At 35.0% G+C, this 141,973-nt stretch overlaps 14 protein-coding genes, 2 long non-coding RNA genes and 1 pseudogene across 29 annotated transcripts; 6 read left to right on the forward strand and 11 right to left on the reverse strand.

The window, feature by feature from the left end:
• Positions 1–5,695: 5,695 nt before the first annotated feature.
• Positions 5,696–8,327, forward strand: LOC145592315 (cytochrome b-c1 complex subunit 6-1, mitochondrial-like). Its single transcript, XM_081648758.1, has 4 exons — positions 5,696–5,700; positions 7,570–7,657; positions 8,075–8,206; positions 8,295–8,327. Exons 1-4 carry the CDS (start codon positions 5,696–5,698, stop codon positions 8,325–8,327), a joined length of 258 nt encoding a protein of 85 aa, XP_081504884.1.
• A 1,181-nt stretch (positions 8,328–9,508) lies between these two features.
• Positions 9,509–13,548, reverse strand: LOC145592509 (uncharacterized). Of its 2 annotated transcripts, none has more exons than XM_081648989.1 (6): positions 13,232–13,548; positions 12,424–12,541; positions 11,971–12,105; positions 11,587–11,721; positions 11,359–11,466; positions 9,509–9,878 (listed from the first exon to the last, which is right to left on the reverse strand). In XM_081648989.1, exons 1-5 carry the CDS (start codon positions 13,382–13,384, stop codon positions 11,372–11,374), a joined length of 636 nt encoding a protein of 211 aa, XP_081505115.1. In that variant the 5' UTR covers positions 13,385–13,548; the 3' UTR covers positions 9,509–9,878; positions 11,359–11,371. The 2 variants fall into 2 exon arrangements, with proteins under 2 accessions (XP_081505115.1, XP_081505116.1); XM_081648990.1 differs by having other exon boundaries at positions 9,509–9,814; positions 13,232–13,547.
• Positions 13,549–14,888: 1,340 nt separating this feature from the next.
• Positions 14,889–18,650, forward strand: LOC145591019 (uncharacterized). Its single transcript, XM_081647406.1, has 5 exons — positions 14,889–14,990; positions 15,617–15,736; positions 16,902–16,952; positions 17,546–17,597; positions 17,930–18,650. The coding sequence occupies exons 2-5, from the start codon at positions 15,620–15,622 to the stop codon at positions 18,085–18,087; spliced, it is 378 nt and encodes a 125-aa protein (XP_081503532.1). The 5' UTR covers positions 14,889–14,990; positions 15,617–15,619; the 3' UTR covers positions 18,088–18,650.
• A 412-nt stretch (positions 18,651–19,062) lies between these two features.
• Positions 19,063–22,163, reverse strand: LOC145591020 (protein PIN-LIKES 3-like). Its single transcript, XM_081647407.1, has 10 exons — positions 21,961–22,163; positions 21,708–21,787; positions 21,490–21,614; positions 21,193–21,314; positions 20,823–21,011; positions 20,637–20,729; positions 20,131–20,231; positions 19,977–20,029; positions 19,688–19,873; positions 19,063–19,322 (listed from the first exon to the last, which is right to left on the reverse strand). Exons 1-10 carry the CDS (start codon positions 22,093–22,095, stop codon positions 19,195–19,197), a joined length of 1,212 nt encoding a protein of 403 aa, XP_081503533.1. The 5' UTR covers positions 22,096–22,163; the 3' UTR covers positions 19,063–19,194.
• Positions 22,164–35,075: 12,912 nt separating this feature from the next.
• Positions 35,076–44,726, forward strand: LOC145592510 (U-box domain-containing protein 44-like). Of its 2 annotated transcripts, XM_081648993.1 has the most exons (5): positions 35,076–35,375; positions 37,192–37,235; positions 37,341–37,909; positions 38,189–38,501; positions 42,938–44,726. In XM_081648993.1, the coding sequence occupies exons 3-5, from the start codon at positions 37,355–37,357 to the stop codon at positions 44,503–44,505; spliced, it is 2,436 nt and encodes an 811-aa protein (XP_081505119.1). In that variant the 5' UTR covers positions 35,076–35,375; positions 37,192–37,235; positions 37,341–37,354; the 3' UTR covers positions 44,506–44,726. The 2 variants fall into 2 exon arrangements, with proteins under 2 accessions (XP_081505119.1, XP_081505118.1); XM_081648992.1 differs by lacking the exon at positions 37,192–37,235.
• An 802-nt stretch (positions 44,727–45,528) lies between these two features.
• Positions 45,529–48,500, reverse strand: LOC145591021 (F-box/kelch-repeat protein At5g42350-like). The gene is made up of 2 exons (XM_081647408.1): positions 48,238–48,500; positions 45,529–47,598 (listed from the first exon to the last, which is right to left on the reverse strand). Exon 2 carries the CDS (start codon positions 47,476–47,478, stop codon positions 45,733–45,735), a length of 1,746 nt encoding a protein of 581 aa, XP_081503534.1. The 5' UTR covers positions 47,479–47,598; positions 48,238–48,500; the 3' UTR covers positions 45,529–45,732.
• A 3,411-nt stretch (positions 48,501–51,911) lies between these two features.
• Positions 51,912–62,883, forward strand: LOC145591022 (uncharacterized). The gene is made up of 9 exons (XM_081647410.1): positions 51,912–52,118; positions 52,290–52,316; positions 53,946–54,025; positions 54,533–54,605; positions 54,832–54,889; positions 58,188–58,239; positions 58,328–58,352; positions 58,438–58,529; positions 62,385–62,883. The coding sequence occupies exons 1-9, from the start codon at positions 52,023–52,025 to the stop codon at positions 62,440–62,442; spliced, it is 561 nt and encodes a 186-aa protein (XP_081503536.1). The 5' UTR covers positions 51,912–52,022; the 3' UTR covers positions 62,443–62,883.
• Positions 62,884–73,817: 10,934 nt separating this feature from the next.
• On the reverse strand, positions 73,818–78,482 carry LOC145592512 (putative protein phosphatase 2C 27). The gene is made up of 4 exons (XM_081648995.1): positions 77,786–78,482; positions 76,055–76,249; positions 75,001–75,206; positions 73,818–74,834 (listed from the first exon to the last, which is right to left on the reverse strand). The coding sequence occupies exons 1-4, from the start codon at positions 78,020–78,022 to the stop codon at positions 74,279–74,281; spliced, it is 1,194 nt and encodes a 397-aa protein (XP_081505121.1). The 5' UTR covers positions 78,023–78,482; the 3' UTR covers positions 73,818–74,278.
• Positions 78,483–80,780: 2,298 nt separating this feature from the next.
• LOC145592511 (elongation factor 1-gamma 2-like) lies at positions 80,781–87,147 on the reverse strand. The gene is made up of 7 exons (XM_081648994.1): positions 86,995–87,147; positions 85,075–85,224; positions 84,930–84,990; positions 84,790–84,842; positions 84,553–84,654; positions 83,936–84,434; positions 80,781–81,581 (listed from the first exon to the last, which is right to left on the reverse strand). The coding sequence occupies exons 1-7, from the start codon at positions 87,001–87,003 to the stop codon at positions 81,202–81,204; spliced, it is 1,254 nt and encodes a 417-aa protein (XP_081505120.1). The 5' UTR covers positions 87,004–87,147; the 3' UTR covers positions 80,781–81,201.
• A 2,224-nt stretch (positions 87,148–89,371) lies between these two features.
• LOC145591023 (glutamate receptor 3.3-like) lies at positions 89,372–94,380 on the forward strand. Its single transcript, XM_081647411.1, has 7 exons — positions 89,372–89,843; positions 90,040–90,401; positions 90,502–91,847; positions 91,937–92,214; positions 92,645–92,676; positions 92,761–93,155; positions 93,752–94,380. The coding sequence occupies exons 2-7, from the start codon at positions 90,140–90,142 to the stop codon at positions 94,223–94,225; spliced, it is 2,787 nt and encodes a 928-aa protein (XP_081503537.1). The 5' UTR covers positions 89,372–89,843; positions 90,040–90,139; the 3' UTR covers positions 94,226–94,380.
• A 1,974-nt stretch (positions 94,381–96,354) lies between these two features.
• Positions 96,355–96,789, reverse strand: LOC145592316 (secreted RxLR effector protein 161 pseudogene; annotated as a pseudogene).
• Positions 96,790–97,333: 544 nt separating this feature from the next.
• On the reverse strand, positions 97,334–97,787 carry LOC145592317 (putative mitochondrial protein AtMg00820). Its single transcript, XM_081648759.1, has 2 exons — positions 97,428–97,787; positions 97,334–97,345 (listed from the first exon to the last, which is right to left on the reverse strand). The coding sequence occupies exons 1-2, from the start codon at positions 97,785–97,787 to the stop codon at positions 97,334–97,336; spliced, it is 372 nt and encodes a 123-aa protein (XP_081504885.1).
• An 11,651-nt stretch (positions 97,788–109,438) lies between these two features.
• On the forward strand, positions 109,439–113,176 carry LOC145592513 (uncharacterized). 11 transcript variants are annotated; one of them, XM_081649006.1, is made up of 10 exons: positions 109,442–109,673; positions 110,092–111,219; positions 111,318–111,458; positions 111,540–111,614; positions 111,761–112,029; positions 112,120–112,168; positions 112,255–112,318; positions 112,460–112,536; positions 112,627–112,761; positions 112,874–113,176. In XM_081649006.1, the coding sequence occupies exons 2-8, from the start codon at positions 111,136–111,138 to the stop codon at positions 112,480–112,482; spliced, it is 705 nt and encodes a 234-aa protein (XP_081505132.1). In that variant the 5' UTR covers positions 109,442–109,673; positions 110,092–111,135; the 3' UTR covers positions 112,483–112,536; positions 112,627–112,761; positions 112,874–113,176. The 11 variants fall into 11 exon arrangements, with proteins under 11 accessions (XP_081505133.1, XP_081505131.1, XP_081505132.1 ...); XM_081649003.1 differs by having other exon boundaries at positions 109,444–109,673; positions 112,247–112,318; XM_081648997.1 differs by having other exon boundaries at positions 109,444–109,673; positions 110,092–110,171; positions 110,271–111,219; positions 112,247–112,536.
• A 7,210-nt stretch (positions 113,177–120,386) lies between these two features.
• LOC145591024 (uncharacterized) lies at positions 120,387–122,360 on the reverse strand. The gene is made up of 3 exons (XR_014102231.1): positions 121,158–122,360; positions 120,943–121,003; positions 120,387–120,869 (listed from the first exon to the last, which is right to left on the reverse strand). It is a non-coding gene; the product is annotated as an uncharacterized LOC145591024 (long non-coding RNA).
• Positions 122,361–122,575: 215 nt separating this feature from the next.
• LOC145591025 (protein FAR1-RELATED SEQUENCE 8-like) lies at positions 122,576–124,755 on the reverse strand. Of its 2 annotated transcripts, none has more exons than XM_081647413.1 (2): positions 124,532–124,755; positions 122,576–124,127 (listed from the first exon to the last, which is right to left on the reverse strand). In XM_081647413.1, exon 2 carries the CDS (start codon positions 123,813–123,815, stop codon positions 122,781–122,783), a length of 1,035 nt encoding a protein of 344 aa, XP_081503539.1. In that variant the 5' UTR covers positions 123,816–124,127; positions 124,532–124,755; the 3' UTR covers positions 122,576–122,780. The 2 variants fall into 2 exon arrangements, with proteins under 2 accessions (XP_081503539.1, XP_081503538.1); XM_081647412.1 differs by having other exon boundaries at positions 122,576–124,133.
• A 2,676-nt stretch (positions 124,756–127,431) lies between these two features.
• On the reverse strand, positions 127,432–128,531 carry LOC145591062 (uncharacterized). The gene is made up of 3 exons (XR_014102238.1): positions 128,498–128,531; positions 128,009–128,368; positions 127,432–127,635 (listed from the first exon to the last, which is right to left on the reverse strand). It is a non-coding gene; the product is annotated as an uncharacterized LOC145591062 (long non-coding RNA).
• A 5,134-nt stretch (positions 128,532–133,665) lies between these two features.
• On the reverse strand, positions 133,666–139,711 carry LOC145591026 (serine/threonine-protein kinase/endoribonuclease IRE1a-like). The gene is made up of 6 exons (XM_081647414.1): positions 139,388–139,711; positions 138,436–138,670; positions 136,475–137,913; positions 135,775–135,947; positions 134,502–134,748; positions 133,666–134,295 (listed from the first exon to the last, which is right to left on the reverse strand). The coding sequence occupies exons 1-6, from the start codon at positions 139,537–139,539 to the stop codon at positions 133,845–133,847; spliced, it is 2,697 nt and encodes an 898-aa protein (XP_081503540.1). The 5' UTR covers positions 139,540–139,711; the 3' UTR covers positions 133,666–133,844.
• Positions 139,712–141,973: the final 2,262 nt, after the last annotated feature.

The raw sequence follows: 141,973 nt of genomic DNA on the forward strand, positions 1-141,973 counted from the left end.
CAAGGGGCTTTATTGTACTTTCATTTGAAAAGTTATGGGCATTAGTAACATTTTCGCTGACGTTGAAACATGACGACGTTAGAAGGCTTTACTCTTGTTAAACCATGGCAAATAATTAACATTTTCTCTCTCCACCTTTAATTTTACCCATAGCAGCCATGTCTCCATGAGTGCCTTTCAATTGCCATAGCAGCATTCTTGTTCCACCATAGCAATCGACCATTGGAGCTAGGTAATTTGTTTAACATAGCAACAATTTGTTCTTTGTTTACTTGGTAGAAGCTTTGGCAAAATCTAAGAATGGTAAGCTCATTTACAATTCAATTTATTTTCATGAATGAAGTCGGCTTTCATCTTCCTCAACTTTAATGGAGAAGGAAGCATACACATACTCTCAAGCATCTTTAATGGAGGAGAATGATAAACCTTACCCTTTAGGGTTAACCACACCTTTAATTTCACCATTTTCTCTTACGGTTTTCGTTTAAACGGCGGCTTTGCCGCCGGAAACATAGTGGTAGAATTGGTGGTTGAGTTCACAAGCAACTTCAATGGAGGAGATCACTGGTAGAAAAAAGAACATTGGCACCGGTTCAAAACCCCTCAATGCCACCGTTTTGAACCGTTGAGTATTTGACAGATGGCAATTCTTCAATTAAAAGCCACCGGTTCAAAACCGGTGGCAAAAATCTTCCCCAATTTTTTTTGTTTTTGGTATTAAAGTAAATTGGCACCGGTTAACCGGTGCCATTTCATGTTTGTTTTTTTTTTTTTTTGGTTTTTTCACTTGAAATATAATCGAACAATTAAATGCAAGAAACGCAACATCATAATCAACCGAAATATAATTATCATTAAATTGTTAATGTACAATAGCAAAAAAAAAAAAAAAAAAAAAAAAAAAAAAAAAAATTACAACATCAAAATAAAAAAAAAATAAAAAAAAATTACAACATCAAAATAAAAAAAATAAAAAAAATTACAACATCTAAATCAATATTCCAAAATCAACATCTTGATTCTTTTTTGTGGAGTCATAAACTAATACCTACATCAATTAAAACACCAAATTAAAATTAATAAAACTCACATTATAAGCTAAAAAAAAAACCAGAACACTCATGCATGTACCCAGAAATTTCAAGTACTCAGAAAATACATGAACTCAAAATAAATTTTTGTAAAAAAAAACCCATAAATCACCTAAGAAACCAAGAAAACCGATTAAAATCAATTAAACCTAGAAAAAATCAGTTAAATCGATTAAAATCGAATTAAACCCGGAAAAATAAAAAAACCCAGAAATTAAATCCAGTAACTAAAATAAAAAAACCCAGAAAAAGCGATTAAAATCAATTAAACCCAGAAAAATCAGTTAAATCGATTAAAATCGAATTAAATCCAGAATAATAAAAAAAAACCCAGAAATAAAATCTAGTAATTAAAATAAAAAAAACCCAGAAAAATCGATTAAAATCTAATTAAACCCAGAAATTAAACCCTAACCTCGAATAATTAAACCCAGAAATTGTTGTTGATGTTGATGTAGATCGAACTGTCGGTGTTGTTGATGTCGGACTTCGTGGTGTTATTGTTGCGGTGGTGGTCTTGGTGGTGGTGGAAATGAAAGAGAAGGAGATCGGAGGAAAAGAGAGAGAAGGAGATGAGATCGAAGAAGAAGAGAGAGAAGAAGTAGAACGAAGGAGAAGAGCAGGAGAGAAGGAGATGAGATCGAAGAGAGAGAAGGAGACGAGAACAATGAGATCGAAGAGAGAGAAACAGGAGAGAGAAGGAGATGACGAGAGAAGGAGGAGAAAGGAGAGTTTAGGGTTATAAAATGGGGGTATGGGGCGGTTTGTTTGTTTGTTTGTTTGTTTTTTTTTTTTTTTTAAATTTTGGCACCGGTTCAAACCGGTGGGATTATTATTTTCCCCACCGGTTCGGTTTGAACCGGCGCCAATACTCTTTCCTCAAAATCCCGCCCATTTTATCCCCACCGATTTTTAAAAACCGGTGGCCTTTGCTCAGTGTCAATCTCTATTTCACTACTAGTGGATGGATGGATTGAAGAGTGTGGGAATGGTGGTTGTTTGTCCAACATTGTTTCTCACGACTTAAAAAGTAACTCTTAGTTTCTAGAGTCAACAAAACGACGTTTGGTTTTCGTTAACAAGGGTATGTGACTGCCAACCGGCAATGCAGCAAAAACAATAACTTTTTTTAAAGCTATTACACGGAAAACAAAGCAAAATAATTACAGAACTGCCATTTGATAAACAAAACAAGTTTATCAAAATGATAAACCTGGGTTCCCTCCCATTTTCCTTTTTAATAAAACAAATCCCTCCATTGTTGGAGAGATTTGGAAGGAAAATAGAATGTCACCCTCTCCCTCCTCTCATCTCCCTTTCCCATTCCTTTATTTTTCTCCCTCTCTTTTGCTTCACTATAGTTATCCGAACATAGTGTTAAAGGTGAATAAGAAATTTATGTTGAACATAAAATGGCTCGTTTGCTACTAGACTTTGGTTGATTGATGGGCCAAGGAAATCACGCCATAAATCATTATAGTGTTTGGGTTTGGGATACTAAGCTCCCTTCTTCCATGACTGTGGAATAAAAAGGCATTACTAAGAATTATTCTACTACTCACTACCTCAACCTCAGAAATAAAATTAATGTTTCCCCTTTTGTATATTTGGGTTCTGATTTGTGTATATTATAGTCCAAAGTAAGACCAAGGTCCAAATCCTTCTTATTTTGCGTCTAATCTATGCTATGCTTGAAACATCACACTTTGCATCAACAACAAAAACGATATATCTCTGAAATTGACTTGATGGGTGATTTGTAGGTGCAAAGATGGATGATGCTCAAATTATGAAAGGAGATAAGCTAGTATTAAGGGGGTTGAAGTTTAATGGATTTCATGGGGTGAAACCTAAAGAAAAAACAGTTGTTGAAGGCTGGTCTCGAGACCAGGTACATATTCATGGTCCCTCGTTCAGAAATGAACATTTAGTATAACAAAAATGAGCATTTTCTAACTAAACATATTTTACGATAATTTTGTATTTCTCAATTATTAAATGTTCATTTTCATGTAGTACAATTTTCAATCGTACAAAATAACCATTGATTTTGTTAAGAGAAGTATTGGCCAAGAAAGGTTTGGTGACACCAAGAATAGGGTCTCTAGGTGTCGAATCCACATGACCCCACCACGTCGACGATTTCGAGCTCCGCCCGTCAATGGCGGAGTTCTGGAGGTGACTGCTCGTGATACGGCGGAGGATGTGGCTCGTAGTGATGCTGTCATTTTAGGATGAATTTGAAGGATTAGACAAGAAAATGGTGGTAGATTTGGAGGAAGGCGATGACAAAAAACTGTGAACACCTCCTCCCATCAATGGCAGAGTTCAAGAGGTAACTGCTTGTGATTAGCGAAGAATGTGGCTCGTAGTGGTGCTGCTATTTTAGAGTGAAGGTTTGGAAAGAGAAAATGGTGGTGGATTTGGAGGAAGACGATGACAAAAAAAATTGTGAACATTAATATTATAAGAAGGGACATTTGATAGTATGAAACTGAACATTTAATTTATAAGAATAAATATCCTTTAACAAGAAAATGTTCATTTCTATCATATTAAATGTTCATTTTCAAAATAAGAGACCAGCCAGAAATGACCGGAGTCGAGACCAGCTAAAAATTTGCGTTTGGTTTTGGCGATGAAATGAGAAGGCAGGAATAAAAGGCCTCATAAGTCATAACCAAGTCCGTCTTCCATATTGATTACTGACCCATGGCCCAATCAACGTAACCCAAATACTAAAACAACAACATCCAGCAAAACAAAAAAGAAAAAACAAGAAAGCACATAAAAAGGTAAGGGTCTGAAATCCCTAATTGCAAATCTACTTCTTCCTTCCCAGCGCAATTTCTTGAGCCATTTTTCCCCACTGATCTACAGGTGCGACTTCTCTCTTTCTCTTTCTTTCCAATTTACTCGTCTTTCACAATTCTTTGATTATTCAACAATGGTGGTACTATAGCAGAATCTTATCAAATCATCAGATCACAATTTTTACATGTATAATTTAGGGTTTTTTCTTTTTTTTTTTTTAAATTTTTTTTGGGTTCATTTCATTTTATCAGCGATCTTTTTATCCTTAATTGAATTCATTTTGGCTGGATTAATTTCCATGTTTTGTTCTAATTTTCATTTGATTCATCTCATATCATTCTAAGATTACTTTGCTTGGTTCCTTGAATCGAATTTTTGTGTCGAGTTTGATGTTTTTACACTTCGATTTGATTCTCATGCTATTTTGATCGGGAGTTGTGCGACGGATGCTTAGAAAGTGGCATCTGAAATTTTCAAGATGATGTTCAACCTAAGTAGTGGTAAATGTTGTTTAAACTATCGGACTGGCGATAGATTATTGGCCGTAATGATCTTATTTCATGAATTGAACTTTTTTTTACATTTTTGGTTATATAATCTATGCGGGCGATACATTTTTTTGAAGGATTTTGTATTGCATTTGATTGCAAATATGCTAAATTTTGACCATTGTTTGCCTGTTTGGAAGCTTAGTGCTTTTTACTTGGATTTAGATGTTGGAGGAGTTTTTTTTTTTTTTTTTTTTTTTTTTTTTTTTTTTTTTTTTTTTTTGTTCAGGGGCTCTGGGAGTGGATGAAGGGAATGTATGTACCAATTGTTGTATCAGTGTTCTGTGTGGCTGTATCAGTATTTATTCTTCGCTCACTTCTTGTAGATGGCCAAGATTGGCCTATAGGCGTTAATCGACTGGGGGAGCATTTTCTGTTATTTATTCCTTTGTTTATTTGTTGTTAGTGTTGGCATCATCAATAAAGGCTCTTCGCTTTGTGTTATTTATAAGTTGTTGCCTGCCTTTTATGCTCTGTGATATTTCATATCACCTTGAATTGCACAGTTGCACTTGGCCTTTTGAATTCGTTTTTTTTTTTTTTTTTTTTTTTTTTTTTTTTTTTTTTGCGTCATTGTGTGTGTGTGTAAACTGGTGAGAGTTGAATGCTCCTTACTAGCACCAGATATAATAATCAAGGCTTAAGTTCTTTTTTTTGAACAATAGTAGTTTTCTAATCTGTTGTACTAAATCGTTTTAAACATGTGTTTCTGATAAGTCATTGATGTTCCGTGGCAGGGCAAGGATAATCTTTGGTTTACTCACACTTCAACTTCTTAATTATGTAAGTATATATGTTCTCTTTACTTATTAACTAATATGGGTATTAATTATTACATAATTGGATGGAGCCTCTTATTCCTTGGATCCTGCAATTTTCCTTAGTTTTTAAAGTTGTTATACTGCTTCCATGTGTCCTTTTCCCCATTTTTGTTTTATGTGAAAAGTCTATTTTCATTACGTTAATACAAGACAAGTGTTTATTTTTTAATAAATGTCTCTTGTTTTTCCCAATATCATGTAGATATATTTTTTAAAATTTGCAACATGAGATATTCAATGGCCATAGTTGGTCAATGCAAATTGTAGTTGCATTAAGTTTTAGGTGATCATCTTGTTGCTGGTAGTGGTGGTAGAGCTTGAGAAGGATTTTATGTTACTTTTTTACCATTTGATTTTGCAACAAGGAAAATCTGGGTTTAGAACTTTTGATAAGCAATGAGTGATGTGCATCCTTACATTTATGGGGTACATTTCATGACCACCTTTTCTAGCTCTCATAAATACAATCATTTCTTGATCAGCAGATTTCACTCTAGGTCTATTGTTTTGATGCCTTTAGTTCATGTTTTCATTCATATTATCTACTACTCTAAATTAATTATACCATTTTGCTTATGGGAAAGGTTGACCAAAAGATCGCATTTTAGGATATGCAACAATGTTTTTGAAGATTATTATTCTGTTTCCTTTTGCTGGAATGAAATGGCATTTTAGCTTGAATCACCTATAATTGAAATTGTTGAGAAGCTGTCTAAAACTTTCATTGATGGAATAGTTATAAGTTATAATCCTTAAGAGGCTTTTTCATGAAGAGAGGGCTGTCTTTTAATGTTTTTATTGTAAAGAAATGGGATGAGAAGGTGGTTTACTTGGAATTCTATTTTGGCTACTAAGGATCTTGTATGAAGAGTGGATCTGGAGTGCGTTCTGGGTTTATGTTGGTTCAGGATCATCTGTTGAGACTTTTTTTCCAGCTCTTTGTAAGGTGGTATCTTTCGAAAAAGCTGTGGTGCAATGCAGTTGTCACAGAATGGCAATCTTAAGCAATTTGATTAAACTATCTCTAGCTTTCTTAATGAGTTTGTAGAGGAAAATAACCTTTACGTTATTGAATTTTCTATTCAATGCTTAGTCTGAAGGAGAACAAATGATGGATTTTGCGCTTATGTTAATGTGAGGTCGTTGAGTCTGTTTGGAAGCAAAGGAAAGTCTTAAACTTTAATTATCTTTCTAAGGGAAATATGCATAACAGCATAAGCATAATGATAGCCTAAAAATATTTATTATCCAACCGGTTTTAGTTTTGCAAAGGAGCTGTAAGATCAGTGATTGTCATGTAGCTCATTTTTTAGCTTTCTCTTTGGCTTTTGAGTTAATTAGATGCTACCTTGTTTTTATGGCCAAGGTTTTTAGGTGCTGTTGAAAACGAGAAAGGAAATAGTCTGTAATCGAATTTCATGTAAGCCTATCGTCTAGTTGGGCGCCTTGGGAAACGTATTTCACAGCTTTCACTTAGAATATTGCTTATTTGCTCGTCTGTTCTTGGTTTTGGGCAGAATATAATGCATGATTCCTTTGGTTTTGGACCTGATGGTCTATGTTTCTAGACCGCTGTTTGTGCAAGGGACTTGCATACCCTTTCATAGTTTTCTTTATTGTAAAAAATTCACTTTGACTTACCTACAATGATAGTGATAAAGTTTATAAATGTCAAGATTGAAATTTTGGTTTCATAATAGACCTAGCTTTGCTATAGATTTTAAATGTAAGATTTTCAAGGATCGGAATTTTTAAGAGGTTGCCTATCAAGTCTTACTCTTAAAGATTCATTAGTTGAGGGCAATAGACAATTACGTATTGATTCTGCTTTTCAGTGTAATCTAATGGTGAAGTGCGTAGCATTCATTTGAGGTTTGCATCATAGGGTTGTTTAAATGAATTTTGGGTCGTATGATTCACACTTTTTAATTTTTTTTAAGTGCTTGGCTAGTAGTTCTAGTACCTTTTTCCACATTTCTTTATAGCTATTTCCTATATATGTGTGCTGTCTTTCCCCATCTCTGTCTTTCCATGACAACTGAAGTTTTCAGCATCATCCACCTTCGTCTTCGTTTCTGAGCTGGCATTGTAGGATTTAGCAAGTCCCTGAAGTAACAGTATTTGGGTGGACATGAAATACTGATGACCAGCTCTCAAAATCTCACTCAATAAATTGCACCCCACCTCCTATTTACCAATAATAAAGAAAAATGAGAAATTGTATTAAGTTATCCTTGTAGCAAAGTACTTTAATGTTTTCTTATGTATTTGTTACCTTGTTTTTTTTATATGTAGGTCGGACGAGGAGCCTGTTGATCCTAAGAGGGAGATTGAAGAAAGCATCTGCAAGCCCAAATGTGTGAAACCCTTGCTTGATTACCAGGTAAATCATGTTTGATATGGAAATCTTTCTGAATGCAAGAGTCAGCAAGGACTTCAATAGAGATAATATCAATTGGAAAATTATGCATCTCTGCTTTCAAGCCTACCTACCTTTTGTCCAAACTTTCTCCTCATCATGGGACATGGAAAACAGGAAAAGAGATGGGCTGCTCTTTCTTTTTAGTTGCAAATGTTTGCCGATGTGACCTAATATATTCTAAATACAGAAACAAATGTTCTGATTCTACTATTAAATTATTGTAGCTGCCTTAAATGTGTATCATTCACTTCCACACTTTTTATTAACTAAGTATGCATTGGGAGTTTTAAATTTCTTTAACTTTTCATTATAAAATATGCCCTTCTTCTCTCGCTCTCTGTTTTTATTTATTTAATTCTTATGACGAATGATTTTAAGCTTGGTTGGAAATGCATTCTGATGTTAGAAGCTATAATGCAGGCATGCGTTAAGAGGATCAAGGATGATGAAAGTGGACATAAGCATTGCACTGGACAGTATTTTGACTACTGGTCTTGTATTGATAAATGTGTAAGTTTTCAAACTTTTTCCTTCGGTTAAAACATTTCAAGTTGGTAGCTTTTCATCTTCATCTGAAACCTTTTCTGTGAAAATGCAGGTTGCTCCAAGATTATTTGCTAAGCTGAAATAATAGTGGCATCTTTCTGGTGTTGCATTGAAGACACTCATTTCTTGTTGCTGTGATGCAAGCTCAACCTTTCTTCTCACATTGTGATTTTGTGTTGCACAATGAATGCCTTGAAATTATAATTTTGTTCTCTTAAAAAGCAGAAATGAACACTAATTTTTAAGCACACTGAAAACTCTTTCTAGAATAAAAGTTTGTGTGTACTCTGTTTTGACAGATTCGCTAATCTCACCTTCCCATTTGTGATACTTAATCCCTTCATCGTGATTCACCGCCTTTTTGTGTACTTAATTATCCCATGATGGAAGAAACGGTAAGGAGGAAAGTGTATCGCACGCACTACTGGATGCTCTACGAAGTGAATTTCAACTCTATTTAGCTAGGTTGTCATTATGAGAAAGGTGCTGGTTAGTTTGAGATTGAACAGGAGGGAGAACATATTGAAACAAGTAAATGAGCTTTGTAAAATTGTTGGGAATGCTAGAACCGAGAGGAGGGAGTCTCCAAAGGGTATAAGAAGGTCACATAAGAGCAAAAATCTTGAGATCATACATTTTATACCTTGCTGTTAAGCTATTTTTATGTACACTTCTAATCTTGTGTAACTGATCCTCTTTTCATGTTAGTAGCTTCGACTTATTTCAAAAGGAAAACTAGGAAAAGGATGGGGGTAAAATTCATGCTGATCGCCTTGATTATGCAGCCATCATCAGTTTAGGCTACATAATGGTTCACATTGTGCATATGGCCTAGTCATACAATTGTCCATGCAACCATCGCTCACTATTTTTTATTACTTAAAAAGTATGCAAGAATAGCCTATTGCTTAAAAATCTCAGCTTCGAGGGGTATCTTTCCATGATTATCCCTAGTAATAGGGGACAAGTGACATATGTGAACATGCAAAAAAAAAAAAAAAAAAAAAAAAATCATACCTCCTCTCATACCATAATGCCTTCCAACCTCGACTTATTCTGAACTTTACTTTGGGTCATTCTTAGTTATTACTCCTATACACAGTGTATATACTTGTAAAGTTAGAGCATTTACCGAATCTAAATCTAATAAATAAAATTTATTTTTCGTATGATTCACAAATGAAGAAATTCAATACAATGAAGATGGAAGAAGATTGAATTGTTAAGAAGAATTGTGAATGTTTTGCTAAATTCAAGTTACCCAACTTCAAAAGTAGCCATTATTTGATTTAATGACAAAGCAGTAGTTATTCTGTCTTAGGTTGCAACCCAAGCTAAGTATTGTCACTATTGTTACGGAAAATCACATTCTCAACAATTATGATCCTTTCAGTGACCAAAAATTGACAACCACAACTCAATCCAATTCAGTCCCGATAAGAGGCCTCCTGCAAATCTGTAGCTGCACCTCAACTTCCGAGCTGCATATGATGCTTGAATCAAAGGGAAGTCACCTTGATGGTCATACAACAAATTCAGCTGTCATGCATCTTACAAATTCTTAGGTGTATCCTGAAACAAGATAGAGGTGTTGTCACGAATCTTGAGGCAACTCCTCCAACAAGATTGAACAAACCTAGCGAAGAAAATAGGTTTAATTAGCCGGAGCTCCAAAATTTAAAGTGAGTCTATCCATGACCCCACTAAAACAGGAATTCTGGGAAACAGAGGATACCACCAATGCTTATGATGCTACTTAATGTAAATTTTAACAGAGGATATCACCACTTTACCCAAAGGGGCACCGCCAATGTTTTTTTTTGGACTCACTACTTAACTACCAATCACCTAGGCAGAATAAATGATGTAAGGCCAACTGGCTAGCAGAGATAGAGGTTCTGAATATATCAAAACACATTGCAACCTTCATACTAACACATTTACATCCCAGCTCCAACCAATAATTACTGGAAAAAAAAGTCCAAAACAAACAAGCTTAAAGAAGTAAATTCTAAAGAAAAGAAGATGAGAACATTTCCAATGCAACTGTTATCTTTAAGGTGAATCAGTTGATATCTAAACAATATCTTCCTAGTTCTATCCAAGTTGACAGCCCATAAGAATTCTTCAGTTGCTGACAACTTGGAAATGATGTAGAGGTATCGAACAAAGTTCATAATCCCTTGGCTCTATTTTACTTGCCTACTTCCGTATTCTGTGATTTATGTATACTAGTATCAAGAGTTGATTCAAAGCCAGAAATGGAGGCATTGCAGTTGAGTTCCCACACAGTCATACCAGGTTCCAACCAGAAGTCAGGGGTTCAAATCAAAGGTACCGCAGGTTTAAGTCCTGTTGGGAGCCTAATCAGTAGAGCTGTTACCCTGTTACACCTCATGCTGGGAAGACTTGAGAAGAGTTCATGAGCATGGATGCAAACTCTATTTACTAAATTAATCTAACTTTTCCCAATTTGGGTAGAGGCAGCAAGTTATTACCATGGATTGAAGGCCTGAGAACGGTTCTGAAAGAAGTCAGGCTTTGAAAAAGAAGTTAAACATTTAGTTGGTCATGAGCAGGGACACTGGATGATTAGAAAGACAATCAATAAAAAATACTTTGACTAGAGCAGGTCTACTGTTGGGTTTAAATTCTTGAGCAATGTGTTAAACCAATACTACTTCCGGCTACAATTCAGCTAATTGTACAAGATGAGGATTTGAGCTCTATTTGAAAAAAAAAAAAACGATAAGTTGAGCTTATTTATTCTTGGAAGCTTCCAGCAATTTCATCAATACAGGTGCAAGCTTCACCTTAAAAAGTTTGATCCTTCAGCTAATCTTATTCAAAAAGATAAGATGCACAAAGTAAAGAAACAAGAAATTTAAGGGAGCAGAACAATTCAAAAGAAACAAAAAGATTATTTTAGTGGATTAAGATGCTCAAGGTCATACAAAACTATAAAATACACAAGGTCAAAGCAGAAAGAAACAAAAAATAAAGGGAGTAGAAAATTGTAAAGAAAAATGACGGTGTATGTGGAGCTTAGTGGGATAAAACAGACAATGTGATCAAACACTGTAAAGGATCAACCATATGAAATTTAGAATTGATACCAAATGACTTGCACTAGTCCTCAATGCCATCCATGCGTTGCCGTACTTGTTCGAAAGCAAGTAGCATTGATGCCCGCACGTTTGCTATCTCAACCAGTTTTTCCAAGGCTGTATGTCAGAAAGATAAGATGTATGTTATACAATGAGAAAACAAAAGGTTGCTATAATTGATATTAAAAGTTCAGGGAACACGTGATGAGTAAAGAAAAAAAAGGAGAACACTCAAACCTGTTTCAAATGAAAGCTGAGTGGCTCCCAATTTAGGAGAACCTAATGCGCCAAAAACAGCAAGTGACTTTGATCTTTCCTTTTGTGCCTGTGCAAAAGGACTTGATGATCCACTTGGCGAGCTATCTTCCTTGGCTACCCAGACAAAAAAAGGAGATAATCAGTAAATCTCTCTGGACAGCTAGACCCAACCAGAAAGGATACAAGAAACAGCACACAAACATCGGTAAGACACAAAATGATTTTATAGCAGTTGAATCCAATATTTAGAAATGAGGATCCAGCCAAATCCTGATCTAACACTTTAACAGATAGTGTTTCACATTACACACAACATATTGCTCAAGCATCATCACCAGTTCATATAAAGTGACCTAAGTTTACCAGTTGTTTGAGATACGTCTTTGTGTCGCTGGCGCATACTTTCAGATTTCTGCTGTAGCCCACTATTTCTTTCTTTCATTTTCTCGGATTCTGCAGCATCCTCGGATACCCACTTGCAGAGAGTAAAATGTGGTTCTGCAATAAGTCAATACTGGAAGTTTAAAAACAAACATCTAGACTTGTTTAATGAAACTGTTAAGAAAGTTTGTATCGAGGAAATATACTAAGCTTCAATCTGCAAGAAAGTAGCATTTTTTCTAGTACTAGAAGTTCTAGAACCCTCGTTCTACATTTAAGTAAAACAGTTGAAAACAATATATTCAGATTGTATCCCCAACTCCTCTCTTTTGTCCCAATATTCCTATCCAATTTCAATATCATCTCTGACAACTTAAGATACTAAACTTATCAAAAGAATCGCCAATTCATGATAGTAAAATTCCAAACACTCACCATCGCCCTTTTCTACTTCCAAACGAGTGGCAGCTGAGTGTTCTTTAAGATCCAATAAAACACTATTGACGCGTGAAGTTCCCATGGAATAACGAGCACTAGCAAAATCAAACCATCCCTGAAACCAACGTGTTGAAAGCACGAGTATTAAAACCAAAAACAACACAATACCATAATCAAGAGACAACAGGGTAAGCAAAAACATAAGACAACACTTCCTTTATTGATAGCTCCAACCTCACCCCTTTTCTAAAGGGCTTTTTTCTAGGAGTGATGATATTCGATTAGATCATCACCGAGGGGAATCGCCGATGATCTAGACACCATAGCATGACATTACAATAACAATTGAATAATCGATGCCTTAGTTGTTTAGACATCATTCAAGTTCCTTGCAAGCCACCACTCGAAAAGGCAACGACTTTACCAAACTAATGTAATATACGAAGTATATGTCCATTATAATCAACAAGAACTTGTCACAGCTTTAGTAAACAGCTATAATACAAACAAGAGTGCATTTTCAGAAACATTAATCTGTAAAAAAAAAAAAAAAAAAAAAAAACTCCCAATTTGCATACAACAGAAAATCAACAAATTGATAAACACAGACATTTGAATATTATAGAAGAAAATCAACAAATTGCAATAGAGCAGAAATTAATCAAATTTCGTCCCTAGAAATTCATCCTCGATTTACAATCAATTTATAACAAGAAATTGAAACATAAATTAGCAGAAGATTGCAGATAACAAGTTGATGAAAAAGTAAATTAGGAATTGGGAAATCAAAGTAAGAAAATAGAACCTGACGAAGAGTGGAGGAGAGTTCATCGAGTAAAAGAAGGTAAGAATCAAGGGAATCCATGAATTTGAGCACATCTTCATCGTTGTCATTCTTCTGATTTGCATCTTCAGTAATATTAATCTGTTCGGTGATTGAGGATTCAATTTCAGACATATTTATTGATTTTTTGGGTTCAATTCTGGGTTTGATTCACTAATTTTGGGCTCTGCTGATCGCAAATTGGCAATATTGAGGAACTCACGATATTTTTGTTCAAAAAATTACGGAGTATGAAACGAGAAACAATATACGAAGTATTACTGTATTAGTATTTATCAAAAGTACCTTAAGAGGTAAGTTTGATCGAGGGAATGAGAGAACCTTTTAACTATGAAGTTAGAGATTCAATTTCCACAAAGTATGAAATTTCCTTACATTCTCTCATTTTTTCAATTTGTCTAGCCTGTTATCCTGGACTGTATTAATTTGTGAGAGGTTGCGGGTCTGATAGGACACTTATCTTACCTACTAAAATAAAGATAAAATGATAAAATTACCTACTCGGGTCCGGTGGATATGTGAGAAGTTCTAGAACAATAGGCCCTTTTTCCTATTAACCCAAAACCGTTTGTCTTGTATGCAGTTGACCACACCGTATGTAACACTGACTGAGTAACCCCTACAATGCTTTCCAAGTAACCCCTATAACATTGACCAAATAACCCCTTTAAGTCTTTATCACTGACAAAGTAGCCACATATAAGAATTTGTGAACTAAAAAATACGAGTAATAAAAAAATCAAGGGGTAAGATAGTCAAATTGTGTTGTTCGATGTGGATGTTTAAGACATTTCACCCTAATGAATTGGGTAACTGTTTGGCAAATTTAGTAACTGATTCTGGGTGTTCAATCCTTTGTTAATTTCATACGGAGTAATTCTTTGCTGGCACAAATGCTAAATGATGGGGAACTTCTATTGATCCGACTTGCTTTAGAGCTTATGTTAAGGTTTTCTAATCTAACAAATAAATATCAAAAAAATAACTAAACAAGTTAACTCATGGATTCACATTCACCTAATATTTTAACATTTATCTTTTCTTATATATATATACATATACATATATATATATATTATATATATATGTATATATATATATTTGTTATTTTACTGTGCAGGCACGCAATCGTATGTATAGCCTGACCCATCATATGTCGTGCAAGCCTCCTTAGGATAAAAGAATTTTTATATTTTTGGTGGATTGTTCAAGGTAATCAAGTCAAAACACGAGCTGACTTAGTATTCTTGTGCTTGTGTCAAAATTTTAAACTGATATACGTGCACCTTACATTGTTTACTGACTTGCCTCTCATGCCATGTTGAAGTAGTGATTAACTCATGTCATACCCAATCGGCCCTCATGCTGGCTCAACCTATGCCCACGACCCACCTCTAGTTGGATTGAACTAAGCTCGTGTATCTTGGAGACTTGGAGTTGGTTAGGTCTAAGGTCTAACTATATAGGCAGCATGTCTTGGAGGGTTGGAGCTACGACTAAGGGCGGTGAACTGAGCTGAACTGAGCTGAACTGAACTGAACTGAGTTGAGCTGAAGTGAAGTGAAGTGAAGTGAACTAAGTTTATTATACTTCACCCTTTATTCATCCCAAACTCCCAAGGTGCTATGTGATACTCTCCTCTCCCTTTCTCTGCAAATTTGCGGGAGCATACAACTCCCAAATTCCAGAAGCACAAATTGCGATTGCCCTAAATATTCAGGTTAGTTCCGAGTTTTGATGAAGAAAATATTATGATTTCTCCTTATAATTTTCCCTATTCTTTCTTTTTATTTCCTTTCTATATATCCCAATTCCAATTTCAAGAATTTATCATGATATGATCAACTAAAGGGCATAATTCAGCAAATGTTGGAATCAAATTGAACTATTTAATTGAAGTTGGAATTGTATTGGGATTATTTTGAAGATTACTTGAGTTGATGAACTGACCAATTTGACAGTGTTTCCTTGTTTCTTTAGAAAGATGCAATCAGAGTTTTGTGGAATGCCCAGAACCTGTTTGTTGAAATGCCTCAGTGAACACTTGAGAGAAATTTTTGTAATTTAGGACTATTTTGCATCTGAGGGAGTTTTAAAAAGCTAGTGAGATGATGCCAAATTTGATCTTATGTTTTTTAATCCATATGAGAAGAGACATGCTTGTTTTTTAGAAATCATTTCGAAATGTCGGTCAGATGGCTTATCTAAGACTAAGTTTAATATGGAGAAATTTTTGTGTACATATCTTGTATCCTAAAATAAGTTATCAAGTTTCATTCTTAGTCCTTGAAGCTTACTACTTCAGTTACCTTACAACTTATGACATTGTGCTTTGTTGCCTTGTAGATTATGGAGATAGATAATGCAAATATTGATTGCAATCAGGAAGAAGAGTATGTATTGCTCGATCTTGACGCGGTTTGTGGCCAAGTTGACATTCCTCCAAATGAACCATACATTTTATCTGTAAGTTATGTAAGTTTATTGGACAATTATATCTTGTCTTGCAAGAATCCTTTCTGAATGACTTATTGAGAAGAAGCCATATTGTACAATTCATCAATAAATGAATTGTTAGTAGAGTAGGATAGCTGATTATGACATTGTACAATTGTATGAAGACAAAATATTTTCTATTCTATGTATCCTTGTAAGACTATAAATCAATGGGATCAAATGTGTCTGGATCATTTTTATGATAGCTTTTTGGAGTTTCTCATTTTGAAAATCTCCAGGAAAATGTATCATGCATCAATTTATATGGTTAATGAGATATATGGCTGTTTTCCCCTCAAGTTTTAGCTTATCTGCTGTGCATAGTGCAAAGTTTTCTCTTTTGGCATAGAAGGTGATTAGATTATCTTCTTCTCTAATTATTTTTCTGTCTCACTCACTTGAATTACTTAGCATACAAGAGTGTATAAGTGTATCGTTACCTTATGTGGTCAATTGTAATCACGGAATCATCTCACATGTATGCTCCATTATGTGCTATTATGCTACGTGGATTTTCACCATGCTTATTCACTGTAAACCCTTAAGATCACATGATATGGAAACTGTTATGGGTTATCTTTCAAACCTAGCTATAGATGCACCTACTGCTTTTGGGGCATTCTTAAGCCCACATATGTCATGGAAAATGTCTCCACAGTTCACATGTTTTTATTTTGAACTAAAGGCTAGGTTTCATACATGTTGATCTCCTGAAGAGTTGAATTGGATCGTCTACCTCATTAAGAGTCTTATCTCATGCCACATATCCTCCTCTTTGTGCCACATTGTTGCTAGGCTGTTCTTCTGTAGTTCATATTGGTTTTATTTTTACTTTTGTTAGTTAATGTTAATAGTTTGTCAAAGTAAGAGAGGTTGAAATATAAGATGAGACACACAACAGAGTAGTAGATCTCTATCATCTTAGACCCCGCCTACAGCAAAATAAATTCTGGCTAGTTATTTTTGGTGTCCTTAAGGTGGGCCATCCCTTCTCTATGTTTTTTTCCCTTTTCATTTGAGCATGGAAAAATCATTCTTATAATTAAGGTTGACAATGCTATTTAAGTTTTGATTTTGTGTAATGTTGTATTTAGGTATTATTTTTATCTTCTTGATACATGGAATTTTGATGCAGGGTTTGGATACTCAGAATCCAGTACTGACCATTGGAAATAAGTTGAAGCTGGTGAGTCTCTTGATCCTTATGATTTCTTGCTAATGCTCAAGGTACATTTTTTTTTTCTCATGTTAAGTACATCCTGAATTTGGTCAAAGGTATCTTGCCCTGATTGTGTTTAATCACCTCATCTAATGGGTACAAGGGCATGGTCAAGTTAAGGACTATTATAGATACTATTTCTGTGTTATTTTGCATTCAAGTTTCTCTTATATCTCACTGTTTCTAGGACTCAGAATACAGTAGGAGCAGATTCCTGGCCAAGTTATCCCTTTGTTTTCTTTTTTTTTTTTTTTAAAAAATCAACATATTAAACTATAGCTGAACAAAAGATTTAGAACTAGAAACAAAAATTTGATGTTCAATTTCAAGCTAGGAGAAAGGTTTAGGGACACAGTAAGATATAACTAGGCTCTGTTTTTTTTTTTTTTTTTTTTTTTTTTTTTTTTTTTTTTTAATTTTTTTTTTTTTAATTTTAAATAAATGGGGAACTTTTCAGTATGCTTCATTGCCAAGTGCATTACTTTCTTGGATTTAGGCATTTAGCCCCTACTACTTTAAAAGATATTATTACATTTGTAACACTATCCTACCATTTGCAGATTGGACAATACGAAGAAACAATTGGAACATGCTTAATCTTTTCAGAGAATGGTGAGTTATATTTTCCTCTGTTATGTGTAGTCTTAAAGGATAAACATCAAATAAAGCATTAGAAAGTCATGTAGCAATATTGAGTTGAAGAACATTTTTTTTTTTTTTTTTAAATTTTTTATTTCCACTTTGAAATGGGAAGAACACCACAACTTGAACTGAGTCATTTATGCGACTGAAGAAAGCACAGACTGATTGTGCTGTTTTATATGGTTCTCCTACTTCTACTTGTGTATACGAGTATATCTAAACAAAGAAATACAAGTATCGTATTAATTTTTTTTAATTATTTGGTAAATGACTTAATAGTAATTTTCTACGATTTTTGGCAGAAAAGACATCTTTAATTCATGAAGAAATAGGACCTTCAGAAGCTAAACGTTTCAAGAATGATCGTACAGCTGACCCGAATTTGGGTTCATCCAAGCATATAAACAGAGACGGGGCTACAAATAGTAACACTAAAAGAGGCCCGGTGCAATTTTGTTGAATTGAGACCTAAAATCAATTTTCTAAGGAAAAGCATGTTACTAAATTAAAAAGTCGGGGCCCTTTTATAGTAGTTTAATTTAGGGGCCCTGTGCGGTCGACCACCCTGCACATGCTCAGAACCACCCCTGCATATAAAGCCTGTAACATCCCTCCACAAGATTCTAAAATTTAGAGTGCTAAGCGAAGTTGATGAGAAGGATTTGATGGAGAAACCACCTAATCCTCCCGCACAAGAAAATGATCCAACTAAGAAGAATTAAGGGGAAGGTTTTTCTTCAGATCCCCTGTCTTGGTTGGGAATAAAGACTTGTTCTATGTAGTAATGCTAGTAATTCAGAGTTCTAGTTTGGTCAGGCACTCCATATGCTCTGATACGGATGCATTAAGTAACTAAATATAACATGTACAGGTATGATAGCTAAGAATGCCCTCTGTATTTTTTGGGTTGCCTAGTTTAACGACTGCAGAGCGTGCATTCCTGATGTTGTAATAGCTGCCAAAAACGATGAATGAGAATGACCTGTTCTCTCTTTTTACACCATTTTCAGGTATCCAATTATGGTTTTGAACTTTGACATGTATTTATTTTTATGCATACTTAGTTAAATTCTTGGATCCTCCATTGGAGGGAGAGGCAGACCAAATTGAAGGAGTTTGCTTTAGGTAGTAGAGGAAGGTTAAAAGGAACCGGGGGGCATTTGGTGTGTTGGAATGATGGGAGTTTGGGAATTAGGTTGAAGAATAAAAATTATGTTGAATTATTGTCTCTTTTCATCTTTTGCTCACTTCCCATAAATAAAGTACTTAGAAGAGGGGGTGATTAAACCGCCTCCTCACCTTCTCAGTTTTCACCTCACAAAACACAAACCAAAAGCCAAGGGAGTAGCAGTAAAGTGTGAAAAACACGCCCTGAATAACTACATGAGTACATGTTGTATTTTTCTATATTAATCGTGACTCATTAGACAATACATGCAACATTTTTACAATTTAAACAACTAATTTACCGGTACATTTGAATTTTCCTTTAAATTTCTTAGAACAACACTACAACCAAAGCTAAGATTCTAGGTAGATATTAACCTAGGTTTAATTCGCTTTCGAACTATGAAGATACAAGCCACAAGAAGAGAGTGCACCAAAGAGTGAGCGCAATTGGGGACAAAGCATAAGTCCATAACATTATTACTGAACTTTCACTCTCGACTGTTCCAAACATCTCTGTCATTGTACCTGCAGCAAAATCCATAATGAGCAGCTTGTAACATAATAGAACGTAAACTTTAGACTTGAAACAATGAAAATAACATCTAATGTCGATAACAATATATATTCATTCAAGATTGTTGATATCAAGTTTATATATTGATATTAAAATGTACTTCCATGATCTTTTCTTAGAGTTTGTACGTCTTGTAAAAATATAATAAAGTGTGATTAATGGTGAAAGCTCAATACATATAATTATTATGCGCCTTGTAAAAGTAGAAAAACATTTTGGGGAAGAATAATAAAAGTTTAACCGTAAGACCATAATCCCAAGGGTATAAATTAGCAAAATTCAAACACAGTAAAGCTGTAAAGGTGATGTTACTTACTAATGTTCATTGCAGGTGGCACTGCGTATTGAAGAAGAAGAACAAACATAAACAGAGGATTGAATTGGATGATGCCAAAATGCACTGCTCCGCGCACAATAAGGATGCCCAACAATGGAAGAAATATATACCGAACTGCTATGATTCCCATGACTACACTATGCTGGATTCTTGATCCTTTTATGCCTGAAATGCATCCGACTTGTCAGAACTTCTTGATTCTTACACCTGTTAGATTGAAATCATATTTATAGAACATTAGAGGTAGATTGAGTTTCTAAATATATACCTCCAACAAGACTTGCCCCCAGTATTAAGGTCATGGCCGGGACAGCTGCATCTCTGTTTTAACAGTTTTATAGAAAGATTGACATTATTATCTGATATACTGAAATCAAATAAGAGTTCAAGAGTGTATGTTCATAGACTACAACACTACATACCCAACCAGATAAATGGAGTCCTCAATGATATGGAGGACAGCTTCATTACCAATAAGCAAATTGCGTAATGCAGGAATCATTCCAATGATAAACCCAAATATCTGCATGATTATAAGAAAGTTACTCGATCAGCATAGTAGAGATTTAGCTTTAGCAAGCTAGCCTATGACAGCGAATGTGATAGTTCATGGATTTTGGAACTATAATGAAATCAATTATGGTTAAAAATACATGAATGACAAACAAATACTCGTGTGAGTGTATGACATCTAAAAAAATATGGCAAAGATAGCCTGATTGCATACTCACAAAAGAATAAGTGAATAACATAGTGCTCTGTATGTACAATGATAACAGTAAAAATCAATGCAAATTATCACTGTTTCAGCCTTTTAGGACATCCTAAAACAAGAAGCATCTACATGTAACTGTAATTAACAATTGGAGCGAGGATAGTATATACGAGCATTGATGGAATATTAAGAGAAAGGGCGATGAGGGAATACCACTGCAAGAGTTGAAGGTGCCAACAATTCCTTGAGACTGATCTTGTCTAAGAATTTGATTATCCAATTCTTTATACTAGATGAGGAAGGAACCTGTTGACCCATAAAAAGGAGTAGATCATATAAAAGCAGCTTTTAATAGCTTATTTGATCAAACAGTTGAAAACTAATACTTGAAAATTTTACCTCATTTCCTAAATCCATTAGAGAATAACTTGCTCTACGTAGAAGGGGTTCTACATAGCTCTCTGATGTCGACGCATTGAGTTCATCACTAACTTCAGTACGACTTGCAGGTACTTCTTTCTCTATGAACTCCAATGCAGATAGGCGGACAATGTTGAAAGCATATGACCAGCAAATTATGGCCCCTAACTGAAGCATTTGATCGCACACAGACAGAGTTGACAGTTCAGAAAGCAATATGACAGACCAACATAATGATAGCATACAAGTGTTCTCTCAATCCGAGATCAATAATCACATTCCTATTTCAAGTTACACTATCGATGTGATGACCATTCATATGTACAAGTGTTCAAGTTAGCAATCATACCGCCATGGAAAGTGAAGCGTAAGCCATGCCATAAGAATAACAAACATCAGGCGCGCCAAAGGGTCCACCCTTCTCTTTACATAGTGCAGGGATGATGATAACGGGCAAGTTCCCCAAGTTCCCTAATTCGGATAAACTCAAATAGTAAATTCTAAGGCAGAAGCCTTATTTACAGAACCTATACTGAAGGATGCAACCTTAACCTTGAAAAAAAAAAACATTGACAACTTCATTCAAAGTATCTTAAATTGATATATATATGTGACTCGATCTAGCATGTTATTTCGATATATATACCTGCAGAAGATGAACCTATAATGAGGCCTTTTAGATGCCTTGGAGCTCTTGTAACTTTCACGAGTACCCATCCAAGCGCCGAACCTAGAAGATTTGTGATCAAGACATTTACTGGCATAAACCACCTAAAAATGAAGACAAGAAATTAAACAAAAAACCTATGAAACATATATCAAAGAATGAACGAACGCATACACAGTATAGTAGGTGTAACTCACAGTGTGCGTAGGCTCTCATAAGTCACAGTTTGTGCCAAGCTGCTACCCACAAAAGCCGGATTGTATACAAAATACACAAGCTAAATTATCCAAGAAGAAAATGAACAAGATTAAACACACATAGAAACGCGGTTACATTAGAATGGGATACATAGATCCTCTCCGGTTACTAGACCATATATATGTAACTCGATGATCCAATAATAAGAAATTCATATAAATTTGTAACAAAAACTAAACATATTAATATTACCTTGTTCAAGTACTTCCTCGAAGTGTCACGCAAGAGATCAACACGATCTATGGCGAGTAATGAACCAATCGCGGTGATGAGAAGAAGCTTGATAATGGGCATGGAAGCTACAACAAGTAGATCTAGCACCTTCATCTTGGCAACTTAGTTATCTTATCCGACCAAATTTAGTCCTGTAACAAAATCAAAGTCATGTAAATCAGTTTATACCCAAAAAGATTGGATGTTAATAATAGTTTCAAATGGTTTTATAGCTTTTTAATTTTTTATATTATGATTAACGTTTATTACACGTAACATACGGAGTAGATTAAATTGGAGTTATGATGAAATGATTGAAATGGGTTATGGTAATATGTTGCATCACGTGGACGTGCAATTGTTCGCAATTTTATTGTCCACCATCATAATTATTGTATAGTACCTATTCGACGAACCATTACAATTCAATTCTTTTTTAACAAACATTACAATTCAATTCAACTCAACAAACCCTATCTATATACGTAATATATCTATCTAACATTTTAACCACACATGAGTTGATGACTATATGGCACAACTAACCCAAAAATTAACCCTTCACATCTCTCAAACGAAATTATGGCATTCGCGAATTTGGCTTTGTTTTTAAAAAAAAGGGGGAAAAAAAGGGTTTGTTTGAAGTTATCTAAGGATGGAGGAAGTAGTTTATACTAAATGAATATTTTATGAGAGAAGGAAATTAGTAGCTGAACTGAAATTAAGCTGAAATGAATAGGCCCTAAATACTAAAATAATTATCAAGTCATCCCTTAAAGTACATGTGTTGCATTCACAATAAAAATTATCCTCCCAAAATTTTATATTTTTTCTTTTTTTTCATGATAAAAAAGTTAATAATAAAAACTTAAAATAATTTATCAAAATAGTTTAAATAATAATTTAAGGGTTAGACATCAAAGTGGGTATTCGAAAAGCTTACAGTCGGATTCTAATGTACACTAATTCTTCGGAAGATTGATTCTTTGCAGGTTCTTGGGGACGGTGTCAGGGCTTGTCAGAATTACAAGTGTGTCTCTGGGTATTCGAAAAGCTTACAGTCGGATTCTAATGTACACTACTAATTGTTCTACACTATTGTCCTTGCTCTTTGGTTCCAAACCTACTCCCATTTCTTCCGGGTGGTTATTGCGTGATATTTAGTCTGCTCTTTTTAGTCGTTTTGTGTGCAAATTTAGAAAGATCCCCTGTTCTTGGATTACTCCGACTCATTAATTGGCCACGAAAGCCTGACATTGTCAGCTTTTGTATTTTTCTTTTTGACTTGTTTTGTTTTTAAGTTATTCTTGCAGTGAGCTTCTGTATTTTTCTTTTGACTTATTTTGTTTTTTGAAGTTATTCTTGTTTAAAAAAAAAAAAAAAAAGAAAAAGAAAAGAAGCTGCTATGGTAGGAGTCTAAGAGGATAGGGCGGATCGTGCCTTCATATTATGGGAAGCCTTTGTAAGTGAGGGATAAATCAAATGATTTGAGCTCTTCTCCCGATTTTAAGAGATTTTGAAATCGATTCTTACCCTCTATCCTTATTATCAATCTATCAATCAATCAATCAATTATTAATTAATCTATACTAAAAGCAATTAACCTATACTAAAAGCGAACCTAAAATAACACTTGTCACGGTGTCATTAATAATTTTCCCTCCTTTTTGCACTTTCCTTTTTTTTTTTTTTGGCCAAATTTTAGTGACTTCCATTTTATAAGCTACAATAATACTTATTTCTATTTTGACAACATATCTAATCCAATCATACTCAATTAATTTTTTTTTTAACATATATTCTATATACTATTAATCTTTTAGTTACAAAGATACTAACATAGATTAAAAATAAGGTATTGAAATATATCATTGTCCAAGATTATTATAATATTAATAAGGAGTATCAATTTTTTCCTCCAACATTAATCATTTGACAATAAAATTTATTTTAATTAAAGAAAAATCATTTTGGTAGCGTAATTTGTATGAATCTTAAAATTATACATAACGTTTATACAAACAACTGAACAAAATTATTTTATTATATTATACTCCCTCCATTTTTTATAGGCTAGAGTTGGATTTGCACATTTACCGAGACACAACTTTAATTATCAACATCTTTAATTAGAGATTATTAAAAATTATGATTTTTTTTTATATATATAAAAGCAGACAATATGACAAATCCAACAACATAATATATTATCATATTTATATTGTATATTGGTAAAATAAATTAAGTAAATGATGACACATGAATAGTGTAAAATATTTTAACTCAACATATATTGAAAAGTTCAATCTAATTACTCTACACATTTTATGCAATGAGATTATTAAAATTAAAATAAAAACTGCTACTACTCACTATAAATATATTTTAAAAAAGTTGATTATGGAATACTAATTATCCTAAAGTAACATAAAATCAACTAAAATTTCATTTAATGCCGGTCAAAGTGTGTCAACAAAAATATAAGGACAAATGTATGTATATGAGTTTGTATACGGGTACTAACCTTTTTTTTTTTTTTTTTTTTTTTTTTTTTGAAGACATATACGAGTACTAACCTAAGCTTTTATTTTCATTTTTTTATATAAAACCTTCTAAATTTCTATTACTAAATTATTTTTTTATAAAATTTAAAATAATAACCTTTACGCATTTGGTATAAATTAAAATTCAAGTTATTTTGTCACAAATATTTTTTTTTGGATAAATTATTGTTAAATTAACAACCATTCTTTATTCCCAAAAAAAAAAAAAATCATTCTTTATAATTTTTATTGTAAAGTTTAATTATAATCGTGCATGGCACGGGACTTAACCTAATGGTTCTCTAAACACTAACTAAAAAAATAAAAAATTATTGGATGCCTTTCCATTATCGAATTCAGAAAAGAAAAAGAGAAAAATGTGATACAAAGTCCGTCCTTGGCGAATGGCGATCCCTCCGAATCGAAGCCAATGAGCAGGCTACATTCCAACTTCTTTTCTTCCCTCAAGCAAGTTGAGAAAAGGTTGAAACTTGAACAACCAAATTCTACGCTTTCTCAAACTCCAGAAATCAATACTTCTACAACAGAATCTCTCTCTTCCCCAATTTATCTTCATAATAATTACCACTCAACTTCATCGTCAATCTTCAAATCTTGAAGAAGGAGAAGAAGACAGTGAGACCCCACTTCAATTTCTCTCAAATTCTTCGGATTTCCCGCCAACCCATGAAGCAGAATCATTGCTAGAAAAACCCCTTTTGATTAATCCACCTGAAACCCTCCAAGAAGAAATTACAGATTTTGATGAAATTGGATTGTTAATTGAACTTCTAGGGTTAGGGTTAGGGTTATCTGATTCTGACTCAAATTCGGGTTATGAATTGGAAACTTGTGATTCTTGTCATTGTGGTAGTGGGTTTTTCGGGAAGATTGCTGGGGTGAAGGGTCCCAAATGTAAGAAGGAAATGGAGAGATTAGAAGGGTGGATTAGTTATTTTAGAAAGGAAAAGATTGAACCTTTTAGATTGGCTCATTTGCTATTAGGAAAGGCTGCTTTTGTTCATGGTAATGGTGAGGGTGAGGGTTTCGATGGGATTGAGTTTCCTTCTACGGTTGACGAGTTCTTGCGGCGCGATCCCCCGGCCACCTGAGGATGATACTTGATTGGATTTCGGTGATGGATTAATGGGTATATGAACGAATTGTATATTGTGTTTGACTGTTTGTGGTTGTGGCCCGGCAATGAATTGAGGCGAAACGAGTTCGTGCCATCCGAATCATTGAAGGAAGAGGTATACTCCTGATTATATTGCTACTCACATGTGTAGTTTTATTATAGCTTTGGCGATGTATTTGCATTATGGTTGTCATGAAATACTGTAATGTAGTAAGAATGTGTTGTAATGTTGTCCTTTATAATATAGTAAAAGGCAGCATGTTTCATGATTAGTCTATAAATCAAGCTTGGAGGTAGGTGAATTAAACTTATTTTAGAAAGAGTGATCATTTTGTATAGTTGGAGATGAGGAAGAGCCTTAACAATGATTCGTTGACAGTGTTAGACTGTTAGGTATGTCAAACAGAAAATAATATCATAAATGAAAGCATTGCCTCATTGGTTCATCATTAAATCTGCCTAGTGTTAAAATACAATTGATGCAAGATCTTGAGCAGTTTATAAGTAGGCAACTTTAATAGTGAAAGATATTTTAGAAAGGTTGTTTTTAAAAGAGAGAACATTGTTGTTTCTAATAACGAAAAGCAGGATTTTGCTATTCATACAAAATTAATAATGCAGAACAACCATGGTTTGACCCCTACAGACTACAGTACTTGATTAGAAATGAGGTTTTGCAGCTTCTTTCAAGTCAATCTATAGGGAGAGTGCAAGATTAGGCATATTTATGAATGTTTTTCACTACTATAACATGATGTAGCTTTCTTTGATACGAACTTTGTTATAATGCGAGTCTGCAATGTATGTGATGAATCCGCTCTGGTTATTAGAGTCCATTTACAAATTACAATTCATTCTATTGAACTTATTTGTAAATTTATCACTCATCCTTGTAAAAACCTGACCAAATCACATCAGATGTGGCCAAAACTCTTAATATTCATATACTTATTACTATGTTTTATTAAATGTATACTAATAAAATTTTTGAAAATCAAATATTTAGAAAGTGCACATTGAGATAAATCTAACAATGTTTCTTCTTATACACAAGTAATATGGTTTAAGTTTGGTCTGACTGTGACATCAAACCTCACCAGACCAGGCCTTTATAATTTTGGATCAAAAAACTTGATGTCAGGTAAAGAGAACAAGGTTCTAAGTCCTACAAATGCAAACTCTGAAGAAGCATAATTTTTGTAATCCATTTAGGATGGCTATCCTAAAAGATAATAATGCACTTCAGAAATGACAACATTGTTTTTTTTTTTTTTCAAAAAATTAACCACCTAGTATTAATCTTAAGAATTTAGGAGATCTAGAAGTAAGCTACCTCAATTATGTAGTCGGAGATTAATTGAAATATCATACTTCCTCCGTTATGCATTATGTGCAACAAAGAGGTGTGCACATTTCCCAAGACAAAAAATTGAAAGGCACAATTAACAAAGTGGGGGCATGTGATTAGGGTAAAGTGGATGATTAATTAATTCATCCCACAAATCACCCACCAGGCCACTAGACCGCCCACACCACCACCGACCAGCCACTAGATCGCGCACACCACCACCACTGGATCGTCCCATAGAGCCACCCACGCACCCCCGGCGCACTAGGCCGCCTGATGCCCACCTCACCGAATAAAACCACCTTAGCCACTGACCCACCCCACCACCACCAAGATCCCAACATCCGGCCCCGGCCACCTCGTAAACCACCAAGAAATTACCCATAACCAAATAAACCCACCCAAAAAACCTCACCCACCATCTCGAAATCGCCATACCCACCTCGAAATACCCACCTTCCCTCCCCAAATAGTCGTACCCACTCCAAAATCACCACCTCCAACCGGAAAAATCGAACACCATAAATTCCGCCCCTATAAAAAACCAATCCTAATAATACAAATGAAAAACCATTACCTTCTCTATTTTCAATTAAAACTTTATTTGGTCAAATTTTACCATTAAAATTCTAGATCTAGAATTTTCATGGTTAAATTTGACCATAAAACCTTCAAATAGAGCTTTAGTGACAAGAATGAAACAAAAGGAGAAGGAAGAGAGAGAAAGTGGAGATGGCGACAAGCATGATAGAGGCGGCGACTTCCGGCGAAGGTGGTGGTTGAATTTGAGGGGAGATGAACAAAGAGAGGGGGAATTTATGGGTAGATGAAGATAAAGTGGAGATCGGTACGGTGGTAGTGGTTGACTGGTGATAGTGGACTGGTGGTGGTGGTAGCCATTGAAGGTGATGGTTGAAGAAGATGGTTGAAGGAGATGATGAGAAATAAGTGAGAATGAAAGTACGTGGGTTAATTGGGGTCGGAAGGATGAATCCGATTAGTTTGGGGTTGAATTAGGTAAAAATCATTAGATTAATTTGAGTTATTAATAACTTAATAATATTTGCTTTAATGTGTTAATTGAATTCTAGTAAGGACATGTTGGTAATTTTATTTAAAAAAGTTTACTAAAATAGGAAAGTTTCAGTTTGTTGCACATAATGTGTAACTTCCATTTTTGGAAAATGTTGCACATAATATGTAACGGAGGAAGTAATTAACTACCTAGTATTAATCTTAAGGATTTAGGAGATCTAGGAGTAGCTACCTTAATTTTGTAGTCAGAGATTAATTGAAATGTCATTGCTGAAAAGTGAAATTTTGTAATATACTCCATAGTATTGTTTAAAATTAATTGTATTGAACGACTTCATGATTCGAAAGCTATTTTAGTGCTTATTAAGCTATGTAAGAGAAGGGGTATCATTGATTTTTTTCAGGCCAATTTTTGATTGGAGTTCAAGACAAGACTCTTTCTAGAATTTCTTCTGTGATTTATGCATCTTTAGTAATGTTTGAAGCTAGGGCAGGGCTATAACTTGAAGCTGCTTGTCCTGTGCTATGGCCCTTTCTACAATATTCATGTTTTAAGGTGATTGGGAATCCACCATCATCTGCAACTTCCAAGGTATATGAATCTTTGATATGTTATGAGATTGTGTTGTTATTACAGTATTACACAATTTACACCTAAGCTGGGTCTATCTGCTTTGGTAATTAGAGTCATCATGTCGTGCGAACTCTGAAGAAGCTAAATTTTTACTTCAGAAGATACTGGTTAGGGGCAATACCATTTCAGTAGCATTTTTTCTGGAAAAATGTGTTCAATTATGTGTTAAGTACAATTTCAAAATGGTTTGTATGATTTTCGTAGGAATGTTGATTCTTTGGCTGTTTCTTTATTAATACTTAGTAAATTCTCTGATCTGAAATTAATGTAAGAGTGACTTGTTTAAATGTTGGGCGCAAATGTTTATCACTTACTCGCAGTTAGTTAATGGTTACCTGATGAGCAAAGATTTAGTTAGAACCGAAGACTAAGCATTGTCTGGTTCTGTATTGCCAGTCTTAATATTGCATAATGCATATATATGCTGACACATCGATACTACTAATGTATAGTTCTTGGTATCCCATCTGAGAGGGCTCATCTTAGTTGCAGTGAATTGTTGGAAGTTATACCAGGAATGCTCATCAATTCTATTTACTGTGTTGAAGGTTCATGGATAATTTGTACTGTATTATATTCTCATTCTTCCTGTATTCTAGACTTCTAGTTTATAGCCAATCAACTTGACTTAGTTTCGGCGATCAAATTGTGACTCTAGCTCTGAAGAAATGCTTAACGTACGCTGCCGCAAACTGCATCTACTCAACTGTACAAAAGGCTTTTTTGATCTCCTCAGTCCTTGTGGAAATTATTTGTATGAAATAGCAGCAACCTTTCCAGATTGTGGAGTACTCGTTGAATTCCCAATGTGTGGCTTCAGCGCCGCTAACCGTTGAATTTTTAGGCCAATTCCTATAGATCTTCCTCCATTTCTTGTATTTAGAGCAAATAAATAAATAACAAAAAAAATCGGGTGAAGTTGAAATATTGTAATGTAGTAAATCATTGTGTTATATAATTCTTCCCTTCTTTTTAATTGCAAAGTTGGAATTTCACACTTTGATCATGCACATTTTATTTCTTAATTTGTTTAACAAAAAATTGGTTATATAAATTTCAAATTTGAATGATTCACTTTTATTAATCCCAACTACTACTATGTAATACAGTACTACGTACTTTCTAATAATCTGAATTTTTGGGTATGACTATATTAATAACATGGGTAAAGCCATAGAAGTGGACGTGAACCAACGTGAACCAACTAAATTGACACAATACAAAAATGGATAATGGATTGATTCGACACGAGCTCACTACAAGTCCAACACGAACAATAAGCATGCTAGTGGGCCTTGGATCGTGCATGAACATCATTTTTAAGAGTTAGCACACGTCCTAGACTAGAATAACATCCAAACTAGCATGTGTGTTTGCGATGTTTTTCTTAAGCAATTTACCATGGAGTATATTTTAAAAAATTACTAAGTCTCACTAGCACGGTACAACTCAACATGATACGATATGTGGGTCATGTCATGCATCAATAAGTCTTAGTTGCACCGCGTCCTATATATATATATATATATATATATATATATATATATATATATATATACCAAAAAATGAACTTCAGTAATAAAAAAAATGAGCTTTTAGTACATTAAAAAAGTGCATGATTATCATATGCTTCCTCTGTTCTATTAATATTGCGACAAGGATGAAATTACTCATCCAAAGCACATTTTATATACTAGATATCTATAATTGTGTTAGAGTAAAAATTATAAAAACTTGATAATGTGAAAGTATTTTATGAGACGAATCCAACAAGATCCCACATGACTATATTTTGCTTAACGTATAAATCATATCATATGGTCAAACAAGAGTGATAAATAGTGCAAAAAGTCCATTGTTGCAATATAAATAGAACGGTGGAAGTATAATCATAAAATTATAAATTATAAAATGAATACGTAAAAAAAATTATGAATACGCTGAAAATGAACACGATTTTCATATATTCATATGGGGGTTCAAATTCACAATAGTATGATACATATTTATTAACATAAAATAAAGATAAAATAAATCGTTAAAATTTATTAATTTTGTATGTAATAAATGTTCATTTTTGGTGTACTAAATGTTCAATTTTAAAATACTACACTTGTTCATTTTTTTCCCAAAAATTATACACAAATAATATCAACTCAATAAATAAAATGAAAAATCATAATAACAAACAAATTCATAATAGATGCACCAATTCAATAATTTATCACAAATTCAAAAAGTCAATTGAAATTTATGATATTCATCGTAAATATCTGTAACTCATCAATTAAATCAATAGTCATAACAAATTCAAAAATTCAATTGAGACAGTCTAATTAATCAAATTCATCAAATAAAAAATTCAATTGAAATTCGTCAAATTATAAAACCAGAAAATCAATTACAAAAATCAGCTAAAATCTAACCTAATTACAACTAATTAAAAATCAACAACACAAAAACTAATCCACATTATTTTTATTTTTTTTGGAGTTTAGAGAGCCACAAGGGCGGGGGTGAGAATCAATCCCAGAATCTCTTGAAATCGGGAGGGAAGCTCTAACCACTTGAGTTATCTCTCACTCTCACTACCTGCATTGATGATCTCTTCAAAAATAACAATAAAATCTATAATGATACAGAAAAAAGAAGAGAGAGAAAATGTCGAAGAAGAAATAGGAGAGAAAAATGAAAGTGAATAATAAAGAATCATAAAAAGGAAAGAAGAAAATTACGGGAAGAACATTAAGAAAGAAGGAAGAAGAACATAGCATGCCTCGGGTTTGTTTAAATATCTTGAATACATTATCTTAAGTTTAAATAATAAAATAAAAAGTAGAAACAAATATGGGGATGGCAAAATATGTTTTAAAACTTTTGGAATCCAAGTTAAGGATTATTTGTGAACAATTACCTTTTAAATTATCATTTTTGCAAACAACTATCTTTTACTTTAAAATTTGCGAACAACTATCTTATATTGATTTTCTGTTTTGATATCACTACCGTACCAATTGATGGATTCCGTCAAAATTTCCGATAGTGGGACTCACATTCAACGATTTCAAACAAACTTAACTCTAACTACATATATTAGACCCCATTAAAACCTATTTTAAGCACCTTAATGTTATATCTAGTTAATTTAAACCCCATATTAATGTTTTTCACTTTTGAGCCTACTTAACACCCAAATTAGATTAGAGTTTTCAATTTGGGGTAAATTTTGATGGAATCCATCAACTAGTAGTGGCACCAAACTAAAAACTCAATATAAGGTAGTTATTCACAAATTCTAAAGTAAAAGGAAGTTGTTCACAAAAGTGGTAACTTAAAAGGTAGTTGTTGACAAAAATTCTCCAAGTTAATGAAAAGTTACCATTTATGTTAATTAAGTACGGAATAATAGAGTGACATTAATTATGGAATAAGAAATCAAATACGAAGTACTCGGTAAGTCAATAGAGTATAAAGGAAAATATCTATATGTAGCGTCATGTCATCATCCATGTGGTGTCATGTAATAAATCTTATTATGACATGACTTACTATGGCATAAAGTGACATATGTCGTCAACAGGTTGTCCCTATAAGTTTTAATAATATTATTATGGAAAATTTGTTAAAAAGGACCTTTTATATTCACTATTTTGTGAGAAAGAACCTTTTAAAGAAAAAGTGGCTAAAAGGGACCCAAAATGGGTTTTTATTTGTGAGGAGAAACCTTTGCTTGGAAATTTAGCGTTGACCGAAGAAATCCAACATTGACCACCACGAAATGGCAGCCATCACCTCGCTCTTCCACAAAACCCCCTCTCCCCACCCCTTCACGACAACCACCCCTTCACGACAACCACCCCCTCTCGAAATACCCTCCCCCACCCCTTTCACGGTATGTAGCCCCATTCCCCACCCTTTCCATGGCAGCTTCACCCTCATTTCGAACTCGACAACCCTTTTCCCCCACCTCAAATTTAAAACCCACCTCCCAACAACCCCCTTCCCCTGACCGCCGATTTGAACCCCACTGCCCTTACCCCCTTCTTGTTAAGGATTGCAATTTTATATGGATATTCATTAACCTGATCCACTCGATATAAATAAATGGATGAAAACCCAATTTAAATGGATGACGGGTGAATGATGGATGAAGCGGGTGATGGATCGGATCAGATTCAGTGGAGCTCCAAGCCATCCGTCACCCGATCCTTCATCCGCATCTAGTCTAGCCGCAATAAACTACATGAAAGCAAGCAGAGGAAGCGGGGAAGTACTCGTGAGAATGGAGGGCAGGGACCCCTAATCGAAAGCAAGGTGCGTAGCGGGAATCGGGATATACTGATTAACCTATCTTTGGAGAGTTGCGAATCCTTAGATTGCTACTAACTAGACTAAAAGAGATTCACTAGGTTGGTCAATCACACAAAAAGGAGTAGCGAAGGGTTCAGTTGCATTAACTTTTGCGGATACGAGGGAGAACAAGCATTAAGGGGTGGATGAGAACAAGAAGCGTTCGCCAACTTTGATAGACATAACTTACCACCCGATCCGTCGTCCACCCATATACTAATGAGTTAACCTTCACATTCATAGCTAAACCCAGAGATAACGGCATTGCATATTGCTCATGCAAATCAATTTCCCATGAGCAAAATACAAGTTCCACTACATAAATCAAACATCTAAATCCTCTTAGTGGTCCGCATGTCCTTTTAGCTTCATTGTAGATAATGAACAAGGACCTTTTGCTCTTCCATGCCTAATTGCTATCAAAGTATATATCAATCTTGCCTCTGCCATGGACTGTTAAATGATTACACAAGTTTAAGAAAGTTGTAGTTGGTGAAAGACCAAATTAAAGATAAATGATGAATAGTTAACTAATTTAATGTTGTATGTCATTTTTAACTTTTTATTTTTTATTTATTTTTTTTATTACGGTTTTTAATTTTTAAGAGAAGTTAATTTTATTATCATATCACCCGTTAAGCACCCAATCCACCCGTTTCACCCGCAGATAATGGGTGGATCGGATATGGATGATGGGTTAGGCGGATGACGGGTGGATCGGATGGAGTAAGCGAATGGATGCGGGTGAAGGTCCATACGACTCGAATTCGATCCATTGCCATCCTTACTTCTTGTCTATCACCGCATCACCCGTAACCCCTTAACGAAGTGGGTTTCTAGGTTTTAGGGTGAGTTTCAAGGTTGTAGGGTGGTTTTTGATGGGCTAAATGTGCGGTTTTGTTGGCTGGGGAATTTCGAGTGGTGGTGGCAGTGGTGACTGCCTTTCACGGGGTTGGGGGGGGGGGGGGTTCGGGAGGGGGGATGGGGTGGTTGCCATGAAAGGGGTGGTGGGAGGGGGTGGCTGTCGTAAAATGTGTGGGGTGGGGGTTTTGGTGGAAGAGCGAGGTGGTGGCTACCATTTTGTGGTGGTCAACGCTCACTTTTCAGGCAAAGGTCCTTCCTCAGAAATAAAAACCCATTTTGGCCCCTTTTTTCTCATAAAATAGTGGTAGCCCTTTGTAACAAATTTTCCTATTATTATAGAATTTTATTATGACATGAAGCAACACATGTCATCAACATATTGTCCCTATGAGAATAAATAATACTCCCACGTTTTTAAATACTTGCTCTATTTTCTTATTTGGAAAGTTTTTTTAATATTTAATTCATTTCTCTCCACTAGTGGATCTAACATAATTCTATTTTATTAATTTCATATTCTCTCTCCTCTAATTCTCTCCACTATTTTTTTTTTTTTTTACAATTTTTTATTTTTCTATCTACTCCACTACCTCCATATTTTAATATTTTTTTACTAAAATTCCGTGCATGCAGAAATGGAGTAAGTATTTAAAAAAAGAGACAGTATTATACTCCCTCCGTCCCCAAATGATAGTCCCTTATGGGCAAAAATCACGGGAATTAAGAAACTTAAATAAAAGTAGTAAAATTACATTGGAAAGATAAATTTACATTGGGTATGTAAAATAGTAGAGAGAGAAAGTAATAAAAGTACATTGGAAAACAAAATTTATATAGGAAAGATAAATTTGCACAAATATTGTTGTAATTAGAGAGAATTTTGATAAAAAATTGATATTAATGGTACTTGAAAAAAGCAAATGAGACTATCATTTTGGAACTTAAAATAAGCCATAAGGGACTATCATTTGGGGACGGAGGGAGTAGATTATAAATGCTGGTTTTGATTAGTGTTGCACAATTATGCAACTAGTCCCACAACACCCGAAAAAAAAAAAAAGTCATAGAAGAGAGAGACTGGCCCCATCAGCATTCAATCATGACTGTAAGTTTGTAAGTATACTGCTGTAGTATTTTATTTTATTTTATTTATTTATTTTTAAGTTTTTTGACGAGAAATCATACAAGTATTTTCCTAGTCAACCAATCTTCTTCTTCTGCTATTCCTATTACAATTTACAATTACTCTACACTTTCTTTTTTTTCTCTTTCTTCTTCAACCACCATTTTTCCAATACTACCCATCTTCGAAGAAGAAGAAATTTTTAATTTTTCATTCATTTATTATTTGATGATTGTGGGTTTTGCTTGAGATTTGATTCCCGCGGCTAAAATTCTATGTACACCCAGTAATTCAAGCAGTTTCTTCACGCGTTGGATCATATTTTAAGGTGTTCCGCTGATTTTTCTCCTGAATTTTAGGTATTATTTTTCTCACTTTCCAATTAATTATTTGGTTACCCTTTTCAATAATTAAAATTACTGTTAATAGTATGAATCTGTTAATGTTTAATTTTGGGTGTTTTTAATTTGGCATGAATTTGTTATGTTTAGTTTTGGGAGTTTCTTAATTTGGCTTATGGTTATGAATTTGGTGATGATATCTTGGATTATTAAAAGTTACTGTTTTGATGAATGTTATGAATTTAGTAATGCTTAATTAATTTGGGTGTTTCTTAATTTGGCTTATGTGTGGGAGATTAAGGATATTTTGCTGACTGTAGATAATACTGATTGAATTTAAATGTCCAAATTTTGGTAACAATGTCTTAATAATGGACCAATCGACTATTCCATACAATACGAAGAATATGCTTATTTAGGAGTGTTAATTCGCAAAAGTATTGAGTATTGGAACGAAAGTACTAATACGGAATAAGGGGGGCTGGGATATTAGGTAACCTTGGTTGAAACATTTTGAGTTCTGATGCATTTTGTTTCTAGTTGAGCAACATTACAGTTAGAGCACCAACAAATTTATGTGCTCATAGAAAACTATCAAATTTAACTTGTAAAGTTAGATTTTCGAAAAGTTACCATCTCTACAACTATACAAATCTGTATGGTTTGTGATAAATGATGGTATAAATAATGATTTTGTGTATACTTTGTCCCAATTTCCGTGTTCTTGCAACTCCACCCGTGAGTACATGTTTTTTTGCTCGTAAGTTTCCATCACCACTTGATAGTTTATACAACCTCTAAAGTAGTAATAGAAATTATGAAGAGAAATATATAATTGGGTGGAGTTGCATTATCATAAACAATAGCATGAGAACTTTCCTTTAGTGAAGTATGCACAAACTCATCTATCATTGCTGGTTTGGTCACATGTTTATTGCCTACCCACTGGTCATAAGAGGTAATTAATATGAAGAATATTGACAGGGTGACTACAAACTCGTGTATTTGGTGAAGGCTTAGTACAACTGCACCCCCCCCCCCCCCCCCAAAAAAAAAACTCCCTTTTTTTTTAAAAATAGAAAACCTTAGTGTCTATCTTCTGTTCTTATAACCGCAATTGACAAAAGGGTTAATTATAAAGTCATAGAGTATTCACAGACAGCAGGTTTACACAGTATTTCCATCATGCATTAGGTTACACAATTGAAGAGGATAATTGGAGCATAATGATTGCTAATAGACTATCAAAGCGTACATAATGAACACATAGGCCAACCAGTATACACGAAATATGTGTAAACTAATGTCTACTTCTAATGGAGTGAAATTTTTTGTTGTTTTTTGACTTTGGTTTGTAATTGTTTAAATTGTTTAAATGGCTGAACCTCTTATTATTGTGGATCAGCATGCACTCACTAGCCTTTTTGATAGGTGGTACTGAATGGCTGTGATGGGAATGAATGAGTGTAATTTTGCTAAGAAAGTATTATTTTAATGTTCATGGCAATGCAAACCCATCCTTCTTCATATATCTCATCACTACCATTCAAGTGGTTATGGATGATAATGAAAAATTTATGAAGAAAAAGAGGTACTTTGGGATGAATTAGCATTATCATGGGGCCATGGGCATAGGCGTAGGACATTTCTCATAAAAATATGACCCATTACCAACATTTATTACCATATACTAAATGGGTAGGGTCAACTGCAACAACTTTTTGGTTGTCACAGGAGTAAGCATTCCTTTCTGACTTCAAAGTGATAGCGTCGTTAGAAGTAATTAGGCTATGATGTAGTATATGAATTATGTGAATTTTTTTCTCTGGTCCAGGAGGTGCTGGTTGAGCAATATGTGAGCTTTATCAATTCTTGTGGGTATGTATACCTGTATAATGTGGGATTATTATGATGTGACCCGTCTCTCTCTTTCATTATGGGTGAAATCTAACACTGATCAGTTTTTATTTGATTGTGTTGTAGGCTCTTTGTATAATATGGCCGGGAGTTCAGGTGGAAGTACAGACTTTGATAGCCAGTCAGATGATAGCTCACCAGTTGAGAAACTGCATGTAGAGCCCATCTTTAGCCCATTTGTTTGTCCTTTAACAAAGCAGGTCATGCGTGATCCAGTAACCATAGAAAATGGAAACACTTTTGAACGGGAGGCAATTGAGAAATGGTTCAAGGAATGTAAAGAGACTGGAAAGAAGCCTATGTGTCCATTAACTTCAGAGAACCTGAAAAACACATATTTGAACCCGAGTATAGCTCTGAGGAACACAATTGAAGAATGGACTGCAAGGAATGAAGCTGCACAGCTTGATATTGCACGCAGATCATTATCATCAGGCTCATCAGAACGGGATATACTTCAAGCATTGAGACATGTGGAATACATTTCAAAAGGTAGCAGATCAAATAAGCAAGCGGTTCATAATCCAGAGATAGTCCAAGCAATTGTTGAAATGCTTAGAAACGGCAGCAAGAAAGTACGACATAAAGCATTGGAAACTCTACGGGCCATAGCAGAAGAGGATCCAGATATGAAGGTTGTTTCCTGGTTATTAATTCCTTGTATAAGTCTTCTTTTTTAAGGAAAATTGTTGGAATCATTATTTTCTGATTATTCCGATATTGGTCTTCTATCCTCATTTTGCTTAAGTAGGTCAAGCATTGGTGATGCCAAGAGTAACTTTTAAGCTTATGTTTGCACATTTACATATCCTACTGAGTGATACATGAGATTGTTTTCTGCACTCATATTTCCTTTTAGTATTGGAAAGGTATAATGTAATTGGAGTTTCAATTAAAGATTTATGTCTATGCAGGAAGTAATGGGTGAAGGAGGCACTGTGCGTACCATAATGAAATTTTTGTCCTCTAAATCCTCACCAAAGGAAAAAGAAGAAGCTACCTCTTTGCTATATGAGCTTTCTAAATCTCATAATCTTTCTGGGAAAATTGGTTCAATCAATGGAGCAATCCTTATCTTGATTGGGATGGCCAGCAGCAAGTCAGAAAACATATCGACTACGGAGAAAGCTCAGAAAACCCTGGATAATCTGGCGCAGAGTGAACATAATGTTCGGCTGATGGCTGAAAGTGGTAGACTGCAGCCTCTTTTGACACTGCTTCTTGAAGGTTATTGCTCTCACTCTAATATATCTAGATTATTTTTGTCTGATGTGTCCAGTTAAACCAGTAGACATGAATATACTATCTGAAAGGAGGTGGGGCACTAAGCCACTTATGTGTTTTGCTTCTAAATTACGTTTCTTACTTTTAGATATTTTGCTACGAGATTGTGTATTTGTGTTGCACTTGCTGTTGAGATACAAATGTAGACTTGAGAACTTTAACTTTTAGAAATTTTCACTTAAACTTGTACTTTTAGTCATTCCTCAATATTATTCCCACTCTTTTATCTTTTCTCAAGGTAAATCATAAGTGGATATGCCTCACGAAAATCAAGAAGAAAACTAGTCTTGATTCTACTTGCAAGTTTCCGGTCTTTAGGTTCATTTTCTCCTTACCTTGTATTCCTCTCTACTATCTCTCATCCTTGTCATCATCATGCTAATCCTTGTCATCTCTCTCTCTTTCTCTCTCTCGCGGCTGCACTTCAGTCCCTGCTCTCTCCACTCTCCTCAACACCTCCTACAACCACTGTTTCCACTTAACCATACCTATAATCTGGTAAAATAATAATAATAATAATCTGGTCAAATTGGACTGCTCCACCAAAACATCACTTGAATGCAGTGAAAACGATCAAACACTTGGGCAACAAAATGAGCTTATGTCTTTGAAGGTTTCTAAAAATGAGCCTAACTGACTTGAAGATAAGTGGTGGTGGGCTGATGGCCAAGCTTTTTGAGGGGGCGGAGAATATGAGGGGAGGCAGTGGTGTCCTAGAGTGGTGAACTAATTTCTACTTTCTAGGACGAGGCCTATGGTGTTCTAGGGGACAAAGGAAGGTTGGATCAGGTAGAGAGATAAATAGAGGATGGTGAAACTTCAAAATAATCATAATTATAAACAGTGTTAGCTTTTCTGTCATCTTTAATGAAGTTTTCTTACTTCCTAATTACCTCATGAAGAGGTGAACATATGTGGATTATTTGAGAAATGATTTAAGGTAGATTTGTTTGGGATACTTCCCTCTTTTAATATATAAAACTAACTTTCTGGTAAAAGAGTGTATCTTTTCACCCCCCCCCCCCCCCCCCCAATCCCCGTCAGTGAAGCTCCCATACACTTTTGGACCCTAGATGTCATTCTGCCATTTGGTTATTGTTATTGTTATTATTTTTTATTTTTTTTTAATATTATTTTGGGAAGCGTCGTTGTGTTTTAAAGACTCCTTTCATCCTTGAATGGCTGTCTTTCTTCTTACTTTGGTGATATCATTTCCTTAGTTAAATGACTGTCCTTGGTAGTTATTCTATACATACTCACCAATTATGTTTTCTAATTGCAACATTTTATACTTTATTGGTGTCTTTGAATATTATACTCTTGAACATGTGTACAGAGGCATTTTGTCAGAGGTCATAAATAAAAACCTAAACTTGTTTTATTATGTTGACACATGAGATTCATGATGCTTGCAAGACTATTAGGGAGGCTTTTTCTAGTGTTTCATAAAGAAAGAATTCTTAGTGAAAGAGTAACTCCCTTCTTCCCATATTAGTTTAAACATTTATCATGATAAAGTTTTAGGTGACAAGTTTGATTATCACTTGCTATTTTAATGATTTAGTAGACGTGGTATGATGTAGTGGTTTTATTTAAATTTTAAAGAAGTAGATGTGATTGAAGACAATGGGTTTCTTCAATTATTTAATGTGAGAGTAGAAAGATTTACTTCCTCTGTTCTCTTTTAACAGTAACATTCTCCTTTTTGGGACGTTGCAAATTAATTGGAACATTACTTTATTTGACCAATAATGCCTTCTATCTCTTATCACATGGGCCTTTCTTTATCTCTCTCTATCTCTTTCCCTTCCTAAAATATTGTGCATCCTCTCCATGTTGCAATTAAAATAGAACGGAGGAATTATTAAATATTAGTGGGACCTTATTGAAATAGAAGTATAAGAACTAATCTAGATATATGGAGTATAAAAGAAGGGGGGGGGGGGGGGGGGAGTTGCAAATTTCCCCCATTACTTATTGTTTATGAAAATGACCTCCTAGCTTACTATATTAGCTTGTCAACTTGTTATATGAATGGACTATATAGGATCCAAGCCTCAATTAATTGATGATGACATTTTACATTAAATCTTTAAATAAATTTTTGTTAGTATACTTTCATAAATTTAGTTTACACTTGCTATTATACCTTTAATTTAAATGAAAAAAAGACTCTTAGGGTAGGAAAGAGAATAAGGGAGAATCAACTGAGTTGGTTTGTGCATGTAAGACGGAGACCAAAGATGCATTGTAAGGAAAGTATTGCTGAGAGCACATGTGCTCTCTTTAGAAGAGGGATATCAAAGATGACTTGATGAAGGGATATAAGAATGATATATAGAAATTGAGTTCAAGGAGGGGCATGGAGGGAGAGCATATCGGTTGATGAATACAAGTTATAAACTCTTGGTTTTTGTAGCAGATCCTATCATTGGGATTTAAGCAAATATTGTTATTATTGTGTTAGAAAAAGAAAGTTGTTTAGATTGATGGTACGGAGTATTATCAATTAAAATAAGTTGACCTATTTGGTGGAGTAGAGGAGGATAAAAGAAAAGGGGGAAGGGGGTTGGGGGGGGGGGGGGGGGGAGCTGCCAAATTTGGAATAGAGTAATAGTAAGATTTATTTGAGGAACAATGAAATGTTAAGTAAGAAGGTCTTTGAAGAGCGAAAGGAATAGTATAACTATCCTGATGTCAAAAGCATACACAATAGTCCGAGGACCTTTGTTAATATTTTCATATTTTGAGCACCTCTTGAAAGGAATTGGCCTCCAATCCCTTCATATACCGTGCGCATACTTTATCAAGTTGGCGTAAGTGGTTAATAAAACGAATAAGAGATGAGTGGGCTTCAATTTGTTGAATTTGTCAAAGTATATCTAAGTTGACTTTGCGCTACAATATTGCCGTGGGAACTACAAGGAAACCATAATTTTATGTTGTTATTTACAATAGCATATGCAACGAAATATATACTCCCTCCATCCCATAATATAGTTCTTATTTGTGTTTTTTCACGGTATTTAAAAAATAGGAGGAGAAAGTAGATAAAGTACATTAATAAAGGTGAAAAGTACAATCATAGACAAAAGTTAGAGAAAATAGAAAAAAGTATAAGGCATGTGCAAAATTCAAGGGTAAATTAGGGAGTACAGTGAATAAAGTTAAAAAAGTGAGGGTATAATGGTCTTTACATACTATCCAAAAATGGAAAACAAGAACTATATTATGGGACGGATGGAGTACTTCGTATGTATATGGGTTATATTATTATAATCAGATTGTTTGAATTAGAATTTATATGGATTATAATTTTAATCTTAACTTTGAAGTAAACCTTTCTCTTATAATAAAATTATATGGATAGATGTTGCAACTTGCTAAATTTAGTAATTTTGCAACTAAAAAAACATCCATTTTAGGGAAGTGTTGTAACATAAAAAGAACAGTGGAAATGGTGATTGAGGTGTGCTGTACCTGAAATTTTTTTACTTTGCCAAGATGACAGTGAATATTGCTCACATTTTTTTCATTCAGTAGTGTGAGCTGGCATGCTCTTTGTGTTCCATGAAGAGGGTTTGTTTAAGTCCTTTGAATACGGAGTATAACATATGGGTTGCAAACTAATATTGTGGGGTTTGGAAGGGAGTAGAAAAGGTGGTTATGGCGAAATGCGTTGATGGCTATCCTGTGGATCATTTGGCTGTAACGGAATGGTAGATCTTTTACGAAGTTGCTTCTTTCCGTGACAATTTATGACATAAAATAACTTTGTTGACGTTATTATGATCTTAGGCAGCTGGTGCTTTTAGACTATATCCAATTTGAGGAAATTTTAAGGAACTAGACAAAGCTGTATAGAGAATTTGGGCTTGAGATAGATAATTGTAGTCGGTTGCTTGATTTATATCTGATTGGTCATCATGTATAGGCTCATTTAGAGCGGTCAATATCTAAGTATATTTATTTATATGAAGGAGATTCAGTTCATAAAATGACTATTCGAGTCTACACTGAAGCTAAAAAGAGTGAAATTCCTATTTTCCCCAAGATTATAGAAAAACCGAGCTTTTAGAATTCCTTGAAACATTTGATTCCATCAAATCAATTGATCCTATCAGTACTAAAAAGATCAGACACCAAAATAAAAAGTATCCAACCTATCCCCCATTTGGGCAATCTAAAGGTCAAAATAGGAAACCCTTCCTGGTAGCTGATACGGAGATTTTGCTATTTCAAGTTTCCCTAAAAAAAACCTCCTAGAAGTGTTGAATTTGCAACAGCATGTTTATTAGCCTGCTATGTCTTCGATAAGGATGACTACATGGTTAGACTGAACTCACTGAAGTCTTTGTATTGCATGCATATTTTTGCAGGACCTCTTGAAACTAAATTATCCATGGCTTCATTACTTGGTGACCTGGGTTTAAACAATGATGTCAAGGTTCTGGTGGCTGAAACTGTGGGTTCAGCTCTTGTGGATCTCATGAAAAATAATGACATACAATCAAGAGAAGCTTCATTGAAAGCCCTGAACCAGATATCATCGTATGATGCAAGTGCAAAGGTATTAATTGAAGCAGGAATTCTTCCTCCTTTGGTGAAGGACCTTTTTGGTGTTGGTGTGAAACAGCTTCCCATGCGACTGAAAGAGGTTTCAGCTACTATTCTTTCACATGTGGTGAATTCAGGGTATGACATTGATTCTGTAATAATAGGGCCTGAAAACCAGACATTAGTTTCTGAAGACATAATACACAACCTCCTCCAACTTATTAGCAACACTGGTCCATCAATTGAGTGCAAACTCCTCCAGGTCCTTGTTGGATTGACCAGTTACCGTAAAACTGTTCCTAATGTGGTTGCTGCCATCAAAAGCTCTGGTGCTACCATCAGTTTGGTCCAATTCATTGAGGAACGGGATTTGCGTTTAGCTGCCGTGAAGCTTCTGCATAAGCTCTCTTTTTTTATGGCCCAAGAACTAGCTGATGCTTTACTCGCAGCTGGCCAGCTTGGGGCTCTTATCAGAATTATATCAGAGAACAATGGAATTACTGAAGAGCAAGCTGCAGCTGTTGGCCTATTGGCTGAACTCCCTGAAAGAGATCTTGCACTCACTAGGCGAATGCTTAAAGAGGATGCTTTCGGGCTGATTATATCTAGAGTAAAGAGAATAAGGCAGGGGGAGGCAAGGGGTGGTCGTTTTATGACTCCATACCTAGAAGGACTGGTTCGTTCTCTTGCTAGGATTACATATGTGTTAGATGAAGATCCCGAGATATTGGCTTTTTGTCGTGAGCAACATCTTGGATGGCTATTCACTGACTTGCTGCAGGCCAATGGGATTGACAATGTGCAAATAGCTTCTGCTTGGGCTTTGCAGAACCTTTCATCGGAATCCAAAAACTTGACCAAAAAGCCCGAGCTTCCTTCACCTGGTATTTTGGCATTGATCTTCGGCTGTTTTAGCAAACCACCCACAACACCTGGATTATGCCCAGTTCATCAGGGTCTCTGTTCTTTGAAGGAGACATTTTGTCTAGTGGAGGGTCACGCTGTCGAAAAGTTGGTGGCACTTCTAGATCACACGAATGAGAATGTTGTCGAGGCATCGCTTGCTGCTCTATCCACCTTGTTGGATGATGGAGTTAACATTGAAGGAGGGGTTATTACATTGCATAAGGCAGATGGAACCAAACCCATCTTGGATATTTTGGTGGAAAAACGAACAGAAGACCTGAGGAAGAGGGCGGTTTGGGTAACCGAGAGGCTCCTACGGATTGATCTAATAGCTTATGAAATTTCGAATGATCAGAATGTTGGAACAGCGCTTGTCGATGCTTTCCAGCATGGAGACTACCGCACTAAACAAATAGCTGAGCGTGCATTGAAGCATGTTGATAGAATGCCGAACTTCTCAGGGATATTCCCCAATAATGGATAGTCTGCAATTTTCTTCCGACATTTTTTCCAGAAAATTGGCAAAGTGTGTACAATGCGTTATGGGTGTTGTAGGAAAGGGTGGCGAAAATGTACAAGTGTGTAGTATGTTTTTACATTTGTTGTAAAGTCCATTATGTCAAATCTTCTTTTGTTTTGAAATGTATACAGCTTCTTTACACGGAATGAACCTATCATACATTTTTTTTACAAGACTACTTTTGTGGGTTTTTTTTTTTTTTTTTTTTTTGGTGCTAGACAACAAGGGTAGGGATGAGAATTGATTTCAGAACCTCCTGAAACCGGGAGAGAACCTCTAACCAACTGAGCTATCCCTAACTCTCTATCTATGGGTTTATGAATATGTGACCACTGACCAACAAATGAACCAACCTTTAAAATATTTATATCCATGGTAGACTGTTAGTTGAGTAAAATTAAAGAGCAAACTTAGAGATGGTGATGCTGTGCAAGCCAGCGAACCTTGCGCTCAAGTAACTTAGTGGCTGGAACTGGGCAAACTTAGAGAATAGTCGTGGCATGTCTATCTTTCATAAACGAAGCTCATACGTGGCCCGGTTTCTAGATTATTCAAGTGTAGATGACTTACGCAACAATATTGTGGATGTCTGTATGTACGCAACAATAGTGTGGATGTCTATTATACATTCAAATGTAAAAATGTACCATGCACATGATTCATACACGTTCATTGCTTGCTTATTTAAATGTCAATTTATTTGCCTTAATTGGTTTTTGTGAGTTTTTTCAATAAGACAAAGTGAGCAAGAAATAGTATATTGAGCTGTCAACTGCAGTCAATACTAAAATCAGAACAGGTTCAGTTAGTGGGTCAGGAAAGGACATCATACATTCAATTAGTAAATAATTATGATTTGAGGCCTTCATAATAACAAAACTAATACCAACAACTGTCCACTTTCTGTCATAATTCAACCAACATATATTTCCACTTAGGATCCAGCTTGATTGGTATTAATAGGAAAAACCATACACTTTTGTAATGTAAGGAAAAAAAAAACTGTGCCTGATCAAACTGTAACATACTACAATACATGGGCATGTAAATTGCATATTAAGCATGCCAAACAATGTAATTGTCTACAGGGTATCGAAGACTTTCATAAAACTCACCTAAATCGGGCCAATTTTGGCACAATTCTTTCATATGTTTCTGGCATTGTTTATCTGGCTGAACTCTGAAGCAGGGTCAAAGATGTATAGCCATGATAGTTTTTGTCACACACGAAGATGCATCAAGTTCAAGAGCCACACGATTTCTTGATATATGACTCCATTTCATGACCTTGTCGGATACATTGCAAATGGTAAAGAAGTCCAAAACTTGCCCAAATATTTTGAACATTTCAACTCCAAAGATGAGGTTTTTATCAGCAACAAATGCAGCATTCCAATCCATAGGGGCATCAGGATGTACTGATACCTCAATCCAAGCAAGATACATAAGGTCGAGCTCCCACATCTTTCGAATGGCTTTGTTTCTCCTACCTATCTGACCATCTCCTTCACACCACGACACAGAAAGCATGAACAAACGGCTATTGCAAGAAACAAGTTTGGGGTAATATTCATGAACACGAGGAGGTGAAGGGGTTGTTTGAACAACAGTCCAGAATCCTCTTTCTACATCATAGCCAGCAAGCTTGTCAGACTCTGAATAGACAAAGAATGTCCCGTTACAAACCACTCCAGAACAAACAATGCCAAAATCTACAGGAAGTTTTGGAATTTCAATCCATTTATTTGATGCAGAGTCATACAACTCTCCAGAATCTAGAGGCTCATCCCAAGAACCAAGACCACCAATAGCAATCAGCACAAACCTCTTACTATCCCTTAGGCTTGAAGTCTCACTCCTATGTCTCAAAGGCCTGCATTGTTTTTTCATTGGAGCCAAGAAACCGGCATTTTCATCAGACAAGTTTCTCAGCTGTCGTCTGACAGAAAGTCGGTGGGGATCCTCATATACATCAGAGACCCCACCAAGCCTTGACCTTGGAAAACGCCGATCTTGACGATTTGACTGACTATGTACGACTGGACAGTTTAGACTTACCTCAGAAATCCCAAGAATGGGGGATGACCTAGCATACTTCATAGACGCAACTTTACGCCAAGATTTTGTCGAGGGGCTAAAAACCAACATACTCTTATGTGTCTTGAAAGAACTTCTATCTACCCTTCCAAAACTAGTCAGACTGGAACAGCCTCCAACAATGAAAATCTCATCCCTCATGCTGGCAACAGAATACATGAACCTTCCTCTGAGAACTTCAGCATTTATGTTGTGCCACTGATTAAGAGATACATCAAGCACATGAATCTCCCCAGTGCAATAACCTTCTTTAACAGCACCAAAAACAAATAGCCATGGAGTTTGATAAAGACCCTCACTCCGCATCTGCATAAATCGAGGAGTTGTTGTCAAGTTATTCCATCTTTTACACACAAGACGGGCATTCATGAGACATGATAAAGGAAGTCTCATTAAACAAATCTCTAAGATATCATCTGGAAGTGATAGATTTATTCTGCTGTTTCTGTTAGATCCCTCGTACTCTAACTCCTTTCTATTACTTCTTTTCCAAAAACGATCCTTCCTTCCATACGAGAAGCAGTCAACTCCAGTTTCCTCAGCCCCGCAAATGGGTTTAAATCCTTTCCCTTCTTCACTAGCACTTGACCTCCTCCTATTGCTTGAATCTCCAAACTCGTCACTGGTGTCAGCCCCTACTTTACAACCTCCACCTCTTCCATACAAAGTGAGGCATCTCAAAGAAAACCCATTAGCAGTTTCCTCTTCATCCCCGGCACTTCTGTGAATTCTCTTCTTCCGTAATTTCTGGCTGACACTTCTTACAAGCTTTCTTGACACACTCAGAGACTCCAAATCCTGGCAAAGACCTTCTTCGACAATATCTCTATCAGCAATCATTTCGACGATGAATGCCAATTACCAGCTACTACTATAACCCAATTTGCATCAGTCTCCTTCTTAAGCCCACCCTTATATCTCAACCCAATTCACATAAAGCATGCCACAAGAACTACAGACCTATGTTGATATGAAAGAATTGATATTAGATTAATTACTCAAAGAAGAATTATTAATTACTAAATTCCTAATTGGGAAGATGTGAGAACCATTACTAAGAGTGACTAGGAAAAAAAAAAAATTGTTTAGAATGCATGAACCCTTTAGATCATAAATGAAACATTTTACAAATACATTGCGTATATATGGGATCATCAAACCTCGAAAAAAGCCATACTATATCTATATATCATCAAATCCCAGAAAAATTACAGTAATTAATTAGCAGCAGAGAAAAAAGAAAAGGAAAATAAAATTTCAATCATTTTTTCTTTTCATATCAAAAGCAATGCAAAATTCAAAAGAGAATGAAACCCAGAAACAATTTGGCATTTGAAAGTTCAATATATAACTAGCATGAGAATAATGAAGACATAATCTAACCATAATCATATAAGAAATCAGCAAATAAACCAAGAAATGATTACCAGATCTGTGACAAAAATCATCAATTTAAATTGCATGTGAAATTCAACTTATAACCCATTATAATTCCAACTAAAAACAACAGACCCACTTCAGATTTCCAAATCAAAACTCAACAAATTCAAAGTACAAATGAAAAGAAAAGAAAAAAAAAAGGTAAAAAGAGAAGCTTACCAAGCATTTTGCCAAAAAATCAGCAACTCTGATAAAAATACAAAGAATGGGTGTATAAATTCTAGGGGAAAAAACAAAATGAGAATTTGAAAATTAAAAAAAAAAGACAAAGATGATGAAATCTGAGTAAGATTATTAGGTTATGTCAGTGTTGAAGAAGAAGATCCAAAAGAGATGTAAGATGATAAATGGGAGGAGGTGGGAAAAGTAGAAATACATACAAATTCTTTTTCTTTTTATAATAATAATAATAGGAAGTGGATTTTCTTTTGTTTTGTTTTCTTTACATAGTAAAAAAAATTGAGACAGGACACACTGATAAATACGCTTAACAACATCAAAAGCGACTCTTTTTTGCTCTTTCCCATTATCCAATCCCATATGTCATTATCTCTCTCTACACTCTACTTTTTTAAAAAAGCAAATTAAATTAAATTGATAATTGGAAAACGGAGCCTCAATTTATCACATTGATTATCATGGGCTAAATCATAAATAAATCAATAAACTTTTCAGTTAGCATGATTATTTCGTAATTCTTTTTTTTTTTTTTTTACTCATATTTAATAAAAAAATTGTTTTACTTACAGTTTTGTCATTTTATTTATTAACGTGATAAACTTGTATTTTCTATAATTTCAACCGCCTTTGAAGTAAAATATGATATCAATACTTATTTAAAATTGTACTAAATATAACTCTTTTTCGACGAAATGAAGTTACGGATTATGTATAATTTTTTAATTGATTTACTTTTTCTTTTTTGCTAAAGTCTATTCATTGGAGACATGATCATGTGTTGTTTTTTGTTTAAAAAAATATTTGTGGGTACAAGGCATGATTATGATTATGGGTGGTTGCACTTGTAACATTTGATTATCATCAAGTTGATTGATCTCAGATAATGTGGTTAAATGTAAAAAGTATGGGCCTTGGGGGCTTCTTTGGAATTGAGATTTTGGGTGTAATATTTATTATAGGTTAAAATTCCGACCCAAATCAATAGGCTCGTTAGTGGAGTTTGATCTCACATTTCACAAGTTCACAATACTATATTATGAAACGCAAATCTTTTCATTAGACCTAATCTTTAGCATATGAGGTATTTAATTGTGTTAAAGTTTTAGTTGCTAAAACTTATACTACATGAATTATTATTATACATGCACATATATTGTTGGTAATTTTAGGTTTTAACACCTCATAAAAACTCAAAAATGATTTTTAACACCCCCATAAAAAAAAATTATTTTAATACCAGACAAACTTACAAAAAATGGGTATTACCACCACTTAACGGATTCCGTTTAGGAATTCCATTAATTGTGGTCCATGGTGACACAAGTCACCATTTAATTTGTTAAAAAAAAAGAAAAGAAAAATTAAAAAAATAAATAAAAACCTCACAGCTACCACCACCGCCCTCCCCCCAACCCACCACTGCCCTTCCTGAACCCACCACCGGCGACGCATTCGCACCCCTAAGCCACCTGAACCCTCCCCCTCCCCCTCCCCCTCCCTTTCCCGCAACCGCTTCGCCCCCAAAAACCACCAAACCCGAAACCCTCCTTCCCCAAAACGACCACGAATCCGGCCACAAGTGGTCGAAATCGGCCGGTTTTGGGGTTGAGTGGCCTTAACCGGCCGATTTCGGCCATTTGTGATCGGAATCGTGGTTGTTTTGGGGGATTCGTGGTCGTTGAGGGTTGTGGGTTTGGTGTTTTTTGGGTCGATGCAGTTGCGGGAGAGGGAAGGGGCCGTTCAGGTGGGTTGGGAGAGGGAGGGGGAGGAGACGCGCCGCCGGTGGTGGGTTCGGGGAGGGCAGTGGTGGGTTGGGGGGAGGGCGGTGGTGGCGCAGTGGTGGGGCTGGGGTGGCTGGGGTAGTTTTAGGTTTTTTATTTTTTATTTTTAATTTTTAATTTTTTTTCTTTTTTTGGCCAATAGTAAAGCGACGCGTGGCTTTATAGGCCCACTTAACGGATTTCTAAACGGAATCAGTTAAGTGGTGGCAATACCCATTTTTTTAAAATTTGTGTGGTGTTAAAATAATTTTTTTTTTATGGGGGTATTAAAAACCATTTTCGGGTTTTTGTGAGGTGTTAAAATCTAAAATTTCCTATATTGTTTGCTCTTTTATAAAAGTATTTTAAGAAATCCAAACAAATCATGATTGGAAAATTCAATCCTTCCTATATAAGGCGTAAATTTCATTATTTTAAATTCATACAACAAAATTCCATTACTATTCATCTCATGAGGAATTGGAGTTTTGAGAAATATATATACATTTGACCAACTCATAAAGATGACATATTAAAGATTTATTTATGGTACTTAGGGCCTGTTCTCTTACGTTGAAATTCAGTTCAGTTCAGTTCAGTTCAGTTCAGCTGAGTTCAGTTCAGTTCAGTTCTGCTCAGCTCCTAATTTCCTTCTCTTATAAAATATTCATTTCAGTTCAGTTCAGTTCAGTTCAGCTGAGTTCAGTTCAGTTTAGTTCAGTTCAGTTCAGCTGAGTTCAGTCAATGAGAACAGGCCCTAAGTTTATATACAAAAGTCCATAGATATGCTTTACGGTGGAAAGTTCAATTTACAATTTTTGAGTAAAAAGTAAAATATTGAAGCATTAATTTTTACCCCACCAAAATGAAAATTTGTCAACCTCGAAAAGTAGTTTGATTACTAAACTTGGTTATAGAAATAGCTTTCTTAAACTTTGAAAGGATGTGAATCCTTGTTGAATATGTAAATGGATAAAATATTATTGAAATTTGGAAGTTCATTCTTCAAGTAAAGCATTATCAATCATTATTAACACAACATTTTCTCAATTGAAATATTATTGAGGGCATAGTCTTTAATCCCTTGAATCTCGACTGCAACAATAACAAATTAATAACATTCAACATATATACTTACACAAGTTACAACCAAGTTTGATTACAGAAAAACAGAAAAAAAAAAAAAAAAAATTGAAAATGAGTAATCTTACAATGAAGTTTGCCTTAGGATTTGAGCTATACAATTACAAGACTATACTTGTTAAGACGTGTAGGGAAAAAGTGATCATGGACACTTAACAAGCTTATCTTTAAGAAATTTGGTACGGTGGATCGCTCAACTTTTAGAAAAATATGAGTTGTTCAGAGTTGAGACAACATTTAAATCTGTAAATCTTTCTAACAATAAGTGAGATCTCGGTCCCTAAAAAGCAAAAGTATACTAAGGGTCAACCAAACCATATAGTTAGCCTTAGACAAAGACATCATGACATCACTTAATGTCGATTCTTATTCAATGATCTATGAAGGCCATAAGGGTTATTTCAAAATTAGGATATGTTTTATATATCATTTGCTTTTGTATTGTGCTTAGAATATACGAAAGATTACTAACAATTTTGTCGAACAATTGTATTTCTCTTAAACTAAATAAATTATTCTCTAATTTTTTTAAATCGAAGGAGTAGTACAATTCTAATTCTCCAAAGTGTCAAAAACTATACCGATATGATACTCAATCCATCGAGACAAATAATTCCAACCTTATTTCCCTACCTAATGCCCATTAGGCCATTACAATTCGATTCAATCTAATCCGATCTAGTTTTGTACTTGTACACAGCCCTATGAGACTCAACTATAATTTTGGACCTTTCTAACCCTTTTGCCATTCAACAACTTCCAATTGTTTTGATCACTACGAGTTTAGACAAGACGACTAGTGAGTGGAGTCTTCCAACAATATAGCATTTGGTGAGCAGAACATCTGAAGCTTACACAACAATGGCGGCATCCTGGTTATGGCTTGCCACATTCTTCACCATCTTAACCTTCGCTGCTTCTATCCACGACAAATGCGCTGCTTGCCATGCTGTTGCGGTCTCTCTCTCTCTCTCATTTATCTCTTTTTCAATTGATAGTGTTGTAGATCTGCAATTCTGCATTTGATTATTTATCTCAATCTATGACATTTGCCTTACGTTTTTGATTCAATATGAGAAATTGAAACGTTTCATTGTTTTCTGAATTTCGGTTTTTTCAATCTTTCAGGAAGAGCTGGAGCATGGGCTTGCTAATGTAAGCATTTGCAATTCCACTTTTATTTTTGTATTTCTTGTTTATTCATGCCATAATTCATCCTTTCTTACTTTTGTGCTCTTTATTTGTGGTTGCATTAGACTAATTTCGAATTTTATTTCATTATTTAACTCTGGTTTTATGTGAATTCAATTCTATATAATCTCAGTAGGCCATTACTTATGTTGTGAAATTATCGGTCAGGGATTTGCAATGGAAATTATGAAGCTTGATATAATCGAACTTTGGCTGTTTTGATTGGCATTACAATATATTATGTTGGATGTGTCTTATGAGAGGAGAGGAAGTTTGAGTTTCGGCCTTGTCTTATCCCTTACCCTGTAAGATTCTGTAAATCGTTTTGATGAATTCGAGAAATATACGTTGCAAGTGGTGGCTATCATAATTGATTGGTGTTTTTGAGCTTCATTTTTGAAATATTGTCATAGATGTATGTTTCTTATGGACAAAAGAAACAGATGTAGCTTCCTTAATGATATTATCCGAAGATTAGAGAAAATGGGATACCCGTACTGCAGCTGTTTAACTTGTAAGTTTGAGTGAACAACATATCTATATGCTTAGAAGCTTTTGCAGCTTCCTATAAGAAAGTCATGAAATGTTCGTTGTCATTTGTCAATTAATGAAACTGGCCATGGCATGGTCTTGGCGAGGTTAGGAGTATTAGGAAATTAGGTAAATTATTCATGCTTAGGATCCTAGCATCTACAATCCGTGCAAAAAAACTCTGCTGAAGTTACAAGGCACAGACGGTTTCCAAGCACAGACATTCCTCTAAACCGGACAAGAATTTTTGATAGAGATTATCCAGATTATATATTATGCATATTGTCTGTGTTAAGTGCTTGGACTGTATGTTTAGGCATGCACTTTACACCTGTAGCATTTTTATGACTACGCATGATATGATATAGCATGCCCTTATTATTGGAAACCATATGATTCCATGAACTTTATCAGATTACAAGATCTCCGGAGCATATATATGAGATATAGGGTGCAAAGAAGCAAGTTGGCCATCCATATCCTCAGTTGTGGTAACTCAATTTTTAGCATAACACCATAATTCACGTGCAACCTATATTCCTATCAATGCACTTCTTGCTTGACTCCTTGCATCAAAGTTTGACAACAAAATATGCTTTTTTTTTTTTCAAAAAAAAAAAAAAAAACCTAAAATTGGGTAATTGCAGAACCATTGTTATCCCCTTTCACCTCTACCACTTGATTATTTGACTTCAAGTCTTCAGATGGAATGGTATGCACATACGGAATTTTTTGTAGTTAATTTTTAGTTCTCTCCACCCAATCTCCTGGATTGCTTCCTTGTCATTTTTTGGTGATCAAAACACTTCAGATGTATTTACATATATGTCCAGTTGCAAAAAAATAAGTACATTTGTGTATCGTGACTTTTGAGGTTTACGAAGTATTAAATGTGTTTAATTGATTGATTGTTGAGAGTTCACCATTCAACATCATATTAATACAAGCTTCATTGCTTGTCATGGCACTTTTATATCTTGGAAGTATTGCTTTGCATAATATAAATTATAATAAATATTCACTTTTATGAAACTTAATGTTTTTTAAAAAAATATGATTCAGGAGAAACCAAGGAATCATTTGGATTTGAGAAATCGTTTGGATTCAAAGGGACAACGTAGAGGAAAAGTGATTGATTATAGGTATTATCCCACAGACTCTTTGCCAAACTAACCCTTGTACTTTAAAATTTTATCTTCAAGCTTGTGCTACAAACTGAGTTTGGATATGGTTAAGGATTCATCAGGATAATTGCTAAATGTATGTATTGTTTATTGAACATATCATCTATCTTAAGTACTTTCATGAGGCTATGTATATTATTTCAAAAAAACTACCTCTGTTCTCTTTTAGTTGCAACATGGAGGGGATGCACGGTATCTTAGGAAAAGAGAGAGATAAATTGAGATAAAACGATAGACCCATGCGATGAGGAGATAGTTGAGATATACCCATTGTCGAGCCATAAGTAGCCAACTACATGAACAATCTAGATTGAGTTTGGTATTAAATAGGCCTCTTTTCCAGGGTTGGAAATTTGGGATTAAAGTTTCTTTCCATTAATGGACCATGCTTATGCTCACAGCCATTTACTCTATATTTGCAAGTGATGTCTAACTGCATGATCTATATTTTGCAATTTCTTCTAGAGTAAGCGAGCTAAGAGTAGTTGAACTACTGGATGGCCTTTGTGAAAAGATGCAGGATTACACTCTTCAAAAGGTGAGTCTTGGATTGGCTTGGAAATCTACCCTTTTTGCTTTCAACAAATCCATCCACAATGCGATTTGTGTACTCAGCTCCATTAAGCAATCAATGTTATTGTTATTTTGTTTCACTTATCAAAGTTTCCAGTCATACTTATATGTTATCTTGAGGATGATTTTGCTTGGCGTGGTGAACAATGAGACTAGGGCTAATTGCAAACTATTACTTTTGTTCGATGCAGGTTGATTCCAAAAGACAAGAGTGGATCAAAGTTAACAACTGGGAGAAACTCACAGTTAGTATGTATCAGTACTTGCTAGCTTAGTGTCATTCCATCCTTTTCTCTCCCTCTGCTCTATTATAAGTATCACTATAGGACTTTTTTTTTTCAATCAACCATGCATTAAACAAACCAAGATTAAAGAGGGGGAGGAACCTACTAGATAGGGATCAACTCAACTCAAACATCAAAAGACTAAATTTTCATAGGATGGAAATGTTACAACATTTCAAACCACTCTCCGTCAACCCTTGTAGTTTTAATGGAGAATGATAGCTCTAATTCTATTAATGACCAAATTATAATACATCTTCCTTAGTAGGACCAAAATCCCAGAAGCCTTATTTTTAGATCTCCAAACCATTTAAACAATAGCAGCTATGGCATACAGCATCACTTTCTTGGCATTCTAATACCTTGATATATTTTCAAATCATTAAAGCATGAGCTTCAAGTCAGATCTGCAGCCTATCATCCACTGCAGTTGAACATTGCTGACTATAAATGCAGTCACACATGAAGTGTATGCTTAGGGACATTAAGCTTGTTCCAAACCTGAACATGCCAGATAACTCTTTGCACTTGAGGTTTAAGCCAACAGCATCTACTTTAAAGTTTTAATAGTGCACCCCCTAGGATAAGTAATCCATAACTTGCCAAGTAACTTGGTGCAAATTTCTGTTGGAACATATATATAGATAAATGTGCTTATGGTTCATATATGAGACTTATATTTTACCAGGAGTTGAGAAGGATTAGTATAATAATTATAGTATTAATGAAAAGAGAATTGCGCAAAATGTGGCAACAAAAGGCAAAATCAATTGATTTGTGATTTGTCCGGTTAGGCGAGCACAAGTTAGGATTTCGCCTATCATCTTAGTTTTACTGAGATTATGCGCGCCCCCGGTATGACTGGGCGGGGTGTTGACAGCTTTTAACAAGTTTTTCCATGATATGTTGCGTGCCCGACCGGGCAATATTCAAATTTGACCGTTACCAGTGATTTTTGAATGGTTTTCTTTGTGAACAGACATGTTTGTTGGTTATCAACTGCTCTTCACATATGCTCTTTAAAATAAAGAGTTTATGTGACATATATGATGGATGATTACGAGAAAAATAATTTTGGGGCTTCCTTTTTTGTAGAGAGAAATTCTTTTAGAGTATTTTCCCTTGGTTTGACAAAGACTTGTATGCAAACTTCTTGTTGATTGATTTTGATAAACAACCAAAATCAATTCTCTTCTTTGTATCCTAATAGGTTTATCATGATATCCCCATTGTTTTGTAGAGGGTTGATAATAATCTATTAGGAAAGCGGCTATGTTACATGCCTAGAATATATATGCGGACCCTCTTATTCCTTATCCTCCTATTTCTTCTAACAATCACTTTATGATCTTACAACTTTTTTTCCAATATCAACTGGTATCAAAGGGAGCACAAGAATTCCTTCTATTGAAATTATTTAAAGATAACATGCTTACTCATTTGACCTATAGATTATCAAGTTACCTGCAACATATTAGACATATATACCCAATTCCCTAAGCACCTAGATCATACCCTCCCCCCCCCCCCCCCCCCCCCACGCACACACACACACACAAAAAAAAAAAAATCGTAAAGTTACAAATAAATTCGTAAGCAACTAGGATAATAGACTTTACCACTCCAAAGGAATTGCCTGCAGACCGCCACCACTTTAGTTTGCACACAATTAGGTAGAGTGGACACTGAAGGCCAATAAAATATGTGCCTTGAACCTCACATTCTAATTCTAGAGATTATTTCTCAGGAAAGATATCACATTCAGCAACATGAAGCTGCTTAGAGGATATAGAGATAACCAAAAGGTAGAGAACCCAGAGTCTCCAAATATGTCAACAACCCTATTGATCAACTCATGAGATGTATTAGAACAATGTTAGGCTTGGAGTTAATATAAGCACACAGACCAGAAGCATGAAAGGAGGAAGCAGTAGTTCTAAGCATCCACCAAATAGACTAAAGCCTCCATGAAAGAACATTGAAGGTTTATAAGCAAAGTGCAAATGGCTCATATTCAGACCTTCACATCTCTCTATAATGAAAAGAAAAATTAAAATTTTCCACCAACATATCCAAGCAGCCTAAACAAAATTTCATAGCAATGACAATGGACAAGGGAGAAAGAGGGCCCCCTTACCTTATATTAAGCCACAATTTCCAGAGAAGAATTCTTACGGAGTTGGTATATGGAATGGAAAGAGAAGTTATAATGGTTATAATCCAAGTGAATTTGGGTAGGCATCTATCTTCTAAGAAATCCCATTTCATAGGATCATAGGTTTTCCCTAGACATTTTGAAGCTAAATGTCACTACAAGGTCTCATAGCGAAAGAGGCTAAATGCACCCCAAAGAAAAACGAGTTGAAGGACCCAACCCCTTTTTGAAGTGAGGAAACCCTGCACCGAATGACTTAAAAAAAGACAATGTTGAGCATCCACACAGTTAATAGTATCCTATCTCTATCTAAGCAATGATAGTTGGTAGTTGACCCCCAACTAGGACAAAGGTTTTGGTAATTGGTATGAAAGCTCCATTCCTTAACCTTTGTCTCCAAGAGTCCCAACTACCACTATGCCACTGGAATGAACAACAATCAACTTCCTTTTCTCTGCATTCTTGTTGTAGCTATTATGAGTTATGACACCATACTTTCCAACTTTTTCATCTACCCATTGAGTGAAGGGGGATGAGCTACACCCCCTTTCTCATTTTCAACATTTTTAACAACAATTGAATAAAAAAATAGTATCAGGATCTCCCTCAAGGACAGAGCATCAAAACCTTTTACAAGAGGAACAATATAAAAAAAATAGCAGCGGTTTTCATGTTTTGTCACTGCATCTGATGTAATTTTCTTCCTTTGTATATTTCTGAAGTACTTCAACCCAGTTAAAGAATTTTGTTGAGTAGTGTATTTGCATATAATTCTAATTCTTTTGACTAGGTCTAGAAGAAAGGGAAAAGAGAGTGATACAGGGCAAGAATTTTGGCAATATTTTCACATTAGCGGATCTGTCTTCTCTGTTTGGCTGTGTTTTTTAAACCCCGGGGGGGGGGGGGGGGGTGGTTGTGTGGGCTTATGCCAAATTACTATATTAGATAAACATGAAATAAAAATAGTTTGTGAACCTATGCATGTATCCTCATCCCTCAATGGTGTGTGCCTCTGTGGATGTCAACTAAACCTGCATATCTCAGTATATGTCCTATATGGTCTCTAAACTACTATTAATGAAACCGGCTTTTTCATGTGTGCTTTTAGGCAAGCAAGAAGCCCGAGCACATTCTAAAGATATATCATCCTACTGTGGAAGGTTAGTTCCGGTGACACGAACATTTTTACCTATTTTCTGTTGGATTAAGGAAATCGATTTCTAATTTCTGTATATTATAATGGAGTAGGTTGCTGGAGCAAACTGAAGATGAGGCAAGTTTCTGGTTCACTTCTTTCTGAATCCACTCATGTGGAATATCTGTACATTGATCATTCTGACTTTTCATTGGTGTTGCAGTTGGCAGAGTTGATAAAAAATGGGTCTGTTGAACTTGGAGCTGTGGGCAAGGTGTTATGCGAGGATCTTAGCCAACACTGCAGAAAGACTAGGTAATTATGAACTAAATGCTATCGTCATCTGGATATATCTTGTACCATTAGTACATACTCCCTTCATCCCATTTTTAAGTGCCTGTTTTCCTTTTCTAGTGTCCCAAACTCGAGTGCCTATTTCTGTTTTTGTTTTATGGACAATTACCTACATTCCTCCACTTTATACCTTTTAGCATACTAAACTTTCCTATATACCCTTCAAAGTTGGTGCCCACATGTACTTCACTCATGCTTTTTCATTATTGTCTCCACTAGAAAACAAAATGTAGTAATTTTTATATTACTTCCATGTTCTTCACACATGTTTTTTATACTTCCTTCATTTGCATTAAAAACTGTGAAATATGAGTAACGGGCACTGAAAAATGGGACGGAGGTAGTAAAATTTATTTTTAGTAAGAATGTCAAAAAGAGTGCTGATAAGTGTACTGCTATAGTGGTAGGATATCCTAGTCCTGGTTCTAGGAAAACTTGGAGTGTAGTCCTTGGGCAGGGATTATTATCTATATACTTATTTAACAGCCAACAAACTTAAGCCAGGCTGCCCAGCTTCATCCATTCAAGTAAAATAACTTTGGAGTTTTCTGGAAGTGAAGCTGAGTGCATTAGATTTTAACAAGTACTAGAATGGTGTAGTTGTTCTTAGATAAGATTTGAGAATGAGTGTCTAGCCGTTTGGAGTGAAATAAAACATTGAATTTTAATGCACAGAACAGCAACAATAACAACAAATAACATCTAAGCTGCAAGCAGTGTTCTAGTCTTCTAGTGGTCAAAATTCAGCAGGTTTACTCTTATAGTCTTATTCATAAAGATATTAGTAACTTATCCCGTATATTATTCAATCTATTCAAGCACCAGCTGAAGATCTCTAGCAAGGCTACCCAGCTTCAAATTTCACACACTTTTGACTTTTAAAAATTAAGGCCAAATACATTGTAGAAGATATTCCTACCATTTAGTCATATGGGAATGGGTGTTTTAGTTATCAGATTAGAATCTGCTGTAAAATTTCAAAACAATGATGCCGGAGATAACAGCAGCAAGCCAGCTACCACAAGGACCAATCCCCTAAGCAGCCTTTTGGAGTGGTTTATATTTGGGCAATTGTACCCATGCACTCTTCTGTGATACATTAATAATTTTATCCCTCCAATATCTGAAACATTATAGCAGCATGTGTGTGAAGTAGTTTTGTAGCAATTCCACACTTTATAAGCAAGTGAATGAGAAACATTTGTATTAGCCTGGATGGGTAACTAGGGATGGCAATCCAGTCCGAATCCGACCCTACTCTGCCCCGATCCGAGGTAAAAAATCCGCTCCGAGTCCGAGAAAAAAGTAATCCGAGTTCGACTCCGTTAAAATAATCCGACTCCGAGTCGGAGGAGGGTCGGAGTCGGATCCTAAAAAAAATCCGAGAAAAAAATCCGACTCCGACAAATGTCCGACTTTGACGGATTATCCGACTCCGACTCCAATAGATAGTGGATTTTTGTGTGGGTCATGGTGGCATTGGGTGTGGGTTGTCAAGGCCCAAATAGCCCAACATCTCAAAGTATATTAAATAATGTAAAAGAAACTCGGAGTTGGGTCGGATCGGAGTCGGAGTCGGAGGTCGGATATTGAAGTCGGAGTCGGAGTCGGATTTCGGAGTCGGATGTCGGAGTCGGATGTCGGATTTAACATCCGACTTCTTGTCAGATCGGAGTCGGATTTAGCATAATCCGCTCCGAGTCCGACCCGTTGCCATCCCTATGGGTAACTAATAAGGTTCTTCCTGCTTGGAGATAGGTTATGTATCTCGTTTGACTGTTAAATACACCCTAGTGATGCACATTCTAGCTATTTGTAACTCTGTGTAAATAGAGCTGAATAAATATGACCCTGGAGAGTGGAGATTGACTATTATTTTAAGAAATTGGTGACTACCAGAAGCATAATGGAGTCACTAGGGCTCTTTGTAGTCTACAATTTTCACACTGATGGACTTTTGTAACATTTCCATCGAAGATCCCTACAAATAGCCATGAAAGGGTTGTGGTACTATGCAGGAGTCACTTAGACTTCAAGATGACCATGTCTATACAATTAAACTAAACTCATCTAGGATTTTCCTTGTGTTTTTTCGTCACTTATGTCAATTATGATTTTGAATTTTGAAAATTCACTGCCATTTCCTTCTTACTGGAACTCTGGACTAGCCTAGCTGCCAAGGCCCAGATTGCTTCATTTTAGAATAGACAAAACCTTAATGATGGCAATCAAAAGCTTCATAGCTAGAGATGTGACTATGTGAGGGGTTAGGATAATCCAGGTGGTGGTTGTCATAGGGAAGAGGGAGAAGATTTGATAGGCTTGTTTGGACCGTCTACTATTGGTTATGTAAAGTATCGATGGAAATTTGAAACATATCTGGAAAAGAAGAATCCTAAGGTTATGGTTGACGACTTGACGATAATGATATTGCGTGTTCATCCGGAGTGGAACTGAATAAAAAATACAAATGTAATAGTTGGAAATGGTAACCCCCTCCCCACCCCCCCACCCCCCAAACACCCCACCCTTTTCGGTCTTTCTTATTCCTCTTCCTTGATCACTTCCCTCATTGTCTAGGGATATCCCAGCTCCACAACCCATCATCACCCTATTCTCAAGTTCTCTCTGTCATCCTATTCCTACTCGCTATGAATCTACATTTTATCATCCAGAAGGCAGGCACCTTCACTTCCTGTTCCCCATGTTTTACCTCATTCCTGTCACTGATATGCCTCTCTCTTGGTGTGTCCATGGCCAGTCTTGCTCACATCATTATTGCTGAAGACTGGAATGGCCTATTCTAGGCATTTGGTGATTCAATTTTATCTCCTTGCCAATAACTGTGTGCCTCATAAGTAGGGGTGTCAATTCGGATGATCGGATCGGGTCTGATGAAGTCTAGTCGGGTCGGGTCAATTTTTAAAGTTGAGTCATACTAAATTATTATGTCCACGCGAGTCCAAATCTGAATCGGATAATTTTCGGATCGGTTTCGAATCGGGTCGGGTCGGGTGTGCTTTTGACACCTCTACTCATAGGTTATAGTGAACCACTAGAATTCCGGACATAAACCACTTTGCTAGATCAACACATTGCATGAGAAGGCAGTGAGGCCTAAGAAAGGTGAGGAAAGAATGACAAGGGTAGAAATGGTGGCTATACAGTAAAACAAAAATGCTGTGTGGTTGGTTAGGAAGGTTGCAGGGTAATTGGCACCGAAGGTGAGGAAGGGAGAGAACAGCAACGATGATGACTGGTGCGACAAAATCTCCTTATCTTCTTTTTGAAGCTAATTGTTAAATCAAATCACTACACTACACTACATCCTGTCTGGGGGTTCTTGGTGGTGCATTGCAAATGGCTATTTGATTCTTCGCCTCACACATTTCTTACTTAAAGAGAACAAATTGCTCTTTATCCTTGAATTGATTATCTTAGATGAATATTGATTACCCTTTTTTTCTATTAGTTTTTTCTTTTTAACTAATTTTTCTTTCCATTATAGTGAACAGCTTTAATTAGTTAACTTATTGTGTTTGTCATGATGCTTATTGAACTTTTGGACCAAGTCTTCCTCTGTCCGTTTCCCAATTTATGTTTAATTCTATTATTTGAAGTTTAGAAGTAAATTAAATTTGTATGAACTTATTGGAACATATTCGAACTTAGTGGCCCTATGATGAATTTACCTGAACTTACCTATATTTTACTTTTATCTGTAAAATGATCTTGGTAACCCTTATCTAAATTTGTTGGAACTGTGCTTCTATTACTTCTTCCTGAAACCTTTTTAATCTCTCCTGTTTTGTGCAGTGGCTCGAAAAAGGAAGATGAAAGTGACGATGATGATGATATAGAGGATGAACTTTGAAGCCTTCGATCTCCAAGCTTCTATAGCACAGTTTTTAATCTTGTGTCACATTACTACTCTGATACAATCCAAAAGTTCGTGAACGATGAACTCTCGCTGCTATATTCAAGAGTTCCATCACATCAATAGGGCTAGATAGTGGTACAAATAGTGTCATCCTTGTGCTTTTCTCCAGTCCCTAAAGAAAAAGTTTAATACAAATTTTGTATGACAAGGATTCTTAGAAACATTATCCTCTAATGAGGAGAGAAACATTCAAGCGATGTCTCTACTGTCACGGTCGTACACCGTAATGTTTACTGTCTTTCAGATCATTTCACTGTGTTTTTGCAGAATCAAATGCCTGTATTTTTCTCTCCATAGATCTTCAGCAGAAATCATTTTGAATTTTTTGAGTACTTGACTGGTAACTAGAGTGAAAGTTTGTTTTATGGTTTTGAATTACCTGGGTCAACATCCAACCGTTAACTTTGCCGTTATTTACTTATTTGCCTCAAAAGATCATAAGTTGCATATTTACTTATTTGCCATTATTAATGTTAATTGCCACTTCTTTTGAACTCTTAAAAATAGTGTGAGAACATTTATACCCTAATGGGGCGTTTGGTAGGAGGGATGAGATTAAATAGGATAAGGTGAAATTAATAGATAGATAAGGATATAAATAATGTATTCCATTGTTTGGTATAGGTTGGGATTAGACTGGAATACTAATAAAAATACAAATTTACCCTTACTAACCCTTTCTTCACTCTCTTCTTTCTCTTTATTAAGGTTAGAAAAGTCTTTTACCCATTAAATTTAATCCCCATCCCTTATACCACCCCCTTAGTTGTATTAATTTGGAGGGATAACCTCCTTTTATCCCCCTCCTAACTCCCTCATAATCCTCATCCCTCTAAACAAACAAAAGGCTTGTTAAATCCCTCCTCTTTTATCCTATCTCCCTCTTTTATCCCTCTAAACAAACATTATCTAATAATATTTATTCATGTACTTTTTTTCATTAATATGTCAACAACCAAATTTGTGATTTAAGGTAAAACCTAAAGATCTCCCCGAATACGGCAAGTTATAGCGCGAGCATCATTCGCGTTAGTCACCTTAGTAAACCAACAAATAAATTAGAGTAATTTCATTATTGTATTCAGCAAAAAAACAAAATTTAATACTCTTTGTAACTATTCCCAATGTACTTAAACACATAATTTTATTCTTTATTCACTTTTCTTAATTTTTGTGAAATATTAAAACGGACTCTTAATTATAGGACGAGTAATAAAATAGTGGTGGATTTTTACCAAAATAAAAAGTGTTGTAATTATTGTGAATCGGATATAAAAGTAAAGTGTTGCGATTATTACAAAACGAAAAGAGTATGGAATAGTAATAATAATTATAAAGTCTTGTGTACAACGGATGTACGTTAATTTATTGTAAAACGGGTTAAAGTTATGTTAAAAGTACTTAAAGTTACCCTTTATACTGCAAAAGTTATTATTTTTTCTATTGATAAATTTTATTTTACAAAAAACTTATATTATATTAGATTAATCATATTAGTATATATGGTATATACTCATGTATCTACAAGAAATCTATACTTTATATACTAAAGTAATCACAAGGAATATTCTAGAATTACACGTGTCACGTTTACATTAAAAAATTTCCCTCCAAAAGTTTTTTTTTTTTTTTTTTAATTATTTTCCTTAGAAATTAAAAAGATAATTGATGAAAAAAAATAAAATAAACAACCTTTTTCAAAAAAATAATAATAATAATAATATATAGCCTAAATAATAGAACAATAACAACAGTTTTAAATAAATAAAATATTAATATTATACACAATCTATAAACACATACAAACTTATAATAATATATAAATATAACATTTTTCCTGTGAACATCCGAGCGTTGCTCGGGCAAAGAACTAGTTACATATTAAAATAAAATTTAAACCACTGACAAATTAAAAGTTACCCTTTAAGTGGTTAAGGTTACCATAAAAATAGTTAAAGTTACGCTTAAACTCACCGTTTTACAATAAAATTAATGTATACCTGTTGTACATAAGACTTTGTCAATAATAATAGTCAAACTTTGTTACAAATACAATTTTTTTTTTTTTTTTTTAAAAAAAAAAAAAAAAAAAAGATAAAAGATTCAAAATGTTTTTATTTTGACAACCAAAAAAATTAGCAAAAGTGAATATAATTTGTTACGGAGTATTTTAAAAAATCTTATAACCCACACACTAGTTTCCCAAAGAAAAAAAAAACCTATAACTCCTATAACTTAGCTAGAGCAGTTTGGAAGAGTGTACGTGCTACTGCTAATTGCACAACTTTTTGGACTGGATCAATGGTTAATTCGCAACTTGGAAGCTAATGGCTTAATGTTTGACGACAAATGGCCTACTTGCTTTGCCACTACCTTATGGTGGCAATGGAGTACATTTATGGAGATGGAGGAACTCTACAACTTTTGGCAGAGGTAATGACATTCCTACCTATACAGGGTATTTTATTAGAGGCCAAGTAGAAGACATCTGGAATGCTTTCCATGAGAAAGAAAGTCAGCAAGCTCGAGCTACAAATGGACAATCAAGCATGTATCGAAGCTTTGAAGAATCCAGCAATCCAAGGAGGAGAGTGTGTTCATATTTTGAATAAGTGTCGTTTGCTATTAAATTTGTCTAGTTGGTCAGTATCATGAGGGAAATAAAGTAGCTGATAAGTAAGCTAATTTAGATCAGCTACTTTAGGGGTCATCCAAAGGGAGAAGGTGGTATTTTTCGGATGTTGCACCATTGGAAATCTCTTCCCTTCTCCATGAGGATATCGTAGGAGTGGCCTTAACATGTTTAGTTGTTTGATTTCTTTCTTTTATTGTACGAGTTTTCCCTCTTTCGCACAAAAAAAATAAAAATAAAAAAATCTCTGGTCTATAAAAACTTTGTATTCTGGGCTCTCTACATCGACTCCTCATTCATTAATTGCAGGGTGATGGAAGAAAGAAATATGATGGTGGTCTTAAATATGATTATTACAAGAAGCAAATATTGATAACTTGTGCAGCAACTGATGGTCCGAGTCAGGGGCGGATTATAGAAGGGGCGTATAGGGGCTTGGCTCTTGCTACATTAGGAAAAAAAAATTACAACGTAAAAGCAAGAAGTATATATAAGCTGAGTCTAATAAAGTAAATGAACCTGTAAAAGCCCAATAAACTACTTACAAAGTATAACTGAATTCTTTTTAATTTTACCTAGAAACCCCATTCCAACTCCTTTAAAAGTCTGACGTTTTTCCTCTTTACAACTACTCTCACAATCACAATCATATACAGTACTATATTTGTCCACTTAATCTGATTTTGTCACAGATCATTGACTTAATATGACGAAAACAATCTTTCAATTATGTTAAAAATTATTGGCTCCCAAAAGAAAAATTTTCAAGATCCGCCACTAGTTCGGGTGGTTCATCACTTTGAGTCTGTAACACCCCAATAATTCTCCCTTTTTCAAACCACTTACTTTAAATAAAATAGTGGAGAACCATTGACGTGCTACCGCCACGTGTTAAAACGTTAAGGCTTTATCAAAGTATCGCAGCGGAAAATCAAACTTAAGTCTTTAAAATAACATAGTTTAGAAAAAACGAATAAGTCAAAGCTTACAAATTGGAACCATATAAGGCCCTTATTTAAAACCAAACTAATGATCAAAATCCAAAACATAAATGAAATAGCAAAGCATAAATAAGTTCAACACAAGAATCGAATACTCTCAATCACACCAATCCCTTGACAATGCGTTTGTCAAATCCCTGAACTTCACATCATCAAGCTAACCTGTACATACTGCTCTCCAATAATACAAGTGTAATAATTGGATCATCACAGGGTCATTGAAAGGCGAAGGCCATGACCAAAAGAAAACACACACAAAAGCACGCAATCAGCAAAGCTGAGTACATTCAAGCTACAACGTACCAAACCTAACATGCTCAATTAATTAAAGTAAATAAACATACAACACAAATTCATTAATCAAGACTCCACACTTAGACAATTCAATTGACTCAACATACTCACTAAACAAATCCAAACACTTGACTCTATATATTTAATCCAATTAATTAAATTTGGAGTAAGCAATAAACCAGGTTGTCTAATCCACCAAATCATTTTGGTCCCAAATGACCATTTAAGTTTAGCGCGATGCAAGAATGGGCGCGACTCCATTCTCACAAAGTTAGTCTAGGATCTCATCTAACTTTCATTATAAAATAAAATGTAAATACCAAAAGAGAAGAGGACATATTGATCAAACAAGCCTCGAAAAGCCACGGGCTACCACCGTGTACTCCAACCCATAATTGTCAATACTCTAGAAGTGCACGCTTTCCAGAGTTTTATTGCTCATCCATGTTTCACTTTACGTGATTACAATTTTAATTAATAGCCGACTCAATCAAGAAGACCATACATAACAATCATACATCAATTCATTTTTAATCTTATTTAGGACAATGGTGATCACATCACAAATTGACCTTTAATTCCATTAAACTTCCAAATTATCCAAAATTGTTGAACATAGTCAACCCACCTAGCCATTTCGGCTTAATAAACCACCTTTACTCAACATACTAACAAGTCATGATTGAGTAATAAATAAATAAATAATAACCTTGTGGAATAATTAATAAATTCATTCCACTTAAACCATTCAATTCCAATCCTTTAATAATCCAAATGTGGTTAACAAACCAATCCAATAAAATTATGCTTGTATCAACATTCCATACAAACATTTTATCCAATATAATTCAATATGTTTGCATCCATAATTCCATACAAATATAATCAATTCACCAAAACATGTTTCATAAACATAAGCACATGAATTAAATCAATGTGTAACCAAACAATTTCCATCCAAGTGTTCCCTAATCATGAAACTAAGTTCTTTCCTTTTGGTACCTAACATGATACTACTTATAACGAAGTAGACATGTACGTACCTCGTACAAACAATCCTTTGGGCCACTTTTAATCACTTAAAATTCTCCTAGGGAATAATCACTTCCTAGAAAACAACCAACAATTAATATTACTAACCCAAGTAATTTCCAACAATATAATATGATGAAAAACTTATTAAAATAAAAAAAACATATTTATATGCTTAATTAACTTTAAAAATAATTAATTTTATTAATCAAACTCAAGGATGAAATTTTAAGCATAAAAAAAAACTTCGTTAAAAATGAAAAACTGCCCGAAAATCATATTTAGAGGCAGAATTTGGCCACGAGAGGGTGGTGCTCACTACCATAGGTAGTGAGTCTTTCTTAAAACATCGTTTCCACATGGAAAACACTACTTTTTTGTCAAAATCTGATGAGTTCAGAACCTGATCGGGATTAAAACGGGATTAATATTAACGAACCGAAATCTAAACATTAAAACACGAATTTACGTGTTCAAAATAATCTGGAATTAAGTTAAACTAATTAGTAGTTATAATTACCAAAATTTCAAAACATCATTACTATAAAAGCCCTAAATCAATTGTTCATAAAAACCCTAAAATCATGATTTTCAATAATTAAAAACCCTAGGTTATTAAATTTACAAAATCTGAAAATTATAACATTTATAAAATTTGAAATTATAAAGTTTAATCATCAAAATACAATTTGATACTAATTAAATTAATTTCAAACAATAAAATCAAAACCCATACTCAATAATTATAATTACACAAATTAATAAAACAAAAGAGAAAGAAAATAAGACTAACCTTTTGTGTGGGAAAATTTTGGAGATGTATGGGGTATTTATAGGAGAGAGAGTGGTGTAGGGTTAGTTTTAAGATTGGGCCTCATAAAATTAATGGGTCAATTAAGAAAGTAAAGTGGGTTTGGTTTGTTTATTGGACATAAATTATTGAAGAAAGGTTCATAAAAAGTTCTTTGTAATAAAATCGTTCATCAAACCCAAAAATAATTTGAAACTTTTGAAATTAAATCCGAAAAAATACAAATAAGTATTATGAATAAAATATAATTTCATTAATAATATATTTAAAAATACGGGGGATTACAGAGTCCGCATAGCAACAACATACTCATAAGTCATAATGCCCTGTAGCAATGATTGTATAGTTTAAAAAGGACATTAATGGGATGCAAAAGAGTTTGCAGCACAATAATTCACTGAAATACACATGTAAAGTTATGACTGGGCAAACACACGTAAACTGGCCTTGAGGGTTGTGTCGAGGAAGACCCCTCCGATGCCGAAGTCAATACAATGTTTCTAGAGAGAGAAAGCTATGCAAGAGAATTAATTGCTTGAAGCTTAATGTGAATGAATGAAGAGAGAGACGAGTGAAGGTTTTTATACCTTACCCAATAGATAAATGAGCTTCAAATCAAATGAGCTTGTCACATTAACTGGATCTTTGACTGACTTTGCACTTAAATGGAGAGTTGAAACTTGCTTTGGGCTTTTGTAATTAACACATTTATGGACTGGCCCAATTGAAGTTAATTGGACCCAAACACCACCAATAGCCAAATACTCATAAAATACAACCTTGGCAACAAAAGGTGCAAAGAAAGCATAATATGCAATTGTTAGCAGGAAATACACTGTTAGAGGTAATCATTGATTTAACAAAGATCTACAAAACTTTGGGAACATAACAGATCTTCTTGTCTCAGGCTTGTCTCAGGCATTGAACTCCACAAGAAAAACCAATTATTGATTTCTCCTATGTAAATTACTCCGTGTAATGGCTTAGGTAAGCGGAAAGGGTACACATAGACTTAGTCTATGGGTATCCCACATAGACAAGTGATTTGCTCAATTTCTATTGGCTAAAACTTTTGGCCCCACCTTAAAGGTTTTGTAAATTTCAGTTTGATACATTTTGGAATTTTATTTGAAGTTTGAATTTTATGGGAACGACAACATTCCCACCATTATTAACCTTCTTCTACTTCAGATGAATTCGATTGAAATTTCTCTCACTAATTTTACTGAAAGACGACAAAGAAGTGGATAGTAAGAACGACATGAACTAACATCGCAAGGCGAAAGCCTGCCATTGAAGGTGAGAATCGAACTTGCAAAGAAGAAGAAGCAGTGAAGCAGTAGCCACTTTTTTTGTTGTAATTTTTAGTAATTGTTTATTTGTAATTAGTAATTTTTAAGGGCTCACCCAAATAATCGATCGCCATGTCTAGCTAGCTTCGTTTCATTTGTAAATTACTGAGATGATAGTATGATACTAAAATATGAAAAATGATGCCAACAATACTCATATTGATACTAAAATAATTAATCTGATACTCCGTACAAACTAAGCCACAATTGTTATTTTTTTGTTTTTGTGAACACAATCACAATTTTATATCCATTTTAACAGATGATTAATCCTAATTTAGTTAATCATCATTTGTCGACCCAGGTGCAATAGGCATTACAATTTACATTTACATGTTACTATTACTATTTTTCTAAATCAATTGCCATTACATTTTAAACTTCATTTCATTAATTATATATCGTATGAAACTTTTCAACTCAAGTAGACCTTATTACATGTAAAATAAGCTAATCTAAAGTTGGATTAGCAATAGAAGCTTATCAGTTACTTAAACTGATGCTTGAAAATAAGCAAATTCGTAATTGAAGTTGTCAATGCCTTTTCATATATATTATCTCTATTGATGCTTGAAAGTTGGCGAGATCGGTAATGCTCTTGCCTGAATATACATTGTTTGGCAATAAATTCTATAACATGATTATAATTAATTGCAAATTCTAATAATTTTTCATGAAGAATGAGCGTCAAATAATTTAGCTGAAAGTTACTGTGAAAATTTTTGCTCACCACTTTGGCGCTAAACCTCCTAAAATTTTCCCTCCCAACAATTCTCTTAGATTTTTGGTAAGGGATGAGTTGTTAATCTCTACGTGGTTGTCTATGTGGGCGCTCACATAGACTAAGTCTATGAGTATCAAGGTAAGCAAACAATGTAAAAATTTGAGAGATCAAACATATGAACACATATCAATATCATGACTTCCTTATATTCCCAATAGCACACTACCACTGCCCAACATTAGGCATTTGTAACAAATTCATCGTCAAAGACGTTTGTGAACTGCCACACTGTTACTAAGCTTTATGCTCCCCTGACATCACCAAACCCCTAATCCCACCCTTGTATATTCTCAGTCTCAGACATGTCAGCAAATAACAGAATATTCGGCCATCACTATTGAAATGCTCACAGCTCACGAAAAAATTGAAACAGAACAAAACCATAGAGGCACACATAGAGGTAATCATATACGATTAAAGTGTTTATAAAATTGTTCCGGAACAAAATCCATAAAAACCATAAGTGTTTACAAAAGAGCGAGCATTCATATCAAGCAAAACTAAGATAATCACAAAACCATGAGTTTCGGAAAAACATAGGAATTTCATCACAGTTCTAGAGTCTAGACAAGCTTAAAGTAGAAGGTAATTGAGCCTAAATGACTGACAAACACACGGAAATCATCATGTTCCGGGTTGAATTTCATGAGCGGTAGGGAGTTGCCATCCAGAGCTTGCGCAGTCCAACGAAAGGTAGACAATGTCATACCACCAGCAGATGCATCCAAATTGACAGCATATTTTAGGACTTTGTTCTTCGAACAAGGGCAAATCTATGTTTAATGTAATGGGGTCAATTGACCCCACTTATTTTGTAAAAAAATTCTTGTTACAAATATTTGAATGATAAGATATACTTTCTCCATTTTTTTTTACTTGACCCGCTTTGACTTTTACATTATTCATCACTCCTCCTTTGACCATCTTTTGTGAATAATATGTAAGGAAAAATATATTCATGTTGGATATTTTTAAATTCGTCTTAATAAATACTATCATAATATGTAACTTTTATAATTTATACTTGTGGAAAATTAAAGTTATTGATCGTTAAAGTTTTGCATTGACAAGGGTGATAAAAGAAACAGGTCAAGTAACAAAGAACAGAGGAGTAATAAGTTATTTAATATAGAATTATATAAAATGAAAAGAGTGATATAAATTTATGATAAATCTATTAATAGCCATAACCATAATTGCATGTGTAAATAATATATACGTAGGGCGTGTTCGGCGCTAGCGTTTGAGTAGCTTTTAGTGGTTTGACTTGGTCAAATCACTACTTAACACAAAATGTAAGTGTTTGGCAAAGTAGTAGTTAGGGTAGCTTTTAGTGGTGAAGGTAACTTTTACGAAAAGTTAGAAATATTAGCTTTTGAAATTAGAGATAGCTTTTGAGGTATCTGTTAAAAATTTAATCTATAGTATTAAATATAAAATATTGATTTTTAAATATAATAGCTAGCCAACCACTACTTTACCGAACACTCATACCTAAATTATCTATCTTCACAGCTAACAGCTTGTTGATAGCTAAAAGCTACCTACACAACTGACAGCTACCTTCACAGTTGACAGCTACTTTCACAGCTATATTTTGCCGAACACGTCCGTAGTTTCATGTAATTTGTTAATTTATAATTAACTATAATACAATTTATTTAATTTTGACTTAATTTTAACCCACTTATATAAAATGTTAGATTCGTCACTGTCTTTTAACCTCCAAAATCTCCTCGTCACCGAAAATTGTGCATCTGGAAACACCATCATGCTGAATCAGGTGCACCAAAAGTACCTGAAACTATAAAATCAATCAAACATATTAATCCAGACAAATCAACTCTTAACAAGCTCAATTAGTCAATTTCAATTCATTATCTCATCGTCCTGAATCACATTCGCCATTCCAGAATCGAGAGAAATCACTGATGAATGGAGGAGTTAATGGGGTGAATTGTGTAATGTGTTTCCTTTTGTATTATAACATGTACTACGTATGTTAAAGGGAGGGAGGGAGGGAAATGACGAGTGACTCACTTTTGGAACAATATTTTTGGAGGATCTTTTTTTTTTTTTTTTTTTTTTGAAACACAATTTTGGGGGATTTAGGATATGTTCTCTTTAAAATTCCTTAATAAATTGAGATTAAAAATTTTAATTATCATTTTTTTTTTAGAAAGCGATTATCATTTACTTATTGCTAAATATGGTAATTGTGTATTACAAAAAATTATGAAAATTACACATTTGAAAAGCTCATAATGAAATGAATTTAACAAGTTCCATTTTGATCGATAATGTTTTTCTTTATAAATTAGTGTTAAAATGCGGTCAAAATTTAGTCAAATTATTAAATCAGATCAGCTATACAAATTCAGATCACGCCTTCTGAAAATCAGACAAGACCTCCTTGTTTCAGGTGAAGAGAACAAGTCCTTAGGCCCCGTTCAATTCGTTATAACAAATCCGATTCAAATTTCAACTCGCGTGGACACGATAATTTATTATGACTCAACTTTAAAAATTGAACCCAAAGGGAGTTAAGTTTTCTATGATGGTTTACACGTGTAGTGATGGGGGAGTCTGGAGTGTTAATTAAGGGGTCGGTTAGAAATTTAATTAAGATGTAAGGTTTTTAACTATGGGTTAGCCACAATATTAGCCTATGAGGTCATTGGGACGTGTTCGGTAAAATATTTCAAGCTATGCGTTACAAAAATTACGCAATTGAAGACTAAGAATCAAGACAAATCTATCAACACCAATTTGACCTGACTTGAACTCAACCCGAACCCAATATGACCCGTCATGAATTCAAATCAAACCGATTTGACCCGTAGTTTATTGCTAATCGTCTCACTTATGTACGTAGGTATGATAAGTCATTGATAATTATTCAATTTAAATTTGGCTTCAAGATAAATATTACACAGGAATTGATTGAATGAGAAAACTAATTTTTCGCATATCGTAATAATTAACCACACAATATGAGAAATGACACTGTATGGCCAACCACATTTTTTTTTTTGAAAGAATGGTTGGGGTTACTTTTGGTCAAGGGTTACTCGGTTAGGGGTCACTCGATCAGGGGTAACTCGACTGACTAGGGGTTACCTGGTCAGGGGATACTCATGTTTTAACTGGCTACACGGTGTGGCCAACCACACACAAAAGTTGCTAATTTTATTAAACCACTTAAAACTCCACGCAATTTCATATCTAGCCTAAAAAAAAAAAAAAAAAAGGAGTATAAGTGTATAACTGTAATTGCTTAATTTAGACACAATATAAAGTTATTAAATATTTTCTTTCTTTTTTTTTGGGAGTTTGGTTTTTATTTTTGAATCAAATGTCAATCTGAAAATCATGTTATATTCTTAATTTCAATGGGTTGAGCGAGAATGTAACAGCAATTTTCGTACAAAGAGAGTAGTAAACAAGTAATATACCCCCCAATCCAGCTACTGCGTACATTAATGGGGGCAAAAGAAATAATGTTTCTATTCAACTACAAGCACTAAACAATTATCCTGGGTGTACAACATAAATAAACTCTGCTGCTATTTCCTGGTGCACAAAAAAATGATCGCCGAATAATTACATCCTACATAACTATGATTCTAAATGAATTGAAACACAATTCATCCTCATAATAGGCCCATCTACAACATTCCCAGATTCCAAGCACTCTGCCCTGCCTCAACAGCCCTCCGTCAGCTTGTATAGCTGCATATCCTTAGTTCTTTGCAGCTGCTTCTTAATAGACAGGCCTAAATCCATTTCACAGTTTATAATTGCTTCAAATAAAAAGCAGCCTCCATTCTTTGTGTAAAGATTTCACAATTTCTACCCAAAAACTCAAGAGACACCATCCAATACACCCTTCAATAGATTCAGCCCTTCAGCTGATATACTTCTCCGTCTAGTGGGAGGTATCTCAATTCTAGAAGGAGGATCTGCCGAAAAACAAATAACCACAACAGTTAAATTGTCACACGTGTTGCGCTTGAGTGCCTCTCTGACAAGTTCTCTAGAACACCTTTCAGGATCATTATGAAGCATGAGTTCTCTCCGAGCAATTGTTACAGCACACTGGCTGCTCATCACATCCCAAAGGCCATCACAGGCCAATAGAAGGAATTCATCATCTTCAGTCAAGACCAGTTCCTGCAATTCAGGCTCTGCACTTAAGGGGAAAGAGGAACCTTTCGTGCCCTTCATATGCCAATCTCCAAGAGCACGCGCTACAGATAACTGGCCATTGAGGTAGCCATCATATACTACACCGCCAAGTCTCTCAATCCTAAGTCTTTCTGATGAGCAATTTGGTTTGTGGTCTTTAGATAGCTCAACTGCCCTACCTCGTTTTCCCAACACAGCACGACAATCACCAGCATTAGCGATTAGCATCGTCCTTCACAAAGAAATAAATACAATAAATCAGTTTCACAAAGGCAGGCATATTATAGAAAGTAACAAACCAAGTACTTGTGCCGCTTTTTCTACAATCATAAATTATCAGAATGATAAAAGTGAATTTAATACGCAATTCCCCATACCAGAACATAAATGTAGCTTACCTTCCGAAAATTAGGGCAGTCAGAGCGGTGGTGCCAGAAGAAATGTCAAGAGCACTAGAATCAGCAAATGCATAATCAGCTTTAATGAAGGCACTCTTAACAGCCTTCTCTACAGAAACTGAAAACTGTGGATCATCAATTATATACTTGAGAAGGTTGCTACAAACAAAGGAAGCTGCATCTGTTCCACCATGACCATCAAATACCTATTCATATAGGAAAATATTATCAGATTCATAATATTTAAGAGTAGATTTACTTCTAAAATCCCACTAACACAGCAACATATACCATAGCAAGATGATAGTTGTATAAATGAGAACAAGCCAAGCTCCAACAGGACTAAATTTAAACAAAGATCTCCAAAAGTTCAAATACTTGAATTTATCATTTGTCCCCGGAGTAAGGACTTCGAAAAGGCATGGGTCTCTTAAATTGGGTTCTTACGTGCACACACCCAAGGCAATAAGGCACAGATCCAAGAAGTAGAAGGGTTAAAATACTTCTGGCAAGTCTGACACATTTCATGAGTAGTAATGGTTTAAAACTCGATTGATAAGACTACAACATGTGTCACAATGAAAGTTCAACATGGACAGCAAATTTCAGGAGTACAAATTCTAGCAAAAAATTCAAAGTGGTATTGTAAAAATTTATCTATTGATGCATCGAAACTCTGAGATGGGCAACAAGGAAACTTTCTCAAAGAACATGAAAAAAGGTCATAGATTTTCCTTCAGAACAATTACTTTACGAAAAGAGACCTACATAATTGACTATGAAACAAATTTTGATTCATTTTTCATCAGCAGGAGCTGCATTTGCAACCAATAGCAGGTGGCTCCCAAAAATTTGAACCACATTCTTACATGAGGTGCTGCACCAGGAACAGACAGCAAGTGACTTCATACGATGTCAACAAACCCACTTTCACCTGAAATACAGGTTCGTAAAGTCATCCCAAGCCTTCCCACCCACCCTCTCTTTTTCTAAACCTGATAACAATTTGTTATGCTAAATCTAACAATTTTACAGCTTTGAAAAAGCAACTAACCCCATAGAATGCTGCAGGACAAGGAAAATCATCAGATGCACCTAGATGTTCGCGGAGATTATCAATACAAACATGCTCATCTTCCATGTATTGCTTTGGCCCTATTTCAGCACAGCTTCCAGAGCGATATACAGGGAGGAACCCAGGTTTTTCATCGGAAGGTGTTTTACTGCAAACAGACCCATCATCCGAGTCCTATAAACAGAAATGCAAGAAATTAAATGTTGATTTGCAACAAATATATAGAGTTCATGTTAGCAGTTCTATAAGATTATAACGAAAAAAAAACTTCCAGAAATCTTAGTTTCAAGCTAAAAATGTTTATATATTTCCCACTTTGGCACACCTTATGTTTTCATCTCTAAACAAACCCAAATCATCTATTACCCTACCCCCTGTATCTCCTCCACTAATTAAATAAAATAAAAAGAAGCTTGTCTTTCAATATATTATTCAGGTCTGAGCTTTTAGGCACAAATGCCTTTGCAAGGTGATGCAACTATATAGCATTTTTAAGATAAAGCAATAAAGAACTACATACATCCTAAATCAAATATAAATCAGTTCTAGCAGCAAACTCCGGTCATTACAAGTGGAGATAGACTATCAAGATTCTAAACTTGTTAACCAATTAAATGACTTTCTAAAATGGAGTAATTGCTTCTTGATGCTGTTCTCATTCTCAGATCATAAACAACAGCCAACTGGTCACAATGAAACCCCCAAGTCCTTTTGAGCCTATCAGATGACGCAGATTGTATGAAGAGATGGGGAAAAGCCACTACTCAATTTTGCAAGTGCTGTTATTAAAAAGAGTTCCTCAGACTTAATTCCTACCAAACAAAGGCGAATTTTGGGTGGTACTGTTCTAACTCCAGGTCCATTTCCTTCTAACTTTACCCGATTATATAACAATTTTGTTCAATAAAGAATAATGAAAACGCTCAGTCCTATTTAATTCCCTCCTTTTCCCTAGTTCAAATCACGATACCCTATCCTTTCTTCTAATCCAAACAACTGTAAACGTTGTTATAAAGTGTCATAAACTACAAAATTTACATCAATATTACCTAAATGCCTCAAGGAAGGAAAGAAACAAACTGTTTGAAGGTGGCTTAGTGGGTCCAATTAATGCAGCCATACTAATAACTCCTTTAATAATCAAAGGTTGCTCCATCCAGACCCTTATCTAAAATTGAAAAAGTGTTTCACACTTCCCAATCAATAGAAGCTGGAAATGGCTTTACAACCGATTTTAATTTTATTCATTATTATCCAAAACAAAAGAACCATTCATCTTCAAAATCGATTCACAATATGTTACTCCTAGGTCTCCTACAACTCTATTGTATTTCTTCTTTTTAATAACAGAAGTAACTCAATTATGAACTCATCACCATCGAAAAAATTCATCCTATTCTCCAATAACTAAATTTCACATATAGTATATTCTCATCTCCATTTCATTGCTTTGTGTTCAACATCATGTGTTCAAATACAGGAACATGGGTATCGAGTAACAAATTCCACATTTAGTATAATCTTGTTTCCATTTCATCGCTCCGTGTTCAACATCATCCATTCAATCATACAAACAAAGGCATCTTAAGCAGTAGTAACCAACATAATCATTATAAGCATAAAATTCAGCAGCAAAGCATATTATACACAACAAATGCTTAATTAAATAAGATGATACTAAGCACATAACAAAGAAAGTAAGAATTATACCGTCTCGAGGGCGGCGGGCGGGGAAAGAGTGATAGAGCTCATGGAATGGCGCACAACAGAGATGTGCCTAGGAGGCTTAGCATTGGTAGTTTGCTTGAGATCATCCAAACACTCATCATCCTTAATTTTGTTTTCTTTATTATAACTAGTTTCTATAATTGTAAATGTTGGTGAAAATTCAGCACCTGCTGCCATGATCTCTTCTCTCGAACATAAATTCACCCTTTCCTCTTTCATACAAAAATCAACCCCGCAATTTATCAATTTCCACCAAAAATTAAACTATGATCACTCAACTCTTAACTCCAACAATCAAATCTCAAACCCAGAATCAATCAATCAGTAACAATAGATCACAAAACCTAATCAAAGTTTCCAAAATTGGAAATTAATCCACCAAATCCAGCCTCCAAATCCGAAATTGATGATCAAACTCAACACAAAACATCAAAAAAAACAATGAAAAGTTAAATTTCCCCTTAAAAAAAGGGGGAAAAGGATAGAATCGAAAGGAAACCCTAGAAAATCATAGGTAGTTAGAAGAAATGATTATAAATAAATCAATCAATTCAACAAAAATCAAAATTAAAAAGGGAAGAACAATCCCAAAAAATAAAATTAAAAAAAAATGGAAAATCGAAAATAGAGAAGCAGAAGAGGAGAGAGAAAAGGCGAGAGGTCGGCCACAAAAATAGGAGAGAGAAAGTAGAGAGAGAAAAAAACCAGGCCAGAGACAAAAAGGAAGAGGTAGGAGACGTGGTTGAGGCATGACACGCGTCGAAATGGGATTGGTTGAGTAGCCGTTGACAGTGGGGAGGATGTGTGGGGTCCACATCTAGCGTCCCTGGCCGTTGGATCTTATTGAATTAAAAAAAAAAAGGAAAAAGAAAAATGTTTGGTTAGGTCGGTTATTGGCCGTTAATGTGAAAGAGAAGATCGACGGGTGTGAGGCGGACACGTGTAGGTGTAAAAAAGACAGCTGTAAGAAGGGATAGTCGGAGTAAGTTGACAGTTAATTCTTTTCTCTCAGCGGGAAAACGACTTCACCCGGTCTTCGTTGTTTCCCGCTTCCACCAACCCCCTTTTTTTTTTCTTTTTCCTATCGATAATTCGATATGAACGATGTCTAAAAGAATATAACTATTTGTGTATAAAGGTATTTAAATAATTATTTCATTTGAAATTAGTTTGTTAATTCATGCTTCATTTTAGTATATAAAATAAATATAAATTATAACTTCATTTTTTTTGACAAATTATAACTTCATTTGATATTATAGGTATCAATCAATATATCAATATATCAATATATATATATTAAAACTCAATGACAAGCATTGTTATCTTGCCACATGTTGTTAAATCTCGCCACGTGTTGCCATGTCAGCTACTATTACTAATCACCAATGTTTCCACCCAAAAAATTATAATTTGTTAGTATTAATATTTGAACCCATAATTTCATCTTCATTAAATCTATATTTTAACCACCACTCCAACAACAAATCTTTTGACAATAAAGTTGTATTAAAAAGAGTTATTCATGTTCATAAATTCTAAAATTAAAATTGCCCACTTATATGTGTATATTTTAACAACAATATGATTATAAAATTAATTTCATTTCTTTTAGTTACTCAACCTTAATTCATATAGGTTATAGTTAAGAATTTAAAATATGTAACCCAAATTTTAAATTAAGGTTTTTTCTTTTAACCACGAAATATGTTACTTTTAAGAAATTTTTTATGATATATAGCTGAAATAAAATTTCCTTTAACAAATAAAACAAACTGATTTGATATAACATTTACGCTACTGCATATTAAATAATGAATTATGATGTTCAATTATATTTACAAAAATTAACAAATGATATATTTTTTTTTTATTAAACCACCAATTTATTTTACTTTATTTTGTTATATTATTTTTATTTACAAAGAATGACCCCGGGGCATCGCCCGGGCAAAAAAACTAGTTTTTTTTGTTATTAAACAAACTAGAGTATTGCTCCATTATTATTTTATTACCTAGTTCTTAAATTTACTAATCAAATGACAATAATTTAATCATGAAATCAGTGTAATTTGTCTTATATGAATTTTACTCCTAATGAAGTAGTTGATTTTCTTAGATATAAAGAAAAGAAAAATTTGCAAATTGCATTCATTTAAACTTCGTATTTTGCAAATTGCAGCCATTTTAAAAAAAAATTGCAAATTGCAGCCCAAAAGTTCGTATAAATTGTAAACTGCAGCCAGATTCAACTTTTTCATCAGTTTACAAGTCGAAAAATCTTCTATTAAGGTTTTAGGGGTTATTTTATCCCATAAGGACCCGAATTGAGCTCGGAATTAGCAAAAAAAATAACGCAAGTGCCTCGTTTTGCGTAATAAAAATGTTTCGATTTGTGAAAAATTGTAAAAATGAGACACTTACGTTATTTTTTTGCTAATTCAGAGCTCACTTCGGGACCCTAAGGATTAAATGACCCCTAAAACCTTAAATGAAGATTTTTCTACATGTAAACCGATGAATTTACAAAATACAAACTTTAAATGGTTGCAATTTGCAAATTTTCCTAAAGAAAACTCCTTTGTTTCTTTTTATTTGCACACTTTAACCATTAATCTTTTTGAAAAAAAAAAAAATTCAAACGTAACAAAAAAATATTGACTTTGGAATTTTATTATTATTATTATTATTATTATTATTATTATTATTATTATATCTCAGTTCTCAAACATTACACGGTGGCCCAAACACGAAACTATTTTCACTATTTTTCATTGTACATTATTTACTTTAGAACTATTTTTCAAACTTGCTTATAATCAATGTGTCTTAAATCACTTACTCCATACTACGTTTAAAAAAGAATTAGTTTTCACTTGGTCATTTAGTGATATTCTCTAATGATAATGATAACATTTTGTCAAGTTACTTTGAAGATTCGTTAAATATTAATGATATCATTATTGTAGATGCTGAATTTGTACGATGATACCCTGCACTCAATGTATACATCAACTACAGTCCTTGGAACATGGCATCTCCAATGCCCAATTTGCCACCATTCTCAGGTAAAATAATAAGCATAACATGTTATACTGCAAGTCACACACTATTACGTTTATCATATCAAATTTTCCTCGGGGTTACCTAGAAAAGCAAGCAGTAAAAGAATAGTATTGTTAACCTGGTGACTAAGTTCCTGACCCTGCAAAACCGTCTAAAAGCCAGTATTGTCAACCAGATGACTCCTGTGAAAACGTCTAAAAGCACAACTCTAGGCATATTTGGAAATCATTAATTCCTCCAAATTCTAAAGTTGAAAGGGTGAGGTAGCAGATATATGTGTATGCATCACCAAACCACCAAACTACATAACCTCCCTAGCCATAAAACACCCATTACTTGAAGCATTTGGCATCTAGTAAAGCTTCTCCCTCAAAAGGCTCATAATCTTCAATCATTTGACTGACACGCTCCTTTTGAGCCTCATCGTTGATGTCCACCTTTTTCCACTCATAAAGTTCCATGTCATAACATTCATCAAGCACAAATTGAGGGATCTCTTGTCCACGGAAGAGCCACAAACCCTTGACCTTGAATGGGGGTTCTGATCCAATCACCAACATCTTGCCAAATGCATACTTCCTAGCAAGATCCATTCTTTGTAAGAATCCACCAACCTTGTTCATGGTCACGAATGAGACAGTATTTTCCTCATTGTACTTATAGTCACAAAACCATAAAGAGTAGCCCTCTGGATCATACATATCCCAAAATCCTGCAAATAAAAAAAAATAAAGAGATTTTTAAGTTAGATTGCATTAATCCATGCATACTTCACACCTCTTCTGAGAAACAAATAAGATATAGAACTTCAAGTCTTCAACTTCTTGACAAGAACATTCATGAATTGACATTTTTATTCTAAGATTCACCGTACTTCAACAAAATCAAAAGTGGCTTCACCAGTGGTGGGTTAAGATGTTATGCTCTTTATACAGATTGTATATCTGATACTTCTATGAGAGTTAAAACATGTCTCTTTTGGTGGGCAACCATTGAGCATAAGCCCACATACTGAAATCCTTAGATGTAACAGGTTTACCTCATACAAAAAGGAGATCTAATGACACAAATTTAATCACCCATATGATATTTATTGCACTGGACAAACTCATCTGCTACTACAAGTCTACAAGTTTAAACATTCAGAAGATACAGCATGAAAAGCTGAATATGGCAATTGCCTATCCACAACCTAACTCTTCACAAAACAAGAACGACGTCTGCTATGGAGTCTAGACGTGAACATTAATTGATATGTACATAGGCGATTAGGCGGTAAAAGAAGAGCAGATTATGATGACAACAAAAAAATGCTAACAGCAGAGCAAGAAATGAGAGAGTGACAGTTGGACGCCAAAAAGAATCGACAACAGCCAAAAAATTTATTAAAAAGAGCTATATATTTATCAGACATGCAAATTGCAAAAGGCTAGATCTACATAGTTTTCAGTCTAACAGTAGCCTTATACGGAAGGACCTCTGTAGATCAGGTGGTTTAGGATAGCAGATGGGTTCAAAACCTTGTTTTACCAATCAAGAAAGAGCAGGGGGTAAACGGAACGGGATCAAGAAAGGGTAAGAGAGAATGGAAAGCAAAACCCTTTGATTTAAATTGTTGTTTGGGTAATATTTGGTCATTCACTTCATCCTCTCACTATTGCACCACGACGTTATCTGTCATTCATACGCTGCCACCTCCTTTTGTGGCTGCCTCCCTGCCATCGCCGCCATTCCTTGCTGCCCCCTTCTTGCTGCCACTGCAGCCCCATCTCTTTTTGTTTCATCGCCACCATTGAAGCTCTAATTCAAGGTTTTAACTGTCAAATTCGAATATGAAACTCTAGATCTAGTGTTTTCAGTGGAATTTGACCTTTAAAAGCCATATTTGAAGATAAGAAAAGGTAGTTACACATTTTTAACCTCTTCTTTTATTTCAATTTTTCAGGGTTGTGGGTTTCTGGTTGGTTGTTGGTTGCTTTTTGGTGGAAGGTGGTGTGGTTTTGTGAGGGTGGGGCGTGGTTTCAGGGAGGGTGAGGTTGGCTTTGGGTGGTTTAAGGGGATTGGTCACGAGGTGATGAAAGTGGTATTAGGTGGTTGGGTGCGGTTTGATTTGTTAAGGATGGTGGTACTAGCGTTGGTGATGATGGTGGGGGTGGTGGTACTAGCGTTGGTGATGAAGGTGGCGGTGGCAGTAGTTGTTGAACAGTTGCGGTGGTTATTGCTGGTGGTAGTGTCCATGGGTGTGGTTGTGCGGTGTTGCATGGGTGGCTTAGAAAAGGGAATGAAATTAACAGGGAGGAGGTGGGGGTGGGGAATCACGGTGGAGGGAAGTGGAGAACACAAGAGGGGGAAAGGAATGCAGAAAATGACCTAACAAACAACTAAGGGAATCAAGCTAGTTCATTCCCTTACCCTTTACTGAAGACCCCATACCAAACGCCCCCAAATGTGTTTTCCATATGCAATAAAGATTTATGATTCACAACTTTTATTCTAATTCACAGCATCATGGAACCAATTATGATTTTAAAACCAATGGGCGGCAGGACTTGCTCAAAGTAAGAGTTCAGGTAAACAGTTTAGACTTCAGACATGAGAACTACAACCACAGGTATTAAACATCCCACTCAAGCTTATTAAACCAGCCAACTAAACAAAGAAAAGAAGGTAGTGTTAACTGTGAAGAGGGTAGAGCTAACAAATTTTATCCTATTGTTTTACAGCTCAAAAAAGAGTGTTGGTCATGAACTAATCATAGAACTTTGCGCCGGGGGGGGGGGGGGGGGTTTGTTATAGGCAAACAACAGATAGTTGATGGATTTGTAAAGAAGACAATGACAATGAAGAGAGATAATAAAGCAAAGGGGAGGGGGGGGGGGATTGTTTATAGGCAAACAAGAACAGATAGTTGATGGATTTATAAAGAAGACAGTAACAATGAAGAGAGATAATAAAGCAAAGAAGTGCCCTTTTTTTTTTGGTTTACAAATCCCTATAGTAATACCTCTATCTATAAAAGCGTTTCCAAAAAAAAAAAAAAACATTTAACAGAGAACGACACAGTACCTTTAATTGCAACTTCACGGAAATTGGTTTTGGTGTTAGAGTAGAGCCTTTTCCACTCATCCAGTATCATCTTACTAGGAGGCAGAAGATCAAGAGGATTCTTTGGCTTTGGTTTGGGAGCCTCTTCCTCCTCTACAGGTGTATGAGCTTCTTTGGGCTTGGTCGATTCTTTCTTGACCTCTTTCTTTGGTTCTTCCTTGGGCTTGACAGGCTGAGAAGGTTTCTTTGCAACTGGTGGAACAGATTCTGTTTGTTTAATTTCACCAAGAACCTTCTTGAAATTTGGTTGATTAACCATAGTCCAAAAATATCTTTCAACATGAGGAAATTCAGAGGTAAATCTCTTAGTCATAATCCGACTAAAACCAAGAACCAAGTTGCATGTCATGACTATATCAGCCAATGTCACATTGTGTCCAACCAGGTAGGTATTAGAAGCAAGATGTGTGTTCAAGGCTTCCAAGCCCCTCTTGACTCCAGAAATGGCAGCTTCCTCAGCCTTCAATATAACAGAACAACGCAATCAGCTAACAGGCTAAAACAGCACATACATTGAGAGAGAGAGAGAGAGAGAGAGAGAGAGAGAGAGAGAGAGAGGAAGCAAATTCTCAACTAACCGGAGGAAGATATACAGAAAATCCCAGCCTTGGAACGAACCAACGCAATATATTAGCATCAATCTCTAGAGATGCAAAATCAATCCACTGCTCAATGTGGCCCTGACAAGCAGAAGACAAAACTCAAACTATAAGAGAAGATAACTTCAATTAACCATGCAAAGCACTGAAGCAGCACCATAAGCGCATTTGGCATAAGCATCACAGAAACATTCATCATGCCACAAATAATCTTACATAATCAATCAGTGAGGAGCCATAGAGTGGACAATCAACCTTCAACCGTGTAACTGCAAGATATAGATTAAAGTAATAAGAAATAAGTACATGCAAATAAGTCCAAGACCCTAACTAGAGAGAGGCAACATTCACCTTACCATATCTTGCAATGGCATTGCTTTCAAAAATAGGGCCATCAGGAGTTTGCAAGACTGGAACCTAACGAATGACAATAAGTATTTCTAAGATCAGGAAAGGTTTTAAGAGAAATGAAAGCAAAATTCTGCATGGTAAAAAGGTTACCTTCCCAATGGGGTTCATTTCAAGAAACTCGGGTGTTTTGTTGGAAACACCCATCTCAAAATCTTTGACCAACTCAACTTTCACGCCACTATATTCTGCAGCGATGAGAGCCTTGTAGGCATTTTTATTTGTGTTCCCCGCATGCAAGACCTGAGAAAAAACAAACCTTTGTCATAAGAAAGATAAACTTAAATGAACAACCAAGAATCAATGGTCTGAGCTAGCAATCAGGTGAGTATTGTTCACTACTTTGACTCTAGTTGATACAAAAAAAGTTCGAAGTTGAAAAAAGGTTAAAGTGAAGTGACTAAAATCAAATTATTTAAAAGAGCAGAAAAGATAGATGTAGGCAGTAGTATCAGCACTCTAAGGACAGAGAAACTCAAGCTCACTTATCCAGGGACTGTGAGGTATTGCGGAAGGTTTTACTATAGCAATCAGAGACTGTTAAAAAGCATCTCTGGATGATTTTTTTTAAAAAAAAAGAATATACATGCGACACTTTAAGAAGCAAGATGGTAAAGACAAATATTGGCTTGTGGAATACATTTCCATTTTGTGGAGCACATTAATCTGCAGAAATGAATTAGTATTCAAAGGATCAACCATTCAGGTCTCAGAATTTTGGAACAATCTGAGATATGGAAGAAGAGATGGAGAAGCTTTAACTGAAAAAAACAAATGGGAAATACAGCTAAAAAAATCTCCTTCAGAATCTGAGGATGTCAATTGAGGGTCAACAAATGGCTAAGCTTTCGGTAGATGGAGCATGTAAAGGAGGTAAACAGACAGAAATCAGCACTAGGATGGATCTTGAAATAGGAAGAGCTTCCAGATAAAGAATGTTCGGTAATAATCATTGAAACCACAACATTACAGGATGAAGCCTATGCAAATTTTGCATGATATAAAACAAGTAGCCCCATTCGTGTATACTGGAAATGTGGACAGATTTAATACAGAGTAAAAGCCCTTGTTGATCAGAAGCAAGAAGGTTATCATTCCTATCATAAACAACATCAAAGCTACCACAGTGCCCTTGAATATAATTAAGACAATAGGCTATTAGTGGAACTGGCCCAGAAGCTAGCGACTTGTTCTAGAAAAAGACCATTGTCCACTAATCTTCCTTGTAATGTTATGCCAATAAAAGAATAAAATAGTCTTAAATCAATATAACTAAACTCTTATCTACACTATTTTGAAGTCACTGAGTATTTGAAAAGACATTCGAAGTCGGCAAATGGTGGATAAAAATGAAGCCACTGATATTAAATCATAAAAACGTAAAGCTTACAAGGATAAAAGTATTGATAGTAACATCACTAGGACACTTGGTAAAGCTAATATCTTAAGAAAGTGAGTGAAAACTACATAATATCATGGACTAACTAAGAATAGTATAATATGGAAATTATAAGCCAATTGCATACTTGAAAGTTGAAACTAAATCACGAAAAGAAATAGCAACTCAAATATTAAGCATGTTTTGTTTGGAAGCAACCAAATTAACATTCAAATTAGAGCAATCAAATAACTGTATTCAATTAGCAAAATAAATTAATGTATAATTTCAAGATTATCATATTAGAAGCATTACACGTAAACCCCATTTTTGTCATCATCTAATTCCAAAAGCTTCCCATACATCAACAATCACTACCCAAATTAAAAATTCATAAGAAAACATAAATTAGCAGCAAAACCCAGTAATTAAAATTGAGAAAATTTCAACATTATTAGCAAGTAAAGCACTAATATCAGCAAGCATAGATCCAAATGGGGATCCCAAAAACAGCAAATTAGTTAAAGTACTAATTCCTAATCAAATTAAATAACAAATTTAATTGATTAGGAATTAGTATGAGCATGGTGAACTACAATAGAGCAAGGAAGAAGAAGAAGAAATCATAAGCATACCAGAGCCATGATTTGAGGCTGCAGTGAAAATTGAAGGGTTTATAGAGAGAGGAGAGAGAAAGAGGTGAATAGAAAAGTTGTGGTTTACGTAGGTTCAGTTTCTGAACAAGTAAGAGCGGGATGAACAAATTGGGGAGAAAACTCTTTTGATTGGATTAAGGTCTGTCAATATTAACAATCGGATCCAAGTCCAATCCAAAAATTAATCTGATCCTAAAATCGGAGTTCAGATCAAATTCTAGTTCGATAGGGTGGATTTTGAGTCCATGTTCGTTAGGGAATGCGAACCTTCCTTATGGACTTGAGTTGGTCCAAAACCAAGGTCCATTTGAGTGTGACTCCTATCTAGAGTCAAAGATAGGAGTCAGACTTTTTTGGAATCTGATTTAAAATTTTTGGTTTTAGGTTATATTCACACACAGTAGTGATCTACAAATTTCTCTCGAAAGAAGAGAGAAACTCATGATTTTGAGAACCAATTCTATCCCCTACAACAAGGGCTTTTGAGTAGCTCTTGGATTGCTCTCTATAAATCTTTTTGAACTCTTGGCATAGAGTTTATTAAAATCTTTTTGACTTGCTTATGCACATTCTTTAATTGGTAGAGCCATTTATCTCCAACTTTTCCTAGTCCACACTTAGGTATATCCATATGATGTTTAACTTATTGTTGGGAATTTTGGGTCGAGATTTCAGAATGTCTCAAAATGAACATTGAAGAACTAGTTATACAAATCTACTTATTAGTTTATTTAATTTGCAACATTTAAAACCTTTTCATCGTATTGCTAATTTATGTTTACCATGTGTTAGTATTTAATAAAAATAATACAAAATAAGGTGAAGTTTGAAGGTATATTACTAATCTAACAATTTTACAGAACATCCATTTTCATAATGGTGCAAAGTTATAACATTGTGACTAAATTAGAGCCCAAAAAAAAAATGTACTTATTATGAATAGTGTAAAGTTAAAAAGTTGTGACTAAATTAGAGCAAAGAACAAATGAAGCACATACTCTTGAACGGAGAAGCAAGGAAATAGGTTTTTGCCTTTTTGGCAAGGGATTCTTTTCTTAAAGAGAAGTCAAAGCTTTTGTTAGGAAAAAAAAACCCCAAATGTCACACTTTCACAATAACTAATTAGAAAAATTGATATTATATGCAACACTAACAACCAACAATAAGAATTAGCCAACCATTAGTAATAGAATGACAAGCTAACAAGTAACAACTATGAACATTCTATCTTATCCTTTACAAAAGTTATTAAACTTTAGTTACTAGCTCAACTTCGTAAATTATTCAACACTTTTCATTAAATATGAGGCTATTAATAATTAATTTTATCACAATAATGTCATTTCGACCGCCTAATAAACGACCCTGAAACTACGATATGTTGTTAATTTATTTACAAAACTGCCACTCATTAAACGTTTGTTTTGTTTTGTTTATGGGGCTTGGTAGTTAATATAGACATAAAGTATAGTAAATATTAATCCCGATTCAATTCTCCACAATTACAATACTCCGTACTTTGTATGAAACACAACGGGCATCCTGTTGCCTTGTCCTCAAGACCTCAACACTAGTCATAGACTCATAGTCAAGTTAAGTCAAGTGAGGTAAAAAATGAAACAAATATTGATAGAGAAAGAAATGAGGCAGATAGATCTATCAAAAATGAATCAGTGCTGCACCAAAAATCATCATCCACAGACCACAGTACACCAGAAATCACACCTGCGCTTTAATTTTTTGTTGTTCCCTCTTCACGTGGGGCCTGCCATCCCCTCCTCTCCTCTCTTTCGTCTGTCTCTTTCAACCCTTATTCTTCTTTCTTTCTTTTTTAATTTTCCTTGTTTTTCTTGTGATTTTTCATTTTATACATTCCTCTCAAAATTCTCAAATCCAATGTCATTTTTTAAAGATTAAATTTTTTGTGACCCCATGCAATTATTATTATTTGTGGGACCAAAATGGGTTTGGAATTTGGATTGCACCCTTTGAAACTTCTAGCTACTATTGGTAATTTTTCTTTGTATACTTCATTGACCCACTTGTTTTTTTCACCAATTTGTTTTTTTTCACCAATTTTCACTTTAACTTCATTAGCTAGGTAACGCAACAGCTAAATTGAACGTGAATAGGTATTGTCGTATTTTAAGTTCACTTGCTAATTAACGTGACAACTAAATTAAACTGAAACGGATGTTATCATATATTTTTCTTATAATCACAATTTAAAACAGATGATATTTTGGAGTGTGTATATAAAGAGGTCTTGGGTTCGGTTTTTATCGGTGTATACAAGGTTCGATCTTGGGTCCAAGTGTCCCAAGACTTTACCAATCAACAAGAGCTAGTTTTGAAATGCTCGTCACAAAAAAAAAAAAAAAATGGTATAATGATGGGAGTTTTGATAGTCAAGATTGAAATAGAGTAGCATAGGAAGAACAATAGAGGAAGCATATAGTAATTTGTCCTTCAATAATTTTTTTAAATTTCCTGTCATATGTTCTTTATTTCATGTGGGCAGTAGTTAGATTACCTGCCCACTTGGGTTTCAGCTCCAAGAAATCTAATACTATATTATATTAAAACTCTTATTAAAGATTAGATTAGATGCTTGTACTCTCTTTCTGGGCTAGGAATTTGATGTGGGGTACCACTTTTTTCTTGACAAAATTTCATCTTTTTCCTTTCTTCCCCCTTTTAAATCAGAATCTAGTCATTTGAATTGATGTGTATTTATTAATACTTTGGAGAAAATCTGGGTTTCAGAAGAAAATTGAGCATAATTAGTGGAAATTAATCTACTATGCTGTTGAAGAAGATGTTCTAAAGTATGTACAAACTCTTACTATTCTTGGAAATTTCTAATTTTTGTTTAAGCTTTCAATTTATATGCTTATATGTTAACTTTCTGGTACATTTATGCTTGTTATTATTTGCTTTGATTAAGATGTGGGATTGTTTTTAAGTTTTGTTTAGTATTGCATGTTCCATCTGCTTAGCTGTTTGATTATTATATTTTTTCAGATGTTTGAGTTACATGTCTCAATAGTAAATTGCTTTCTGGATTCTGGAGGTTTCTTAATTGTTGGAGAAGAGGTCATTATGCAATGCCTGATTGTTTAAGATGAAAATATACCGGTTTCGTGTTCTGTTCATCTACTTGTTGTATGTGGTTTCGAATGGCGCTGGTAATGATGCAGCAAGACCTGCTGTCATCAATGTTGGCGCACTGTTTAACTTCAACTCTAGCATTGGCAAAGTTGCTAAGATTGCACTTCAGGAAGCTGTTAATGATGTCAACTCCGATTCCAGTGTCCTACATGGTACCAAGCTCAATTTGATAATGAAGGAATCCGTCTGCAGCGGGTTTTTGGGCTTTATTCAAGGTATTTCAACCCCTGAAAGTTTGTTTCTTCAATTGTTTGGAGACTGATGTGTTAGGAAGATTCACCTGATTGTGTTATCTGATAATTTTGGGTTCTGCAGCAATGCAACTGATGGCGAAAGAAGTCGTGGCAATCATAGGGCCTCAGTCTTCTGCAGTTGCTCATATGGTGACTTTGATAGCTAAAGAACTTCAAACTCCTTTGCTGTCATTTGCAGCTACTGATGCAACTCTTACACCCTTAAACTCTCCATTTTTTGTCAGAGCCACAATTTGTGATTATTATCAGATGATGGCAATTTCTGAATTGGTTGATTATTATGGGTGGAGGGAGGTTGTTGCTGTGTTCGATGATGATGATTATGGAAGGAATGGTATCGCAGCTCTTGATGATGCTCTTGCTGACAAACTTGGCAGGATCTCGTATAAAGCTGCGATTCCACCAACCCCTAGTGTTACTCGGAGTGATATAATGGACATATTCGTTAAGATTGCAATGCTTGAGTCTCGGGTTATTATCCTGCATGTAAATTCTCATTCAGGCCGTATAATATTCAACGTGGCCAGTTATCTGGGGATGATAGGCAATGGATATGCTTGGATATCCACTGATTGGCTTTCTTCTCTTCTTGATTCGTATTCCCCCCTTCCTTCTGACATGATGAATTCGATGCAAGGATTCCTTGTCATGCGTGCTCACACACGAGATTCTAATAGAAAGAGAGCCTTTGCCTCAAGGTGGAAAAGCATTACTGGTGGTTCTCCTGGATTGAATGCATTTGCTCTATATGCTTATGATTCAGTTTCGATCCTTGCACATGCAATTGATGCATATTTAAATCAAGGTGGAAATGTCTCATTTTCCAGTGATACGAAATTACACTCATCAAATAGCAGTGAACGTTTTCTTCAAGGAATGCGCAAATTTGATGGAGGACCAGCATTGTTGAGCAGTATACTGAAGACCAATATCACGGGCTTGACAGGTCCATTAAAGTTTAATTCAGAAAGGTCTCTGGTTGACCCTGCATATGATATAATCAATGTAATAGGAACCGGATATCGGGTGGTTGGCTATTGGTCTAATTATTCAGGTTTATCTACTACTTTACCAGAAAGTCTCTATAGCAGACCGCCTAATCGTTCAAGTGCAAATCAACACCTACACCCTGTATTCTGGCCAGATGGGTCTACCACTCCACCTCGTGGCTGGGTCTTCCCAAATAGTGGTACACAATTGAAAATCGGTGTTCCTCTTCGGGTTAGTTTCAAGGAGTTTGTTTCTCGGGTGCCTGGAACCAATGATATGTTCAAGGGGTTTTGCATTGATGTATTTCAAGCTGCTGTCAATTTGCTACCATATCCTGTTCCATACGAGTTTGTTTCCTTCGGGGATGGTCATAAAAACCCAAACTACACGGACCTAGTGAATATGATATTAGCTGGTGTGAGTGTCATTATGTTCTGTTAATGTAGAAAGTTCATTTTTCATTCTGACACATACAAGTATAACTAATATTATGTTTGTTGCTGTAGAAATTTGATGCTGCAGTTGGTGATATTGCTATAGTCACAAGCAGGACCAAAATAGTTGATTTTACGCAACCATTTGTTTCATCTGGCCTAGTGGTGGTGGCGCCTTTCAAGAAGCTAAATTCAGGAGCTTGGGCTTTTCTAGAGCCATTTTCACCGCTAATGTGGGGTGTCATTGTTCTCTCGTTCCTTACTGTTGGTGTGGTTGTGTGGATTTTAGAGCACAGGATAAACGATGAGTTCAGAGGCTCTCCCACAAGGCAGTTCATAACCATTCTATGGTGAGTCCAACGAGTCAATAAACAATGTATACATGGTATATTAGTAATGTTAGTTTGATTGGTCTTTTATATACATTAGGTTTTGTAGTGTCATAATTGCTATATACTATATAGTTGAGGTAGGCCTTGAAGAGTAATCCTTTCTAGGTGCTTTCATTAAGGCGTGTCTAAGAAAAAGGGGAGGTATAGTCTAAGATATTTACAACGTAGCTGTGGACTGATCTGGATGGTTGAAGACAGTATAACTTTCTACAGGGCATAGGTTTGGTCATAATATACATGCTGTGGTTTATGGCATGAAATACTTTGTTAGGGATTGAGATTGTGATTGATGAGGATGATATTCTTGTATCTTGTCTGTCATTGAAAAGGATGCACACTTGGGACATTTGGATGTTAATTTCTGATCTCACTCCTTGTGTACTTTCAGGTTCAGTTTTTCAACATTGACTTTTTCTCATAGTAAGTCTGCTGTTTTTATTTAAATTTTTTTCTAGTTTTACTTATATAAGCTAGTTGTGTAGCTAATCATATGCTTAATTGCAGAGGAGAATACTATTAGCTGCCTTGGTCGGATGGTAGTAATCATATGGCTCTTTGTGGTTCTGATACTCACCTCAAGTTATACTGCGAGCTTAACCTCAATTCTTACAGTGCAACAATTGTCATCAGCTATCAAGGGGATTGACTCCTTGATAGCTGGTAATGAACGTATAGGATACCAGGCTGGCTCCTTTGCACAAATGTACTTGACAGAGGAATTGAATATATCCAAATCTAGGCTTGTTGAACTTACTTCACCTGAAGAATACGCTGAAGCTCTACGAGTTGGTCGTATTGATGCTTTGGTTGATGAACTTGCATATGTGGAGCTCTTCCTCTCCAGCCAGTGTGATTATAGAATTGTAGGTCCAGAGTTCACAAGAAGCGGCTGGGGTTTTGTAAGTATCTCCTAATCCTCCCTCCCTGCTCCCCCGAATGGTGCTATGTCAAAGTTCATGTGTTTCCGCTTTGGCATGTATAGTAATGGCCAATTTATTTTCAAAAGATGATTTAGCGATCATTTAATCGGCTTAAAATGAAGTGCTAAGCTCTTTTAGTTGGGATTCTGTTCGTAATTAGCGTAAAAGTCTGGTAAGGATTGAGAAGTTCAGTCACACAAGTCTCTGATATGGTAATGTCTGAAATAGTATTATAACCAGTCTTGATTAAGCAGAGTGAATCAAGTATTAGGTTGTGTTTCCTGGAATATAAGGCTAACAGATGATCAAGTACTAGTTGAATGTTAGGATTAATTTTGAACTTTAAATGACATTTGAGTTTTCAGCTGAGTTTTAGAATTCAAAAGCATGATACACGATTGTCCCAGGCTCCCAGGGGTCTATAGTTTAACTGACAGCCTGTCGAGAATGTTGTCTAATGCACGTATAGATATTTTTAGGTGAAATTTTAGGCGCATACATTAGCCAAAACTTCTGAACTCTATGTCGAGGTATGAATGTGATGGAAGTTGGCTCACTTGAATCTGTTTTTATAGGCATTTCCACGGGATTCTCCCCTAGCCCCCGACATGTCCACTGCAATTTTGAAGCTATCTGAAAATGGGGATCTGCAGCGAATACATGACAAGTGGTTGACAACAAGCAGCTGCAGCCAAGATAACACAGAGATCGAATCGAGCCAACTCCACCTAAAAAGTTTCCTGGGTCTCTTTCTACTTTGTGGGATAGCATGTATTGTTGCTCTTTGTATATACTTCACAAGAATTTGTCGCCGTTTTCATCATGCTTCTAGAAACCAAGTAGTTTCAGAATTTCAGGGTAGTAATTCCAACTTGCAACGACTCAGAACTCTTATAACCTTGATCGACGAGAAAAAAGACCCGTCTAAGAAAAGGAAAAAGAGTCGGGAAATAGAGGATTCACCATTTGAAGATGAGAGGGGCGAAGAATCTGGAAGGAGTGCCAAGAGAAATCAATCTCAGATTTCTAGGGACGGCAACTCTGACTAAATCTGTAACACTTGAAATGTACAAAGTGTTTCTGATGTATACACACATTAGAAGCATTCTCTGATACATGTGTAGTTTTTTTGGTGCAAAGCAAATTAAGAAACCTCATTAAAAATCAAAGATGAGTAGTTATAGCGTAGGAATATATGATGAAAATTTACCCACATCTTTATTTTGTTTTTGTTTCTTGAGTGTTACATTCAAACTAGCTTAGATTTGTTGGATAGCAAGGGGTTGTAGGATAGCATGGGATGGGGTGGAAATTCATATGACCCCCACTCCCCTTTTTCACACACACGACATATGTACCCCGTTGACTTCCCTACCCAAGAAATTGGGGAGGACTAATACTAGTCACACAACACAAGACGAACGATGCAACCAAAGGCCCTAAACACACACACACACACACACACATATATATATAGGTCATTGAAGTTCAGTTTGTTTTGGTGGAAAAAATTATTTACCTTCATCACTCCATTTTCCCTTGTTTTGTCAAGGGTGGAATACAATTCTCCCATTGGTAAAATGTTATATAAGGAGGGTCAGCTGTTTATGCGCTGGAGAGACCGTTTCTTATTTTGTGCCGAAGCTACTTACAAACACAAACTTTTACAAAAATTGGGTGTATAATATTTATTGTACATACATTATAAAGATACCCTAAAGTGATTAAAAGTTACCGCTGAAATGAATAAAAGTTACTCCAATATGCATAAAAGTAACTCTATACAAATATAAATTATCTACGCTTTATTACTAAAGAATCACATTTTAAATGACTAAAAATCAATTATTAGTGATTGGATGTAATTAAATTACCTTTATAAAACTTTTCTTGTTGTCTATTTATATAAAAATTGTATTACGTTTAAAGTTACCCAAAAAAAGGCAAAAAGTCACCCTAAAATTAGCTAAAAGTTACCCTTAAACTGCTCGATGTACAATATTATTAGAGTAAACCGGGTGTATACAAATGTTTTTCATTTATAAATCACAAGCCAAAATATTATGCTACATTATCTTCACTTTTTTTTTTTATTTAATTTTTTTTTTGACAGGACATTATCTTTACTTCATACTTCACTATTTGTTCAAGTGTTACTTGTTCACAATATTTTGTATTTGAGCTACTTCAACTGTTATTACTTCTTTGGTAGCCTTTTGTTCATTATCTTTGTTTCCAAAACCTCTATCCATTGAAGTCTTTTTCCGGAAATCATTCGTTTTTTGCTGTTGCTTAATTACTCAAGGCCTTAGCTTGACTTGTAAAAAAACAAAAAAAAAAGTCTTAGCATTGTACTGAACAACATTAAAAGTATTAATGAATATACAATAATGTAAATATAAACACTTTATTTAAAGAGAAATAACATTTCATAGGAAACAAATAAAATTATATTGAAAAGAACGAACACTTGTTTACGAAGTACTTGAAAATTGTTAAAGTTTACCGAAAGAAAGTTTTGATCAAGGAAGTGAATAAGGAGTAAAAGATGACATCCGGTAAATTTTTGCTTATTGTATTGTTCACAATGGTGAACTTGCCTTTTTATAGGCAAATTTTCATATTAAAATATATAACATGATTGCACTATGTTACAAATTATTGTACTAATTTAGATACTCATGTGAACTTCACTTGTAATTTTCCTCAACACTCCCCTTGAATGTTCACATGATCACGGGGTGTAAGTTGCCTCATTAAAACCTTGCTTGGGAAAAACCCAGTGGGATAAAAACCGTAGCTAAGGAAAAAGAGTACAACGATATTGTATTATATGCTCTGGTATACTGCCTCGTTAAAAACCTTGTCAAGAAAAATCCAGTGGGATAAAAATCTGATCGAAGGGAAAAAGAGTGCAGTACATATAATACTCTCCCTGATTTCAGCATAGTTCACGAAGATGTCGCATTCCAATTTTGTGAACTAATTGCTCAAATTTCTTCGAAGAAAGTGATTTGGTGAACAGGTCGGCAAGGTTGTCACAAGACTGAATTAGCTGGAATCTATTTTCTCATCCTTTTGCAGATCATGCGTGAAGAATAGTTTTGGGGCAATATGTTTTGTTTTATCTCCCTTAATATATCCTTCAGTTACTTGAGCAATGCATGTTGTATTGTCTTCAAAGATGATGGTTGGATTTCTTGTTATTGCGTTCATTCCACACTCTTCTTGGAATATTACCAATCATCAACCTCATCCATACACATTCTCGTCCTGCTTCATAGAGGGCTATCAACTCTGCATGATTCGATGATGTCGCGGTTAATGTCTGCTTTGTTGATTTCCATGATATTGCAGTGCCGCCATAAGTGAACACATATCCATTTTGTGACTTGGCATTTTGAGGATCCGATAAGTATCCAACGTCTGCGTACCCAATGAGAGTAGCATCTTGTTTCGGTTGATAATATAAACCAAGGTCTTGTGTCCCTTGTAGGTACCGGAGTAAGTTTCGAACTCCCTTCCAATGCCTATATGTTGGTGCATTGCTGTGCTTGGCTAACAAGTTCACAGAGAAAGCTATGTCGAGTCTAGTGTTGTTAGCTAAGTACATTAAGGCCCCAATTGTACTTAAGTATGGTACTACTAGACCCAGAACTTTTTCATTTTATTCTCAGGGTCTGAATGGATCATTTTTCATATTCAAAGAACGAACAACCATTGGGAAGTTGGTTGGAGTTGCTTTGTCTATGAAGAATCTTTTCAAAACTCTTTCTGTATAGTTTGATTGATGGACAAAAATACCATGACTCAAGTGCTCAATTTGCAATCCAAGGCAAAATTTAGTTTTCCCAAGGTTTTTCATCTCAAATTCTTTCATCACATATTTTGCAGTTTTCTCGAGTTCATTTGGGGTTCCGATGATGTTCAAATCATCAACATAAACTGCAATGATAGCGAATCCTGATTATGATCGCTTTATGAAAACACAAGGACTAACTTGGTTGTTCTTGAATCCTTCTTTCATAAGGTATTCACTCAGACAGTTATACCACATCCTTCTAGACTGTTTTAATCCATAAAGTGACCTTTTTAGTTTTATGGAAAGCAGTTGTCTAGGCTTGTGGTTTTTGGTAGTTTTAGTCCTTTGGGGACTTTCATGTAAATGTCTGCATCGAGTGACCCATACAAATATACAGTCACTACATTCATTAATTGCATTTGCAGTCCTTTTGTGACTGTCAAACTTACCAGAAATCTTAATGTAGTTGCTTCAACTACTGGAAAATATGTTTCTTCATAATCAATTCCTGGGATTTGAGAAAATCCTTGGGCTACAAGCCTTTCCTTGTATCTAACTATCTCATTTTTCTCATTACGCTTTCTCACAAATACCCATTTGTATCCAACAGGTTTTACACCTGTTGGTGTAAGGGTTATTTTTCCGAAAACTTCTCGTTTTTCAAGTGACTTTAACTCAGCCAGCATTGCCTCCTTCCACTTTGGCCAATCACTCATGTGTCGACATTCTTCTACTGTTCTTGGTTTAACATCATTTTCATCAGACATAATATCGGCTGTGATGGAATTTGCAAATATTTCATCCACCATAACATTTTTCCTATTCCACTAAGTCTTGGTAGAGACGTAATTCATTGAAATTTCATTGTTATCGATGTTTTGAACGTCTTGTTCATTCCCCGTAGGGTTGTCTTCTTGTTCGTCCCCTTTTGGATTATCATCATTTTCTTTACTTTCATCCACATTTGGTCTTGCTTGACCTTCTAACGGGGGAACATCATTAGTCTCATTTTCTATTCCATCTAACCTTTTCAATTTCCTTGGTTTAGAATCTTTTGAACCAATTGGTCTCCCACGCTTTCTACGTGCTTGGGATTCATTTTCAATGGCCTTATTACCAGTTGGGATTTCAATACGTGCAGGAGCATTTTCTGCTGGTATATGTGATTTTGTCACCTTCTTTGTGTCTACAAATGCATCAGGCAATTGATTTGCAACACTTTGTAAATGAACAATTTTCATGACTTCTTGTTCACACATATTTGTTCGTGGGTCTAACATCAACAGTTCTGTTGCATTCCAAGTAATTTCTATTTCTTTCTTACGAGGGTCCACTTACTCTCCCCTTAAGATTGGGAATACTGTTTCATTAAAATGACAATCGGCAAATCTAGCCGTAAACAAGTCACCAGTCAATGGTTCAAGATATTTAATCATAGAGGGGGATTCAAATCTGACATAAATTCCCAGTCTTCTTTGTGGACCCATTTTTGTTCGTTGGAGCGGAGCAATGGGAACATATACAGCACAACCAAAGATTTTTAGATGTGAGATACTTGGTTCTTGACCACAAACAAGTTGTAGTGGTGAGAATTTATGATAAGCTGTAGGTCTCAATCTAATTAGTGCTACTGCATGTATTATAGCATGTCCCCAAGCAGATTATGGCAATTTTGACCTCCTTAATAACGATCTTGCAATCAATTGTAATCTCTTAATTAGTGATTCTGCTAGACCATTTTGTGTATGAACACGAGCTACTAGGTGTTTAACATCAATTCCAATTGACATACAATAATCATTAAATGTTTGGGATGTAAATTCCCAAACATTGTCGAGCCTTATTTTCTATATTGTATGATATGGGAATTGTGCTCTTAATTTGATAATTTGGGCAAGTAATTTCGCAAAAGCAACATTTCTACTTGAGAGTAGACTAACATGTGACCATCGTGTAGAAGCATCAATTAAGACCATGAAATACCGAAATGGTCCACATGCTGGATTAATTGGCCCACAAATATCTCCCTGAATTCTTTCTAAGAATTTTGGAGATTCAGTAGCAATTTTGTTCATAGATGGCCTTATTATTAATTTTCCAAGTGAACATGCAGAACATGTTAATTCATTTAATCGAGGAATTTTGACATTTCTTATTGAATGTCCAACTGAATGTGGTACTACCTCCGTTAAATGTTTTCTGCAACTTTTACTATTTTTGTCCGTTAAACATTATGTGCAACCAAAAAATTTCTTTCCTCTTTTAGTAAAAAAACTAGTCAAATGTCAATTTTATCCTCATTTAAAAAATTAAAACGCAATTTACTAACTATAATTAGATTTAATTAATCACTAATTTCTCACCCAATTTTCACCCCAACCAACCCAATCTAATTCATCAACTATTCATCTTTAACTCAAGAAACCCAAAACCATCTTCATTCATCTTCATCTTCCCCCATATTTTCTCTCTCCTCTTTCAATATCATTATCTCTCTTCATCTTTTTTAGATCTTCTTTCTCTCTCTTCAACTTTCAAAAAATTTGTAGTGGGTTTCATTGATTTGAGATCTTCTTTCTCTTTCTTCAATTTTCAAAAATTTGAATTCGTGGGTTTGTTGAATTGGTGGTGATGATTTCGTGGGGGTTGGTTGAATTCGTGATGGGTTTTGTTTTCAAGAAATTGAATACATGATGGGTTTGTTGAATTCTTGATGGGTGGTGTTTTTCGTGGGGGTGGGATCTGGGTTTCGTGGGGCTGGTGGCGTGGGTTTCGTGGGGCTGGTGGGTTTTGTATAGGTGGGTTTTGTGGGGTTGGTAGTGGTGGTGGTTTCGGGGGGGTTGGTAGTGGTGGTGGTTTTCATGAGGGTTGGTAGTGGTGGTGGTTTCGTGGGGCTGGTAGTGGTGGTGGTTTCGTGGGGTGGTAGTGGTGGTGGTGAAGGCGGTGGAGGTGTTGGTGAAGGCGGTGCCACGGTGGTGGTGTTGGTGAAGGCGGTGTTGGACTGTTGGCTGGTCTTGGTGGTGGCAGTGGGTGGTGTTGGCTGGTCTTGGTGGTGGCAGTGGGTGGTTGATTAATTATCCAAATATTCTCTCTCCACCTTAATTACATATCCCTAGAATACATTAATCACCATTATCAAATTTTGCTTCGTGAACCACAAACCCTCCCAAAGTTGCAGAAAACATTTAACGGAGGTAGTATTATTCTTTGCATCATCCCAGTTGCTGGATGTCCCAAACGATCATGCCATAAAGTAATCAAATGTTTGTCATCTAACTTCTGGTTAGATATCATATTGATTTCCACGGGTCGTATGTTTATACGATATAAACCCGAAGCTTATGCTGGCAATTTCTTATAAACATGTTTCTTGTCCTGTTTTTCTACCGTAAGGCATATATACTCTTTTTGATCTGTTGTCATTGTTTCTAAATGATAGCCATTTTGGCATACATCTTTAAAACTTATGAGATTTCTTCGAGATTTACTCGAATAAAAAGCATTATTGATTATCAATTTTGTCCCATTTGGAAGCATTATACAAGCTTTTCCAGATCCTTCAATTAATTTTGCTGACCCAGAAATAGTGTTTGCATTTGCTTGAAACAAATTTAGTTGTGAAAAATATTTTCTATCCTTCAAGATAGTATGTGTTGTTCCACTGTCCAAAAGGCATTGATATTCGGAACTAACTTAAGCAGATCCATATCTTCATGAAATAAATTTTAGATTAGTTTAGAATAATATCATACAAACTTTTATTGATGATAGAAATTAAAAGTACATAACTAGAACTTTAAAATACAGGACATAAAGAAAATACATTAAAACATAATATATGTTACATTAGTAGATGGGAAACCTAAGCATTGTTATTTTCTCCAAGGATGAAATCATTTCCAATTTCAGCATTATCCATGAAATAATCAGACACATAAACGCTGGGACAAGGATCATTTTCTTCGTTAACATAATTTGCTTCTGCATTTTTCTCCTTGCCTTTTACAGAAGCCTAATAAAGGTCTACCAAATGTTTGGCCGTACGACAAGTACGTCCCCAATGCCCTGTCATGCCACATCTATAACATGTGTCTTTTCCTTTCAAAGGAGTTTGTTTGTGGCTTCTAAATGACTGTCCCTTCTGTTTTTCAAAATTTTTGAAATTACTATTTCTTTGAAAATTGTTTCTACCACGATCACGGCCACGTCCGCGATAATTTCCACGGGTGGATAAGAATTTGTTGCATTTGCCTCATGATGAGTGGCCAAAGACCCAATTGGTCTAAGATTATGATTTTTCAACAAAAGTTCACTATTTTGTTCCGCAACAAGCAATACACTCATTAATTCATTAAACTTTTTGAAACCTCTTTCATGATATTGTTCTTGCAATAGTATGTTGCTTGCATGAAAGGTAGTAAGTGTTTTTTCAATCATCTGTTCATTGATGACTGGATGATCACAGTATGGTTGAATTGTAATCAATTACAAATTTAAAATCCTGGAACCGTAAGTTTGTCCAGTCAAATAATGCCTTAGGAAGGAGCACCCTTTTGTGGTGTCAAAATCTTTGATTAAGGCAATCCCATAATTCTTTGGGATCTTCAACCATCATATACTCAGTTTGAGGCCTTTATGTAAATGATGCTTTAATAACACTAAGGATTTTGCCTTATCTTGTTTCAGTTACAGATTTTACAACTTTCATTGCAGAAATGGTAGCCTTGAGCTTTCAAATTCATCATTGCATCCACTTTCCATTCCAGAAATTTCTTTCCAGATAAGTCTAAGATGTTGAACTGTCTTTTCATAAGGTCTCCCATTTTAGCTACAACAAATTATGTGATAATTAGTTTATAATAATAAATCATATGTGCAACCCATATGTTTAATTCTTCCATATTTATAGTTAGGTTAATAAAACACATGATAATTAAATATAACAATAATAAACCATAAATAATATAATATAGTTCTATTCTCCCCCTTGGTTTATTATTGTGAGTAATTATATGATTAGGCAAAAATTAATCATGTTAGTTGCAAAAAAAAATAGCAAAACGACAACAATAACAATCGTAACAATAATTATAATGATAATGATAATATTGTACAATGATGATTAATAACAACAAATCATAATAAAACAAAAACAAGCTTTTAATCTACTAAAACGAAAAATAAGTGAGTTTTACTTGTACATAATGACAAAAATTAATATTGCTACTAATAAAACTACAAGCGCCGTAATTAGAAGGAAATATTGTTTTATCTTCCTTAAATCTTCCTCAAAAGTGAAGATGTGGGTATTTTGGGTGTTTTAGTTGCCGTCGCCGGGGAACATATCGGAGAAGAAGGGGGTGAAAAATTTTTGGGTGATTTTTGGATAAAAAGTAGGAAGGGATAAGGGATTTGTGGTGTAATTGGGGGAAAATCTGCCTTTTATAGAGGTAGGTTTATCCGTTACTATTTCATACAACTGTAAAAATATCATATAATAGTCTAATGTACTGGCAAAAATAATGGTACAAATATATATATTTATAATTATAAAAGGTTATCACACTAGGAATGCAAGCCATAGTGGTCCGAGAGCCCTAATTTCTATAAAAGATCATGGGTTCGAAAATGGAAAGAAACACAAAAAGTATGTAAAAGTAAGAAAAATTATAAGTATAAAAAGGCTGCATCTTTTTGTCAATTTAGTTAATAATATACATGCAAAGTTACAACTAAAGCAATTAAAATCAACCTTTACGTAAAAGATGAACATGTAACATGCATGAATCAAACAAAAACCAATATATCAACATGAATAAAATAATGAAAGATAGTAATGAATTCATAAGTAAGAGATTTTTTTCACCGTTGTTTTTGAGATGTATAATACAGTAAATGTTTGAGTTTTTGGTATAGAGGATCCCAAATATGGGCAACTATAGAGCATACTCCTCAAAACATTTAGAAATAGATGGTATGATTTGTTATAAATTTTTAGAAGTAGGTATAAATATACCTGACTAGGAACTGGTGCTGATAATGTGTTAAAGTTTTACCGAAAGAAAGTTTTGATCAATGAAGTGAAGGAGGAGTAAAAGATGATATCCAGTAAATTTTTGCTTGTATTGTTCACAACGGTGAACTTGCCTTTTTATATGCAAATTTTCATATTAAAATATTTAATTTGATTGCACTATGTTACAAATTATTGTACTAATTTACATACTCATGTGAACTTCACTTGTAATTTTCCTCAACAAAAATGAACATGTTATCTAATGAGTATGAACATGTAATTATTTTAATTATCAACATTTAATACTCATACATAGCTGATTAGTGAACATATATTGAATCCATATATGAGCATGATAAAATAAATATTTATTTACGTGATTATGAACATTTACCAATATCAAATTGAACATCCAATTTAAACATCCTAATTGCTCATTAGTAGTAAGTTAATGACAAATGAAAATAAACATTCCTTTTACGAGCGTAATAAATATGAATCCGGCTAATTTCACGATTTTGAATATCTACCTAAAATCTTTCGATCACATCCTAAATAGATAAACAATACTTTTATTAGCATGATATAGAAATAAACATACACTTTATGAGCAGCAGATAAAAATGAACATCCACTTTTACTAATTTACAGATTTGAACACTTAATAATATCCAATTTGAACACCAATAAGATACTTTTTAAAATTTAAAAGTGAATCAATGAAAAATGAACATCCAATATATTGGAATGAGAATGGACATTTGTTTATTTATTGGTGTTTAGTACTCAGGCTTACTTTTCCGGGTCGGAATCCAGATTTTTTTTTTTTTTTTGGTGAGAAAGAGGGCCTAGCCCAGAACAAGAAAACGAAAAACTACAAAAGGAAAAACAAAACAAAAAAAACGAAACAAAATAAAAAATAAACTAGGCAAGCAACCATCTAACGAAGATTACTCCTAGCAGGCACCATACGAGGTCTTGTAGCACCACCCAAGTCCTCCAATAAAACCGCCTCAAGATCCTTCGGGATCGCCGAGAAGATAGTGAGAGGTTGAGACGCTTCTACCTTGGCTAACCAATCAGCGGCTCGATTTGCCTTACGATAACAATGCTCGATCGTCACTTCCCATCCCTCAAGAGAGATAAGAGCACAACACTTTTGAACGATATGTATATATGGAGAGTTAGGGGAATTATTTTCCACTAACATTCGAACAACAACCTCCGAGTCAACACAAACTTATGGCCTTGGATTAGACCACGACCTCCAGCCTTCCCCAGATTTCTTTTCGCTGCTCCATCCGAATTCAATTTCACCCAACCTTCTCTTGGATGAAGCCAACAAACCAGAATTTCCTCCCTCTTCCTCTTAGCTGGAACATGTATTTTCATATGTCTCTCCCAAGATCTTTTAACCGCAGCCACCAGAGCATAAATAAACGCTACCTGATGAATTGGAATTTGTGCAGCCTGTCCATCAAAACATCTCAAATTACGCCACTTCCATAACCACCATAGAGTCATAGCAAACACCAAAGGCCAACCTTCTTCACCTTTGTGTTGATTCACATCAATATTCTTCACAATCCATTCATGGAATGATAAATCCGTTCTTAATCCATCCCTAATTCCCAGATTATTCTACACTACTCTCGAAGCTGGGCATTGGCGAAGTAAATGCTCGGTTGTTTCCTCAACAGCTCCACACACTTGACAACAAGGGTCTTTGACCAAATTTCGAATAAATCTGTTTCTATTTGTCATTACTCGATCTTGAATTGCTAACCAAATAAACATCCTCACACGTTGTGGCGCTTGATTCTTTCATATTACCTCCCATTTATTATCTTCTTGTTCATCAAACTCACCACAAATGATGTCCATAGCCGATGACAGGCTAAAGTCGTATCACCGAATCAAAAGTAGTACCTAAATCCTCTAACTAATGTAGATAGGGAAGTAGGGTCGAATCCTCGGGGAAACAAGTCTCTCTATTCCAAATTAGTTAAAATAATATAAACTATTAAGTAACCAAAATTGTTGTTATTAAAAGGGAATTAAACTACGGAGATTAAGAATAGGGAAAAATAAATAATAAAGAAGCCTAGGGTCACAGGTTCACCAATAATTAATATTCCGGGATAAAACATGACAATCAATAATCAACATTGCACATATAACATGATTAATAGGCTCTTGCAATTTATTAATCAACATATAAATCTAACAGGCTCTCGCAATTTACTAGATCTAAGTTCCTATTGAAAATATCCTTTAATATCAAATTAACACCTACTCGATTCATCAATTCAATATTGCTATACTTTTACAATCAAATCGCATGCATCTGCTCGATTCATAATCCAATTGTAAAGAATTAAAACAATTCAATAAGAAATTATCATGCAATATCAATAATCAAAAATAACAAATTATCCCTTCATATTAATTATGGATCCCCCAAGAACCCTAGAATTAAACTACTCACACATAATTAAATCTAAACAAATCAAGGCATAAGAAAAATACATGATTAAGATTAAAACAAGAAAATAAACAATAAAGGAGAGGAGAAGAAATACCGAAAGAAGGAAAATTGAGATTGCACTAAAAGGGAAGAACTTGAGTTTAACAATAATCAACAACTAAAAAGCTCTCTAAAGTTTGAGTATAAGAAAACAGAATGATGAAAAACGTGACTAAGAAAGATTACAAAAGAATCTTAAATCTAAGCTCAAAGATTAGCCAAAACGAAACTCCTAAATCGCCTGAAATTACTCGCGCCCAATCGAGCCCGCCTTTTTCCTCGAATGTGCTTTCTGGGCAGCCGCCCAATCGAGCCAATGGCCGCCCGATCGGGTCCGACTTTTCTTTTGGCCGTGCCTTGAGCTTCACTTCACTTGGGCTCCAATAGTCAAGGCCCAAAACTTCTCCTTGATCCATTACTCGAACCAATTCCACAAACCGAGCCCTTAATCACCGATACGATCGGTCTTGGGCTATGATCAACGGTCATGAATGTACTACGGCTCCGATATCTTGTAGTGACCGAAAATCCATAGGAAATATCGACAAATCCGGGAAATTCCTACAAAACAAATGCTAACTCTACAAAACACTAGAAACCACACATTAGTGCTAAAAGCAGCTCCAAAGAGCTCAAATAAGCATATAAACGACCGTGGGACGGGGGATAAAATAACATATAAAACACGAATATCAGCTGACTTGATAGTGAAGCCTCCTGAAGGTGACCTATTCCAACATATCCTATCCACATCATCCGCACTTTCACTCAGTTTAACGGAGGCAATAGCTTAAAGTTCTTCAGCAGAAAGATAAGCCTCAAACTCCTCCAATTTCCATCCTATATTTGGGTCCCAAAACTCTTTGATTGTCGCATCTTGGATCTCCAACGGAGGGCAGGGTTTAGCCAGCTCCATTATAGGTTTGTGCGTGGCCCAACGATGGTGCCAAAAGAAGGTTCTCATACCATTCCTAACAGCCATATTGATGCCTTTACGTACCACATCAATACTACTCATAATTCCCATTTTTAATTTTTTTTACACAGGCAGTGTTTAGTGGACCATAAAAAACTATTATAGAACTCTGTTTTTTTTTATAAAATGAACATCCAATTACATGAATATGAAACAAAAAAAAATAAATAAATAAATAAATTTTTACTTTTATGTGCATGATTTGAAAATAAACATATACATATATGCTTATGAGCATCTAATAATAATTATCAATTTGAACATCAATAAGATACTCCTTATAAAAAATCAATAAAGAAATAATAGGGCTCAAATTTCTTTATATATATATATATATATATATATATATATATATATATATATATATATATATATATATATATATATATATATATATATATATATATATATATATATATATATATATATATATATATATATATATATATATATATATATATAATCTGGCCGAACATCAACCTTCACGGTTTTTTTGGTTCGGTATTTGCGGGTCAGACACTTGAGAGTGAGGGGGAAAGGTAAGGGATCCCCACCCTCAAAGCGTCTCTAGTGGGGATTGAACCCCCAACCTCAAGGTTGGAAGGTGACAATCTTACCACTAGACCAAGCTTAGCTTAGTAGCAACAAGGGCTTGTTGCTTACCTTGATAGATCAAAATTTTGAGCTAGTATATTCTTAAGCTAAAAGGTGCTCCAATGGTGAGCAATAGAATATTGTAGCTTGGAAAAACAAATAAATAAATCAAGTATTTTTAATTATACACATGTCATAATATAAATGGATGAAGTGTTCTTTGAAAAATCAAGTAACGTAACTTGTTTGAGTAACGTTGCTTGATGTAGCCACATTAATATCGTCACTCCAATGGTAAGCTACATGCTTACAATTTAATTTAATTTGCAAGCATGTCATTATTGTAAACCATTGGAGATGTTCTTAGTGTATAGGGAACCATATTTATGAAGATGAACATCCATTTACATGAATAAATGAGTTTTTTTTTTATATAAATGAATACTCTTATGAGCATAATACGAAAATGAACATTCACATTAATGATTACGAAACTCTAATAATATTCTATTTGAACATCAATTATGTACTTTTGAATAAAACCCACTATCGCACAAAGGAGAAGGAAATCTTCTGTGAAGGGAAGAGCTTCAACCTCTTCTACAAGCCAAAAAGTAGTCTCTGGTTTTAGTTCTAAAAACAAGAGAAAGTTTATGAAATTTTTTATTAATGCAGGTATATGTCATGCTGGTATGAAGCAGAAGAATGACACCTCCCTATCACCGGCCCCCTCCGACCGTCCTCGAAAGAATTTTGTTAGTGTTTGTAGTTGTTTATTGGGAAATCATGTATGTCCATGTCGTCGTAGTAACGAGTCTGTAGTCGCAGGGGAAAGTGAGACAACCTCTCTAGCTTAGTTTGTTGTTTTCCCATTTTAAACGATGTCTAAAAAAAAATTGTTATACTTGTATACTTATTGATAATTATAATATGTTATTGGTCAAATTTCTACATCGACATAGACGAAGATTGACCTAACCCGAATTTGACCCGACCCAATAATTGGATCCAAAGACCGACCCGACCCGAATGACCCAACCCAAACTCAACCCGAAGTGTTGACTCGATATGCGACCCGACTTACCATTGACCCGAAACCCAACCCGAACTCGACCCGAATATTGATTGACCCAAAATTGACCCTGCCTGAACTGTCCCGACCCGTACCCGACCCGAATGACCCGTTTGCCATATCTAGTTTTGTACACACAAATTACGTAATTATTAACAGTATTTTTTTAGTATAAGAGATAATGTGAGAAAATTTTACGTAGTATTTATTTTTAGGAAAACTTGACATTTGCTACCAGGAAAAGTACCTTGCTTCACATTTAATACCCCTTTAATTTTTTTTTTTATTTTACTACCACCCAAACACACTAATTGTAAAAATAACTACCACTTAACGGAATCTGTTAAAGATGCCGTTAGTGGGGCCCACACAATTAACTATCTCCCTCTAACACACACTCTTTCCCCGTAACTACCCCCCCTCTCTCTATCTTCTCCCATTAAATTACCTCAACCTCCATTATTGACCACATTCAAGATTTTTTTACTCATTTGTTTCACCAAATTCTCTTTCTCTCTGTCACTTGCTCAATCTCAATTTGACTGAAAGAGGAGGTCCAACTGGGAGCATCGTCATCTCCATTGTTGAAGTGGAACTTGAAGAACTTCTCACAGTCATCAACATTTCTTAACAGAGGAGGGTGAAGACCTGATGAAAGACATAATTCCCTGCAAATCAAGCAAATTAATGGATGGTTACACAACCAAATACATTAATTATCACCCTATAATATCAATTTGAATATTATCAAACCTAACAAAAAAACCCCTAAATTCAATTTTCCCAACAAACCCTAAATTGTGTTTGCTGGATTTAACTTCAAATTACTCTACTACAAATGCGATTACGGAGAACAAATCATTGTTAAACCCTAATTTCTGCCTTAGTACAACGTTAATTGAAGATTAATTAGCTAAAATGTTCTAATAGAACATTACCTTTTCCGCTTGCTATTCCTTCGCGAAAAAAACCCGCCAAATTCCAATTTGCTTCCTCAAAGGAATTTGCAGTAGATTATTTTAATGAAATTGTGTATTTAATGATGCAATTGTTACGCTAAAGATTGAGCAGAGCAAATATTAAGAATAAAGGTTGAAGAACGAAGGTAAATAAAGGGCGAATTCATATTTCTCTCGGAGAGAAACATAATTTGTTTATCTCGGGGGTGTAAAGGTCAATTCATAGCTATGAGTAAGGGTATATTTGGAATGTGATACTTCACAGTTGCCACGTGGTAGACGGTTGGTTTTATATTCACAAACGGTTTGATAGCGTTTGAGCAAACAAAACCCTAAGAGAGAGAGAATAGAACTCAGGTCGAAAACATTTAGAGAGAGAAAAGCCGAGAACATGGTGGTTGCTACTGTGAGGGAGAAGCTACAGAGCTGAGGCGATGGTTTACTATGATCAAAAGTAATGGTTTCAAGGCGTTGTCGTTAAGTCAGGTTCAGCTATAGTGACAATGTCGTTCATCTTCCCGGCCGATTGACGGTGCATTCGAGGATTTTCTGTAAGTAAAGAATGGATTGTAACGAATTATATTTTATCTGAATTGAATCCTTGTCGTATGTCTTTGTAATCTATCTAGGCTTGTTTAATTGTGCGTAGTTAATGAATTATTGAGGTAATGAATTGAATTTGAAACTTAATTTGGGGGTTTTTTGTTACGAATGAGATATGCTCCTAATCCTGATAGTTTGTTTTGTAATCTATGATTGAAGTCGAACTATATGTAATCGGTTATTTAATGCAAGTTGAGTTGTTTTGAATCATTTTCGCTTAGAGTTTATTCTTCCAATTGAATGATAATGACTTTGCCTTGTTGGATAATATGATGATTGTATCAAATATTGTACGATTGTTTGTGATTATTGATTTGTACCAAACCAACATTAAGATCTTGGTCTATATCCAAAAATTTATTGTAGGTAGTTGATGTAGGGCAATTAGAGTTACTTGGTGTAGGAAAATGTCTTTTGTGGATCATGGTGCTGTAATCCCAAAAAAGGTAATTTATGAATGATGGAAATTGATTTAGTATGATTCAGCTTCTTGAATTTGATTGTATCTGTGTAGACATAATTTTGGGTAATTATATGTTGAACAGGTATACAATGGATTATTATATCCTCATAGGAAAGGGCTAAGTAGTGATTTGTTCCTAGTATGGAATTAATGATCAAATGATAATGAAATTGAAGTAGAAAATAGGCTGTAATTATTGTGTTAGTTAAATGGTTGTGTTGTGTGGAGAATGACAATATTAGAATTGGTGGTAAAGTGAAGGGGAAGGGTGAAGTGATTAAGCAACAATGTGATGTATTTCAGAGGATATGTGATTAGTGAATTAGTTGTGATAGTTTCCTCTTTTACTTTGTATTTATAGTCTTATTTATTTCGTTTAATTGCAGCCACCGACTATGAACTGTCGTATTGAGACTTATTCTAGATTATGTCAGACATTTGATGAGAAAAGAGTTCTTGGGTCAATGAAATAGGGTTAGGTGGGTTGTTGAGTGCTCCTAGTGACATTCACTTACCCTGACAATTGGGTTATTGATTAATGAGTCGAATTGATCCATTAAATAAGTTGCTAATTGCTCCGGACGGTAAATAATTTAGGTTATCACCTAACTAAGTGCATTGGGTTTTAGGCATCCCTAATGGGGGGTTGACTGTTCCAACCGGTAAACATCTGTCTGTTAACCTGCAAGAAAAGGTGAACCAAATCCAACATAAATATGGCCAAGCCTCAGTAACAAATTCGCGGAAGTATGCAGGTCGTGTTTATACCTCTGTAGGTATACCTGTCAATTCGAAGGTGATGGAAAGGCTTGAGGGTGGGTGGGAGGCAAACGAGGAGGAGGAGTTTAAGACACTATTTCTGTTAATATCACTGGAGATGGTCTTATATCCTACTCAGTCCCCCCGCTTGGCGTGTGATTTAATTCCAGCCCTTACTTGTGCAATGAATGCCGTGTCATATAACTGGTGTGAACACGTTCTACTCAAATGGAGCAGTTGGTGGGTGTGGCGGGTGTACCATCTTTGCTGTGGTATGTTCTTCTAACATTAGTAAACCACTCCTTTGTAGTTTTGTCGCCATGTTTTATATTATTTATAATTTGGTAATGTGTGACTTTGCACGTTTAAGGTTTTTTATTTGGACAAACTGAATCGATTTCCTGTTGACTGGGGTCAATTCCCGAGGATTCGGGTTTGGAACATGACTCAAATTAGTATGGCCAGTAAGGAGGATCGATTTTCAAGTGGTGGTGATTATGGTGCCGTAGGGGTAAATTTAACTTTTAAATTGTTTGGGTACGTTCAATGGATATGAGATGTGTAATTTTGTAAAATTGTGATGTGCTTGTAGACTTTGGATATTGCATATGGTGAGCTCCACCCGAAGGAAGCTAGGGATACAGACGGACCACCATGCGTCAAACAGGTGCTCTATTCATGATTTTTTTTTTTTTTACTATTGTAATTGCAATCCTTCTTTACTGGGTGGATAAAATTCCTGTTGATTTCACTTTTATGTTTTAATAACATTTTAGTAGCGTGATACTAACCAGCAAATATGCACTTTTTCAGCAAACATTTCCTGAATTTGATTCGCACCCATCTTTACCCTGTCATAAAGCAAAGAGGAGGCGTGGTGCACCCCCGAAGGCATTTCCACATCAACCTAAAAATGCTAAGGGTACTGCATGTAGTAAAGCTTATTCTGGTTCAACGCTGCCTCTGTCATTGTTCGATAATCCCTCTTTGGAGAAGAAACGTTGTCCTGGTTCTGATAGTCCAAAGTTAGGTAATATAATGCATAGTGGCTCATACTGTGACGTTGTATCTGGTTTGAAATGGTTAGTTCATTGCCTTACATACGAGACATGGGCATTACAAATGTGCTTTATCCGATTAAACAATTTGTTTTTCCTTGATTGTACTTGTAGGTGTATGTCTTCTGAACGGTTGACAACTTTGGAACGGTTGGTTGGCTGGGTATGAGTTCTTTCTAACCAAATATTGTGTGTTAATCTATATGTTTTCGTGTACTCTCTCTTATTTGAAAGAATACAGTTTTGCAGGTTGTATATGATGCAAATGAAGGAAACAAATTGGAATCCGTTGAAAATGGATGGTTCCATCAAGGTTGGATTGTACTCAGATCCTGTAGTGAATAATTTTTTCCAAGGACCTGGCGTTTTTTAAATGATATTGTTATTTTTTAACATGTTATTTGGATATCACCGTTTCAAACTGAGGTGGTCTTCTTTTGTGGTGGGATTAAAGGGTTGCAATTGCTTCTACGGTGATTGGAAAGGTTTCTTGATTGTCAATTAACTCAATTCATGGCCCTTGTCTCGAAGGTATGAATTTAGGTATTGTTTTTTTTAATTAACTAATTAGTTTGGATTGGAAAATGTTGCTTAGGGTATTTCACTTTCATTTATGTGTAGATGTATTATGGAGGCATGGAAGAGGGTCCCCTCAGTAGTAACTTCTGGCTAGTTGCCAAAGTAGGAAATCCAATGTTGGTCTACTTGTTGCGGCTTGGTCATGGAGACCCTGTTCTACATTATATCGATAGTATGGTAAGTTACTTGTGGTCATATCTAAGAAGTTTGTCACTTTGCATTGACAACAATCTGGGCACTAATTTATGATGTATTTAATTATTTTTTTTTTTTGTTATTTTTTTTGTAGAACTCCATTAGAAGCCAAGTTGTTGCAGTCATTTATGAACATTGGTTTAAGCATCTACCCTTTCATTGTGCTACGAGGAATGTAGTTCTTTGTCCTAATTAAAGGACTCTTGATACAGCCTTTGTAATAATCATTAACTGTACCATTGTACATTAGTTTATTATTGTTGATGTAAAAGTGCTATTATTAAACATTTATGATAGTTTATTACCGTAGAGGTGTAGATGATATCATTTGGGCTTTGGGTATGGGGTTCGAATTTTTCATTCATCGCATAAAAGGTTGATTTCTAAAGTTATCAGATACTCCAGCTCAATGATTCAATTATATTAACTTATTCCAACTTAAATTTTTTGAATTAATTAGTAGATTTATAATATTTAACTTGTGCAGTTATTATCTAATAGTTATTACCAAACATTGTAATTTTCAAAATACAAAGTAAATATAGGCAATAGTTATTGTGAAACTGATATTGATATACTCTTAAAATTATGATACGGATTTTAATAACTGTTGACTAAACCCCTATGATACATATCTGTTTCTATTTACATTAATTTTTAACTTAAAACTTAAATTTTATTTTTTTAAACAAATACTTACCACTTTATTCAAACATGATTAATTACAATTCATTCAAAAAATGATTAATGGATATTAATTACTTTGTAAGTTACTTAGTAATTTATTAAAAACATGATTAATGGAAAATAATTTATAGAGTTACTTAGTATTTTAGTGAAAACATGATTAATATAAAATTCAAATTAATACACATGTCAAAACAACATTAATCAACAACACATAACATAACAACCACATAGTTCAAACACATGTAACATGGACTACCCACGCTACTTTAATAATTACATAACCTTGCCAAGCCTAGTTATGCAATAATAGCAAATAGAGTTCGGATACGAAATTAGAGTTTAGATATTACAGACCATAACCTAATGAATTACATAACATAATAAACTACGCGCCCATAAACGGCATAAAAATAGCACACAATTGATGAAGGCTTCAACCCCTCACGCAACATAACTCCATGGGCAGCACCATCCTATGGTTGTGCCTAGAAATCCATCTGAATAACAAGCAAATTCAGTATGGATTTTTCTAGCAGTCAAAGGATAAACAAGGCCCCTAACAATGATTTTTGGTTTTGGATCAATATTTTTTTCAAGGAAAATGGGGATAATCTCACCAATATCTTTTGTATTGTAGGTGACATCAGCCCCACCGTTGGAGTTAAGTAGATTAAACACCTCAACAAGATCTATTTTACTAATGATATCCACTAAATTAGGGAGATGTGCAGGAAGTACCTCACCATTTGGACCTACCATCACCATTCCCTTCAACTTTTCCTCCAAAGGCTCTCCGGGCTACGAATAATTTGCCTCAACGTCTTATCAGGAACGATCTGTCGAGCTCCAGCTGTATTGGCTTTGGTGAAGTACATGTATTTGTTGAAATTCATCTCCGATTTGCTCTCGGTGTTCCCTACACGAAAATTCATCCTCTCGGGTAGAGAAATAGCATAGCAACCTTGAAGGTAGACAGGATTTTCAGGGTCAAAAGCTTGGTAAGCCATGTTAGGCCAGATGAATGTTACGACAGTTTATGGCTAAGGATTTGAGAAGGGTTTAAACGACAAACTGAGTGGCAATGTTACTAACAAAGTGACTATGGTTGGACTATTTAAACCCACAAAATTATGATGGACAACTGTCCATTTATTTTGTTGAACTCATTGACACTTGCTAATGGGAACTAAGCTTAAATTAATACAAAATTTTAAGTCTCAAATATTATAGAGTTACCTTAATTAATGGTAAACTCGTACAAACAAGGTTAGTCGATATCTTGTTGAATAAGTCAAAAGATATGGCTTTGCTTATTTTCAATGCAAAGTATTGTATTGTCAATTCAATTTTTATAGAACAGCTATAGCCATGCGCCGACTGAAATTGCTTGGCAACAGACGCAAGCAAGTCTCGTTAATACTCAACTAAGATTGTATTAGATTTTGTCAGTACTACCAAATAATGAAAAAAAAAAAATTAGGAGGCTTGAGGTGTTTTTATCTACAGAGGTCATTAACGGTGTATTATTTGTGTAATTCGTTAATAAAGGATATCAATGACATAAAAATAATAGTTAAGCTCTTTAATGGTTTAGTATTATACAATATCATATTAAAGTTGTAGAACATACAAAATTCTTAATGCTACAAATATTATGTTTTTAAGTATAGTATACGACACTTTAATCTAAAAATAAAAGTCATGCGACAATTAAACTTAATATTTAAAAGACGTTAAAAAAATCGTTATGTTCTTTGATGGTTTTAGCATAATAAATATTATTGTAGAAGTAAAATGTGGAAAATGGTTTGAGCCTTTTTGTTATTTACGCTTTATTTACCATATAATCGCATAACTTCAACTTAATTATTTATATATTTTAATTTAGTGGTGTTTACTTGTTTTTATGCATTAAACATTGGTTGGACACATAACAACAGAGAGTCAGTGCTTCTATTGTATTTGGGTGCTTATGCATGTAATCTTTGGCAACGATGGTGATTGGTCAAAATAAATTTCAAGCTATGTAATTGGGTGGTAGCAAAGTGCACGGATTGCAAACAATTGCAATGACAACAACCTAAAATTAAGTCTTTTCCCTTTTACGCTTATGATAAAGGGAATGGATTTGAAATGGTGATAGTAATGAAATTAAAACTTGGATGATTGTGTTAATGTATGCATGTACAATTACCAGGTAAATTGTATACATGTAAGGTTAATCTTAACATGTAAAGTGGAACAATGTAATAAATTTAAAAAGTAATTTATGCCTCGCCACCATTATATCAATTTAATGCATACAATTAACGGTGTAGGGTTTACGGTTTTACGATGTCCGGTTAGGCGATTTTTTAGTTCAGCTCATTTCGGTTCAACTCAGCTCAATTCAGTGTATTTCATTTCAGTTCAGCTAAGTTTAGTATATCAGAACAAGTCCTTTGTAAAGCTATGAAGCCTCCATACTATAAAATTATTTATATAAAGGTAATATCTGACGAGCATGCCTAAACAACTTAAGATAGGTTTTAATCAATCCAACTACCTAAAATATTAATCAAAATAACGATCGGTAAAAAGTTAATGTACTAATAATTGTGAAACTGTAACTTACTTTTCCAAAACAATAGGGATATTGTCAATTATCAAATCGAAATCCAAAATAAGGATTTTAATTTGTTGGGTTACGGTTTACGGGTTAAGGGTTTAGGGTTAAAGGTTTAGGGTTTAGGGTTTAGGGTAATTTTCATATGATAAACGGCCTTCAACCCTATTTGTTTGAATGAACCAAAAATTCTATGGATAATGTTTAGTTAATTGTTTTGGTTAATAAAACGTCATTTTAAAATATGATCAATTGGTTAACATTTTGTCATTGGTGAATATTGTAAAATACTTCGTCAGTGGTTAATAAAGGTTTCTTAAAGTGATCAAAATTTAACCCTTCCATAAACGATCATATAACCAAATGTGTATTAAACTAACCAAAGAAACATTCAATCACTCTGTGCTTTATTGGTGTAGAATCACATTTTATATGACTACAATTGAATGATTAGTGATTATAGTTACCCTTGTACTGCTTGATATGCCTACTAGTACCATAAACCGGATGTATACAAAAATTTTAGTTCTATATATCAAAACGGTGAAAGTTCATTGTTCGTTGACCAAGCTCGATATTTCCCAAATATAGGAACATAATTTTGATTCGGGTATTTTCATTATCCACATTGTAGCTTTGAATATTAACCATAACATGCTGGTAATTTAATTTGATAATCCATATCTTTTCAAAATTACTATCGTTAGAAAATCATTTTGTAACCTATATGTTTCCGAAAATTAGACCTTATCTTTTCAAAAATATTTGTGTATCAAAAAAATATCCTATGATACTATCACATTGCAAAAAAGATTATAATTTTTTTGTTTATTTGGCCTGTCTATTTAATCCGTAGCAATTATTGAATAACACTTTCAAGTTTTATGACTCCTAAAGTATTATTTATAATTATGGTCGAATTTTTTAATTTTTTTCATTTCCAATTGAGAATAGATGGAGGTTTGATCCGTGCACATTGTTATTATCCAATATTAAAGCCTCTAAATAATTTTGACCAATAACCATAACTCACAGAAATTGCACAACTCAGCACCCATTCAATTGTTTGTATGTTTTTCTTTTTTCATCAACAATTATGTTGCTAATAATAGAATTAAGGTTGTTTTTACTCAATTACAAGACGATTTAATAAAAACTAAAAATTTCATTCAAGTAACCTTAAACAAATAGGAATTGCTACGCTTTAATATGATTAAAGAGGCTATCAATGTATCCTAATGTCAAAATTTATACCTTTAAAAAATTTTAGTTTCCCATACTAATTAATTACAAAAAATAAAACGGATAAATTGATTGGTTATTCCAAGATTTACTTCCTAATTCGGACACCAAAATCAATATAAATGAAAATTTAACATGTTTTCATGTCCAACATAGTACATCTTGAAAGGGAGTAAGGTAGGGGTATTGCTTAGGTGAAGTACTTTTTTAAGCCAAGCATAGGTTTTATTCACTAGGAAAGGCAGGATAGTTAAAGTAGGTGTTGTCATATCCATCTGAACCAATAAATTAAAAATTGAAAAAATAGAGTGTAACTTAAGCAAAGTGGTTGGGTAAAGCTAGGGACTGATGTATGCTGCATTGCAATGGTTATTCATTTAACTACCCTTTTTTAATAAAAAGAAATGGGAAAACGTGATGATTTTAAGGTAATTTCTTTCGAATTAGGAGGGTTGGATAGGTTTTACCAAAAATTGAAGTCTTTTAAGGCCCTTATTCAGTTGAAAAGGCAATTGATTTAGTATAAGGAGTTTTGTCTTGTCCCATTAAGAGCAAACCGTCGAAATAAAAAGCTTCATAAGATTAGCAAGGGTAAACAGGCATACCCTTGAATATAGTAATAATGTTGGAGTTGGTATTGACGATGGTACAACCCTTATTTATGCAAGTTTTGGATGGTAATGTAAATGGTATTACCCATTTTTATGCTAGCTTAAGTTGGATAATCATTAACATATTTGCCTAAATATTACGGTAAGTGATTGTTGATTTACAACTCCAGAGAAATAAAAAGGTTTATCTTGCATACGTGATGTCCTAATTTATAAACCAAAATTCATAATAAAAACAAAAACAAAGGTCAAATTAGACAAATGAATTGCTACAGTTGTACTTGGACTACAATGAAAAAATATAATTGTCTTGGTAAAAATGAAATTAATACGAAACACGTATCGGGTATCACAAAACCATGAACAACTATCTAGGTGGTAAATATTCGGTTTGATTAATATTAGTGAATGATGTGATATAAAATACTAATCTTACGTTGCATAATAATCTTATTTTGAATACAAACCTGGATTTTTAATAAAAGCCCGAATAGCATAATTCGCCCATTGTTTAATGTTTGTTAACGCTTTGATTTTTTATGTTAGTTTTAATTTTGAAGTACCTTTATATCCCTAACAATGTGAGGCTCAATTGGTTAATTTAGTCTTTGTAAAAAGTGGCCATTATACTAATCTATTAGGGCAGAACTATGGTAACAATTTTCCCGCCAAGTTCATTGTAACGTGGCACAATTTTATTTGTTCATTCATACTATAAATGGTTATTGGTGGGAAAACATGAATTACCCACCAATCCGACAGTAGCTTCATCTTGCAACCCTTACTCTTTGTTCACCCTAAAGATGTTTCTTCCAAATACAACCCCAACTTTTGCCTCTCCCCTGGGAATTCTAGTACCCAGCCATTCCAAAACACAATCAACTCCTTCTTGCTTACCCAAAGGCATTACTCACATCAAACCAAAGGCCCGGAAAAGAAGATTTTGACCAAAAAAAAGCTTCCTTGCTAAAACTTTGACTCGAAATGCCATTAGTAGGATAACTAAGCAGATTGGGTATGCTAACAAGATTAGCCTTCCAATCAGAACTTGCCCTCTTCATCCAAGAGTTGTGGAGGCACTAAATGCTAGTAAGGCACTTTCAGCATCAATGCGCGCTATCAAGAAAGCTCAGTCATAAGGTGCAGGTCCCAGTGGAGTAGATGAAGAGGGCCCAGTCATGGAGGAGGATGTGCTTGATCCTCTAGGAGGTCGTGGACCTCCACCAATCCAACACACCATCCTTGTTAAAAGTAGACAACCTAATGATACGGGCGTTGTCTATGAGATAAGAGATGAGGAAACTTTTGAGGTCATATATGAGGACTACGCAAGTCGGGTTAATTTAGCAGATTATGAGATTACTCTGAAAAAGGATGGGCTTACTATAGCTAAAGACACTACATCAGCCTCTGTGAGAATTCAATCAGGGGACGTAATTTATGTTTCCAGTGTGGTAAAAGTCGTCTCCTATTGTGTCTATTCATACTTTATCCAGTAGTTGCATTTCTGTTCCAATTTTTAATTTCTCGTACGAAAAAACCTTGCTTATTAACTAACTTGAATTTTGTTAATGACAGCACCCTGGGAAGAACTTGAACATAAGGATAAAGTGCTTCTACATGCGTAACACATGCACCCCTTATCATGAAGTGTCGGTCTATGCGAAGCGTACAACCAAGCTTAAAAGGATAGCTCAGAGATGGGGGGGGGCAATTGTTAACAGGGAAGGACATAATATCATGTTGATGCACCAAGACCTTAGGCTGAACAGGCAATTCACCATTGAAGAAGCAGGCATTAAAAACCTAGACTATGTCATAGCATGCCCTGAATAGTAGTAGCAAGGTTATGGTTGCTTAAGGGATGAGGATGTTTCTGGGTAGCGCACTGATGATGCATTTTGTTAGTTGTCCTCTCTTGTAGTATGTCCTAGTTTCAACAACAAGAACAAGTTTGGTTATTAGTGAAACCACCTTTTGATGTAATATAGTAAGGGTTTATCATATTATGTACGCATTGTCATTTTCGTTTAAGTAGGCATCAAGAAGTTTAGTTTATTCTAGCTTCGTAAGTTAGTTTGTAATTTTCTTTAAATGGCTAAGTTTGGCTACATGAATTATTTGTTCCCAGTTAGTAGGGATCATTACGATAGCTTCTTTTGTTCCAAAAGTATGGTTTATGAAATTAATTAAGTAATATATTTGCTTTGTATTGTTATTGATCTTTGTAACTCGTTTACATATGGGCCCTTTTTATATTGCAGTTAACAAAGTAGTTCTTCAAAACTAATATTGGACTTCAATGATGTCTTGGCCTTTTTTATTAGACAATCCATTCTAGTTAATCAAGACTGATTTGAATGTCATTATAATTAGTCTAACAAATATAAGTTAACTTTATGGACTAAATCATTATAATATGACCCAACTATATAAACTCAAATCTTAAAATATCAATGTCCTGTAAAAGTATAACCCAAATCAATTACAAATCTAAAATATATCATCACAAAGTCCAAAAATAAAGCCAACTCAATTAGTCTAGTAAATAAAGCCTAAGAATATGCTAAACTAAAATGTATCATGACAAAGCATTTAGGAGAAAGAACAATTCCAAAACCCAGAAACTACGACATTGATATGATCTAAAAGTTTAGCTGTCCAGAATGGATACAGGATAGTTTCAACACGGAAAAATTACGGCCCGATATATAATAGAAGATAGTGTTCGATTGAAGCTTAATACATGTAAATATTTGCCACACTAATCCAAAAAAAGCTATTCATTAAGCAAAGCTACTGTGGCTCAGTATCCCACTCCTGTCCCTCAGTATCCCACTCCTGTGCGGACAGGTTCTGTTCAAAGTCCTCATACGGTACGTTCTCTTCGTAGCCCACAGTGTAAAACTCGGTGTATGGGTTATCTCTTTTTTCCTTCTCACCTATGAGAATATAGGAAATTATAATGTACTTGTATAATGCTAATTAAACAAATCTAATATGTTAGAACTATACCTGCAGCTTAGTTTTTTGGACAGATTTAGCAGCATGTCCGTCTAGCTTCAGCTTGCCCTTTCTGTACAGATTTGTTAAATATTAAATACATTTAAGGGAGAGCAATGCAATACGTAGGTGAGGTTAATTCAAACTAAAAAACCTAATGAATAAAGGGAAAAAAAACCCAAAAAACAGAGTAAAAAGCTCTGTTGGTGTTAAATGATAGGTCTTACCTTTTTGGTTTTTGCTTTCCCTAGATTGTATCCTAACTCAGCCAATGTCTTGTTCCTAGAGCCTTTCGGGCGACCTCTTGGTCTCTTCAAAGGTATGGGATCTAGAACGTCACATTTTGACCCTGTCATGCCTCGATGTTGGGTGTTGTTGGGGGTATTTGCAGTACCATAGGTAGGTACAGTTGAAGGCTTGCTAATTGGAGTACCTTCACCTTGAGGTGGTTTTGATGAACCTATTTCAGAGTGAGGTTTCACGCTACTTGGACATTCAAGAATAAAATTGTTGGAAAGTTTTTTTAGCACGCCGGACACGGACCTGGTTACGAATTTTTGACACGGCTTATCGTACCAGCTCGATCGTGTCATCATTAACAACTGAAGCCTCATCACACATAGCCTCAACATCTAGCATAAGTTTTTTGTACCGGATGGATTCTTCTATTTGCGTTGGATCGTGATAGGATACTTTCACACGTATGTGTCTCCTGACGTGGTCTTTGCGCCACCAGTCAAGAACATATTTAGATGGAATGTCTTTTACCAAATTTTGATCCCAAACTCTAATGATGTGCTTACAAAGAATACCATCCCTTTCAAACTTCCTACAATCACATGTAATGTCTTTAGTGACAGGGTTGAAGATAAGTGAATAAAACCTCTTGTAATCAGTTAAGCTTTCTTCACTTTCATCCTCCCAAACTATCCAAATTCGATCTTCAAGCAAGTAAATCCATCAACATTCTCAAGCTTTGGAATGACATACAACATTCTCGCGCATTCCGTTTGGACTTCCTGGAACTTTGCATCGGTGTATATGTTTTGGAAATAACTCTCATCTTTGAAGCCACTAACAAGCCGCCGAATGTACTTACAATCACGGTCAACGGCATCTTTCTCATCTGAAATCCTCTTCTTCAATGCTCTGCAATATTTCTCAGGAAACTCGCATAGTTTGGTTTTTCGAGTGACAAATCCATCAAAAAATCGGTTTATGCTCTCAACCCTTTGTGTGGTTTTCATGCCGGCCCAAAAGAACTCTTTCATGTAAGCCGGAACCCACATGTGCCTCTCGATGAACAATTCTTGCAGCCAATCATTGTTCTCCAAACCATACAACTTCATAGCATCACACCATCGTGTTTGAAATTCTTCGACAGTGAAACTATCATAAATAACATTCTTCAAAGGGTTCTTAAACTCGTTGTACCTGTTTATCACAGTAAATGTTTGTAGAAGGAAAACCCCCTTTTTAATACAAAGAACAAATGTAATTGATGAACTGTAATAAATCTAAGTGACAGATATGCAGCATCCTGGTAAATATCGTCGTAAGGCTCATATCCATTTTATGCAGGGAGTTCAGTTTCAAAACCCAATTACCTAATGATAAAATATGCACATTAGTGCAATGCAGACCACATATCAACCTAAACAAAGGTGTACTACCAACTAAATGCAATGTAGACTACATTAAGTGTGTTTGCAGAAAAAACAGCCATGTAACCTTAAATCTGAAGTAACCAGACAACCATAAAATGCAATGTGATGTACCTTATAATTGTTTGAAGAAAACAGACAGCTATGAAACCATACAAGAATATTCACATGTGATGTAGGAACTACTTAACGGGCACACTTCCCAAGTCTTTCAAGAATCCTCATAATATGCCATATACACCATCGGTGGCGTGTATCTGGCATAACTTCAGCTAGTGGTCTCCTCATAGCAGCAGCTTGATCCGTAAGGATGGCGATAGGAGCTTTATTACCCATGCAAGCCAACCATTGCTTAAATACCCAATGATAAGTGTCACAATCTTCGTGTGAGACAAGGGCGCAACCTAAGAGAGTAGACTGGCCATGATGGTTCACTCCAATGAAATTGGCAAAGGGAAACTGATACTCATTTGTAAGGTAAGTCGCATCAAAACAAACAACATCACCAAACTCTTCATAAGCTACCCGACTCCTTGCATCCAGCCAAATTACATCTTTCAACCGACCTTCTTTATCTAGCCTACTTACACGGTAAAAATTTTGATTATCGGATTGCATGTAACCAAAGTATGCCATCATGGCTCGTGCATCTCCACCGGCCATCTTCGAACGCCTATGCTTATACACCTCATGCTGCATATCCTTCACACTAGGCACATCCTCATTCTCAGTTGGTAAAAATTCCTGAATTTGTGAAAGAGGGACACCCACGTCATAATAATTCACCAACTTTTTGCGAATAGAAGAGGTCATCTTTTTCATACGATACTCTTTAACCAAATTCGCCATACTTGGAGAGAGAGTATGACTATGCTCCAACACCATAGTTTTCAAAACCCAAAGCCCATCAACATTTACACTACCATAAATCCTAGCCAAGCACTCACATATTTTAGATTTCCTTTTGCCTCGTGCGAGCTCATCCCTCCTGATAGAACCATTCACACCTAAAGAAGCACCAATATCCATCAACTTCGCCCTTTTCTTCGCCTCACGCTTCGCCCTCATATTAGGTGCACCCCAACATTCACACCTCCAGGTAATTCCCCTCCTCTCTTTTGTGGTGGTAAATGATCCTTGCACCCTGCTCACTCCAAAGCCACATTGCTCAGCATACATTTTATAGTACACCTCAATATCCTTCCACCCTTTGAACAACATCCCAACTTCTGGAGGGTCAACAGAGGAAATCAAATTGTCTTTATTGCTGGAAACAGTGGTTTCTATGGTCTGAACTGTCTGCCTTGGGGAGGAGCATTAGATTAGGCTACAAGATTTGCCATTCTCAATCTTTGAGGGTGTAATCTTATTAAATGTCCGAGTGAGGAATATACTGTCCAACTCAACTGTATTCAAATCAACACCTCCTTTATGTTGAACATCAATCTCAACCAATTTCCCTACCTCCTTTTCACATTCCCCTACTAATGGACTTAATCTGTCTTTAGTACTTTGAGAAATCACAGCCATCATCTACAGCTACCATATAACAACAATAAAAATGTTTAACACATGCGCCCAATTATAGAAGCTTCATCAATTCAAATCCAACAAGAAAATTATATGGAGTTCATGTATTAGAAAAAAATTCATAAACACACAGCCTGCCCCTAATTAATAACTCAGATAAGCTCATCATATAATTGAATAAAATTAAAAGAACCCTAATGTTTACGCATATTCCAATCAGAAGCAGTAGCAATAATTCTAATGTAAAATCACAAGCCGCAAAACCAAAATTAGGTCCTATAAATCGAAAACAACACGCCCCATGAGTAATAGCCCACAAATTACATGTAAAATTAGACAACAAACAGGCCACAACTCCACAATTATGTGCAATAATTTCAAGTAATAATGCTCGAAAGTTAACTTACCTTTACCAGAAAATTAAACCATACAGAATAGTCGGCTACACCCGATACAGCGACAATAGGAAGGCCTGGCAAGATCTGAAGAATAAGCGCCTCATTACTGCTGAGAAGATCTGAGTTCCACCTAACTTGAGTATTTTTTTTTTTTTATTTTTTTTATTTTTTTTTTTTTTGAGAAGGTACACTGACTTGAGTATGGAGATGTAAACGATGAGCGCCTAAGTCTTCACCTCTTCACTCCGTTTATTGTAATTCAGACGATGTTATTTAACGGAAAAGTGGTCCTACAATTTTAATAATTAAAACTGCTGACGTGGATTACTGAGATAAATAACATTGTAGATCTCGGAGATAAATGGGGGCTCGCTCGTAATTAAATGGGGGAAAGTATAAACTAACCATTGGTGTGGACCCCACTAACGGAAATAGTAACAGGAAAGGTCATCTGGTAGTAACTTATACAGTAAGGGAATTTGGATGGTAGTAAAATAAAAATTAAAAAAAGTTAAACACGTAGCAAATGTGACAAGAGGTGCTTTTGCTGGTAGCAAATGTCAAATTTTCCTTATTTTTATAAATGAAAAAAGATTGAGATAACCAAATTATATATATATATATATATTACTCCAATCTTTGAAAAGTTATATTATAATTTACACAAAAGCGAGAGTTATACAATAATTTAATTAGTTGACAAACTTTGATTGACACATAGTTTGGGCATTTATAATGAATTACCATATAAAAGGTATAAAATATATTAAATGAAAAATATGGAATTTATATGTTAACTAAATATGGAAAAAATATCTTCATTGGTATAGTAGAAGATTGTTTAAGAAAATTTGACAAAAAATAAAATAAAATAAAAACATTTTGGAAAGAAAATACAGTAGCAGGAAATTAAAAAGTTTTAGTATATAAGTATCGATGATTGATTTGTAATTGCCGCTTATTTAGAAGTTATTTAACAGCAAAAGTTATCTCGGTTTTTGGCATTGACTCGTTTTAATTAAAAATCTCTCGGCGGCGTCCAACTATGGGCGGTGATAGGCACAGCAGTGGCCGCGGCAGGCCCAACGTATTCTGTATTGTGACACCACCAAGGCTTTGTGTCATGCTGCCTTTGCGTCCTCATCCAGCAAGTATTCCTTTAAAGATGTTTGTGAAGATTTTTTGCCGAGCAGCAAGCTTTCCGAAGGACTTCCAGAAGGGCTTCTTCTGGCTCAAAGTATTTATTGTGCAAAAGTTGCCTTGGCATCCTATAGTGAGAAACATGGTACAGAATATAAGCTTGTTGAACCCCTGGCTAGTGCTCGGCTCAGGGAGTGTGGGATTCGCTTCCATTGTAACTTCACTGCTTCCAAGCTTAAAAAGAATGGTTCTCATACTGCTCAACCGAAGCTCTTCTTTGCTAACTTTCAGTCTATTGAAAAAAGAATATGTGATATGCATTGCTGCATCATTGACCGTAAGCTGATTCCATATCTCTAACGTCTATTAATGTGGATTTGTTTACCTGGAACATGTCAGTGATTTTTCATGTCTGGGAACATATGTCGCTTATACTTTTATAGGTCTGGTTTCTGGAAAAGGTTGTCACATTTCCCATATAAGTAAATGTTTATAAACTTTTTAATTAGGCCTTACTTGAATTAAGTGATGCGGATATGATCACTATAAGTCAACTAGTGTTAACCATATACTTGTAATAATATATCATATCATCTTTTTGATCATGAGAGGTTGGGATAACTAGTTTTGGATGTAGGGAGTAGTGTCTATGTTTAAATCCTCTTACTTTTGCTTTGTTCTTTGATGGTGTTTCAGCTGCTAAAGCAGAATACATGTGCTGTGAAGATTGTCCCCCAGATCTTGCTCACTGTGGTCAACGCATCTGTTGTTACTCTGTGGCATGGAAGTATTTACTAAACCAAAAGGAATACAAGGCTAGAAAAAACAAAGTCTATGCAGAAATCGCTTTAGATATTTTTAACAACAAACATGGCACAAAGTATAAGCTTGTGAAATCATTGGAAAGCAACATTGTCCCGGTAAGTTTTGGTGTCTATAAGTTCCACTGCAACTTCAAGGCCAAGCTTGAGAACCTTGACAGCTCTGATGATGCTTCTCCGAAGCTTTTTTTTGGCGATATTGTGAAATCCACTATCTTAAGTAAGGGGGAATGTTACATTTTGGATGGTAAGTTCATTTACTGACTCAGCTCTGATCCCTTGCTATTTCACATATGTTTTGGTTTGGATTATCTGCTTCATGCTATAATTTTACATGTTTTTGTTTGGGTTGCTGCATGTTCAGATACTGAAGGTCTGGTTGATCACTGCTCAATTTGCCGACAGAGTATCTTTCATCCTGCCCATTACAGAATTCCAGCCACTCCCCGTGATTAGATGCCTGTAATACTGTTTGGAGAACATGTCTCCTCTATGCTAATATATGTTTTGTTCTTAAGCTCTGGTTGAATATCTTTTACAGTAAGGTATGATACTATTTGCTTGAAATTATAGATTTAACTTAAACCTGAAAGTCAGCCACTAATCGAGTATAGCTAGTAGCTAATTTATCATATTTGAAGTCCAAAATCACAGATATTGAAAGTATCAAGCAAACTTGTAAACATGCTACACAGATAGTGGTTAACAATGGTAATAAAATTGTTAGAAAATTCACCTTTCCAGTAATTTTGCTGTACAGGGCAATCACATCCTTCACAGTAGACTGAAAGTGTGTTGTTGATCAGAACTCTGCAGGAAGTTCAATCAGTATTGTACTGTTTTAAGAGATTATTTATAACAAATTGGAATTTCTTACTCTTAAAACAATAAGAATGCTGTGATAGTATGATACATGTCGTCTGTCTGGTTTAGAACTTACAGTGGGTGTGAAGCAGCTATCAGATTCAGGCTGGTTTATAGGTTCGCATATATCATATGTATGGAAGAATATCTCATCTATCGGTCCAAGAAGATCGATGCCAGGCTTAAGCTCAGCCTCTGGGTTACCAGTCTCCGCTTAAGTTGTAACAAAAGCACTGTGTTTCCCATTAGCAGCAACATTGTGTTGTGTAGGAGCAGCAGAATACATACCTGAAAAAAATACCAGTTAATATTAGAATGGTCATATACTTATCTACATAGGATAATTAGGCTTCATTGTTTTCGCCCAAAAAACCCTTGTCTGAATTTCTTAGCCCTTGTACAAACTTGTTTTTCTTTATTAGAATTTATGGAGCCTTATTCTCGGCACTCGTTTTAGTTGTGACTGGAACTTGGATAGAAATTACTCGTATATCACCAATTCTATGGGATAGCATAGGCGCATAGCAGTCATAGCACACAACAGACACCTCATGTTTTGAATATTTTCCTGGATAAAAGCATAGAACAAGTACTACAAACTGCCTTTGCAAATTGCAACACCATGAAATTGGTATGCAAAAAGATTTCAGATTTCACATACATGTCTGATTTTCGACCCAGTTGCTTCTGTGGCAGGATCACCTGAACTGAGTGTGAATCTTTGGTTTCTGGGATTGGGTGACTCATTATACTTTATACATATAGCACGCGTTACTCTTCCAATCTTACATACCTGTTACACCCAAAAACAGAATGCATATTGAAATTATATATCTCATCAAATGTCTCTTAGATCAGAATATTTGCACCTAATCTTGATTCAGATAATTGAGGCATCAATATGTTTAAGTTTGAGAGCATGTCTTATCAGGTATATGTGACGGATCACAAACAACTTTCTTGAATTTAGCAGTTTCTCCTTCAGAAGACCAGTTGCTTTCCCACTGTTATCAAAAACTACCTGTCATCCAAAGCAATTCATACTTACTATACTGTATATTATCTTTCATGCAAACTAGAATCTGGATACACAGAAATTTTCCGTGAAATGATGTTACTCAAACAGCAAATGTTGTAGCACAATATATACCGAGCAATCTTGGCTTGTTGAGCATGTAGGTTCCACCATAAACTGCGCTTAAACGGCCAAATCCCTATCAAGGAAAGCAGAGGACAGCAGAGGTGTGTCAAGTGAGGGAATTAAAACGGAGTATGAGGTACCGAATTATTAAGGTATAAAAAAAAAAAAAGAAAAAAAAAAAAACTTTGTTACCTGAGGCAATTCTCCAAGTACATAGTGGATAGATGTATAAGGAGATCCTCCTTGAAATCGAGCCAAAGACTTCCATATAACTTTCGAAACAAAAGTCCAATACGATTAGCAGCAAAGTCACATTAGTCTTTTTTTTTTTTTTTTAAAAAAAAAAATGACGAAATCACATTAGTCACTTAAAGTCAGAAACATCACAAAGGTGGTATCGTGTTGTAACTTGATATTTTATACTCCGTAATTAATACCATGTGTTTGGTTCAATTTTGGAATGAAATCTCTCATATTTTCTCCTTTTATTTGAGAATGAAATGAGTCAAACTCACCTTCCCCAAGGTTTCTAAATTACATACCTCATGGGTTTGAGGTATGAGTTTAAATTTCATACTTTTGACAACCAAATATAGGGTGTGAGTTTTAGTCATTTTAAACTCATATCTCATACCTATATTCCGCAAACCAAACACCCTCTGAGTGTTTAACACAAATTCAAAACAAACATTCATATTGCATAGGAAAAATACACTTTAATAAGTCTCAACTTTTAACTTTGCCCAATTTACTTTACTTAATCCCAACTTTCGATTGTTCTACAATACTCCTAAGTCCTAACTTTCACTTACGTTCTTTTTCTTCAATACCAATTATAGATTACCTCAATAAAAAAGTTAAATATTTTTTAAAAATAAATTATTTACCACATGATGCATGTCAATAAGTTAAAAAAAATAAAATAAAATTAATTAAATTGAAAACCCATTGAAAGGGAAAAAAACAAAAAACACAAACTACCAGCTTATAACGCTAGTGGCCTCCCCAGCCGACCATCCCCCTCCCCTGAACCACCGTCTTCGATCCAAATCCCACAATTCCGACCTCCCTCCCTTCCTTCCCCCCACACCGAAAATATTCCTCTCACCCCATTTTTGTTTATGTTCTTTGGCATAAGGAGGAGAGAGAAAAGGAGGTTTGGGTGGTTTTGGGGGGGGGGGGGGGGGGGGGGAAGGAGGCGAGGTGGTTTCGGTAGCTGGGGTGTGGGATAAGGGTGGTTTCGAGGGTGGGGGTTTTTGGTTAATGGTGGCGGTTTCGAGGACAAGAGTTTGATTATTGGTTGTTTCGAGAGTGGAGAGAACGAGGGGGGGCCGGTTTTGACAGTGGAGCTGTGGAGGAGGGATGATTCCGGTGGTGGCCCAAGGGAGGGGGTAATTTTGAGGATGCAGGTGGGGCTGACCACCATAGTGATTGTGGGCTGTGTTGAACGTTGGGATTATTTAAAGGAAAAATTGTCAAAAATAATACAACCTTTAAACGGTCTGTCAAAAACAAGTCAACCTTTTGAAGGTATCCGTTTTAAATAAGATAATTTACCTGTAAGCTTAACAAACGGTTAATTTTTTTTTTCAATAGATTCGTTTAATAATCTAATTAACTCTTAAAAAACTTTATTTATGGTTAAATAATAATTATAATAATAATAATAATTAAAAAAAAAAACCCATATCCACCACCAGCCACCTCCCCTTCCCCAACGACATTCCCCTTCCTCGACGACCTGCCAACCCATCCCCTGGCTCTGGTCGTTCCCAAATCTTTCCTCCCCCGGGGCTGGCGTCGATCTCCACCCCCCGCACATCGCCCCCTTCTCTCTTCCCCACAAAACCACCTTCCCCAAAACCTTCCCTCCTCCAGAAAACCATCGAAAACCACCTAAAACCTATCCCCCACCCTCGAAAAAACCCTAAGCGAAATGATTGTATAGGACTTTTGTTTCGGAAGTTATAAAAAATCAATATAACTTTAAAATAAAGCGGCGGAAAATAAAAATAAAATGTCAAAGGGTTATAATAATATATTGAATCGATGGTTCACTACAATAAATATATTGTAGGAATATAATTGAACATTTGGTCTGAAGATTGATGATATGGTTTTATTCACCTTTGTGTTTAATTTAATTGATAAGGAGATTTCTAACTAATGTTCGCTTAATTATTATTACTTTGAGGAACCCCTGGTTTTGAGAAACCCCACTCCAATAGCTAAGTGTTTGCCTTCTGAATAGCTTAATATGTTTAGGGAGAGAGAGAGGGTGAGAGATTGTTCAAACCCCTTCTTGTGACATGTATGGGGTATTTATAGTGTATGATAACCCTAATTTCAATGGCCAACCTATAGCCGACTCATCCAAGTCAAGCCAGTAGCCGGAGTAAGTCACCGACTTACTCTGGTCTAGTTGGCAGTCAGAGCATGTCGCTGACTTATCTTGGTCGAGCCCCCCAGCCGAGCCTACCACCGACTTATTCAAGTCGATGCCCCAATCGGAGTCTGTCACCGACTTATCTTGGTTGAGTCCCTAGCTAAAGTCTGTCATAGACTTATCTTGGTTGAGCCGTCAGCAAAGGCCACTATGGCCAATGGGAAGAGAATTATTCATATACATATAAAATAGAAGAGTGAGAAGAGAGAGAAAATCATACTGTAAAAAATTTAAGCAAAAAAAATAAGAGGAGAATTATTCATATAGTTATACAAAGTTTGATTCGTTAAACATTATACTACCTCCATTAACAGTTATTTGTATTATTTACCAAAAAAGGGTGCTAATTATTATTTGCAATAAATTTATTTCTTTCCTATTTTAGTAACTTTTTTTTTGTCAAAATGACCAAAATACCCTCGTATAAAAATCATTAACACATAAAACTATACATAATTACAAATTATTTTAACTCTAATCTAAATTAATTATTTAAGCCATCCCACCCTAATAATCAGATTAATTTCAATGCATCTTCCCATTATCTTTCTCTCTCCTCCTTCATCTTCTTCATCTCTCACCAAATTCCAGATCTGGTTGTTCGTCAATGGTTCACTTGTATTTGTGGTTGGATTTGGTGGTTTGAGGGTGGGTTTGCAGGTTTGTGAAGGTGGATCATGGGTTTCGGTGGTCTTGGTTGATTTTGGTGGTTCGTGGATTTTGGTGATTCTTGTGGGGGTGGTTTTGGTGGGTTTTAATGGTTCTTCGTTGATCATGGATTTCGGTGGTCTTCATTGATTTGGTGGTTTGTGGGAGGGTGGATTGTGGGTTTCGGTGGTTCTTCGTTGATTTTGGTGGTTCGTGGGGGTGATTTTGGTGGTTCGTGGGCGTGGTTCTTGTGGTTCGTCAAAGGGTTTCGGTGGGGGTGGTTTTGGTGGTTTGTTAAAGGGTTTTAGTGGTTCATCGGTGGTTTGCTTGGGTTCGTAGTTGAATTCTGGGGGTTTCGGTGGTGGTTTTGGGTTCTGGGTTTCGATGGCTTTGATGGTTCCGGTGGTTTTTGGTGGTTTGGTGGTTCTGGGTTTTTGTGCAATTGTTTTTTGTTTTTTTTTTTTTTTTAGGTAGTAGGATTAATACTTAAGGGCTTAAGCATATGCCCTTACTTTTTAATAATCACACTTAAAAACTTTTGCTTAGGAGTCCGCGCACACCCCTTTGTTGCAAATAACTGTTAACGGAGGTAATATATAAAAAAATTATAGAAATAATTTGGAAAAAATGAATTCAAGAACATGAAGAACATTAGAATAGAGACAAACCGAATCACAAATAATTTCACCCAAAAAAATGAGAGGAGAATTATTCACTAATTAGATAGATAAACAAAGTTTAACTCATTAAAACAAAAATTAAATTATAGATGAAATTGGGAAGAAAAAATTGAATTCAAAAACATGAAGAACATTAGAAGAGAGGGAAGAGAGAAAAATTGGACCAAAAAAATCACCCATAAAAAAATAAGAGGAGATTGAATAGGTTGGTTGGGGAATTTGGGTGCATTGATTGTGCATCGAAAATACAAATATAATTTGAAATTAGATTAGAAAATTTTATTTGAAATTTGAATGAAATGTTTAAATATATTATTTTTGGGCCCCAAATAAAACATCTACCACTAGGGCTGAGCATAAAAGGTACTTTGTTAAAATTTCTGAAACTGAAACCGAAAATTGTTGCAACCGGATCCTCAAAATGGCGACCGAAATCGAAACCTGTTGATCAGGTTCTTGGAAATTGGGAACTGAAAGGTTCCGGTTTAAGGTATCTTGTCTTGCAATATACTTAATAACTTTTTGCAAAACTTTTAATAAAAATACTAAATGGTCACTAACTTACAATGTTTACAACATATAAAACAAGTTTAAAGCCATGTTGAATTTACCTTAAAAATAATAATCTATAAATATAATTAAAGTAATTACCGCTGATGTCATTACTTTCCACATGTCAACCTCTTATAAAAAATATTCCCGCCAAAACTAATAATGACATCATTTTTTTAACATAAATAAAAATTTGAAAATAATAAATTAATCATACATTTGCCTAACAGATTTTATATTTAAATTGACTAATTATATAATTTCCATTAGAGAAATTAAAGGAAGGCAAGACTATTTCATTTTCTTATAAACATTATCTTTTTCTCCTACTCCGTATATTTTATACAGATTATATGAATTGGGGTTTCCACTCTTTATTAATTTATCAATTTATTAAATTTTGCTTAAATTATTTGTATTACGTACATATTACACACAAATAAGCTAAAAAAATATAGTAAAAATCGTAAAATAATGTTAAAATCGTGCATCGCACGAGCCTAATCTAGTATTCAATAAAAATAATTCCAGTTCAGTAAAAATAAATTCAATTCTGCAAAAAATAAATTCATTTCAGTAAAACTAATTTAGTTCAATAAAAATCAGTAACTCGAAAAAAGAAACATAATAGAGAATCAGTAAAAATAATTTCAGTTCAGCAAAGTAAAATTAATTTCAATTAGTAAAAATAATTTAAATTTAGCAAAAATAATTTCAGTTCATAAAAATAATTTTAGCTCAACAAAAAAAAGGTGAAGTAAAAGGAGCGTAAGTGTAATCTTTACCAGAGTATTGTATAGGTCCAAACTCATTCTGAAACAGACATAATGCTGATGGCCTGATGCTAATGATTCAAATGGTAATGCAGGTTATGGAGCTTTTATAAGGGCACTCATAAGACGACCCTCGTATTAAACAATAGTGTTACAAGTCTTACAACAAAACATTTACATATCATATATGTGCACAAAAACGTAAAGATAACAAATATACATGGAAATTTATAACCAGAACGGTAACGTGGGGTTAATTACAACAAACTACTTCTAAAATACTTGCCAAGTAACTCTTCCTCATGACAGTATTCATATATCACTTTGTAAACCTCGATTAGAAGTTTTGGGAATCGATCTCTGAAGTAATTATCAAATCCTTCGGGAACTGACCCTAATACTTCCTGAATCTCAACAGGGAGCTCTCGATAGTGATTTAACTTGTTACGTATAACACGAAGTAAGTCACGAACACTGTCATACTTATACCGTCTGTAGCGAGTAATGTTGGTGAGAAATGAACTTTCAAGTTTGTCATCCCATTTTCCGCCCAAGGCCACGGTAGCAGTGGATTCTAACGCTTTCAAGAGGTCAGAATTGATTTCTCTATCTTCTAACTCTACACGATCACTGGCATCTCGAAGAAATGAGAGTCGCTTTTCAGAGTCCCAAAATAATGGATGATGCAATACCACATCAGCTTTTGGTCTGCAATAAGTAAAAAAATTTTGTTTTAGGTGTATGAAAATTTAGCCTAACAACAATAACATAATAACAAGGAAATGGACTATAATCACCACCCATGATTAAATATACAATAACCAACAACTACTTAACAATAAACAATTATACAAGTAAAACCGACTTGAAGACATAAAAGTAAAAAATAAGAAAAATGAAAAGAAAGTCTTTACCTCAATTCTGGATTAGGATCTAAGAGATTAGTAATAAGATCCAAAGCTTCTGGAACATCTTCGATCAAAAATAGATCCTTTTCATTCTTTACAATATTGGCATCCCGCTCAAAATTTTCACCAAATGGATGTTTGCCTTTGGTCATACAGAAGAAGAGAACACAACCTAAACTAAATAAATCCACTGCACGCGTCTGGCGACTCTCACGAAGTTGCTCGGGTGCTCGCCAACCCGAACTCCCACTGCCTACAATTAAAAGTCAAGTCACTCTTAGGTATAGGTGGCATACATATTTATTCCAAACTAATATTATATAATCACGAAGTATAATATTTTCAAGTACTTCATAAAAAACTTTGATTTATAAGTCAATACTTTACAAAATTATAAATAAAATACTAATGAGATTTTATAACAAATTGAAAACAGAGTATCAATATTATTAGTGTCAAATCAAGAATTTGAGATAAGGGGTCAATACCTCAATACATTTTATTATACACAAAACAGTTGAATTTTGCCAATGGTTGAGCCGTTGAGTATTAGTTATTGGTTTGGTTGATTAAAAATAATATAAAAACCAAGATACTCGTAGTAGATTTTGGTGGATTAAAAGTAAATTAATAAAAACTTTCCCAAAAAAAAAAAAAAAAAAAAAAAAAAAAGAGAGAGAGAGAAGAAAAGTAGGCTTTAGTTGATTTTAAGTGAATAAAATGGGACTTTTAATCAATGACAATGTTTTTGGTTGAAATTAAACTTTTATTTGAAACAATGTTAATTGATTAACGGACATGAGAAAGAGCTCCTATTTTTAAATAAAAGTTGAAAAAGGTTGCATCAATAAAAGACAAAAATGAGTATATATGTATAGAGCTTTGTTTAGTATTATTGCCTATTGTGACAATATTTAACAATTAATATAATAGGGTACATTTTAATTCTATAAATCTTTATACTTTTTCTATCGAGGCCAACTAAGAACTTGATTGGGCTAAATATTACATCAAGGGATAAACTTATCATGCTAATAGGGGAGCCGCCGCCGGGGGGGGGGGGGGGGGGAGGGAGGTGGTGGTGGGGGAGAGGTTGTGCTAGGAAAAAGGAGATGGAAAATGGCATAAGAGAAGGGAGGAGTGTAATTATGAAAAAAAAATGAGAATAAAGAAAAAGTCTAAAAAAAGGAGCTTCTAGTGAGGGATTGTGCCAACATACAGAAGGCATCTACAAGTGAACAATTAACCACACAAATGTAGATACAATCAAAATACACACCTGTACCATTTTGGGTTACAGAAGACATATCTTCAGGAAGGCGCTTGCTGATGCCCATATCTGAAAGTTTGGCTCTGAAATTTTTATCTTTGATTATCAAAACATTTTGAGGCTTCAAATCTCGATGTATTAAGCTGATTTCATGAAGATGTGCAACCCCTGATACAACATCTCTGAAACAAGTTTTAAATAGCTTTAGTGTCTAAACATAGAAGCCAATGAGGCTTTAACAATATATTTAATCCATGTTACTACAGCTCTTTAAATCAAATCAGGGGTTCAAGTACCCACATTGCGGCTGTGTACTTAACATTCTAACATGAAATGGGCATCTAATACTTCATTTGTTGGACAAAACATAGAAAATAAACTCATGGGCATCTAATACTACACCACCAAACACTTATAGCTGAATTTGACTAACAAAACATTTTATAGCGAGAGTAAAGAACTCATGGGTAATTTAGCAGTAGGGCAACTATACAGAAGCAAAAATAAATGGAAACAACAATTTGATTTGTAAGGGTCACACTATTTGCTTGATTGAGAATTTCAATGCCAACATAAATTCGCAAAAGCACAAGAATATTTAAGAGATTTCAATTTGGTCAAACTTAACTCTGATATTGATTTCAAACCAGGACAACACATTTCAGAGACAGTATATGATGATGCAAGAAAAAAGAAGTCTATCACTAACCTCATCACTTTTAACAGCTGAGTTGAAGGGTATCCATTTGACTTCCATAAGTAGGTGTCATTGAAGGCCTCTATCTTTTCCAGTGATTGTGCAGTGTACGCACTCATGGAGCTGGAAACTCTAGTCTCTGTGCTTGTTGATGCTTGTGAAGATTCAGAACAAACAGATATCAAAGCATTTAAACTACATAAACAGCGTTCCAGAGATAGATAAACGAAGTCTGTATCAGATTCCATTCCATAAAATCTGACAATGTTAGGATGCTGATCAGAAACCATAAGATTCTGAATTTCAGTCAGTGCCACGTCATGATGCGTACGCACAAGACGTTTGACAGCCACCGGACGACCATCATAAGTACCCTCAAAAACAGCGGTTCCGTTGCTTCCCTTCGCAATCTCATATTGTGAAATATATAATTTACCAATCTTACGTCCACCAACGTGAACATCAACTGAACTAGCAAAAGAGGACTCTTTAAGCACTTCAGTAGGTGAAAATCCAGCCAAAGAGCTATTATCTGCGTCGGAATTTCTTCCCTTATTACTATTAATATTGGTGTTGTTAATTCCTGACTTTCTAGGTTTCTTTTTCTTTGATGGTGTAGATTTTGATTTCAAATCCTCACGCTGCGAATGTTCTCGACCAAAGACACTTCGAAAAACAGCAATAACCGCCGTGATCAGTATAAGCCCGGAGAAAATTGGGGACCATAAAAATTGTTTCGAACTTGACTCAGGATATATAGTGTATCCACTACGGTGAGCAGAAGGGGGCAAAGCCAGCACCTCGGAGTGGGCAAAGGAATGGGCGCTTTCAGGAGCTGGCAAAGCCAGAACCTGATTTAAATCATGATGAGCATCAGGTGGTTCACTAATTGGCACAGGAAAGTGCAAATGACCAGGACCAGGTAGTTGAAGCTTCCTGTCACCTGGAAGTGATCTTCGCATGTCATTAACTATACCAGCCACAGGATCCGGCGAAACTAATTCTGAAAATCCACGATCACGGATCCGGTATACAATATTACGTCTTAGACAAGGTTCACAAGCTTCAGATCTTTGGTTGTAGACGGAGCTTAGCTGATCCTGCAAACTATCCACTATGGATCTATCCACCTTTGGACAAAAAGACTCGGCCTCAAATTCAGCAAGTGAGACATTCCATAAAACCTTCCCGGATGATTTTGAATAGGCTAGAAATGAATAATCTGTCCTTGTAATTGAGATCTGACTTTTACCCTCATCTCTAATTATAACAGGATTTTCACCATCCTCAAACCCCAAACCAGAAGAATCAGAAAACTTTACAGTACGAATTATTGTTCCAGTCTTAGCGTCCACTACAAAAACTGTAGTAGCCATTTGACCTATTACAGAAGTTCCATTATTAGATAATCCTTTTGTCTCCCTAATTAAATCTTTGGCACTCTTGAGCCTCTGTAATGCATGAGAAAATAGCAACTGTATTAAAGGCAATTTTTATGAATTTTGGAATAAAGATTAAAGATATTGAATGACTACATTTAAGAGCCGTAACAGCATAAGGGTTGATTAACTAGATGAGATGTTAATTCATCTATATAATTGAAGTAGTAATCTCTTAAGTCTACACTCTATCAAAAAATTCATAAGAAGGCTTTAATATTTACAGCTCATCAAATTAATGACTTTATAAGGCATCTCTAAAATTAGCTATGACATTCAAGTATTGTTTGGACTTTTTCTCACATGTTACATCGTGATCATTCTTCCACAGTAATATAGCACATCAGGCGCTTTCAAATTTACTCAATGACTAACCATTCCAAAGCAACATACTCTGTATAAAACTGAAGTTTAAGAAAAACTGACCTATAAATACTATAAAATGAAAAGAAAAAAAAACACTAAGTACATCTATGAAAACAGCCAACAAAAGTGAAAAAGAACCATACTTCTGAATATATGCTCATGATTTACCTCCATGATGCCCTTAGAACGGTCGTGTCTGTACAAAATCCAATCATCTCCACAATCTATATACGTATCATCTCGAAGCCCAGAAACATTCTCTAAATTAATATCAATATTATGCGAAGCTTGATAGGATGAATAAATCGGAAGTCCTGTCTTAATTGACCACAGTATCTTAAGCGAATCGATCTCGACTAAAGATAAAGTGCCATCCAGCGTAGCAACAAGCACAGTTTCACGTCTGCCACAATAATAGCAGAGTAAATGTTAAACATACTCCTCTCAACAAAATACAAACAAGTATTCTTGCATGCAGTTTCTGATAAGAAATTATCGATTCTAACATCATATCACTTCAAATCTTCAATTAAACAAAAAGGTAAGTAAATCAGCTCAAATTAAGCACCAAAGACTCTTCCATATATATGTTTGAATTGACAAAAACAAGTTCTAAAAGTAGCAATTGGGTTCATATAGCCACACAAACACCAAAACCCCACATTAGGAAAATTAAACACCATATACCTTCAACTGAACAAAATTGGTGAGTAAATCAGCTCAAAAGTAATCACCCTAAATTCTTCCATAAATGCAATTGAATTGGCAAAACAAGAAACTGGCAACTGGGTTCATGTAGCAACACAATACAAAAACCCAAATAAATTATCACAGCAATTAGGAAAATTTCGTTGCCCAAAAAAAAAAAAAAAGGAAAATTAGAACCATATAGCTTCAATTGAACAAAAAGGTACGTAAATGAGCTCAAGAAATTAAGCACCCAAAATTCTTCCATAATTGTAATTGAATAGGTAGATCAAGTTCTGAAACCAGCAATTGCGTTGATATAGGTTCACAAATTCAAAAACCCACAAAAATTAACAAACCCAATCATCCAATTGAACAAGAAATGAACAAATTCAGTAAATTAGAAGAAAACAAAAAAGAGATTAATAGTTACCTGGAAGGAGGAAGAGCAGAAGAAGAAAGATCAGAAGATCGTTTAACCAAGGAGTGAGAATTGAGAGGTTGAGAAATTGATGGTTTAAAAATGGAGAGGAAAAAGAAAGCAATCAACCATAGTATATGAATTAACCATAGTTTCATCTTCATCTTTATCAGTTGATAATTATAATGAATGAAAAGGGTATTATAAACAGCATTAGAGGAGTAGTGAAGGTAAGATTAAAGCAGAGAGTTTGGGGATCGAAGAAGAAAGAGAGGAGAAAATGAATGGGGTTTTTGGAAGATCGAATTCAATCAATACAAATGGTCAATACCAAGATTGAACCACCACGCCCTATCGTCCTCCGTGGGAAATTTACTATGGCCTAGGGGTAATTTTTATTTTAGGTTTTGCTACACAGTATTATTCACTTTTTTTGGCTTTGTTCACCCATTTTCAAAATTCAACACTGTAATCCCTAGATACCTTTAGTGTGTACAATGTAATTTTACCCTAATCCCTACATTAACTTAAGTTAACTTTATGTTAACTTCAAAATAAATAAATTTAAAAAAACAAAAAAAAACCCAAAACACCCAAACACCTCTCTCTCCTCCCTCTCAAGTATCCACCACCGCACCTCCAACCGCACCGCAGCACTTTCGATCCCACCACACCATAGTGTAGGGATTTAGGTATTCTAAGCAGAATTTCACGAATCATATTCGTTCGCATCTAAACAAGATCTACAAGCATAACACATAAAAAATCACATAATACATACCTTTGACGCGTGATTTCCACAAGCAATTGACTGTCAAATAGGGAGATAATAGAGCCTCAAGCGTTGCTCCTCTACTTAGTCCACGGGATTCGAATGAGCCGTCCACGAATACTAGATTGGTCGATTGAAGGAGGGAAACCGCGATCGCCACCTTTGCGGACAACCGGCCACCACCACGAACCACCACCACCGTGCACACACCACCAGCACACACCAAGGAGGATGGACGAGAGTGAGAGAAAGTTTGTGAAGGGTTGGCTTGTGTTTGCTAATTAGGGTTTGATATGTGATCACTGAATGTTATGTTCAACCTAGGCACCTAGTCTATTTATAATCTTATTATAACTAGACTAGGAAGCAAGCCCAATCCACCTAGACTCTTCCATATGGCCGGCCACCTAGAGGGAGAAGGCTCATCATGGGCCTCTTCCTCTAATGCTCAATCTAGGCCCTTTGTGTGACCTTATAGGATCCGTTTAATTAAGCTTTAGGCTATTTTACTAGCCCAAAGATCGTAAATGCCTCTAGCTATGATAATACGACGACCCAAAAGAACGAATTTAATTATGGAAAATTTGCCAGGAATAATACCACCTTTCACTTGTCTTCCAATAATGGAACAACCTTTAATTTATTTCTAAATGGAACCACCTTTGACCCCTATTTTCTATAAATGGAACAGGTTAATTGTTAACCGGTTTGTGAAGGTAAACCGGTGACGTGGCCTTAAATTTGAAGGTTAAATTGGTGAGTTGGCATATTACCGTTAAGTTATGTTGCCTTTTCTTATAAATTAGGCCCCTTGATCTCTGTTCTCTCTATTCTTCTCCTTCCCCTGTTCTTTCCATACTTCATTTTTCATTTTGCGAAGGAAATCCTTTGACAATGGCTTCAAGAAAGGGAAATTCATACACTTCTGGTTCTTCTTCTACCAACAAAAGGGTTGTGAATGCAAAAATTCGGTGTGACTGTGGAAGGGAAGCCCTTATCAAGACTGTGAGAAATGGGCCTAATATGGGGATGAAGTTCTATGGTTGTCCTCTGTGGCCAGTAAGTTTTGTAATTTACTTAATTTAAGGTTAATTAGTTATTTGATAGGCTAATTGAACAATTTGATAGGCTAATTGGATTTGATTTGTTGTGTTGTGTTGCGTTTTGTGTAGGATACACAATGTGAATTTTTTAAATGGGTGAATGCGCACACTGATTTGGAGGAGCAGCAGATGAAATTGTTAGAGAAGGATACTATAATATTAGAGATGGAGGTTGAACAAAAGATCAGAGATGAGAAGATTAAGAAGCTGCAATTAAAGAAAGGTAACTTGGAGGAGGAACTTAAAGACATGAAGAATGAGGTGTTTCAAATGAAATCTGAGATAATGGATTGTTCAAGGAATGAGAAAAATCTGTACATGGCTTTGTTTATTTCATGGCTTTTGTTTGTTGTTGTGTATTTATCTTAGGTATGTACTGTTGGCTTGACATGATTGAGTTTGTAATGGGATGGTTTCAATGGAATGAGAATGCCTAAGGTCTATTTTGTACAAAGTGTTTTACAAGTTCTATATGTGATTGCAATTGGAAAAAAAAAACACCTCTAAATTTGGCAGCATAACTTCACGAAAAAGCTATAATGAGCTAAAAAACCTTACATTACTTAATTAATTATCATCCAAATGGTGCCCATATTTAAGCACCACCATGAAGTAAAAACATAGTTTTTTAAGTTGCAAAAGATTACAATACCGTGATCACAATTTAGCTTGCCAAAATTACACAACTTTAACAAAGTTCAAAAGATATCCCTAGTCTGAAAA

The sequence above is a fragment of the Chenopodium album genome, chromosome 18 (assembly GCF_948465745.1).
Source record: "Chenopodium album chromosome 18, dcCheAlbu1.1, whole genome shotgun sequence".
Taxonomy (NCBI): Eukaryota; Viridiplantae; Streptophyta; class Magnoliopsida; order Caryophyllales; family Amaranthaceae; genus Chenopodium; species Chenopodium album.

What these genes read in the sequence shown, in the direction of transcription:
- LOC145591020 (XM_081647407.1), bottom strand. Translation starts at nt 22,095, where the DNA reads ATGAAGGTGCTAGATCTACTTGTTGTAGCTTCCATGCCCATTATCAAG. An exon ending in CGAGGAAGTACTTGAACAAG is followed by an intron (nt 21,788 to 21,960) that starts GTAATATTAATA and finishes TGGATAATTTAG; the next exon opens with CTTGTGTATTTTGTATACAA. An exon ending in GCCACCTGCAATGAACATTA is followed by an intron (nt 19,323 to 19,687) that starts GTAAGTAACATC and finishes ATTTTGCTGCAG; the next exon opens with GTACAATGACAGAGATGTTT.
- LOC145592510 (XM_081648993.1), top strand. Translation starts at nt 37,355, where the DNA reads ATGGCCGGGAGTTCAGGTGGAAGTACAGACTTTGATAGCCAGTCAGAT. An exon ending in AAGAGGATCCAGATATGAAG is followed by an intron (nt 37,910 to 38,188) that starts GTTGTTTCCTGG and finishes ATGTCTATGCAG; the next exon opens with GAAGTAATGGGTGAAGGAGG. An exon ending in TTTGACACTGCTTCTTGAAG is followed by an intron (nt 38,502 to 42,937) that starts GTTATTGCTCTC and finishes ATATTTTTGCAG; the next exon opens with GACCTCTTGAAACTAAATTA.
- LOC145592511 (XM_081648994.1), bottom strand. An exon ending in CAATGCCATTGCAAGATATG is followed by an intron (nt 84,843 to 84,929) that starts GTAAGGTGAATG and finishes TATATCTTGCAG; the next exon opens with TTACACGGTTGAAGGTTGAT. An exon ending in GCTCCTCACTGATTGATTAT is followed by an intron (nt 84,655 to 84,789) that starts GTAAGATTATTT and finishes TCTGCTTGTCAG; the next exon opens with GGCCACATTGAGCAGTGGAT.
- LOC145592512 (XM_081648995.1), bottom strand. Translation starts at nt 78,022, where the DNA reads ATGAAAGAGGAAAGGGTGAATTTATGTTCGAGAGAAGAGATCATGGCA. An exon ending in CGCCCGCCGCCCTCGAGACG is followed by an intron (nt 76,250 to 77,785) that starts GTATAATTCTTA and finishes TTCTGTTTATAG; the next exon opens with GACTCGGATGATGGGTCTGT. An exon ending in GTCCTGCAGCATTCTATGGG is followed by an intron (nt 75,207 to 76,054) that starts GTTAGTTGCTTT and finishes CTATATGAATAG; the next exon opens with GTATTTGATGGTCATGGTGG.
- LOC145591025 (XM_081647413.1), bottom strand. Translation starts at nt 123,815, where the DNA reads ATGTTGTTCAAAGGGTGGAAGGATATTGAGGTGTACTATAAAATGTAT.
- LOC145591023 (XM_081647411.1), top strand. Translation starts at nt 90,140, where the DNA reads ATGAAAATATACCGGTTTCGTGTTCTGTTCATCTACTTGTTGTATGTG. An exon ending in GTTTTTGGGCTTTATTCAAG is followed by an intron (nt 90,402 to 90,501) that starts GTATTTCAACCC and finishes TGGGTTCTGCAG; the next exon opens with CAATGCAACTGATGGCGAAA. An exon ending in AACATTGACTTTTTCTCATA is followed by an intron (nt 92,677 to 92,760) that starts GTAAGTCTGCTG and finishes GCTTAATTGCAG; the next exon opens with AGGAGAATACTATTAGCTGC.
- LOC145591026 (XM_081647414.1), bottom strand. Translation starts at nt 139,539, where the DNA reads ATGAAGATGAAACTATGGTTAATTCATATACTATGGTTGATTGCTTTC. An exon ending in CAGCTGTTAAAAGTGATGAG is followed by an intron (nt 135,948 to 136,474) that starts GTTAGTGATAGA and finishes AACTTGTTTCAG; the next exon opens with AGATGTTGTATCAGGGGTTG. An exon ending in TGTAACCCAAAATGGTACAG is followed by an intron (nt 134,749 to 135,774) that starts GTGTGTATTTTG and finishes TTTTAATTGTAG; the next exon opens with GCAGTGGGAGTTCGGGTTGG.
- LOC145592317 (XM_081648759.1), bottom strand. Translation starts at nt 97,787, where the DNA reads ATGGTGGATGAAATATTTGCAAATTCCATCACAGCCGATATTATGTCT.
- LOC145592513 (XM_081648996.1), top strand. Translation starts at nt 111,136, where the DNA reads ATGCCGTGTCATATAACTGGTGTGAACACGTTCTACTCAAATGGAGCA. An exon ending in GACCACCATGCGTCAAACAG is followed by an intron (nt 111,615 to 111,760) that starts GTGCTCTATTCA and finishes GCACTTTTTCAG; the next exon opens with CAAACATTTCCTGAATTTGA. An exon ending in GTTGTATCTGGTTTGAAATG is followed by an intron (nt 112,030 to 112,119) that starts GTTAGTTCATTG and finishes TTGTACTTGTAG; the next exon opens with GTGTATGTCTTCTGAACGGT.
- LOC145592509 (XM_081648989.1), bottom strand. Translation starts at nt 13,384, where the DNA reads ATGTCTGAAATTGAATCCTCAATCACCGAACAGATTAATATTACTGAA. An exon ending in GGAAGTAGAAAAGGGCGATG is followed by an intron (nt 12,106 to 12,423) that starts GTGAGTGTTTGG and finishes GACTTATTGCAG; the next exon opens with AACCACATTTTACTCTCTGC. An exon ending in AGACGTATCTCAAACAACTG is followed by an intron (nt 11,722 to 11,970) that starts GTAAACTTAGGT and finishes TTGTCTGGGTAG; the next exon opens with CCAAGGAAGATAGCTCGCCA.
- LOC145592315 (XM_081648758.1), top strand. An exon ending in AACCCTTGCTTGATTACCAG is followed by an intron (nt 7,658 to 8,074) that starts GTAAATCATGTT and finishes AATGATTTTAAG; the next exon opens with CTTGGTTGGAAATGCATTCT. An exon ending in GGTCTTGTATTGATAAATGT is followed by an intron (nt 8,207 to 8,294) that starts GTAAGTTTTCAA and finishes GTGAAAATGCAG; the next exon opens with GTTGCTCCAAGATTATTTGC.
- LOC145591021 (XM_081647408.1), bottom strand. Translation starts at nt 47,478, where the DNA reads ATGATTGCTGATAGAGATATTGTCGAAGAAGGTCTTTGCCAGGATTTG.
- LOC145591019 (XM_081647406.1), top strand. Translation starts at nt 15,620, where the DNA reads ATGGAGATAGATAATGCAAATATTGATTGCAATCAGGAAGAAGAGTAT. An exon ending in ATGAACCATACATTTTATCT is followed by an intron (nt 15,737 to 16,901) that starts GTAAGTTATGTA and finishes ATTTTGATGCAG; the next exon opens with GGTTTGGATACTCAGAATCC. An exon ending in TTGGAAATAAGTTGAAGCTG is followed by an intron (nt 16,953 to 17,545) that starts GTGAGTCTCTTG and finishes TACCATTTGCAG; the next exon opens with ATTGGACAATACGAAGAAAC.
- LOC145591022 (XM_081647410.1), top strand. Translation starts at nt 52,023, where the DNA reads ATGGCGGCATCCTGGTTATGGCTTGCCACATTCTTCACCATCTTAACC. An exon ending in TGGAGCATGGGCTTGCTAAT is followed by an intron (nt 52,317 to 53,945) that starts GTAAGCATTTGC and finishes AATATGATTCAG; the next exon opens with GAGAAACCAAGGAATCATTT. An exon ending in TGGAGCAAACTGAAGATGAG is followed by an intron (nt 58,353 to 58,437) that starts GCAAGTTTCTGG and finishes TTGGTGTTGCAG; the next exon opens with TTGGCAGAGTTGATAAAAAA.